At 41.6% G+C, this 144,179-nt stretch overlaps 6 protein-coding genes across 8 annotated transcripts; 2 read left to right on the top strand and 4 right to left on the bottom strand.

Annotated features, from left to right (window-relative positions):
* The first annotated feature begins 23,293 nt into the window (after window positions 1-23,293).
* On the top strand, window positions 23,294-31,464 carry ZNF397 (zinc finger protein 397). Its single transcript, XM_087819038.1, has 4 exons — window positions 23,294-23,372; window positions 24,583-25,076; window positions 25,329-25,467; window positions 27,766-31,464. The coding sequence occupies exons 2-4, from the start codon at window positions 24,663-24,665 to the stop codon at window positions 28,806-28,808; spliced, it is 1,596 nt and encodes a 531-aa protein (XP_087675164.1). The 5' UTR covers window positions 23,294-23,372; window positions 24,583-24,662; the 3' UTR covers window positions 28,809-31,464.
* Window positions 31,465-33,968: 2,504 nt separating this feature from the next.
* On the bottom strand, window positions 33,969-42,316 carry ZSCAN30 (zinc finger and SCAN domain containing 30). Its single transcript, XM_087819308.1, is given in 8 exon segments — window positions 33,969-35,253; window positions 35,255-35,320; window positions 35,322-35,347; window positions 35,349-35,587; window positions 35,590-35,874; window positions 35,877-36,089; window positions 42,002-42,119; window positions 42,194-42,316. Coding segments are annotated over 8 exon segments (1,155 nt in total). The 3' UTR covers window positions 33,969-35,168.
* LOC148092768 (uncharacterized) lies at window positions 42,217-51,410 on the top strand. The gene is made up of 2 exons (XM_016195952.2): window positions 42,217-43,107; window positions 48,468-51,410. Exons 1-2 carry the CDS (start codon window positions 43,008-43,010, stop codon window positions 50,471-50,473), a joined length of 2,106 nt encoding a protein of 701 aa, XP_016051438.2. The 5' UTR covers window positions 42,217-43,007; the 3' UTR covers window positions 50,474-51,410.
* A 5,283-nt stretch (window positions 51,411-56,693) lies between these two features.
* Window positions 56,694-67,229, bottom strand: ZNF24 (zinc finger protein 24). Of its 2 annotated transcripts, none has more exons than XM_016195957.2 (4): window positions 67,160-67,229; window positions 64,772-65,277; window positions 64,453-64,600; window positions 56,694-62,306 (listed from the first exon to the last, which is right to left on the bottom strand). In XM_016195957.2, the coding sequence occupies exons 2-4, from the start codon at window positions 65,189-65,191 to the stop codon at window positions 61,768-61,770; spliced, it is 1,107 nt and encodes a 368-aa protein (XP_016051443.2). In that variant the 5' UTR covers window positions 65,192-65,277; window positions 67,160-67,229; the 3' UTR covers window positions 56,694-61,767. The 2 variants fall into 2 exon arrangements, with proteins under 2 accessions (XP_016051443.2, XP_016051442.2); XM_016195956.2 differs by lacking the exon at window positions 67,160-67,229 and adding an exon at window positions 66,478-66,621.
* An 8,109-nt stretch (window positions 67,230-75,338) lies between these two features.
* Window positions 75,339-82,443, bottom strand: ZNF396 (zinc finger protein 396). Of its 2 annotated transcripts, XM_087819040.1 has the most exons (4): window positions 82,401-82,443; window positions 79,616-80,085; window positions 79,218-79,368; window positions 75,339-76,218 (listed from the first exon to the last, which is right to left on the bottom strand). In XM_087819040.1, exons 2-4 carry the CDS (start codon window positions 80,015-80,017, stop codon window positions 75,671-75,673), a joined length of 1,101 nt encoding a protein of 366 aa, XP_087675166.1. In that variant the 5' UTR covers window positions 80,018-80,085; window positions 82,401-82,443; the 3' UTR covers window positions 75,339-75,670. The 2 variants fall into 2 exon arrangements, with proteins under 2 accessions (XP_087675166.1, XP_087675165.1); XM_087819039.1 differs by lacking the exon at window positions 82,401-82,443 and having other exon boundaries at window positions 79,616-80,264.
* A 44,695-nt stretch (window positions 82,444-127,138) lies between these two features.
* On the bottom strand, window positions 127,139-141,445 carry INO80C (INO80 complex subunit C). The gene is made up of 5 exons (XM_016195959.2): window positions 141,272-141,445; window positions 134,051-134,161; window positions 133,074-133,185; window positions 132,171-132,238; window positions 127,139-127,509 (listed from the first exon to the last, which is right to left on the bottom strand). The coding sequence occupies exons 1-5, from the start codon at window positions 141,425-141,427 to the stop codon at window positions 127,378-127,380; spliced, it is 579 nt and encodes a 192-aa protein (XP_016051445.1). The 5' UTR covers window positions 141,428-141,445; the 3' UTR covers window positions 127,139-127,377.
* Between the last annotated feature and the right edge of the window lie 2,734 nt (window positions 141,446-144,179).

The following is a 144,179-nucleotide window of genomic DNA, read 5'->3' on the forward strand; positions in this document are numbered from 1 at the left end:
CAAAAGATTCAGTCACAATTCATTCTGTGACACAGGCGGCCTGCCGACGTGGTACAATGTGCTGCTTCGTGGGAGTTTCATGACCTACAGACTCTCACGCATTTGGAGAGGGAAAGAGTAGCTGGAAGCACTTTTGCTGGATCTGTGGCAAAAGCATTTACTATTGAATAAAGGAAATATACAAATGCAGATGAAGACTATAGTTCAGAGCCTGCGAACTACCTCTGCAAAGGACCAAATAATAAATATTTTAGGTTTTATAGAATATTAGGTCTCTGTCACGGCTATTAAACTCTGCAGTTGTATCATGAAAACAGCCATGGATGATACATAAAGGAATAGGTGTAGCAATGTTCCAATAAAACTTTATTTACAAAAACATGGGGCAGGCCAGATTTGACCTATGGGCCATAGTTTACCAGCCTCTGCTCTAGACTATATTGAGCTTCCCCTTCTCTGATACTTTTTCAAATATACTCAGGCCCTATTCAGCTTTTTAAAAATTAACCTATTTAAGTCTTAAAACAACTCTCCTACTTCAGATTCCTATTCTATAGATGGGAAAACTAAGGCACAGAGAGGCTGAGTAACTTCCCCAGGGGTGTACAACCAGTAAATGGCAGAACTAGAACTTGAACCCAGGCAATCTAACCTCAGACACCACAGCTTGCCACCCACTCCTGTGAGGTTTTAAAAGTGCTAAGAGCTTTCAAAAACTCATGCACCCTGCCCTGGACAGGTGGCTCAGTTAGCTGGAGCATCGTCCCATATACCAAAAAGTTGTGAGTTCAATTCCAATCAGGGCACATGCATAGGTTGTGGGTTCAATCCCTGCTCAGGGTGTGTATGGGAGGCAACCAATAGATGTTTCTCTCTCTCTCCCCACTCCTCTCTCTCCTAAAAAAAATGAAAATATATCCTTGAGTGCGGATTAAAAACAAAAATTTTTTTAAAAATTCATCCAACCTTCCCAGGACTCCTGAAGCTCTTCAAGTCTGGCTCATACTCAGGGCAGATTATTTTTGCTGCTCTTTGTTGAAGTGGATACCCAGGTTAATTCTAATTCCATGTTGGATTTATGGCAAGGGAAACGCAGGGAGATCCTGAGGGTCCCGAATCCACCCTGCCATTTGGACGTTCTTGAATGCCTTGTCAAGGCTCCTATAGCTTTATCCAGCATTTCCCCCCAGTTTACCATAAGCCTAGAAGTTACTGTGTCCCCTAAGGAATAATTTGGGACAAAACTTTGCTACTAAAATATGCTATTTAAGAAACAAGAGAAGACATTAGAAAATTGCCATATTTCATGTAAAATTAATGACTACAGAAATAAAAATTTAGCTCCAAGTTCTCCTGTAACACAAAATTATGGGCCATCTGGATGAAAAGAGATGATGACTGTCACTGTAAGTAATGGGATACTATCATGGGTTTGGAATTTTTCTCTTGTAGGTCTGGATAAAGTAAACAAATTCTGGCTGTTGGTGTTCGGACAGTACACCAACAGCCAGGAGTTCAAATTTAATTTGCTGCTTGCCTAACATTCTGCATGATTTGATCTGCCCCCACCCCCCTCCCATCATACTATCTGGATTCTTCTTTTGATCTAAACTTACCTCTTTTGATAGGGTTAAAACCACCATCCCATCTAATCAAAGAACGTAAACTGAACATTCCCTTTTGGAACACGGAAACTTCTGTGGTTGCCAAAAGAACTTGAAATGCTTTAAGATTGAGATTATACATTCAGTCACATCAGCAATTATAAATTAATAGCTTTGTGCAAGGATTGAGAATGTGAGGAGAATAAGAAAAGAAGCTATTCTCTGAAAAAGCCTCTGGGAAAGGGAAGTGGGTGTTTTCATGTCCCATTCACAAAAGCCAAGGACGAGTCGGTAAACTTCTCTATGGCCTTTACTGAACAGAAAAGAAAATCCACTGTTTCTCTGGGTTAAAAGGCTTCAGCTTTCATATCCTGGGAGAACAGAGAATGTTTGACTCTGAAGGGGAAGGATATTTTTGTAAGTTTAAAAAAAGAGAGATTTTATCATGTAAATGTGTCTTGTCACTCATAGGAACCACCACTATGGTATTGTGACTGAGGTCCCTCATGAGCTCAGTAGTTTTCATTGAACAGAAAAGACATGAAAGGGCAGAGGGGAAAAAAACATGCGAGGATAGAGACAGACTCATAGATAGAGAGCAAGCAGAGGGCTCAGCTCTGGTGGCGGGGGTGGGGGGATTGAGTGAAAAAAGAAAAAAAAAAGAATTCATGGACATGGACAACAGTGTGGCAATGGTGGGGGTGGGCTGGGGGTGGGGTGGGGGTCGGGGTGGGGAGTGGAGGCGGAAGAGGTCATAGAGGAGATAAATGGTGATGGAAAAAATAAAATAAATGTGAACCAAAAAATAAAAACTTTATAATTTTAAAAAACATGTGAGGCCTACTATGTGCTAGAAAATTTAACATAGTTACATGAAAGAACTAGCTAATTTAAAATGTCAGTTTCTGTCTTCAAGTTTTGAAGATTGTTATTTAAAATATTTTCTCTTATTTGTAACTATGTGTGGTGATGGATGTTAACTAGACATACTGTGGTGATGATTTTGCAATACAGTTTATCCTTGAACCACATAGGTTTGAATTGCACAGGTCCACTTATATGCAGGGTTTTTTTTCAATAAACATACAATCGGTCTTTCATCTCTCTGGGTTTCACATTGGCAGTTTCAACCAATTGCAAGTCAAAAACAGTATTTTTGATCTGTGGTTGAGAAGCCAAGTGTGCAGAGGGCCAACTGCATACATTGTTCTACACCATTTTATATAAGGGACTTGAGCAACCATGACTTTCGTATCTTGCGGGGGGCTAGGAGGGAAGCAGTGTCCTGGAATCAATCCCGAAAATATTGAGGGAAAACTATAGTTAAGTTTTGGGGGAGTCAAAAGTTATACAGAGATTTTCACTGCATGGGAGTTGGCACCCCAACCCCCACATTGTTCAAGGGTCAACCATATATACAAATATAAAGTCATTATGTTGCATACCTGAAACTAATATGTTATATGTCAATTATATCTCAATACAAAAAAATTAAATATTTTTCTACTGTTTCAATTGCCGTTTGGAAAGTTTTTATTATAAAAACACTTTTTTCTTTTACACTAAGCCCTTCCTCTAAAGCAGGCTAAGGAAGACTTCCCTGTGAAAAGGTCTCTGTCCTGCTTGAAGTAAAGGATTGTGCCTCCCATCTTATAACTGTCCTAGAGCAATGGAAGCTTTGCAGCATTTTTAGTTAACAAGCCCTTCCTTTCCACCTCCCACCCGCCCTTCTAAATGAATTTATTTTTCAATATGAGGACTCGTGTGTTCAGAAGAGTAATAAATGAGGCATGACTTTGCCAGCAGCTGGAATATATCCCCTCGAGAAGCCATTTACATCATTAGACACTGGAGCATCTGAACATGGTAGAGTGTGTGACTCACTCTTGCATCTGAGGTAACTCCAAAGCAGCATCAGATGCTTCCTGCAACTGCTCGGTCAGATCACTCCTAAATGCTCACTCCTCCACCACATCTTCCCATCAGAGCCTGGAGAGCTGCTTCAAACACAACAAACTAGCTGCCAAACTTCCTGCCTCGATTTTGCTAAAAACTCACTTTCCTTGATTTAAACTAATTTAGTCTTTTTGTTATGTTTTCTGTGTGTCCTGGGTATTGGCTAGCTCAGCTGTTTTAAGGTTGAAAACAAAGGCTATGGGGCTCTGACTATAATCACTTACTGAGTCCCTATAAACCCAGTGTCATACTGTTTGCTGCATTTAGATAATTTATATTTTCTCTGCACAGATAACTCCTCATATAATCTCCATAACAACCCAATGAAGAATATATTACTATCCTCATTTTACAGAAGAGGAAATTAAGCTTCAGAAGTTAGGAATGGGTAGGAAAGTGATAGTGATTCAAACCCAATTACTGATTTCCAAAACCTACCACTCTTAATTGTCAGGCAATACTGCCTGTAGAGTTCTCTTATCTGGAGTGGTTAGCATAAAACCACACATAATTACATCCTCAGAAATTACCTTCAACTATATCTTTTAACTATATCTTTTTACAAGTCATCTTTGTAAGGCTAAATTTAGATGAGCTGGTTCTTCACATTATTTTGGTTGTGAATGGTACAGAGAATTTGGCAATGCTGTGGACCCTCTGCCAAGAAAAAAAGCACATACTACACATGCAACAGTCTAGATGGCTGCCAACTTTAAAGGTGCCTCCACTAACAGATCAGAATCCTGCTCAGTCACAGGCTAATGTTACCAGGCCATCTCTCTGCAGATGCTACCAGCAAGCCCTCCCATTCTTTGCTTTTATTTTCTATTGAAGTGAAATGTGCCATTTTCATGACTACATTCAGAATGTAGTGCCATGGCATATGGAAATGACCCACAATGGACTTCTCACACAGCTGAATTCCCCTGTCTTCAACAATGATATGGAAGATTGTGTGACCTTTCCACCCCACCAACTTTAGCCATGTGGTGTTGTTTTACTAGTGTTTGGTACATTTTCCCCGCTATTAAAAGAGCCTTGAATTATATTTTGGAACACTTAATAATAAGGCACAATTCATTCTCCTAGCATGGAGCCATTCAGAGAGAAAGAATTTAACAGGGCATAAGAAAATATTTAGGAGAAGCTAGATATAAAAGGCAGTCTAAAATTGCATGGAGGTTAAGGGCCCAAGCTTTTTAGTAAGACAAGTAAGTAAGATGGCTACAGGTTCGAGTCTGGATTCTGCCACTTACTTCCTGTGTGACCTTGAACCATTTACTTAATTTAATCTCTTTGACTTTCTTAATCTGTGAAGTGGGGATAATACTACACATCCTGGTTCAAGTTAATGTTAAGATTAGATGAAAAACACATAGTTTGGCACATAGTAAGCACTGGATAATGGATGGTATTATTATTATATTATTTTAGTAATTATTAATGGACTGGTTATCTGGCATGATTATAAAAAATGATATTCTGGTGTGTATATATATGTACATGTATACACACACACACACATATATATATATTCATATTCTCACTTTTAAAAGTAATATGTAGAATTAAACTATGGGCTTTTTGTCTGTACCCAAAAGGAAACTCAATTGGAGTACTGATTTTTAAAGAATTAGACTATAATAAAAATGCTTAAAGATAAAGTAATATGACTTATCCTAACTTTAGTCATTTGGAAGGATCCTCTAGCCTCAAGATTACACTAATAAATATTAATCATCATTATTATATAATAGGGATGCAAAAATACAGAGTAAGAGAGGTTTCCAGATGATAAAATAGCAATTATTCTTTTACTACTGAATATTCCATGATGTATCCTTTTATTAAGAAGTCATCTGGAAGATTTATTTTTAAAAGATACTGAGAATATAGTAAGTACTTAATGAATGCTTATTGCATTAAAGGCCAAATTGAAAACCATAGATGCCAGACCATTACGTATTCTGATTATGTCCCACACTCCCTAGCAGAACAAAGATTATGTGCCTACTTTATGTCTAAGCAATTGTGTGTTAGAAAGCTTAATTTGCCAATGTACATACACATTTAGTAAGTGTAGAGTAACTAGTAATTAGTACATCAGCATTCCAACCTTGGCCTGGCTTCAATGCCCATATTGCTTTTAACCATACTCTGCTGACTGCCAAATTCTACAATGAAAAATATGTGATTTTCAAACCAGTCAGGAGCTCTGCTTATAAAATGTCTTACTTTCTCCATTATCAATCTACCTGGGGAAGGGAAGGATGTTTACAGAGTAAATATACAGAATGTGCTGTCTCTTGAATAGATTTCAAATTCAAAAAATAGAAGATAAAAAAATGCAATAGAACTCTGATCTGAGACAATTCAATTAAAAAATATAGCACCCTTTCTCCAGGTTATTATGTTGGGTTGTATGAATGAGCTGCCATCCCAAACTAATTAGAACACCCGTTGCAACCATAACTTGGCAATTTGATTATTTACTAATTTAGATGAAGCAGCACAAAGGGTACCTGAAAACTATATGCATAAATCAAGAGAATTTCCCCTACTTTAATGAATCACATCTTTTAGGAAATAAGCCACAGTTAAAAGTTTCTATGCCAATTAAGGAAGCTATAATCAAAAACAATTTGCCTGTGCCTGGAATAAAATTTGATCAATCTAGGATCATTTCCTTTTCATCTTTGAAAAAAAAAAAAAAAGTGGTAACTTATTTATGTAATTATTATCAAGAATTTTTTTAAAATAAAAAGTATTCGAATTCAAGGACAAGGGTAGAAACTCAGCATCAACAGGCAATCGAACATGGACTGATAATTCAGGCATTTCCATAGGTGTTGCTAATAAGAAATAGGTACCAGTTTAGCCCCTGAAATGTCACCTGTATAGCCAGGCAGGCCAATGCAAGATAAAGACTTAGGAGTTTGCTAAGTCTTACAACACCACAGGGAATGAAGGAACAGATTTTATTGATTTTATCACCTTGATACCCTAACTTCTCAAAATAGTACCAGATCTGTTTGTTGAAGTAGTTACCTGCCTTAATTTTTCTATTAAAAACCAAACTTTATCAAGAACCAGGAGTATAAGTATGAAAAGAAGCACAATGTTAAAGGTAAGATTCTGCAAAGTTAAGGGTCAGTTGGAAAAGCCCCAAAAAAGCATCCTCATGAGACTCTGCCAGAAATCATTTACAGAAAAGAAACAGTCAGGAAATCACAGCCAAAGCCAAAGATCTCTCTGGAAGTGGGCTTTCTCTCTTGAGTGGAACTACATCGTGCAACCCAATAATGAAGGTCATGAACCATATTTTTCATCATTTTATGATGCACAGACATGCTCAATGTTAAAATGAATGTATTAATAGAAACCAAATCATAGCACCCACCTCTGAACATAACAGAGGCAATGAAGACTTGTGATATGGATAAGTGAGTAGCGTCAGAGTTCAACAGCACAGGAAAAGGTGATTAGATCTCAAGAGAGAGCTAATGGGTGTTCGGGCATTCGGTTTTTTCCTTCATCTTCCGTTTACAGTTACATAAGTACTAAAAGATGTTTGGAAAATAAGGAAACATCTGTACCCATATCCCTGCCACCTTAAAACTGTTACCATGTGTAATATTCCCACCTAGTCTTGTTTTCTTCATGCATACAAAACCCTTATTTTACATCAACAGAAATATACAGGTGAGGCAAAATGTCTACAGTTGTGAGTATATGAAACAATTTATTCTTGTGTTACTATTTATTATTCTTTGTATTATTTTCCATACAAACAACTGCAAACTTACTTTTGCCCCGTCCTGTACTATATGCACCTTGCTTTTTTTCACCTAGAATGTTTCTTGGAGATGCTTTCATAGTGGTATTTAGAGCTGTTTCCTTCTTTTTAATTTATACCCTATAGAATACCAAATAACTTGTTTGCAACTTTATGTTATTACAAACAACACACAACAAGCATTCTGGCACTCATATCTTTATGCAGATATGCAAGTATAGTGATGGGATAAATTCCTAGAAGCAGATCTTCTTTAGAGGATGTTTTATGTAGTTAAAGTCATAGTGTCTATTGAGTTTTGTAGCCTGGATAGTTAGCATTGAATATTGCACACAGCAAACATGTTCCATGCTCCAAGATAAAAGGTTTTAGTGCTTTATCATTTCTTATTAAGGGGATATACTCACTTTTTCCTATGTTACTTGGTTCAACATCCCAAATTACTTTCTTCAATAAATAACGCAAGGCCCACTCATGCGCTGCATCTTGCCTGGGCCCCCACTTGGGTCCTCCCCTCACTGCACTCTCCACATGAAGGCATCTCTACTCCAGAACATGCTCCAGGTCCCCATGACCTTGGAATTCCTTGCCTAAATGGCATGACACATACTATAACATGAATGGCCCTGGAAAAATTATGCTTAGGTGAAATAAACATTCCATTGTTTGAGAATTATTTTTAAAGTTTCCCCAATTGGTTACCATCTTCAGAAAGCTTAAACTTTTAATGTAGTTCAAAGCTAACTCGAAGCTTCTGGGTTTTCCATCTTAAGCAGCTCTGGCCCTCACTCCACGTTCCACTGCACCACATTATAGAGAGATTGTCCTATAGCTTTATTTGCTACATTTAGATCTGCAGCCATTCCACCCGTGTGTCTGTACGAACAGAGCAAAGGGATGCATACCAAATTGTTAGTCCTGGCTGCCTAGTGCTTTTACAGCATAGAACTGCATCCTTTAAAATATATATGTATTATTTCATAAAGAAAGAAACCACAAAGAGGACTCTTTCCAGCTCCAAAAACAAAACAAATGTAAACATTGCCACCTTCACTGCCAAACAGAGAGGAAAAAAATAGGACAAGTCATTTGGGAGAATTCAAATGTGCTCAGCAAAAGTTGATCACCCCAGATTCTAAATAACCTTCTAAAGTCTTTCTAAACTTTAGAACAATTTTTAAAAATTTTCCCCTTAAATGGCTTATCCAAATGGAAGAGTAAATAAACTCATATTCCGTCAGGATAAAATGAACCTGTGGTTCATCTAAAGCTCAAGCTTAAGCTAATTAGTAAAAGAGGCCAGACCACAACCCAGCCAAAGGGAGAAAGCAGCATGGGGTTAAGCAAGCAGATGGCCACTTGCAATTTAATGGACACTTTTTGATTTGGATGGATGGCCCAACTAGGGGAGGTCTGTTAGCTTAAGCTCGTCCCCCGAGAGCCCTGGATGGCTGGACTCCAGTGATTTGTTCAGGCTGTAGCCCTTCTCCTCCAAGTGGCATCCATAATTCATAAAAAAGCCTAGTGTTTGTATCAGGCAAGCACAGACCAGGGTCCACACTCCTTCGAGACCGCATGCTAACTCACTCTCTGCTTCCAGCTTCAAGCAGCCAGGCTGGAAGAGGGAAGGCACTTTATCTTCCAAAGATCCCGTTTAAAAAGCAAAGAAGATTGGCAGGAACCAAACCTTACTGAAATCATTTTTATGTATACCTTAAGTCAATGTTAGTGAAAATTTGCTGACAGCCATGTGACAGTAGAGTCGGGCCTCAGGACTGGGCCCAAGAGTGGAAATGGTAAACTCAGTAAAGGGAAACAGGAAGGAGCCAAAAGCCTGCTTCTGTGCGTTTCTCAGTTTTGCTTGGAACGAGCACATCTTTTGCCACTCACGCTCAGCCCTAAAGGGCTTCCCTGGTGTGAACGCTCCATCCAAATCAAGGGCTGTCTATTAAATTGCAAGCGGCTACCACCCATGAGAGAAAGATCCCAAACTAACCACAGGTATTTCTGACAAGGTCTAAGTAGAATACATACATCTTTAAGTATTTTCTTTTTTGTATAAACATCTATAAAAACAAGGTGAAGAACCAGATGTGGACAGAGGATTAGGGCTCAAGCCAGCTTTGAGGTTTTCAAGGAGATGCAGATCAAAAACTATTTAAGTAAATAAAAACTGGTGGTTTTTAATGGCAGTCTGGAATTATTGCCATTATCTCTTGGGTTTTGTTTTTGTTTTATGTTACCTTTTTCTAGCTAAAACAAAGTATCCCCTTACAAACCAGAGTTTTCCAATTGCTATTTCTCCCACATTCAGTACCCTTTTCATTAGCAGAAAGTTACCTTGCATTAAATTGAAGATTTACAAATTAAATCATTTCCCCCCCAAATAACTTCACAAACATGTTAAACAGGAAAAGGAAGCCGGAGTTAGGAATTGGAGGCTATAAGAATTTTTTGTTTCTAAAGGATTGGCTGTGACTGCCAACAATTTCGTAGTTTTAGCCGTTTTCAAAAGGAGGAATGTGATAATAGCTCCTGGGTGGAATAATTTTGGCTGGACTTGATTAAATCTGAGCTTAAATCTTACAGAGAACAGCTTGGAGTGCCTTTTTTTTTTTAAGAAACAACTATGCATTTTATCTTACTGTGGCCTTGCCAGGTTCAGGGCCTTTGGGGAGTCTGGCACTAGATTAGACATTAACAAAGCGAGCTATGATACCCTGGGTAGTATGAGTTACATAACTCCAATCAACACTAATGAGTGTGTCTCTCACTAAAAACCTGCAGGTGTAATTTTGGAGAGAAGTCCTCAATGATTCTAAGGCCCTTTCCTTTCACAAAGGGCTATTTCACTAACTCCCAGAGAGCAATCGGTCCAAAGACAATGGGTGACAAACACAGGACACATTCAGTTGGCATTTTTATATGTACCTTTTTTTTGGTAAATAGATCATTTTACACTCCATAGAAACGCATCTAGATTTTGCATCCAATATCTTAAGCTTTGTTCTTGACATTGTAAGTCGGTGAGTTCAGGATATACATATTTTAATTCTCACCTAAGGACATGTTTTTATTGATTTTTAGAGAGAGAGAAAGGGAGAGAGAAAGAAACATTGATGTGAAAGAAAAACATCAGTCGGTTGCCTCCCATACAGGCCCCAATTGGGGATTGAACCCAAAACCTAGGTATGTGCCCTGACTGGGAATTGAACTCACAACCTTTTGGTGTATGGGACAACACTCCAACCAACTGAACCACCCCACCAGGGCAGGACATATGATTTTAATACCACTGATGATAATTCTAGACTACTTGAAAAAAAATCAACTATATGTTGGCGAACTCCTATAGTTTCCATTTTCCAAATGTGAATACAAATAATATTAAATATTTAAAACTGCTCCATGAGTTTCTGGTTCCAGGACAAGATGGCATAACCATACTTCTCCCTATTCCTCCTGCTAAGGACAGTTAAAATCATTGAACATCGTACATGAAACACACAGATGACGACTCTGGATGTTTTTCAAGTGCTGAGGAAAAAAACAAAAAACTATCTCCACTGTAAATATCCTTCAAGAATGAAGGAGAAATCAGACGTGTTACCAGCAGACCTGTCCTATAAAACATTCTTGAATCAGAAAGGATATGATAAAAGAAGGAATCTTGAAAGAAAAAGAGTAAAAATGTAGGTAAATACAGTAAATTGTGTGTTGAAGCAAAAAATAATAATTTGATGTGTTTAATGTACGTAGAGGAAATGTTTAAGCTAATTACATTATAAATCAGGGTGGGGGAATAAAGGGACCGTAAAGGAAGTAAGGTGTCTATACTTTATTCAAACTGGTGAATGTTGCCCGGCAGGGCGTGGCTCAGCAGTTGAGCATCGACCTAGGATCCAGGAGATTGGGGCTCGATTCTCTCCACCCCCCCCCTTTCCTCTCTCTGAGATCAATAAAGATATGTTTTTAAAAAACAAAAACAAAAAACTGGTAAATGTCAAACCAATAGACTGTGATAAGTTATGTATATACACATAATGTAATGCCCAGAGCAACCACTAAAAAAGCTATGGAGACATACATTCAAACCACCATAGGTAAGTTAAAATGAAATTCTAAAAACTGGTTTTGCCCACAGAAAGGCAAAATGGAGAAACAGAACAAACAGGGAAAAAAAGTGGAATATTTAAGCCCTAACATATCAATAATTACATTAAATAAAAATAGCCTAAGTTCACAAATCAAAGATTGGCAGAGTGGATAAAAAAACATGACCGAACTGCATGTTATCTCAAGGACATGGTGCTGGGTGAAAAAAGCCCTTTTCAGGTGGTTACATACTGTATTATTCCACTTATATAACATTTTCAAGATGACAAAATTATAAATATGGAGAACAGACTAGCGGTTGCCAGGGATTAGCAATAATGAGGGGAATGACTATAAAGGTATAGCATGAGGGGGATCTCTGTAATGAAGTAATAGTTCTGTATCTTAACTGCAGTAGCAGTTACACAAATCTACACATTAAAGAATGGCATAGAACTAACTATACATATACATACGTTATACCAATGTCAATTTTCTAGTTTTAATACTGTACTATGGTTACGTAAGATGTAACCCTTTACTCAGTTTCCCCAGTGGTTATGTTACATCTTATGCAACCACTGGGGAAAACTGAGTGAAGGGTACACAGGACCTTTCTGTACTATTTTTGCAGCTTCCTGAGAATCTGTAATTATCTCAAAAACAAAACAAAACAAACAAAAAACCCTGCAAAAATTCAAATCCAGGCTCTACTACTCCCTGTGTGAACTTGGGCTCATTCAACCAATCCATGGCTTGGTTTTGTCATTCAAAAAATTAAATAATAGCCTTGGCTAGTGTCGCCCAGTTGGTTGGGTGACATAACATGCACCAAAAGGTTGCCAGTTCGATTCCTGGTGAAGGTACATGCCCGGGTTTCGGTCTCAATCCCCGGTGGGAGGCTGTGAGGAGCAGCCAGTCGATGTTCCCCTCTCACGTCGTTTCTTCTCTCCCCCTCCCTCTCTAAAATCAGTAAAAACATGTTAAAATATATATATATGTATTTAGGTGTCATAAGCACATATTTTATAAATTAATGACATTTAAAATACCCAAATTTTTTATTTAGGCCAAAGATATTTAATTTTCATTTATACTATCACTTTTTAAAAGCAATGAGAAACTTACAAGACTGAATAAGTATGAGAAGTTGAACCTTGAGAGGTTCACCATAAAACTCTTCTAGTTAACTTTTTCTATTTACACAACTGAAGTAATAGCATCTTTTTATAGCATCTTTTTATACAGTGTCTTTTTCTTCATGTAACTCTGGAAAGTATTCCAGACAATCTGGTTGTTTAGTCCGTTATGTAATTTTTCTTCATAATTCAAATACTTAATGAATCCTTTAGGTGTTGAAAACCCAAATTTTGTGTTCAGAAACTGTTAGGTTTTAGCTGGAATGAGGAATTGCACGGCAGGCTCCAATGGGATCCTACTGCAGTTGCCCTGCTTTATGTGGCCAACAGGTGGCAACATGCTCCAGGGAAACGTCTCAAGAATCCTGGGACAGGTTTTTCCACACGAGGATTCAGAGCTGCCAAAGAACCGCGGGACTGTGGAATACAGGTAAGCCAAAATCTCTTTACTCTATTGCTTCTCGTCACTGTATTTCCAAAGCAGTGTCACCACTGTTGCTAATTACCACCTGCTTGTTAATTCACAGGTATAAAACCACAAACTACCAAAGTTCCTGCCAAGCCAGAGAGGAGAGAGGTAAAGGAACAGAAACTTGAGAAAATAAGAAATTGAAAAACATTTGAGTAATCTGGAGCGTCTCTCATATGTGCATTTGATAACATTTCAGTTCAGTAAACATGAATAATATGTGATATATTTTTATTGTTTATAATACTGAGCCTTTATATATAACTATATTAACACAGATGCTAAAAAAAATACAAACTACAAAAGCTAGTGATTTTAAAGTCAATTAATTTATTTTTTAATTGAATTTATTGAGGTGACATTGGTTCACAAAACCATACAGGTTTCAAGTGTACATTTCAATAAAAACATCATCTGCACACTCCATCGGGTGCCCATCACCCAAGGAAAGTCTCTCTCTGGTCCCATTTCCCCCTCTTCATACGAATAAATGCTTCAGTTAAAAAAAAGAGTTTATCCCATGGCATACACACTTCTGTTTAGAGTGACATTCAACATCTTCACATATTTTATTATACCTGTAGCATGTTACTAGCATGTAATCCTTTCATAGACTAATAGAACTATGGTAAAATGTTGGGCAAGTTAGAGTTAAAAAATGAACAATTACTTTGAGCTTGAGTTTATTTTCTTTGGTTAGATTCAGTCATTAGCAGAATGCATTCACTTGTGTGTTTTCTTAATTTTATTTTATTCTGCTTTATTGTCATCCTTAGCTATACAAACTGTTAATTAATGGTATCTTTGATTTTAAAAATGTATGAGGCTCTGACATGCTCTCTATTTAAAGGGTTATTATTTGTATCCCTAATTTCAATGCAGTTTCCTAGGAGACTGAGAAATCAGTTGCTATTTAAACACAAAACTAAACTGACTATACATGCTTAACAAATAATTGACATGAGACTTGCTTAAAATCATATAAGGGAGTGGCCACTAAGCTTAGAAATGTATCAAATGAGTCAGATTATGAACCTGAATTTCAAATAAAACTTGGAGACTTCTGTAGCATAGCATCCTCTGGTACACAGCCTCACTGTTGTCTCTGGCAGCACAGCACTGGAAGAAGTAGAATCACAGTATCACCCCAGGTTACTACATAATTCACTGAGTTCCTGTGTGTAGGGCCAACTGTTAGATCTTTCCATACCCCCGTTGTCTGCAACCAGTCTAGACAGTGAAGGTGATAATGGTTTGGTTTGCTAAGAAACTGAAGAAATTTACCAGATAAAGAACTAAATTTTGATAACTGTTTTAAGAATAATTTCTAAAAAGAAGTACTTTTAATTTTAAGAAATGTTTAGCATAATCAAAATGTTTTGCTAGGTCCAAGGAATAGTAATATAAGTCAAGAAATAGAAATCACAACAGAGCCCTTCCTCGGGGCTGAGGAAGCTTTCGCTGGAAAGATAACAGCCTTGAAGGATGCTGAGGATTTCAACCAAAGTGATAGTCAGAGGGAAGGGGGTGGGGGTGAAGGGGGTCTTAATATATGAAGACGGGAAAAGATATACTTTGGGTGGTGGGCACACAGAGCAATATACAGAGCTTGTAACATAGAAACCCACACCTGAAACCTCTATGTTCATATTAACCATTGTCACCCCAATAAATCTAATTTTTTTAAAAAGGACAATAGAGCAAAGACAAGGAAGCTGAACAGAATATGATGAGAGAAATGGTATCTCAGTTTTGGTGCCCAAGCACATGAGGGGGAAATGGCCATGGGTCAAGAGGAACAAGATGATGAATAACATGGAAAGGGTGGGCACCTTATATTCCAAGGATGCAGCAAAGCAGCAGAGATTTCTAAATAGGTGGTGACATAATCAGGTTCATGTGAAGACTCTAGCAGCATAGGGCAAAGAGGCAGAGGAGGCAAGGAGATCAATTAAGAAGCTATTACATGAAAGAGAAAAAGGCCTGGATTGAAACAGGCGACGACAAATTTGAGCTATTTCAGATGATGATTCCAAAGGATCAGAGTTTTAAAATGACTAATTCATGGTCCCTTACACTGACCCTAAAATTTCTGCTTAGTCATGATGGTGTGAGGTAAAAAGGCCAGTGAATAAAGTAAAACAATTATTCTAACAATTCCATAATAACAATTCTTTCTTAATAAAAAGATTAAAAATGGAGGCAGGTGGTCAAATTGGCTTTGGCCATGTAAATGTTCAAACGTGGTGGACTATCTAGGTTAGATGTTTGCACAAGTTGGAAATTAAGACTGGGGTTTGGTAGATATAAAGTTGTGATAAAATAAGAACTGTATACTTGTTCTTCATTGCCGGTTCCTGGCACAGACTGAGGCCTTAACCTGTGGAGTCTGTGCTCACTCTGGGTAGTTCCTGTCAGAATTTAATTAAATTGTAAGACAGCCTGTTGGTGTCTGCAGAGAACTAGACAAGTGCTTGCTCTGAAAAACTCACATATTTGATGTCAAAAGTGGTATGAGTAGAGAAACAGTTTTCCTCTAGCAGACAAGTCAGGTATGGAAATAGGAATCCGGGCATAATTTCTGTAGCAGAGTGAAATCCCTCCCTGAGAGAAAGCATATGAAGATGAGCTCAGCAAAAACCTATGTAAGGGAGTAGACAGCAGAGGAGCTAGCTGAGCAAAGTGTAAATGGAGTGGTAGAGGAAATATATAGTGCCCTAGAAACTAAATTTTTTAAAAACGGATAGGCTGTGAACAGTGACAAATGCTGGAGTTCACAAAAGACTAAGATTGAGAAGAGGGCAAGGGACTTGGCAGCTAGGTCACTGTCTTCAACAGTTCACTTTCAGTGGGATAGTAAGAGGAACCTGGACGGCATCAGGATGAGCGCAAAGAAGTGACTATGTATCTTTATCTCCATACTTTGATAATTTCCAAAAATTATAGTTTAGTATAAAAGAAAATTGTAACTTAAAATTTTTTCAATATACTCTCTTTCGAAGGGGATGGTAATGTGCAGCACACTTAAAATGTGCAAAAATGTGGTAACTTTGGCTCTTAAAGAGGCGAGCATCAGCTAAAATGCCACCTCATTCCCCCAACAGCAATGTCCAAAATATAGTTCTGTTTTCAATGTTTGTTTATACTGCACTTAAAGCATAAACACAAAAACTAGAGAGAACAGTAAACCACCACACCCAGTATGAAATAAATCCAGAACCTATAAATCAAAGGATAGAAACTGAACACTCAAGAGATCCAAAGAAAACAAAATTTTATATTTAACATGTATTTTTTTCAAAATTAAATGGCATTCCTACATTAATCTCAGCCCTCGTGTTCTTTAATTCATTTACTAAAAACAAAATAAAATAGAGTTACCACTCCTGCTTTGACCCTAGAAGTAGATAGGACACTGGTTATGTTTAATTGACCTCTAATTCAAACCACTGTCAAATACTTTTTGGTATCCCCTGACAACAGACCAACAAACCCTCTTCAAAGGTAAATATGCCCTCTTACATGTCAACAAAGTGAAGCCATCAACAACATAAAAATATTCCTGTGTTTAATCCTACCTTCCTGGGGGAAGAGGAAACTAAAATTCAGCTGCCATAACTTCTCTTTAAAAGGGAAATTTTTATGAGACTTGTCAAAACTACCAATCAGACATAAATACAGAAACTCCAACACCCAGAGAGACTAAATCTGGTGATAGTTGCTTTTCTGCGGTCAGGTGGCTCAATTTCTCATTTATAGGTAAAACACTTGGACCTTACCACCACCACCAAACCACAACTGTTTTTTTCTATTCTGAATTATTTCACTTAATGTGAACATCAGGCCTCTGGGCAACAGACTTCCCTCTTCAACATGAGGACTATGGCTTATAGTTTCTGATTTATTTCTTAATGAACTCATGTTTTTATGACAAGGAAAAAGAGGTTTTTGTGTTTAAACAGTTCATTAAAGTCACTCAGGGATGCTCCAGTTGGTGTCTTAGAGGAAAAGTCCCAGTACACTATACGGTCTATAAGCACAAAAATGAGAGATTTATGTTGATTTTAGACTCTGCTGGATGCCCAGCACTTGAAACAGTTCCTGCCATGTGGACATCTGGACATAATCGTTTAAAGAATGGATCAGAATCCACATCTGTCAGACTCAGAAGTCTACACACTATTTACCACATCACAGTTTCCCAAATTAATTTGATAAGAATCATTTTGGGGATTTGTCAAAAATATAAATTCCTAGAATTCTTCCTAGGAGTTCTGAAGACCTAGAAATGTGTGTTTTTAACAAAGACCCTAAGTAATTCTCACCATCAGGAAAATCCAGATCTGTGGAAATGTTCCTTCTTCCAGCCTCCACACTCTCAACTCAATCTTTCCTCCCCCAAATACCAGCAATACACATTCATTGAGCACTGTTCTAAATGGGTTAATTCACTTGATACTCATAACAACCTTATGAGGTGGGTACTACAACTATCCTCATTTTTCAGAAAAGGAGACTGAGGCGTGGAAAACTTAAGTATGCACAAGGTCACAGAGCTAATAATTGAAAAGTCAGGGATTTGAACCCAGTCTTGCTCCAGAACCTGAATTTGTAACCAATACATTATTTTGCCCATACCCACTTGTCCCATGTGTCCCCAAAGTGCTGGCCCCAAATGTTCCCTTTGGGTACTCATTTTCACTCCTGGTAATGAAATTCAACCTGTAGTCTCTGTATACATGATCACAAATTTCAAACTGATTATATAAATAAAGGAAGTTCCACCAAAAGGTACTCAATTGAATCTTTTTAATATAAGTCAGGCTGGAGGGGGTCAGTGGGGGGGGGGGGGTAGCCATTTATAAGGGACATGCTATTGCCTGCAGAATAATCCCAGTCATAAGAATGTAATATAAAATAATGAATTTTTAAAAGCAAGACAAATCCAGAAAAGGTAAGCAAATTAGGTTGTACCTCCTGAAAGAATATTTAAAGTAAAAGTATATTTGACATTCAGAAGGCCTGGAGATAATATTGGGTAGTATATAAATTAGTCATTTACCACCATGCTGCCAAACAGAAATCTGAGTGTTCAATAAATTCACTGCTGTGTAAAAATTCAATTGAAACCTAAATCTTCTAGATTGCTACAACTAAAGAATGTAGGCAAATACAAACTCAAGGTAACCAAACTGGATTTTTAAATATGTCCAATTTACCACAAATAATAGTTATAATGAAATGAGGTGTCTTGCAGCACTCAAGTCCTACAGTTTTAAAAAAAGCTTTCTCTCCAGACTCATGTTTCCTACCCACAAAACCATTAGAAAATGTTTCCCTCGGCTTCTTTAGCTGAGCTGTTCTTTTCATTGTTCATACTCCACACATAGAGAAAGGCATTGCCTTTTCTCTAATCTTAGAATGAAACTTCCTTGAATCTTCCCTCAGGCAGAATAGAATCCTAATGGAAGATCTTTCTGAAGTGGCTGACAGGGTTAAGTTCTAGGATGGGATGTGTCATTGTAGTAAACAGTGAAAGAATAGCAAGAGCCTACCTGTAGCTTTAACTCTTTTCTAGGCCTGATAGGTGCAAGAGTGCACCTCATGAGCAACCTCAAGAGCTTTGATATTGAAGCAAAGAGAAACCACCTCTTAGTAAAGAAGGCCTTTGTTTACTGTCTCGGATACTACAAATAAATATTGTCTTTCTCTTACTACATCTATTATCTGTCTCTTAAAAATACAAAGCTAAATTGATGATATCATGGTAACAGTACTGGAATATAGTAGTATAATAACTATTCTTGATTATCTGTAATTGATGATTTGCATCTTGAAGTCACTGGGCCATGCTAACAGCCCAAGGTGGTTTTTTTTTTTTTGGGGGGGGGGGGAGATTGTTTTGTTTTTACAAATATCTCCATCACTAGGCACTTGGAAATCTTATCCACAAACCCTCCAATCACAAGCCTCAACAGTGTGTTTTGCCTAATGCTCAACAGGGGATGTCCCCACCTACCTACTTCCTGGCACTGCAATAATAAAGTTTTAGTCCCAGTTCTCTCCCTGCTTCTACTTGAGCGACCCCATGTAACCCTGTGTGGCATACAGTCCTCCTACCCTCTGGGGAACTTCAAAGGCAGCTGTCTCTGTGTCATCTTACTATACTAATTAAAATAAATCCCAGGTTAAAATAAATACACTAAGCGTATTATTCAAAACTTTCCTTTCCCAACACTGCACTTCTCTGAATCCTTCAAATACTTAATGTCACTAGTTTTAGCACTGCTTAAAGGTAAAGTGAGGTATGGGAAAATTTTCACGAGTTTGAGCAAACATCTATGGGAATCAGGCAGCACCAAACTGAAAATGCTACAGGCACTCCACCAGCAGGAGCTAAGGGACTAAAGAAAGGCTTTATAAAGCAGGGCAAGGAAATTCTTTGCTTGGCTATAGCTTAAGTGGTTGCCTTATTTGAGGAAGCTTAATTGACTATTTGTGATTAGTTGTTCTTAAGTTTCAATTTCTTAACCTGAGGCATTTACTGGTATCGACTCTGGCTTAGGTTTGGTTTGCTTATGTAGGATGCAAGGCATTAGAGCCACCTTTTAAATTACTTGAACAGCACCAGTACTCTCTCTTGTATATGCATACATATGCTGGACCATACTGGAGAGAGAACACTAGAAAAGCAAAACCTCTGTTCTTGTGGAATTTATACTCTAGGAGTTATAGGTGGTAAGGAAAGTGAGGAAACTTATCTTTTGTCTCATTTGAATCCCTCACTTTTCTTACCAGTGTTTCACAAATGCTAATGTTCAATAATATTTGCTGAACGAGGGAATGACATTTTCCTTAAGCATCAGGAGCCATCTTCTCTAACCTGTATTATTGAATAGTGGCTTATAGTTAGTTAAGATACTTTCAGTATGCCTATCTCACTTGATGAAGACCATGAAGTAGAGCACTGTTGAATGGTAACAGTAATTCAAGCAGTTGAACTTGACTGGATGAATAGCTGTACTCACCAATCACCAGTTTATGAACCAGGAAGTGGGCCCTCACCAGACACTGAATCTGCTGGTGCCTTAATCATGGACTTCCCAGACTCCAGAACTGTAAGAAATAAATTTCCATTGTTTATAAGCCACCGAGTCTATGGTAATTTTGTTTTAGCGGCCCAAATGGATTAAAACACCATGTAAGAAGAAATTGTGGGCCAAGGCTCTAAAAAGGTAATCAGTTGCTATCCCACTGGGAATTTAAACCAAGTCCTAGAAATTGGCTCTAAATCTTCAGTCTACATCTCTTGCAACTAAGTAATTGATGTGTATTTTAAGTATAGTATGTACCATCTTATAAAGAATGATAGAAATTTGAATTTTTTCCTAGGATGTCTCTTTCTTACCTATCTAGGTAAAAAAATGAAATTATCTGTTTAGGTAAATGCTACTATTACACAGTAAACATTCATCTATCCTTTTTTTCTGTCTTTCACATTTCTGCTTTTTTAACATAACCCTATGTTGGGAAAATTTCCTGAAGTGTACTAAAATCAACCTCTAAGGGTCTGACAGACTGAAGAAAGAAACTGACAGCTCCAAAATTAAACAAAGTTTATTAGGGGAACTTACAGACAGAAGCAGAGACTCGAGCCGCAGCAAGAGAGTGAAATCTTCACACCCAAAAGCGGATGCAGCTTCATATATACAGAGCCTCCTAGAGCACAGGTGACTCGTAGCCAAGTGTCACGTGCTCATTAAGTAGGTAGTTTATAGCTAAGTAACACGTGCTTGTTAAGCAGGTGGCTTGTAGCCAAGTGGCTGGTGCTTGTAAAGCACTGTATACTCTAAAGCAGTGAACAACTTAATTAGCCTACTGTTCTATGTAAGAACATTCTTTTCAGGTGCTGTGGGCCCACTCCTCCCAGGGTGAACTGATGATTACTGAGAGCAACTTGCTTCTTAAGATGGCATTAGTCAGGTCAAGCACTAGAAACCAATTTTCCTAACACCCTTGTTTTGTTCACCTTCCCCAGGTTGTCAGCGTCCTTCAGGAGATGCTGGCCTCTCCTCAGCTGTGAGATATGAATCTCGATTGGCATAAGTCCATCCTGGAGGTCTCATCCACATGCCAAACCGCCACACCTGCCACTGGTGATAGGCATAGACAGTTGAAGCAATGTAACACAATGAGATATGAGGGGAAATCTGCTGGGCTAAGAGGCTTTCTGTAGTCTTAAAAGAGGGTAAAAGATAAGGGTGCTCCCTTTTTCTGCTTCTGGATATCATCTGTAATCTGAACTGAAACAGCTGTTTTAGGACCATAAGGGAAGGGAGACTGGAGAACAAGCCAAGACGCGAAAAGATGGCAGAGCAAAAATAGGGAAGGAACCTGGTTCCTTGACAATGTCATCAAGCCATGGAAATTAACCAACCCTGGGAATGGCCCTACCTTCATATGTCTAGCTATGTGGGATTAAATTAAAAAAAAAAAAAAAAGCTTAATCAGTAAGAACATTTTGTAAGGTTTCCTACTCCCACAGTTGAAAGTATTCCTTCTCTCTTTCAACAGTTCCACTCCTAAGTAATAGGCTTCTCAATATAACAAAAGGTCGAGCACACTGGATGCAAATAACTGCTAAAATTTTCTCCTGTGTTCAAGTTGCTCTTCCCATTAAAAAGTGAAGTCTCTTTCCCTTCCCACCAATCTACTCTTTCTGCCAATAGAATTCAGCGAAAGTAACACAATGCCAGTTCCAGACCTAGGCCTTAAGAGAACTAGCATCTTCCCCTCCTCCTTCCCTCTCTTGGAAGCCAGCTGCCACCTAAGAAAGCTTAGGCTAAACTCGAGTGAGAGACTGCGTGGAGAGAGGCCTTATGGAGGAGGCTCGACAAAGGCAGCACCAAGAGCACAGCGATGGGAGTGAAGACACACTGCCGCCTCATAAAGCAGACCCTGGCCATGCCCACTAAGCCCGGCCTGCATTGCTGACCACAGAATCGGGGGCAGCAGAACACCTGCTGCTTTTATCTCCAAGTCCCACTTGGTCACTAGGCAGCAACAGGTAACTGAAACACAAGGTAATATTATCTGTTCTCTTGCTGTGTAAAATTGCCAGTCATTTGACAATGATTAAGAATGATCTAGTAAGTCACTAATAGCTCTGCCTGCTAACGAATTTTCCCCCCAAATATGTGTCTTTTCATTGTCTTCACAAAGGAGGATTTGTTTTCATGTGTGTGTCGCCTTGTACGAACATTTTAAAAATAAATACAAGTAAAAGGAGAAATGTTTGCAACAGATGAATTGATATCCTTAGCAAGTAAAAGCTCTCACACATGACAAGAAAAATAGTGACACCTCAATTTTTAAAACAGGGAAAAGTCATTTCTTTGAAGAACCATATAGGGTCAATAAACATGAGAGGGAAATACCTTACTCTCAAGCTAACTAGTTTAAAACAACATGACACATCATTTTTCACCTACTAAATGGTCAAAGGGTGTGGCTCAGCGGCTGAGCATCCACCTAGGATCCAGGAGATCCCGGTTCGATTCCCAGTCAGGGCACAGGCCCGGGTTGCGAGCTGCAGCGGATCAATGACTCTCTCATCACTGATGTTTCTAAAATCTCTCTCTCTCTCTCCTCCCTTCCTCTCTCGGAAATCAATAAAGATGTATTTTTTTAAAAAATTAATTTAAATCCTAAGATTTCATGACAGCTAGGGTCCGGTGAAAAATGGAAAAGCCCCAGGTGAGAGGGGCGGAGTCTGGGAAGGCGGGTCCTGGGACCGCGGGGGCTTCGGGGTGACCCCAAGCTGCTCGGCTCTGGACAGTGCCCGCGGCCGTGACCTGGGACAGTACCGCTGCGGCACAGAGGAGCGGTGTACAGGGCTGTTGCTTCCCGTTCAGCCTGTTTCTCCGCGTGTTTACTTTTGTCAGAGATCCTGGGAGAGCGCGAGAAATACAGCAAAATACCGATACGTTTCTGAGACGTCGCCGGTGGGACGAATCGGGAGTGACGTGTCGCCGAGGCCGACGGGCCGAGGTGGAGGAGGTGGCGGGGGGGTGGCGGCCTCTCCCCGCGACCGCTCCGCGCACCTCCGCGCCGGCCGCCCCGCCCCTCAGGGCCGCGGGCGCCGAGGGCGGGCGGTGGGAAGAGCAGCGCCGCCCATTGGCCGCCCGCGAGCGGCGGGCGGAAGGAGGCTCGGGAGGACTCGCGGGCGGACAGCCGCGGGGGCGCACTTCCGGTCTTTGTGGCTCGCCGCTCGGGGCCGGCGGCGCCTTCCCTGCCCGCTCCTGGGCTCTGCGGTGAGGGACGCGGGCCCCGGGGCGGGGGGAGGGAGGGGGAGGGGAGGGCGCGCAGCCGGGACGGCGGGCCGGCCGGGGAGGAGCCCCGCTCCTCGGGCCCCGGTCTGCTTGCGCCCTGGGGCGCCGGTGAGGCCAGCCCGCGAGTCCCTGCTTTCCAGCGGGTAGGGCACCGACTCCCCCACCGCCCTGATTTTGCAAATGTTGTGGTTTAACCGGGATATAAAAATAGAGAAGCCAGTGCGTCCGAGCTGCTAAATAAACCACAGATTTGTAGCCTCAATAATCTCTAAAGCTAATGGTAGTGGTAGGGTTAGATTTTACTGTCCTGATGCAGGGACATCCCTCCCATCGATATTCCCCCATCCTAAAATCAGATCGTGTTTGATCTATATCAGGAAACTTAAAACGTACTTCACTTTTTAAAAATACTTACTCCAGATATTCTAAGCTTCTGTAGAGCTGAGATTGACCTTTTCACTTCCGTGCCTCTATATCTGACATGGTTTTGAACACACGGTACGCATTTGACAAATGCTTCTTGATTATTCCTGGGTAGACTCATTTGTTCAGGAGCAAAAACCTTTCTATCCTAATACCGGGCTCACGACAGCTTCCATAGTAAGTTCCTCAGTGTTGTTGAAGAAATTCAGTGACTACCAAAATTGATCAAATGGCAAATATCCAATAATAGTCTTATTTAAGTCAAATGTCAAATACTGTTTAATATGCATTTTAAAAAATGGTTTACTACCTTAAATGAATCAACAGTGCCATAGATAGGTCATTAAAAATATATTTAATGTCGGCATTATTAAATTCTAGCTAGATAGTTACCCTTGGAGTCTGAGGCTTATAACGTTATTAAAGAGGGAGTTCTGCAAGTTTTACATACACCTTAAAGACAGATTTTTCTCCTCGATAAGTGAGAGTTGAATGAGAATTTAAAAGGAAATTTCTCAGTGTGTGACTCACGTTAATACTGCATTCCTTTGCTTCTAAAATAATTTCTTACAGAATTAGTGGTCGAAATTCTACAAAATAGGAGACAGTGAAAGACATGAATGATTTTTAGTTTGTCACTTGATTATTATTTACTTACAGTCTCAAACTTGCTCCCTTTCAATATGTTCCTGGGATCACCGATGTTTATTGTAAGTTCTTCGAGTGTTTTTTCACTGCTATCAGTTAACAGTGCTCTTTTTTCCTTCAGAAAGAAGAGATTACTGAAAGAATTTCTGAAGTAGAGTACCCCGTTGAAGTGAGCTTTTTGATCATCTGTTTCAGGCCAGAATGGCTGTAGAATCCAGAGCAGTTTCAACCCTGCTACGTCACACTCCTCAGGAACAAGAACTGATACTAGTGAAAGTAGAAGAAAGCCTGTCCTGGGGTCAGAAATTAAAGCAGAAGGGGAGTACCCGATCCTGCCAAGAATTGTTCCGCCAGCAATTCAGAAAGTTTTGCTACCAGGAGACACCTGGGCCCCGAGAGGCTCTGGGCCGACTCCAGGAGCTTTGCTATCAGTGGCTCATGCCAGAGTTGCACACAAAGGAGCAGATCCTAGAACTGCTGGTACTAGAGCAGTTCCTGAGCATACTGCCTGAGGAGCTGCAAGTCTGGGTTCAGCAACATAGTCCAAAGAGTGGCGAGGAAGCTGTGACTCTGTTGGAGGATTTGGAGAGGGAATTTGATGATCCAGGGCAGCAGGTGGGAACAGGGAGATGCAATATGTTGTGGGAAAAGGAATTTATAAACTAGAACATGTGGCATCACCCTAACAGTAGGATGAAAATTTATCTCTAGTGAACCATACCCCTGAAGTGACTACTAGGGCCATGCCCATCTCTACCCTTAAGTAGTTAGTTTTCCCCAGAGGTGTCTTTGTTAACCTCTGCGATTTTTACTGAACATTTCCCTAGGGATTTCCTCACCATACTAACCATATTTTACTGATTTCAGGTCCGAGCTAGTCCACAAGGACCAACAGTACCATGGAAGGATTTGACATGTCTTGGAGCATCCCAAGAATTAAACATCCAACTCCAGCCTTTAAAGGCACAGCTGAAACCTTGGGAACCTTGCCTTTCCTTGCAAAGTGGTAAGAAATAGAAACTCATCTGGAAACTATCAGTTAGGCCTCTGGCTTTGAGGATACAGTATTAATTGCATTTTACAAACATGCCGCATGTAAGCCTCACCTTTATTATTCTAGGCCAGAGAGGCTCACTTCTGCAGTTTTGTATTCAGCTACCCTCACAAATTGCAGTCAGGCCTCCTTGTGTCAGCTTCCCTGTCATTTATTTACTTATTTCTTCATTATATACGTTACCTGGGTACTAATACACATCTGGTATGGTTATAGGCACTGGGTCTCTATCTTCGAGGAACTTTCAGGTCTAGGTAAGGGTGGTGGACAGCAAAAAGGCCATTGCAGTATAGTATAGTACATTATAGAATAAAAGTAGGCACTGGGTACTATGGGGGCACATAAAGGCATCTATCCCAACCTTAGAGCTTCAAGGAATACTTCTTGAAGGAAGAGACATCTAAGCTAAGACTTGAACTATAAGTAGGAAAAGGCCAGGTAAATAGGTGGGAGGAAGAGTATCCCAAGCTAAAGGGAAAAACTGTCTCAACACTTCTGACACCGATGTATGAGGTTTTTCCTCACATTAAGCAGTTCTGACACTAACTCCCCAGAATTAGTGCACACCTCACAGGTTAAGGTTTCAGTCCCACAAGACTGGCCCCCCACTTCAGATGCCAATTGCATGTAATGCATCCCAGGTTACCCACACTTCTGATTTTTTGTGAATTGGCAGTTCCACAACCCCCTGCTCAGATTTCATAATTTGCTATAATCACTCGCAGAACTCAGGGAAATACTTATTATAAAGGATACAGATGAACTAGTGGTACATAGGATAAAGTCAAGAAGCGTCCTGAGTGCAGGGGCTTCTATAGCTGTGAAGTTCAGGGTGCCATTCTCCTGGCACTTGGATGCATTCACCATCCTGGAACTTCTCTGAACCCCTTTGTTGAAAGTTTTTATGGAGGTTTCATTACATGGGCACAACTGATTAAGTCATTGGCCATTAGTGATTAGCTGACTCAATCTCCAGCCCTTATCCCTGAAGGTCAGAAGATGGGGCTGAAAGTTCCAACCCTCTAATCACTTGGTTGGCTGGTCATTATTAAAAACGGAGCATGTGGATAGGATTTGAGGATGATACTCAGGTTTAGTCTTAAACAGCTTGGTTAGTGGACCTATTCATATGAATGGAAAACATAAGGGAAAAAACACATTGATGATGTGTTTAGTTTGGGACATTGTGGTGCTTGTGAAATATTCACAAGTAATATTCCCAATTAGCATTGGCTGTGAGTCTGGAGTTTAACAGAGAAAACTGGGATAGAATTGGGGATCTGATAAGCCTACAACATAAGTACATTAGTAACTGAAGTCTAAGGTAGACAGTTTGTACAGTGGGGATACATGAGCACTCAGAACAAAATTTGAAGGAACTCTTGTTTGAGTGATTGGCCTTGAATCTAAGAAGGAACAGCCACAGAAACCAGGCTAACATAGCTATTTGTAGAAGGAACGTGCTGTCCAGTGTCAGTGCTACAGAGAGGCCAACTAAGTAAGACCCATAAAGTATCCATTAGATTAAGCAGCTATGAAGTTGGTGACCTTGATGAGAGTGTATGGGGATGGGGCAAGGGCCATGTGTAAGGCAAAAACCAGGTTGCAGAATGGAGATGAGTATACACCGTCTTAAGAAGCTTTACTCTGAATGGAAATAAGGTTTCATGAGGAAGATGTATAGGCAAGGAGCCTGACTTTAAAAAATAAGAGCAACTTGAGCTCATTTAAAATGCTGATGGACAGCCCTGGCCTGTGTAGCTCAGTTGGTTAGGCATCATTCCATGCACCCAAAGATTGCTGGTTCTATTTCTGGTCAGGGTACATTCCCCGGGTTGTGGGCTCAATCCCTGGTAGGAGCTTGCAGAAGGCAGTTGATCCACGCTTTGCTCTCACATCGATGTTTTTCTCTCTTCCCTCTCCCTTCTCTCTCTAAAAATCAATTTTAAAAAATTTTTAAATGCTGATGGACAGGAAGGAGACCATGGAGAAAAAGGTTGAAAATATTAGGAAAGGAATAGTAATAGGTAACTGATCCGTTGAAGTCTCAGAGGAGGCAAGTAAGGATAAACTGCAAAGTGTAGATGTAGGCCCCAGTATTAGAAAGGAGGAAGGACCCTGTTATGACCAGATTAATGTGGACAGTGACACCTTTTGTGGGTAGAAGCATCTGTTTTCTCTCACATAGGAAGTAAGTATTGAGAGTGACTGGAGAAATTAAAAATCTGTTTTTTGCTATTATCATTTCAGATTGTGAGAACAATGAATCAGCGACAAAGAAGGACATTTCAGGAGAAAAAGCAGGACTTCCCCAGGAACTTTCATTCGGAGGAGTTAGTGAACATGAAAACAGTTTAGAGTGGCAGCAAGGAAGTGCTTCGGGGGAGAAATTAGGAAGATCCCCTTCCCAGGGAGGCAGTTATAGTCAAGTAATCACACACAAATCTCTAGGGAAGAGATACCATCATGAGCCTCAAAGAAGCCTGATTCTAAGTACAAACTCTGTAACATATCAGAAAGTTCCTACAGAAGAGAGACCTTATAGATGTGATGTATGTGGGCACAGCTTTAAACAGCATTCTTCTCTAACCCAACATCAGAGAATCCATACTGGAGAAAAGCCCTATAAATGTAACCAGTGTGGGAAGGCCTTTAGTTTGAGATCGTATCTTATTATTCATCAGAGAATTCATAGTGGTGAGAAAGCATATGAATGTAGCGAATGTGGAAAAGCCTTCAATCAGAGCTCGGCCCTCATCAGACACCGGAAAATTCATACCGGTGAGAAAGCTTGTAAGTGTAACGAATGTGGCAAAGCGTTCAGTCAAAGCTCCTATCTCATCATCCATCAAAGAATTCATACTGGTGAGAAACCCTATGAGTGCAATGAGTGTGGGAAAACCTTTAGCCAGAGCTCAAAGCTTATTAGACACCAGCGAATTCATACAGGAGAGAGACCTTATGAATGTAATGAATGTGGGAAAGCTTTCAGGCAGAGCTCAGAGCTGATAACCCATCAGAGAATACACAGTGGAGAGAAGCCCTATGAATGTAATGAGTGTGGAAAAGCCTTCAGTTTGAGCTCAAACCTCATTAGACATCAGAGAATTCATAGTGGAGAAGAACCTTATCACTGTAATGAGTGTGGTAAAACATTCAAAAGGAGCTCAGCCCTTGTTCAGCATCAGAGAATCCACTCTGGGGATGAAGCTTATATATGTAACGAATGTGGGAAGGCTTTCAGGCACAGATCAGTCCTTATGCGCCATCAGAGAGTCCACACTATAAAGTAACTTGTGAATACAATGAATATTGTAAATACTTCAGTCAGATTTATATCTTTGCTAGCAGAAGGGTTTACTTTGAGCAAGACTCCATGAAGGTTGTAAACTAGGTCTCGAGTCAGTCTAACTTTATGCAGCATTTCCCAGCGCATAGGCATATTGTCCGTTGAAAGCTTTTCCTGGGACTAGTCAGAACAGCAGATGGAAGAATCATTGCTTCCAGCTTTTCTTACTATTAGGAATACTCAGGAAATACGAAAAATGGAACTATTACATTAAAAGCTCACTTTCCATGAGAATGCCATGAAGAGGGTACAGCAATCCAGGCTCTGTCACTGCATCTGATTGCTGGTGTGCCAGGTTTGGGGGATGGTGTGGACAGTATGCAGGACATTTAGTCTCGGGGAATGCAAAAATTTTACTGATCAAGTAGGAACAGTGACAGGACAGATGGGGATAAATAGTTTCGTCAGTGATTTATTGAGCCCAGGGCAGGCCAGAAATAAGATAGAAGAATACAAATTAATTTATCGTGCAGTTACTTTTTTTGAGTGCCTGCTTTGTGCCAGGAACTAGGTATGGAAAATAAAGACAATCTCCTCAGTTTAATGGACAGGGCAAACAGGCAATTACACTGGTATGATCAGTGCTATGTCACATTAAGGAGTACCTGACCCAACCTTGGGTCAAGGAAGGCTTCTGAGAAAAATGATCTGAAGGATGAATGGGAACAATAGACAAAGGTCAGGAAGAAAGTCTGACCCATCTGAGAAATTGAAAGTAAAAGGCCACTCTGTGGAGCATTCCTGTTGATTTCCTTTTCAGGTGGAATCAGGTCTGTAAAAGGAGTATGCATGTAGCTAGCATCCCTTAAGCAGTGCCTGTAGTAAAATCTGAACCAGTGGAAAAGCTTGTTAATACAAGTGTCCCAAAAAAATGTATACACACTTTGAATTATTAAGGCAGTGTTTATTCAAATACATTTCATTTCTAAAATATAATAGAATCTACAGATATTGTGTGTATATATTTTCTGGGCGGACACCCTGTAGAAAAAGCCTGGAGTCCTTGGACCGTGGGGTGGTGAGTTTTGTCTTCGTCTGGTGTGACCCAGAAGAAGGGTTAATAAGTAGTTTCCTTGCCCTACCTGTAGGCTAGGCTAGATCTTTCATGCAGCTGGGGGTGTGAGGTCAGAAAGATACAACCTAGAAGTTAAGAATCTGTTAAGAGTTCTAAATATCCCTCTCCCAGACATAAGGACATCTTTGGTTCTTAAGACTGACAAAGCTGCTGTGGATTTCTCCCAACTCCCAAGGCTCTGGGTCAGAAGCTGCTATGGCCACCATATCATTTGTTTTGCAGACTGAACTCCCACAGTTCCTAGTGCACTCTCTTGGGCTCAGGTGCTAAAACAAGTTATTCAGTTGCTGGGTCTGTGACTTATTTTCTAGGCACCTCACACATGTTCAGTTTTGTCTTATATCAGCAGTATTCAGTCTCTTGTTAATTTTGTTAAAAACAATGGTAAAGGGAAATGACAAGAGAAAGTAACAGTCATTGCCCATCCAGAGACTACCCTCTTCTGAGGGACCCAGCAGGAAAAGTATCCCTAGGCTGGTACTTCTCAGGGCAATGTGGAAAGGTGTATAGGCTAGTCAGCAACAGAAAAAAAACACATTATTCAAAATACCTAATAGATTGGCGTTACTAACACACCTTACCAAAAATACAAATCTATGGGAATCTAGGATCTTGTTCATAGGAAAAGAGTTTTCATGAGGATAAATAGAGAAGTAGTGCTCCAGTTGGGGCATATACAGATGAGCATGTACTAACCAGTGGGAATGGCTGGAGGGCTAACTGCCCATGCGTAGAGAGAATGAGAAAAAAGGGATAGAATCATTTGGGAAAATGTAACAAATAGTAAGAGCTATTCAACTCATATTTTCTTCCACAGAGAAAGACCTAAACTGAAAAGGGTAGGACAAACTAAGTGGGAATGATATGACATATATTACAAAAAGGAGATATTCTTTATTATATAGAGTTCTTACACAGATTGATAAGAAACGTAATAGGTGCTTGTTAGGGCTTTGTATATATGTACTAGTTATTTCTCACACAGCCCATGTTTTACAGATGAGGAAATGAAGGCTTAGGATCATGGCTTACTCGATGTCATAGAGCTAAAAAGTGCTGAGTTTAGACTTTGAATCCAGGCAGTAGGAATCCAGAACCCTTCTGTGGAGTGATTCCTCTAGACTGTCTCCCCAGGAAAAAGTAGCAATAGAAAAAAATGTTTCTTAAATAGGCAAATCACAAAAGGATAAATATCAGTGGACACTAAGTGTTCAGCCTTGCTAGAATTAAAAATGTACTATAAAAGCAAGAGTTGAGATGGCAATTTTTTTGTCCCTCATAAAACTAACAAAAATTCAGGGAAATTGGGACTCTAATGTTGCAAGTGAGATGTGGATACTATCTCTGGCAATCAATACCAGAAGCCTTAAGAACTGCCTTTTGACTTTAAAATTCTACCTGTAAATGTATGCTTCAGAAACCATCATGAATGTATACAAAGTCTTAAAAGCTGTTAAAAATTATGTTGATATTAAATGACAAAGCATTAATATCTTAAGTAAAAATAAAAGAATTATGTACAGTATTATTCCATGTAAAATATATTTATGCATTAAAAATACTGGAAGTATATAATCTTAAAATGCTGTAATGGTTATCTCTGGGTGATAAGATTATAGGTGATTTAGTTTTTTCTTGTGCTTTCTGTGTCTTCCAAATTTTCTTGCAATAAATACCTAAACTTCTAAAATTAGAGAAAAAAGGATTTAAAAGGGAGTGGAAGCCCAGGATAGTTCAGAAAGATTAAGAAAAGCACATACTTTCCATAGCATCTCTGTCCCTTCCAAGTCCTGGGAGATTAACTAGTTAACTCTGATCTGTGACTTCCTCATTGATAAATGACAATGGCAGACATACCCATCTCACACTAATGTATACAAAATGTCTTCTGCAAATTATTAGTCTGCAAATATGAACTATTTGCATGAAGGAGATTTTTTAAAAATATGTTTTTATTGATTTTTAGAGAGAGTTTAAGGGAGAAGGAGAAAGAAATATCCATCAGCTGCCTCTTGCACACCCCCTACTGGATGGAGCCCACAACCCCAGTATGTGCCCTGACCGGAATCAGCCAGCAACCTCTGGTACACAGGATGACACCCAACCAAGTCACAGCAGCCAGGGCATAAAGGAGATTTATAGTTGAGAAAAGGAATAGCCTTGAAGTGGAGACCTTTGTTCTTGCTAGTTTTTTTCCATTAATTCTGCAGCTGTAAGCAAGTCACCTGACAATTCTAGACCCTCAGTTTAATGGAACTGAAGTAGGTGATCTCAAAGTTTCAAATTGCTACGTGTTTATGAAACAGAGGGCACCGATATAAGCTAGATGTCAAAGGTAATTATTTTTTCCTTCATAAGCTTTGCTGGAGTAAAAGTAATTCATGCCTTTCCCTTTTGCTTAGGGCCTTGTTTCTCTTGGTATAGAGGCAGTCCAGGGGGGGAACAATGTTGACCTTAAATAGATCTTGCACAACAGATTCACAGATTTTAAAAGGTAATGTGCAGTTTAGACAAAATACTTAATATCAGTTTCCTACCTCTTCTCCCTTCTCATCTTCCATCTCCCTTCAATTAATACTGTCCAGCTGACTGGAAATTTAAGCAAATCTGACCTTGGTCTCTCCAAGCTCCCCTGTGAATTCCTTTGCTTCTCTTGCCCCATAAAGTGAATCCTCAGACCAAGGGGGCTTGTCAGGTATAATAATTTTCCATGCAGAAGGACTGTCCTGGAAAACATTTCTGCAAAATCAGGAGGAAAGGTGAGCCCTGTGGGCAGACCCCATTTATACCCACCCACCTCTTGCTTTTTGATGGGCCAGCACCAGATACTGCTACTCAAACTTTGTCTTTGGCAGCTGTCTTGTCGTCTGACACATGATCACAGATCTAAAGGGTCATGGGATTTTTTTCTGCACAAGTGTTTCTACTGAGAACCGCTGAGAGAGGAGAGGAAGGCATGGCAGTTGCCCACGCTCTTATTCTCAAATGTGGAGAAGTGTCCTGATTCTGGTGGGCACAAATGTGTGTGTGTTTCAAAAGGCTAGTTGTTCTCATTCCCATGGTCTTTCAACCACAGTGCAGGCCCAGGTGTTCCCTCAATTTTGTGACTTCACCTGGTGAACTGCTGCCCCAGGGACTAGCTGCCAGTTTCCAGACACTTTTTGGCCCAGGGAATAAAAGCATAATACCAATTCCCTGACTTCTTCCCACAACTCCTTCTCCCATTCTCCTAGCACATCTCCACTCACGTTATTGTGCTCCCTGCTTCTGAATGAATAATTTCAAAGCAAAACTTAAAACTCAGATTTTACAGCAATACACCTTGCATTACATTCTAATACTAAAAAGAAGTGTAAATGTTAAAATTGGTTACTAAAAATGATTTACCAAACAAGATTTTTACCAAAGAATATTAGAGTTGGGATAAAAAAAACTAATAGAAAGTACTTCAAAATATTAACAATGTTCCTGTGGGTAGTGGGATTGTAGGTGAGTTATACTTTCTCATTTTCTGTATTATCAACACTTACAATTAATTCACAATCAGGAAAAAACTATTAAGTGATATTAAAAACATGAAATCATACGATTGTCATCTGTAAGAAAAAGCAACTCTACCCATTTGAAGTCTTTGGACTTATGATTTATCTCACTCAATGATAATCCCACAACCTTTGGACACAAGACTCCCTACCAAGTTCACCAACCCTCTTACAACAGCTTTGATCACTAAGTCTTCTGAAGTGACAGTACCTGGAAGAGAAATCGGAACATCTTAGAAAAGGAATCAAACTTCCTCTTAGGTATCAATTGCCTTCAACAATTAATTAAACTAGCAGAGTTGAGTTTTGAGGAATCTGAGGGGGTAATTAAATATTCATTGGCCTCAAGTAGCTTAGCACCCAGAAGCTTGGTGATGAGGGGAGGGAACAAGGAATGAATAGTGGGGCATGGGACTGCATACCTCATTCCTGTGTTCCTGTCAGCTTCCCATTTCCTGGGTTCCAGGGTCATAGAACACAGACAGTCCAGTCCCAACTGTCCCTCTACCCTCCAGTGTGTTCTTTCCTTAGTGCACATACATGCCTTTTTCTATACAACACACCAGTCTTCTGTCACACTAATTCTCCTGAGTACTTCAAGATCTCTTAGTTCACTCTGGGTCTGGGATAGGCTACCAACTCAGTGATCATAAATAGGAAGGGAGAAACCAACACATGTCCTGGCTTCTGAACCAGGGTGTATAATACCAATTCCTGCCAGAGAGAAGAGTCCTGATGAAGGGACATCTTCAGATTCTCTCCATGCCATTATACATGCTATAACCTCTGCCTGTAATACTCTCTTCCTTCTTGCCTTGATCTGGCTAACTTCTACCCACATTTTACATCTCAACTCAGATTTCATCACATCCAAGAAGCCTTTAGTGACTCATAGACCAGGTTAGGAACTCCTGCCATGTATTTCAACAGAATCCTGGATTTATCCTACCAAAGATATATCCCATTAGCCCTTAACTCTGGGAGGGCAATGGCCATGTCTTCCCCTATGGCTGACACATAGCAAGTGCTCAATAAATAAGTAGACCTCAATTGACCTCAGCAGGAAGCTCAGGGCTGAGGACAGAACTGGCAAGGGGGGCAGAATGAGCTATAATTCCCCAGATACTACTAAAATCCAGGGCATAACTCAACATTTCAGATAACCAAATAACTCAGCACATGACCCCAACTACCAAATGTACCAATGCTCTTGTTAGGCAGGGATACTTGCCATTGGAGGCATCACCTCTTAGTCCATCTTATACGGAGCTCTTTCAGGATCTCTGCCCCAATCCTGGACTTACTGTGAAGGTGCCCATTCAACACTTAAACATTTTTGTGTGGAGCTACTCTTAAAGTATTGAACTAGGCTGGAAGGACAGGAACTGTGCTCTCGGGAAACTTCTATCTTCTGTAGAATCTCATCCCAAAGTGAATTCCTTGTACAGTGGTACCTCGGTTTTCAAATGTAATCCGTTCTGGAAGACTGTTCAAGTTCTGACAACTAGACCTTAGCGTCTTGTACTCAGCAGAAGCTGTGTGGCATGTTTGGCTTCTGAGGTGTGTTCAAAAACCGAAGCATGTACTTTCAGGTTTACGGAGTTCATAAACCGAAACGTTCATCAATGGAGACATTCAAAAACCGAGGTACCACTATATTTAACAATTGTACAGCTCGTACCCACAGTTAAACTTTGGTGTGAGTTCTCTGATGCTGCATAAGGCCTGACCTATGCCTAAATGTTTTCCTACATTCACTACATGGATTCTCTGGTGCTGAGGGCTGAGCTCCGATTGAAGGATTTTCCATATTCATTACATTCATAAGGTTTCTGTCCAATGAATTCTTTGATGTTCAATAAGGCTTATTTGATGTTCAATAAGGCTTTTGATGTCCAAAAGCCTTACCACATTCAATACATTCATAGCCTTTGTCTCCAGTGTGAATTTTCTTTTGCTGAATAAGGGCTGAGCTTCAGCTGAAAGCTTTCCCACATTCACTACATTCATAAGGTTTCTCTCCAGTGTGAATTCTCTGATGCCTGATGAGCTCTGAGCTGCCCCTAAAAGCTTTTCCACATTCACAACATTCATAGGGTTTTTTCTACTATGAATTATCTGATGTCTAACAAGGTGTAAGCTCAAACTAAAGGCTTTGCCACATTCTTTACATACATAAGTTCTCTCTCCAGTATGAATTCTCTAATGTCTAATCATCTTTGAGCTCTGGCAAAAAGTTTTCCAACAGTCAAAGCACTCATAGAGCTTTCCCCCAGTGTGAAATCTCTGTTGTGTTATAACATCTGAGTTCAGACTGAGACTTCCTTCACTTTCATCACATTCAAGGACATTCTCTTCTGTGGAGATTTTCTTGTTGAATGTTGCCAGACTAAATGTCTTTCCTGGGAAGAGAGCCGATTCATTTTGTTCCTTGCATCATTTCCTTTTGGCTTCTTAAAGTTGTCCAGACCTCCCAAAGCTTCTTCAATTATCTGTCCTGAAGGGGTTTTCCCAGGGAATCTTCCTGGGGATATCACAGCTGCTGATGCTACACATTCAATAATTTCTTGCTTTGCTGTCAATACTTTGCCAGCCAGCAGTATGCCACCTAAAAATGTGAATAGAAAATGCAAATGTCATTTGCTCCCCATGTCAGGAGAAAGAAATCTATTATATCAGGAACAGAAAATAAACCAAATGAAATAGGTATTTACCTATTAGGAGGAAACGCTTTAAGACTAGCTTTCCAATCTAGAATTTAGAGAAGTGGCCTAGAGTAGTGAGAGGTGGCTCCCTCAGTAAGGCAGACATAGAATGAGAGTCATCACTGGAGAGGAGGGATGGCATATAGGGAGACATTAGTTAGAGGAGATGTTGATAAACAGGGGTAGCAGTGAGCCACCAGGAGTTAGGAGTCAATCCTGGGTGAGAGGAGAATATGCATTTTAAGTAATGAGGGAAAAGAAAAGGTGATAAGGAATAATTATGAAAAAGATGTCTAAGAGTCTTCAATCAGTGATAAAAGCAGGAGAGCAAAAGATACAATTAAAAAATGCTTTTGGGGTTGGAATTGGACAGAAGTAGGTGGGCAGAAACTAAAACACAGTAAGGCAATTGCAGGTTCTGGCAGGATCTAAGTTGGTCAAATAATTATAAGCAAATAGAATAAGATATGCAGAGCATGAGAAAAGGCATATTGTGGGCTCCTGGCTCATCGTGGGGTCATATGGGAGCCTTACATGTTCACTTTCTATGTGTAAATGGTCAAAGAAGGTGGATGGAAACAAGAAGCCAATGTGACAGCCTGGAGCCAAACCTTCAGCCCTCACACAACATGCCCCTCGTTTCTAGATTTCCAGTAACTCAGAATAGGGGACTACTACAGGATGACTGAGGAGACTTGAATTATTTTGAAGTGGGAATATCTGAAAAACTGTTAACTCACATTCATCCTCCCCCAAATCCCCTAAACACATATGCCTCATAGATCAGGAAACTGAGGTTCAGCGAGGCTAATCGCCTATGTAAGGCCATACAATTATTAAACAGTAGAGTCAGAATTCAAACAGAGATGCTTAACATCAAGGCCTGCACTTTTCCGTAGGCCATCTGCCTGCCCTACTGGAAGGAAGCAGGGCTGCAGTTGCACTGAAACAAAAAATAATTTAAAAATCATTTTTATTTGGCTTTGGAAAACTCATGTTTTTATATAAAGAGAAATACTTCTTTTTGAGTTCACAACACTTAAAATGCAGCAATAAAGTCTCACAGTGATTACCTGACCAAAGCAGAGAGCTGACTGGCTTCTCTTTTACTCTTTCCTTGCCAGAAATTACAGATGGACAGCGTCACCTCTTAGATTTGGACAGAACACTGAAATTCACACTATCCTTGGATCTTAAACAGAATTTTAAATTAATCAAGGCTGTGCTTGTTCAAAAAGGGAAAAGTTATGAAAAGATATATTAGCATATAACAAAGACAGAAGAAGAATAAGCAGCAAATTGGTTAATGTCAGAGGACAACTTAATGAGAAAGTTTCTGAAAGTAGTAAATAGGTCAAATTATACAAAATGCAAATTATAAAGGGTATAAAGTGGCAATAAAATTGTGTAGGGACAAAATCAGAGCTGTGAAAATTAGAGCTGCAATGTAAATTATAGGAGTTAAAATACCTGTCCAAATTCTGTTAACCATATGAAGTCAAATTATGGCGCCATAGAAAAACCTTGACCTTAGATGTATAAATCGGGGTGAAATCAAGGTTTTTAATTTTTTAACTATATACTTATACAAAAATATTAGAATAAACAGTTAACTGGAATAATTCCTAGGAATGGCAAATAGAGATTAAAAGTAGAATGAGAAATGATCACTCAGCCCAGCCAGGCGTGGCTCAGCGGTTGAGCGTCGACCTAGGATCCAGGCGATCAGGGTTCGATTCCCGGTCAGGGCACATGCCGGGGTTGTGGATTTGATCGGGGGCGTGCAGGGGGCGGCTGAACAATGACTCTCTTGTCATTGACGTTTCTATCTCTCTCTCCCTCTCCTTTCTCTCTGAAATCAATAAAGATATATTAAAAAAAAGAAATGATCACTCAAATATTTAGAAATACTGGTACAGAAGTAATCCAAATAACCTAATTAATATCTTCCAAGAATGAGCGCTAATTCACAATCAAGCCTAAAGTCTGGAGGCTGGAGGGTGTACAGATTATAAGAGATGCTTTGGGGGACAAATAAGCCACAGGTTTCTCTTTAGAAGAGGTCTTCTATATAACGCCCCCTCCCCCAGTCATCTTCCTACCTGCTCAACGACCTGTATGTCTAAAACACTTTTAACTAGGGACATGGCTTTTAACTGCACATTGACAAATATGCTTTTAGCCTTAATACTACGTAGATGATGCTCCACTGCCTGCCCAGATCCCTTTTACCTATATGGTGCCTTCTTCCCCCAGCTGCTATGAGTATTGGTTCCTAACTACCCACAACTGCCCCCTTTCTCTGGAGAGGTGCCCTGGCTAATGAGAGTGACCTGGCCCAGAAAGTTACTTTCATCCTCACCACCACCCCCACCTCCTGCACCTCATGAAGGGACAACGTGCCAGTGCAGTTATGCTCCAAGGGGTCCCCCAACCTCCTATGATTTAGGCCAAGGCCAGTTTTACCCAAGACCATGTCATTGCTTGATCTTTTCCCTTCTTAACCCTGCTTTTCTCTCTCCATTATAGATTTCTCCTGAAGAGCATGCCCTCAATAAATTACTGCACCCAAATCTCCACCTCAGGTTCTTCTTCCAGCAATACATACTGTTAGGCTAGTGAAGAACCTATGGGGAAAATTACATAAAGAGCACAGGCAGTTAGAAATGTGAACTAAGCAAGATTTGATACATCTGAAAGTCAGACTGAAGATGGGGAGGGGGATGACATCGCCAAGGGAGACCCTGTGGGAAATAAACAGAATTGTGAAATACTGATGTTTGGGTGTGAAGAGGAAGAGCAAATAGAGGAGCTGCTCAGAGAAGGAGAGTCCAGATGGTTCAAACATAAAAGCCAAGAAAGCATTTCAGGAGAGGGAACCAGATGCAACAGAGAGCTAGAGGAGGGTGGGTGAGAACTTAGGTGAATTGGATCTAGGAGGAGGGGCAGAAGGGCCAGGGAGAGCTTTACCTGTGGAATGTCCTTGTCAGGGTTTAAGACAGTGTATGTATGGTAAGGCACCGAGAATACATAATAATTACTTTTAAGAAATGTGATAGTGCAAGAAGGAAAAACGGAGGGCACTGGTTGGATGAGCTAACAGGATTAAAGATGTTTGTTTTTTAAGGATATTGGAGACCTAATTTTATTTGTAGAAAAATATAAAGTGTGAGTGGGAAGAGAAACTGATGATAGAAAAAAAGAGAGATAGCTGATGGGGAGAGAATGAGACTGGATAAGCAGGTGGAATTATCTCAGAAAATAAGATGAATCACTGTAATAAAAAATGGTGCATTTTGGCCTGTGTTATTGAATGCAGAATAGCCAAAAAGTATCAGTTAGTAATGCTGACTTTAAAAGTAAATAAGTGCAGGTACAGTTTGTTGAATTTTCACCAACTAAGCACACTCATGTTACTAAAGACTGGTCTGCAGCCCCCACTGCTCAGGCCACTGAACGGGTAGGGACAACCACTGAGTGGTCTTAAGTTGTTCTTTCACAAACTATTAAACAGCATAGAAATACGGTTAATGGAAAATAAACAGTTTCTAAAACATTAATTTATTTTTAGATGTTAAACCAACCTTGTATTACTAGGATAAATTCCATTTGATCATGGTGTATAATCCTTTTTTATGTATTAATGCATTTCATTTGCTAATCTTTTATTGAGGATCGATTTTTTTTTTTTTTTGTCTTTATTGTTGGAGATATATAGTTTTATTTTCCTCTGATGTCTTTGTCTGGCTTTGGTTCAGAGTAGTTACTAGCCCTCTCTATTTTATGGGAGAAATTGTGAAGGATTGGTATTATTCTTAAACTGTTTGATAAAGCTCATCAGTGAAGCCATCTGTGCCTGTGTCTTTCTTTGTTAGAAAAAATTTTATTACTAACTCAATTTCTTTACTTTTCATACATTTATTCAGTGTTTCTTTTTTTCAAGCAGTTTTAATAATTTGTATATGTCAAGTAATATGTCCCTTTTACTTATGTTGTGTAATGTGCTGGCATAAAGTTGTTTATATTTCCTTATTCTCTTATATTTCAATAGGTTTGGTAGTGATGTCCCTTCTTCTCTGCTTTTGGTAATCTCTCTCCGTCTCTCTCTCGCTCTTTTTTTTGGGGGGGGGGGTATTTACAAGGAGCCAATTTTTTTAAAAAACATATCTTTACTGATTTCAGAGAGAGGAAAGGAGCGGGGGAAACATCAGTGATGAGAGTCGTCATTGATTGACTGCCTCCTCCACGCCCCCGACTGGGTATCGAGCCCACAATCCGGGCATGTGCCCTGACCGGGAATCAAACCACAATTTCCTGGATCCTAGGTTGATGCTCAACCACTGAGCCATGCCGGGCCAGGCTCAAAGAGCCAATTTTTTTGGTTTTTCTCTATTGTTTTTCTGCTTTCTATTTCATTAACTACTATTCTAATCATTATTACTTTCTTCTGCTTTTTTGTTGTTGTTATGTTTGCTCTCTTTTTTAAGTTTCTTCACATAGAAGCTCAGGTTATCGATATGAGATTTTCTTTTCGGTATAAGCATTTTATAAGGACAGCAGTCGTTGGATCAGGGCCCACCTTAATTGAGTATGACCTCATCTTAAATTGATTACATCTGCAAAGATCCTATTTCCAAATAAAGTCACATTTGCAGGTACCAGAGGTTAGGACTTAAACATATGTTTTCAGGAACACAATTCAACCTACAATAATGTGATAAATACAAACCAAAAGTTGTTTAAACTGTGACTTGATTTTCAGTTACTTAGAATTGAAGACTTTTCACACTGATGCCAATGACCTCATTGATTGAAGATAAAGGAAATGATCTGATCTGAATGCAACTTTGAAAGTCTTGGGGAAGTCTGGTGTTTCCTGATACAAGCCTGCCCATCTCTGCCTTTTATACCTCAGTGACGCTGTTTTTAAAAAAATATATCTGCACTCACTGTTTGTGAGGGCTGGACCCAAACAAGTTCCTTACAGGGAAATCAGGGTCTCATTCACACATCCTGAATATTTCATATATTTCAAGAGGGTCTTGGGCTGGAACAAGAAGCCTTCTCCCTCTACCTTAACCATCCCTTCAGCCAGCCAACATTTTCTCATACCTGTACCTTTTTTTCCCAAGCATCGTAACCCAAGTCGCATGTCTCACCTGTCTCAATTCTCCTCCTAATTCCCCCTTTATTTCCCAAGATATTCCAAGAATACAGTAATATCCTTCCCTACTCTGATGCTCTGCTGTCCCCCCAACTCCCCACTTCAGCTCCTCCTTTCCACCCTGATCCTGTAGTCATAATGAGGACTGTACTGGCATGCAAACTTTTGAGAAAGAGGCGCTGTGCCCTTTCTTGATGACAGAATAGATGAAAACCAGCTTCCCAGAAACTCAGGAACTGCTGAGCATTACTTATTTTCACGGCAGTGGTATTCGAAGTGTGGTCCCAGAATCAGAAGCAGCAGGATCGCCTGAGAACCTGGCTCCCACCCCAGACCTACCGAGTCGGTGGGGCCCAGCACTTAGTATTTTAACAAGGTCTCCAGGGGATTCAGAGGCATTCCAGCGTTCGGGGGTGGGGGTGGGGGGGGTGGAAACCGGAGAGGACAAGAAGAAAGTTAGAATGGAAGCACCCCAGCAAATCTAACTGAGAGATGGGGGTGGGGGGTGGGGGTAGACAAAAGAGGTAACTAAGGAAGAACTCATTCTGTCGTCAGAAAGCCTACACTGCCCCAGGGAGTTTTCACGAAAGATGTGTTCCGACATCCCCGTCACGAACCGGGAGACGGGGCAGCGGATCCGCTCGGGCTCACCAAGTCCTGGCTGCGGCCGGCCGGGGACAGCTCCGCGGACTTCCAGGCGCGAAGCCTCAGCCGCCCTCCGCGCGCCACCGCCCGCGCCTGCGCAAAGGCGAGGCCCCGCTCCATAGAGCTGAGCGGTCCTCCCGGGTTCCTAGAGCGGACCCGGCGTCCGCGGAATCGCCGCGCGCGGGGCGCGCCTGCGGCCTGGGCAGCGCGTGGAGGTATGGAGGAGGTCGGCTCCCGGCAGGCGGGGGATCGCGGGTGATCCCGCCTCTCAAGCGGCCTCGCAGCGCCGCCCGGGAACCGTGTGCGGTTCCTAGAGGCCATGGAGAACCTAGGCCGCCGGGGTCGCTCCTGGGCGGGGTTCCTAGGCTCGGCGAGCTGGTTCGGTTCGCGGCCCGGCGTGCTGTTGGTGTCCGGTCCGTCCCCGCTGGCCCTTGGGTTCAGTTGAATGAACACGGGACACTGGGGGTGGGTGGAATCAGAAGCGCGAATGCATCCACGAGAAATCAGCCGACCGTGCCTGGAAAGAGCAAGCTGAATGTGTGAGTGTTGGAAGAAGGGAAGGAGGAGAAGACAGATGCTGATGATGGATCGATAGAGTCGTTTAGGTACAGGAAGGGAAGCAAATAACATAGTGTGAACCGCTGGGGCCGAATTCTAAGATTCCCTCCCCTGCCTTGTCTTTCCAGTTATACCCTTATTTTGTTAGCATCAGCCCCCCATGATATTTGAAGATCTCTAGACTTGGAATGGAGAATATATGTCCAAGAGGGGTAATGCCTGACTCCTGGGTGATGAGAGAGGAAGATTAATAAATTTTGAGAGAAAAGCACTGGGAAATTGAGATTTTGTTTTCTCCTTTACTTCTTTTACATCTAGAGGATGTATCTGGTGGTCCAGTGTCAGAAATTATATCTCCAGTCTCCGCAATGATTCCCTTCCAAGCCCAGAGGTGCCCAGTTGCCTCCAGGTCTCAGACCCCTACCTACCTGCACGAGAAAAGCCTACTGAGGAAATGATAACTCTCCAGTTGCTCCCTGAGGTGTCAGGTGTCCAGCTGCCGCCCATGGAGATGCAGTTCAATTATGAGTCTCAAGGCCACCACCTTCTGTCAGGTAAGAAGCAGTGTGTGTTATATTTCTTGGTGGTTTGGGGGAGGGGAGTTGTTACCATTGCTATGTTAGTGTCTCCAATGCTATTGGTATTCTTCATCGCCTTCCCTTCACTCTGTTAGGCAGTACCATCTCTTTAGTGCTGCAAGCACAGTCACATGACTTTATTGTGACTTCTGGCAGTCATACTCATGAAATTCCTTCCTCTCCTTTAGGTGTCCCAAATCTTTCATTTTTTCCCATTATAATCACCTTACGCCAATCTGTCAGTGTTTGGTATTTCCCCATTCAGATCTTTTTAAGCATCTTTCTCATTTACTGTAGGGCTGTAGTTAAAAGTTTTGGAGTCTGCCCTGGCCAGCCAGGTGGCTCAGTTGGTTGGAGCGTTGTCCCATACACCAAAAAGGTGGCGGGTTTGATTCCCAGTCAGGGCACATACCTAGTTTGTGAGTTTGATCCCCAGTCAGGGTGTGTAAGGAAGGCAACTGATTGATGTTTCTCTCTCACATGATGTTTCTTTCTCTTCAATCTCTCCCCCCCTTTCCTCCCTTCCACTCTCTCTAAAGATCGATGGAAAAAATATCCTTGGGTGAGGATTGACAATAACAACAACAAATAATAATAATGTAAGTGGATTATTAGGTATATAGTAAGAGGAGACATTCTTACTATTCCTTTACCCTTGTATTCTGGCCATGAGGAAGACAATATTGTTTGTTTTCCTCTAGTTTAAGGTATATTGCAGCCTGTACAACAGCACCCCAAACTTGGTGTTGTTGCCTAGCTGATACCAAAACCGAACCTTCAGCAAATCACTTCATCATTATTGCAATCCATGTCTGGATGACAGGGCATGTAGTAAGACCCATGAATTACGTAAGTGTGAGCTCACCACTGTACTTCCTTCCCTATAAAATGACTCCATTGGAGGCAATATTGAATAGAATACCAGGTAATAAATATAGCCATGGTATTCTTAATCAGTGCAAATTTGTACCTGGACTATGTATTTAGTCCTTTGAAAAAAATTGCTGCCCTCTCCATGTTAGAAGGGGTCGAGCGTAATGAATCTTCCCCCAAGTGGCTGGCTATGACCGCTTTGTACATGAGTTCATTGGGCAAGCATTGGTCAAAAGGCTGACCAGCATTCATAATGTGAATCATCATGTCCATCTGATTGGGAGGCTTCTCCACAGTGGATGCCCTTTGGTAAGGATTCACATGGGACAGAAATATATTCATTCTTTGTTCATTCTAGGAGGTCTATCCTCATACTTTCCCTCCAGAATCCTTGTTTCTAGTCTTCCAGTCTTATTCTTTCCAGGTACCTAATTAATCAGAGAACCCATGAGTCAATATAGTCAGGTATCTTAGGCTATGTTGCCTTCCATGAAAAGTGGACAGTTAAGTGTATACCTGAAATTCTGCCCACTAGGAAGATTTGCCTTCACTGGTGTGTTTGAGACCACAGCTAGGTATAAGTGAAAGCTGTTCGCTTTCAGCTTATGCCAACACACAGGCAGACTCGTCTGCAAACCAGTTCTGTTCTTTTTTATCTCTGTTAACTGGTAATAGGGAATTCCCATCAGGCTGTGAATATAGGTGGAGGGAGGGAGAGAGTGGAAACAGGAACAGGCACTATGAGAATCTGAGTCACTAACACATAGAATTTACTTGTCTTCCAGACTTGCTTTTACAATGGAATGTAGGTTTGTATGTCCAATTTTACGATTTGGTGGATTAAATAACTAGTACACAACGGTCAGTTTGTAATAGTCATTTGGTACTCTGTGGTCACGCACTAGGTCTCTCTTAGTGCCCAAGAGCAAACTAGGATCTGCTTTGGTATCTGTTGCCTCAAAATCAGGATTCACCAAGCAGTGTACCTTTCTGGGGTGGTAAAAATGGTTGAAGGTATAAGTGAAGTGAGAGAACAAGCCATGTGACTCTGAGAAGAGTGTTCAGGCAGAGGGAACAGCAAATGCAAGAGATCCCTAGATGTATCAGGAGCAGAGTAAGCCTGGGCTATTCAGGTAATAAGGGTGGTGGAATGAAATGAGGGCAGAAAGGGACCAGATCATGGAAGCTTCTAAGCCACAGGAAAAATTTGGAGTTTATTCCCAGTTTAATGGGAAGCCATTGGAACTCTTTACATAGAATAACAACATGTAAAGATCACTGTGACTTGTATGGGGACTAGGAGAAAGTACGTTTGCAAGAAGAAAGCAAATGTTTTAAGAAGAGAGTAATCAACTATGTCAAATAAATCAAGAATAAGATTGATTTCAGTCATTGTAGTTTCCATGTAGTTATAGAGATAAGAGCCTGATGCAGTGTGTTAAAAAAAAGAGACTTAATGTTGGTTAGAATATAGAGCAGCGTTAACTCATATACACTCCTGATGAAAGTGGAATTGGTTTAACCACTTTGAAATATCTAGTTGAAGACCTAACAATTCTGATCCTAAGTTTTTATAACCTAGAGAAACACTTGGATATGTGCACTGAGGTAGATGTACCAGCATATTCATATTGGCATTGTTTGTAATAGGAAAATGTTATTGTCCATTGAAGGAGAAGTGGTAAATAAATTGTGGTTTATGTTACACTATAGTAATGAACATGAATGTACTACGGCTATACACACGAATATAGATGAATCTTCTAAACATAATGTTGAGCAAAAAATGCAAGTTGCAGAATACATGTGGTATAGTTCCATAAATGTATAAAGTTTAAAAACATACCATATTTGTCTGCTAGGGCTTCCATAACAAAATATCACAGACTGGGTAGCTTAAACACCACAAATTTATTTTCTCAAGTTCTATGCATTAATTTTGGTTATCTATGCTTTTTTTCTAGAAGTTATAGTTTTAGCTTTAATGTTTAGGTTTATATAACATTTCTAGTTCATTTTTTTGTGTAACTTAAGGAAAGAGTTGGGGTTAATTTTGGCCATTATGATATCCAGTTCTAACATGTTTTGTTGAAATAGACTACCCTTTCACCATGCATTATGTCACAACTATGTTAAAGATCAGTTGTTTGGATCTTTATTTACTCTCAGTTCTGTTCCATTAATGGGTATGTCTGTCCTTATACAATTACCACACTGCCTTGATTACTGTGGCTTTATAGTAAATCTTGAAATCAAGTAGTGTAACTTCTCCAATTTTGTTCTTTTTCAAAAGTGTTTAGACTCATCTGTGCCTTTCTACATAAAAGTTTAGAATCAATTTGTCAGTTTCTACATAAAAGCCTGCTGAGATTTTGACGGGGTTGCATTGAATCTGTGGATCAGTTTGGGGAGAATTCTACCATCTTAACAATGTTAAATCTTTCTGTTCATAAATGATGGCAAATATTTCTGGTTATTAGATCTTTAATTTCTCTCAGCAATGTTTTACAGTTTTCATTATAAAAATATTGCATATATTTTGTTGAATTTTTAAGTATTTCATTGTTTGATACAATTGATAAAAATGTTTTAAGTTTTCATTCTAATTGTTCATTGCCAATATACAGCAATACAATTGATTTTTGTATATTGCTGTGATAAACTCATTTACAAGTTCTAATAGCTTTTTTGAGACACTTTAGGATTTTCTATATATGTGATTGTGTAGTCTGTAACTAAAGACAGCTTGACTTTTTTCTTTCTTATTTGTGTGTTTCAATTATTTATGTCTTATTGCATTGCCTAGGAATATTGAGTAGAAGTTGTACAATGTTGAATAGAAGTGGTAAGAAGGGGCATTCTTGCTTTGCTCCCTTGTTCCTAGAAGAACAGCATTCATTATTTAACCATTAAGTATGATGTTAGCTGTTGATTTTTCTTTGCTTTTTATTGGAGTGGTTAATTTACATGTAACATAATTGATGTTTGGACGTAAATGTACCATCTCCTTATTTGTTTTTATTTATCCTATGTTTTGTTTCTTTCGTCTCCTTTTTAGCCTAATTTTGCATTATCAGGTTTTTAACTTTTTCTATTAATTTGTTTATACATGCTTTTATTGTTATTTAATGGTTACCTCATAGCAACCTTTTTCAGGTGTGATTCTGTGAGAGAATTTAGCCCAGGTACTCTAAAGCATCCATTGTAAGTAATGTATTAATGTCTCTCCTATTGTGATATACATGTACCATTTTGGGGAGAATTAAGAAAATAGTCACTCAAATAGTTTTCTCTTTTGTTGTGGAACCCTGGTTGAAAAAGGCTGCCTTAGAAATTACAACATACACATTTATTATAGTTTACCTTAATTTACTACTTTTAGGATAATCCAAAGACTCTGTAATATTTTAGGTCTATTTACCTCTCTCCCATTGTACTGTTTTTTGCCATGTATTTTAATTCTACGTATATTGTAAACTCCATAAGACATTCATATTGTATAAATCAGTCAGTTACACTTAGATTTACCCAGATACTTTACTTTTTCCAGTGCCCTTTGTCTCTGGAGGGAAGATGCCTCCACTTGGAGGCTTGGGATTTTGGATGTTAGCCTTTAAAAGTAGTTTGTGTCATGTTTTCTCTCTAAACCACTTGTAGTCTGACCATGGTGTGCATTTTATAGTAAACACCACTTAACAGTGGGCTGACAATCAAGAAATTCAATGGTGCTCTCATGTTCCCTACCATCACAGGCATCTGGGATTATTGAGCACAGGAATGGCCTCCTCAAAAATCAACTCAAAAGAGATTTCTGACCCCACCTTTCTAACCTTTTCCTGATTTACACACCTTAGTAAGGAAGTTTGGTCAATGAATTTGGCTGATCAGAAAAAGGGCTCATGTATAATTGGCTACTTCCTTGGTAATAATCAGAATAAAAGAGATGGAAGATTATCTATAGACCTGTTTTTGATAATTTAGGATTCTGTCTTGACCATACCTGGGCATGATGCTACGTTCTTTACCCTAATGACAGCCTCTGGCCAGCCTGGTTGGTATACCTTCCCAGTGACAGCCTGGGCACTGCTGCCTCCTCCTACTTTCCCTCCACCTCCCCCCACCCCCACTTATTCACATTGCTTACCTTACAAACATTCATTAATTGCTTATGTATCAGCTCTAATTTAGTCAAACTTTCCTAGTCACTATGATTAGGTTTTGGTATTCCCAAATCTCCTGTGATAAACATGTACAGGTCAAATCTGGTAAGCCACTTCTCTGAATGGTTATTGTGATCCATTACTTATTGATTTTTCCTAGTTTCCTTCTCAGAGGATAATTTTGTGTTTTGTAGTAGAACCCCATATTGTGATGACATTTTATAGGTAAATACTGATGTTTCACCTGAAACTTTCTTACAGTATGGAGAACACATTCCATTTGAATTTTGTTTATTGTTCTAGATGGTGAGACCAAGACCAAGATTGGAGATCTGGCTTCAGAGGAGGAAATTATAGCAAAAACTGAACCACTGACTGAAGAGTCTGACAGCCCCAGAGAGGATGTTCTCCAGGATTCTGAATGCAGAGAATTTTATGAATTTGGGGATAAATTAAATGAAAAGGATCAGAACCTCTTTAAAAGAAGACAACATAACTGTGATGAATGTGGACAAAGCTTTGCTTGGAGTACAGGCCTTATTAGGCATCAAAGAATTCATTGGGAGAAACCCTATGAATGTGATAAGTGTGGAAAGGCCTTCAGTGTGAGCTCAGCTCTGGTTCTGCATCAGAGAATTCATACTGGGGAGAAACCCTATCCTTGTAATTGGTGTATAAAAAGTTTCAGTCGGAGCTCAGATCTTATTAAACATCAAAGAATCCACACTGGTGAAAAACCTTATAAATGTGATGAATGTGGGAAAGCCTTCAGTCAGAGCTCAGATCTTATTATACATCAGAGGATCCACACAGGAGAAAAACCCTATCAGTGCAGTCATTGTAGTAAAAGTTTTAGCCAGCGCTCAGACCTGGTTAAACATCAGAGAATCCATACTGGGGAGAAGCCTTATACATGTAACCAATGTAACAAACATTTTAGTCAGAGTTCTGATGTTATAAAACATCAAAGAATTCACACTGGTGAAAAACCATATAAATGTGATGTGTGTGGAAAAGCCTTCAGTCAGAGTTCAGATCTTATTCTACATCAGAGAATCCACACTGGGGAGAAACCATATCCGTGTGATCAGTGTGGCAAAAGTTTCAGTCAGAACTCAGACCTTATTAAACATCGAAGGATCCACACTGGAGAGAAGCCCTATAAATGTAACGAATGTGGGAAGGCTTTTAATCAGAGCTCAGTCCTTATTCTGCACCAGAGAATTCACACTGGAGAGAAACCCTATCCGTGTACTGAGTGTAGCAAAACTTTCAGTAGGCTTTCAGATCTTATTAATCATCAGCGAATTCACACTGGAGAGAAGCCTTACCCATGTAACCAGTGCAGTAAAATGTTTAGTCGAAGATCAGACCTCGTTAAACATCATAGGACTCACACAGGTGAGAAACCCTATGAATGTGATGAATGTGGGAAAACCTTTAGTCAGAGCTCCAACCTTATTCTGCATCAGAGAATCCACACTGGAGAGAAACCCTATCCATGCAGTAATTGTACCAAAAGCTTTAGTCGTCGGTCAGACCTTGTTAAACATCAAAGAATACACACTGGAGAGAAACCATACGTATGTAATCAGTGCAATAAAAGCTTTAGTCAAAGCTCAGACCTCACTAAACACCAGAGAGTACACTCTGGGGAAAAGCCCTATCACTGTGATAGTTGTGAGAAAGCCTTCAGTCAGAGTTCCGACCTAATTCTTCATCAGAGAATTCACACTGGAGAAAAACCCTACCCATGCACACAGTGCAGCAAAAGTTTCAGCCAGAACTCAGACCTTGTCAAACACCAGAGAACCCACACTGGGGAAAAACCATACAGGTGTAATGAGTGTGGGAAGGCTTTCAGTCAGTGCTCAGCTCTCATCCTACATCAGAGGATCCACACTGGGGAGAAACCATATCCATGTGATCAATGTGGCAAAAGCTTTAGTCGGCGCTCTGATCTCATTAACCATCAAAGAATCCACACTGGTGAAAAGCCATATAAATGTGATACATGTGGGAAAGCCTTCAGAACATGCACTGATCTTATTGAACATCAGAGAATCCACACTGAGGAGAAACTGCACAGGTGTCTTCAGTGCAGCAGAACTTTTACCCAACTCTCTGAACTTACTGATCATGAGAAAGTCCATTCTGGCCAAGACAGTCTAAATGTGATGAATATGGGAAAACCTTTAGTGTACACACCACCTTTACTCAGAGACACTATACCAGAAAAAAAGCTTATGAATGCTATTGATGATTATGAAAAAAGTTTTAATAAATGCTCAAGTCTTGCGCTACATTAAAAAAAAAAAAAACGAGAGAAAACATTGATTCAATTTTTATAATGAAGGTTTAACTCAGAGCTCAGACATTACTAAACTTAAGAAAAATTCTGAGGAGGAATCCTGTGTGTTATGGGAAAATGTTCAATGTGAATAAAAATTTTACTGAATGTCAGCAAAAATGGAAAGAAATTCATACCTGCTATAAGGTAGGAAAAGCTCTAATCTTATCAAATACAGTCCAAAGGGGAGAGTTTAATCATAAAAAATGTGTAACAGTATTAAGGACCTTATCAGATATTGTAAAAATCAGTGTGGAGGGGTGTGCAATCAGAACTTAGAAATATATTAGTATTAAAACCTTAAATGTTCAGTGACCCCAAATTACCTACTACATATTAGAGAAGTTGTTTTAGATAATGTAGGGAAAACTTAAAATTCCTTCCATAATTTCATTGGCATTCATTCTGCTATCACACTTTATGGACAGCTGGAGAGTTCTATCTTATGCTAATACTAGTTATCATTGAGTCCCATGGGTGAACATTTTATGCTATTCTGGTATTAAATGTATTAACTACATAACTCCAGTGCCCCATATTTCTCAAAAAAATTTTTTGGCCTAGTTTTGGTTTTCCTAGTAGTGAGGAGATTTTAAGTTCCTGTGATATTCACAGCAGTATGGATTTATTTTGCTCTCAGTAATGAAACCTATAAGTTTTGGTGGTTTGAAATCACTTCTTCAATATTACCATTTAATCACAGCTTCTAAATATGTGGAACAATAAAAGAATTCTATATGTCAAAGTGTGAAGATTTCTCTACTACTGTATTACTTATCTTGTCATCTATAGGCTGAACAAAATGATAGTTAAAGTAATACTCCCATGACTAATTTGTGTAGCATATTCTGTTTAAAAATAAAAAGACCTACCTACTGATTTTAAGTAGTGACATTCATCTGACTTTTTGGTTTTTTATTTCTGACATATATATTGATCATAGACTGCATATATGCAAAGTTTTCTACTGAAAAGTAGGAAGTTTTTATTTTTTCATCCTCACCCAAGGATATGTTTTTATTAATTTTAGAGATAGAGGAATGGGGAGAGAGAGACATCAGTCGCTTGCCTCTCCTACACCCCACCCAGGGATTGAACCTGAAACCTAGGTATGAGCCCTGACTGGGAATCGATCCCACAACTCTTTTTTTTTTTTTTTTTTTTTGAGAGAGAGAGAGGGTGAAGGAGAGAAACACTGATGTGAAAAACAAACATTGGTCGCCTCTCACAGACACCATGACCAGGGATCGAACCTGAAACCCTGAGACATGTTTCTGTACTGGGAATCAAACCTACAACCTTTTAGTGTACGGACCCTTGCTCCAACCAACCAAGCCACCAGCCAGGGTGAAAAATAGAAAGTTTTTTAAAAATAAAAATTCAAATCGTCTTTCTAGTATTAACCATTTGTTAAAAATCAGCTACAATCAGTTACTTTGAATATCCGCCAGAATTATCCAATTAATATTTCAATCCAACAGACACTGTTAAATTACTATGTGCAGGGTATTTTTTAAGGTGTTATAGTCTACACAGTTTGTATACAAAACACTTCTTATACTGTCCCAACAAAGTGTGTACTGTATAGTGATAAAGACTGATGTATACAGAAAACACATCGCTCAATGTAATCATAAAGATAGACCAGATACTTGTAAGAGCTCAGAGGAGGTAGGGTTCAATTCTGATTGGAAAAAAAAGGGAAAGCTGTGTGGAACTCCTGAGATTTGAACTTTGAAGGATGAGGTAAGGGCATAAAGGCAGGGAGGGAACGGCAAAGGCACAGAAGCAAGGAAGTGTAAGAAACGATGTGGAGTGTGGTGCTTAGTCATTCACTCATTCAGTAAATATTCAGCATCAGGCACTGTACTGAGTGCTGCCGAAGGAAAAAAGGCCTGAAGCTTAAATGTTTTGAAAATAATGAATGGAATATGTATTTAAAAGAGTAAGAATAAAGTGGAAATAAAAATGAAGTAAAAGAAAAAAACAGTTGAGGAGTGTGATAGTAAAACCCACAGGCACATAAACTCTCTGAGGTGTAGTGTCATCTACAAAATACTAGGTATGGTGGGGGTAGAGATATTTCTGCATTTTGCTCTCAAGATAATGGAAAGCCATTAGGATCTTTGAACCAGGTATGGCATGATCATCTCCCTGCTTTACGAAGAGTCTAAGATTAAAAGGAGGAAAGAGCAGAAAGGAAAACTATTCGGTAGTCTGGAAATAAAATCATGAGGTCCAGAAGTAGAGGAGCATGAAGGCATTGACATGATGATAGGTTGAGAAGTGAGTAGGGAGAAATGTGTACAATCAATTCTTGTCTGTTCTTTGGGGAATTTCAAAAGTGAGAAAGACACCCTGGCTGATGTAGCTCAGTTGGTTGGGTGTCATCCCTGCACTGAAATGGGCTCCGACCCTGGTAGGGGGTGTGCAGGAGGCAGCCAATCGATGTTTCACTCTCACATTGATGTTTCTCCCTCTCCCTTCCCCTCTCTCTAAAAATCAATGAAAAAAAGTGTTAGGTGAAAAAGGAAAATAGATCATCAAATTTGTATCTGAAGTTTAGCCATCTCTCTTGAGAATGAAATTTTAAGAGCCAACTGCTTACTATACATTTCCATCCTGCGTTCCACAGGTAAACTCAAATTCATGAACTTAACATATATACTCATCTTCCTCCTGAATCCCCTATGCTGGTGAGTTGCTCTACTAAACATCTTGCTATCCATATTGAATAACATAGCTATCCTACATGCTTCACTCTCCCCCCATTTTCTAAATCCAGTTGCTCACCAGGATTTGGAAATGAGTTATAATCAAGTAATGCTACTTACTGTAAAAATAATGAAGTATACTGAGGAAAAAGGGAAGGGAAATGCAGAGTATTGGGCCTGATATTTAATGCCAGTTGATTTTCCCAAGCATTTGCTGATTCTTCAACTGGCAGGGCCCAAGTTTAAGAAATCTAGCCAAATGACACTGGAAGGTTATATGGAACTCTCAGCCAACTCACTGTGATAGGGAGTAAAAATTGGAGTACAGAATATGCCAAGTAGGAGGTACTCTTGTAATTACCCCACAATCTCAGTGTAAACATTGAAAGGCTATTACTCTAGGAGTGAGAATAAAATCCGTGTGGACCAAGTCTAAAAAAAGTCTAAAACAATCTCAGGTCTTCCTTTTAGTAAATTATCTGTTCCTAATCTAGCTGCCAGTGAGAAGACATGGTGAATCCTCTCCAGAGGATGACAGGCTTACCCAGGGACAGTAACTTTTCATGCAAAATATTCAGTGTTAACCAAAAACTACCAGAATCAGTCACAGATATCAATATGGTCTCACACAGACACACACACATGCAAATGGACAGACACAGAAACAATACATGGATTAGTACATATTACCTGTGTTCTCTGAGAAGACCTAGAAGTAATGACACTCCAGAATCATGAACATACCCAGATCATGGTTTTTAAATAGCATTCTACAAATAAAAGGAACAAGGGTTCCTTTGAGAAATGGCTGATTCTAGGGATAGGGCAAGGAAAATACAAGATGATCCTGGAGCATCTTATAATACAAGAAAGTAAGCAAGAGCTCAAAAAACAATACAATGGGGACATGTCAAAGGAACAAAGGATTCAAGCTGAGTGAGCTTCCAAAACCAAATATACTGATGTAATATGGAAGAAGAGACAAATCATCTTTATGGAAGAATTGTAAGTAATACATATTATCCACCCTCCATGATGTGAAGTTTAATCCCAACCTCCCACCCCTAAAGGAAGCTGGACCTGTTGACTCACTTCCAAGGAATAGCATATGGAACAGGAAAAAATAGTAACTACAGTGGAGAAACCTGGCAAAAGCTGATCTAAGCACTGTTGATATTTTGGGCGAGATATCTATCTATTCAGATGTGTATATATCTGTAATACACATGCCATTTTTTTCTGAATTGTTTAAAAGTTGCAGACATAATGCCCCTTTGACATTTAAAGAGAGAAGAGGATTTTGAGCAGGGAAGTGGCATATCCTGACATATGATCTGGCTGCTGTGTTGAGAACTGAGTGAAGTAGGGAGAGCAGGGAGGCTATTGGCTTGAACAACTTTCTAAGATGAGGACGATTCTAAGAATATGTTCGGGGAGAAATTAAAAGTTTGTTTTTTGGGACATGCTAGGTTTGAGATGTCTAAGCAGTCATTGTGGCGAGCTTAGTTTATAAGCCACCTCCTATATTCAGGGCCCAGGTTTCTGGTTTGAAACCGCTACGCCCCTAAAATTGCCGGCACCATCCTGAGGCTGCAGGCCCATGAGGCTGCAGGTAGAGGGAGCAACTGACTCCCACTTGATCTCTGGCCTGCTATCCTCCAGTGCTGTCTTGGAGCCCGACTTCCTAGTGGCTGTTGCTGGAGAGGCTAAATGGTGCCACCAGAAGTTTGGAGTGGATAATCTATGGAGGAAACTGACCAGAGGGTGAGGGGAGACTAAAGTCTCCCTTTTCCTACCCCATGGTGAGGTGCAGATGAGGCAGTTCATACCACTGCTCTCAGAAGATGCTCAGTGAGACTAAGCACACAGCTGTGCTGCTTTAGAAGCTGTATGCAGACAGCTCAGTAACAACTCCATTTGTTCTCTCCTTCCCTGCTTCACTTCCCCCTTTACCCTCAGTCAACCTTTCCTGGGATTACATCACAATAAAATTTTAGCAGTAAGCTCTTATCTTAGGCTGTTTTCTTAAGAACCCAGACCAAAGCAGGCATCAAAATGGAGCTATCTGGTAGGCAAAGGGATAATACAAACCTCTGGTTCAGAGAAGAGGCCTCGGCTGATACAGATTTTGGAGTTGGAGGTAGTACTTAAAGACGTAGGACCAGATGAGATAACCTAGGAAGTGAAATAGGTAGAGACTTGAACACTGAGCCCTCAGGTATCTCAATTATAAAAGTCCAGAAAAATGAGTAAATATCAGCATTGAGACTGAGAAGCACCCATGAGGGAGGGGGGAAAAAAAAGTGTTCTTGAAGCCAAATGAATGTGTTATGCAAAATATTGCTGATGGCTCAAGCAGTATGTCTAATAAATGAGTATTGGAATCAGCAGGATAGAGATTAGCAAACTTGACTGGAACTTTTTACATGAATTTGTATGGTGATGTCACACCTCATTCCTGATATAATTTTTTATCATTTTTTCCTGATCAGTCTAGAAGTTTATTAATCTTTTTAAAATTAGCTTATTTCTAAACTTTTTCTATTACTATATTAGCTTCATAAAGAAAATATGTAAAAAATATTTTTGAGACTTTAAAGAAACAAGACAGCTGGATACTTTGTTCTGTTCTCAGCAACTAGTAATGTCACTTCTTCCCTGTCTCATTCAAAATTAAGTCCTAGTCTCACCAATGGCCAACCAGGTCTTCCATGATCTGGCCCTGCCCACAACCCTCACCGTGCTTCTCTCTGGCTTCATCCACTACTTCTCCCCACATTCATTCTGCTCTGGACACACTGGCCTCGTTGCTGTTTCTTGAACAAATGAGGCATTGTTCCCACATCCAGCTCTTTGTACTTGTGCGCACATGCCTGGAACATCTTTCCTCCAGTCTCAGCTTGCTTTCTCCTACTCATTCGTCTTTCATCAAATCTCACTGCAACTTTCCCTGAACAACCTATCTAAATTGCAGTGCCTTTCCTCCTGGATTCTTGTCTTCCTTCTACCTGATTTATTTCCTCAATATTCACGATGACATGTTTGTTTTTACAGTCACATGTAGTTTCCAGACACAGGAGCAACAGATGTAAACCCCAGAAGTCTTAGGCTGGAACAATTTCAAATCCACAGGCCTGAAATAAAATGAGGGCTCCCGAGAACCATGGAAGGGGGATGGAGGTCATGGGGAGGGACTCCAAGGGTCACATACAGGAGATACTTGAGAGGAATGCCCCAAGAGCAACGGTTGGAGGTGGGTGCAGCATAGACTCAGCAGCATAATTCCCAGTCTCAGACTCCCAGTAATGAAGGATAGGAAGAGAAATGCCTGAAGACATTATGTGAAAAGTTTTTCAGCGATGGACATTCCCAACATCACTATTCAGTTTTTGTATGTAAAGTGTATGTGTGTGGTGTGTGGTATAGAGTGGAGTAACAAATGGCAGAGGTTGACAGGAGGCCAAATCATGGAAGGCCATGCTAATTTTATTAACCTATATAGTGCATAAAGTATAAGTCTAGCACTTAAAATTACAAAGGTTTCTACAAATCAGTAAGAAAATACAAATAACTATTAATCAGGACAGAAACCCAATTCAATTATCTTAAACAAGGGACTTTATTGGCTCACAAAACATTAAAAGTCCGGAGGTAGGGCAGGCTTTAGGCACAGCTGGATCTAGGGCCTCCAGAAAAATGACATCAGAACTCAGTTCTCTTTCCTTTCTGCTAGCCTCTGCGTTTCTCCTCAAACTCTCTCCACATGGTACAAATTCAGGCTTACATAGTCCTTAGTTCGTGGGATCTCCACAAAGCCTTTTCAATAGTTTCTGCAGAAGTTCTGTTGAGGGCTCTTTTTAGCCAGGCTTGAGTTACATGCCTATTCTTTAATCATTGCAGCTAAGGAGCTGCAGAACTCAGGAAGGCCAGACCTGGTCATGTATTCACCTAAGCCATAGGGAATGGGTTCCCCATAATAAATAAGGGTTCTGTTACCAGAGGTGGGAAAAGAGATGAACAAACAAGAACAACATATGTCCACATATAACCCAAATGGAAAGCAGGTAAAGGATATGAACAAACAATCCATGGTAAAACTATAAATGGCCAATAAACATATGAAAATAACCTCAACCTCACTATTAATCAGGGAAATGCAATTAAGGATTTTTTTTTCTTCTCATCAGATAAAATGATCACATGTAGGTAAGGCTATGTGGGAAAATGAGCATTTTCCATACAGTTGGTAAAATACAAAGTTATGAAGGCCTTTAGGAAGGCTAAGGTGGGTCTATCAGAGAACACACCCTTTGATCCAACAATCCACCTTATACAACTCCATCCTAAAGAAATATTCACACACATGTACAAAGATATATGAAAAAAGATTTACTTTGGCAATGTAACAGCAAGAGAGAAAAAATGAGGGAAATTTTCAACAATGGTATTTTTATAATACTGAATCCTATTCAACCATGAAAGAAATTTAAAGACCTCAGGATAGGTTTTTAAGACAAAAAGGGGTGGGGGGAGCTACAGAACAGTACATATATAATCCTGTTTATGTAAAAATAGCTTTATATGTTTATGCATATTCATATGGAAATGTATGGAAAGGGGACTAGATGGATGTATACTAAACTGTGGAAAGTGGAATGTGATTGGAAGTGCTGGAGAAAAGGTTCTCTTTGTTCTTATACCTGTGTGTATCATTTACATTTTGTACAATGAGCTAGTAGTCATTTATACTTTCATAATTAAAGAAAAATGGGCAAACACAATTCACAACAGGAAATGCAAATAGCCAATAAACATATGAAGAAATGTTCCTAATAATCAAAGAAAGGAAATAAATTTTGCCTATCAGATTGGCAAAAATATTTAAGGATTCAGGATCGGTGGGAGTGTAGGCCAGCCAACAGGCACTCTTACTATTGATGGAGTTGTAAATTGCTGTAAATTGGTAATCTTTTAGGCGGCATCTCTTAAAATGCTGAATGTGCACATTCCCTGACCCCAAAAAGTCACTTGTATTGATAAATTTCCTACAGAAATACCCACACAGGCAGCAAAATATATGTACAAGGATCTTAACTATACCTTTATGTATAATTTTTTAAAAAAGGAAAGAACCAAATTATCCATGGGTTGATTACAGTATATTCATGCAATAGAATAGTATATGTAGCCATGAAAATGTCTGTATCAAACTGGGAAAGAGGAGAGGAAAATTTCAGAGCAGTACATGAAAAATGGGGATATGTACCTACGTCACATGGGTGCTGTATTAAGTTAATCCATGGTAAAGCACTTCAAATAGTGTCTTTACAGGAACCACAAATGTGGGCTATTAACACGTTTGTTTAAATTTGTGTATGCCTAGGTTTGGAAGAATAACCAACCGAGTATTTCTTACTTCTGAGTAAGACTATGAAAAGGAATGTCCTTCTCACTTTATATTCTGTGCTATAGAAAACATTAATGAGCAAGTTTAATAGCTTTCACATTTGTTAACTATAAAAGATAAAAACACCTGAACCATAAAAGATAAAAACCTAATGTCAAGGTTTAACAGCCACAGCTCATGGCATTGTGGAAAAATTTATGTCTGTAGAGTTCACAGAACTAAGTTTCAGTTTTAGCCCTACTTGGTCACATGCAAGTGACACGATCTCTGAATCCTGCTTTTCTAGTCTACAAATCTAAGTGAAATCAGGATAGTGTCTAATCTGATGCCTGGCATGCAGATTATCTCAATACATATAACCCTCCCTTCAACTTACATAGATGTGGTAGACATACTGGCTAAATGACCAAGTGCCAACTGGGTGTGAACGTAGGAGCTTAACCTCCAAGAAAACCAGAAGAAAACTTGATCAGTAATGAGCAAATGCTCAGTGGCTACTGGGTAGGTATCAGCAGTCTGTGTGCCATTAACACTGACTGCTTGTTTGCTAACCAAACAGATGCCAATGCTGGACAACTGCTAGATCACTTCATCAGAAGCTGTGCAGCCTCCAGAACTGCTGTGTGGGTATAAATAAATGTACAGATGAAATCATAAATCACTGAATAGTTATTTTAAATCAGTTTCTCTACTGGGGATACAACCTAATCAGAAACAGCGAACACACAGACCACTTCCTTTCCCTGTGTACCATCATCCAGTCTTTTTGGATCCAGCCATTTTTCCCACAGAGCCTTGCCTTAGCCTCAGAATCCTTTCTAAACAACCCATAGGTATCAGAGCTGGCAAGACAAACACATATTTGCCAACTCTAATACTTTTTCTAAACTCTCATTATACCAAACATCTTTGGCATTTAAGACAAATCTACCACGTGGAAGCTTCTTTGTATAGAGAAAAGATACAGAATCTTTAAAAAGCATGAAATTTCAGCCACTGAGAGCTTGATCCCCTCTTATCTACTCGGATATAAGAATTCTGTCATCCCAGCAGAATTCCAAATATGCTACCTCAAAGCCTACTTGGAAAGAAGCCAGTAATGGATCAATCAATCAACTCAAGATCATTTTATCTTAGAGCAGAGGAATCTATACCTTTATTGGACATTGACTTGTTTCCTCTCAGCCAGCGAAAAAGACCCAAACAAAAGTCCCTACATTTTCTTGTATAACTTAAAATACATTATTATCATTACTACATATTTATACTTCAATAAATCTTAATCTATAAAGCACATTTCTTATAATTATCAGAAAATCTATAAACAAACTCCATTCTGCCTTACTTCTCCACCAGCTGGCCTTGCATTTATTACTATGCATTTTAACAGGCTCATGCAAATTTCACCTTCCATTTTTCAAATTTGATCCAAGCACCAGTTGTAACCAAAAATCTCTGGAACTATGAAATATTTATTCACATGGGTCATTTTCTACATCATGATGCCCACTATAAAAAAGCCTTTTCTCATATTCTATATTTTAACTTCCAGAGTTTTCCACTAAACAGTAGAATCACAGTACCTGGGATTCTCAGCCAAGGAGTATATAATCCTACTACTACAATGTATTACTTTTATACATTTTTAAAAATGTGTTAAGACTTAAAATTAAAAAAAATAGTTCAATCAATTCTGATAGTTAATAAACTAGTTGTTAATAACCTAGTCGTTTATTTTTTAAATAGAACAATTAATTCAACTTAACATGTAAGTATAACCTCAATGCTACTAGAGATTGATTAGTTTTTTAAAAACCCATGAACCTCCAAACTGTGATAGAATTTTGGAATCACCTCTGAAGAATGCTGGAGAGATGGTTGTTAGCTATTTGAGCTGAGTCATCCTTTCCCCCAAATGTAACACCCTGGTAAGAGAACTATGGCTCTGGGAACTTCAGAGCTGACCTCTCCCCAGGACTGCTCAGAAGTGGGCGAGAGGCTAACTCACAAGAAACAGCTTTGTACCAATCCCCCAATAATTTACAGTGGAAGAATTACCTACCTACTTATGGTAGGGTTACAGTACCTAGCACAGTGCCTTGTCGGTAGAAACTGTTTAATAATAAATGAATACACGGCTGCTTTGTTAGCCTGGTGTCCAACTCTTTTACCAAAAAAATAAAATAGCAAACCTGATACTTGTTACCCACCTGGTCAGGAATTTGTCTGTCCTTAACAAAAACAAAAGCAAAATAATAATGAATTGGATCTTCAAGTCTTTTTTGTTTTCTAAAAGCCAAGATAGACCATTACCCTTTTACATTTGCCCTTCAACATTGTCATTCACTGCAAATTCTCCCCGTGTTATTTCTACTTTCATAGTTCACGATTATTTAGACTGCCCACTTTCTAATGATACATGGAAAAATATTATTTTCATTAGTGGGATGCCTCCCAATTACAGATAGGATGCACAGTTTTTTATTTTCCTATAGGCAGATAATTACATCTAGATAAATTCTTGACAGCCTTCAATTCTTGGATCAAAGTATTTTTATAGATTTCCCAATCTTAGTGTCCCATTCATTTTTTGATGTTTTATCACCATCACTTCTAATTTTACTTTGAAGCTTTTAGTCATCCTTTGTCTTCTATTTTCTGAAATGCATATCCAAGTTGGGTAAAAAGAAACGGAAGAGTGAATTTTGAAAAGATGGTTTCGGTTTTCAGACTTCATAATTCCTGTTGCCTTTTAATGTAGAAAGGAATGTATCCTTGCAAAGAACATTTCAATGATCAACACAGAACTAATGTATCTGTCTAAAAAAGAAAATTTTCAGAAAGAGACAAAGAATCAAGTAGATCATTATTTAGAAAAAATAATATAAACATCACATGGAAGATTTAGGCATTTACATGTGAATTAAGTTTAAAATTTCAGATTCTAGGCAGGTATGACACCATTTCTTTCAAGATAAAATAATAATGGTGGGTGACAATTTTCTACATTTCTCAGTGGATTTTTCTAACACCCATAGGGGAACCAAACTATTATGTCTCATTCCATGTTTTTAATTTTGTCTTCATTTCTGAAGAAAAAGACCTGAGTGCTGACTTTTTTTTTTTAATTTCTTAAACTTTCACAACATTCAGAAGTTTTTCTGCATTGTGTCTTCGCTGATGTCTAAAAAGATTTGAACTTTGACTATAGGATTTCCCACACTGAACGCATTCATAAGGTTTCTCCCCAGTATGGATTCTCTGATGATTAATAAGCCCAGAATTCTGGCTAAAGGCTTTCCCGCATTCAAGACATTTATAAGGTTTTTCTCCAGTATGGACTCTCTGGTGTTGCACAAGGATAGAACTTCTGCTGAATGCCTTCCCACATTCAACACATCCGTAGGGTTTCTCTCCACTGTGGATTCTTTGATGAAGAATAAGGGCTGAGCCCTGACTGAAGTGTTTTCCACATTCATCACATATATGTTGTTTCTTTCTAGAAGGATTTCTCTTTCTTTCAAACCTGCCTTTAGGGAAACAGGCTTCTCCATATTTAAAAATCTGAGGAACGCCTATATTGAGTGTGCCAGGAACTTCATGAGATTCTACTGCTGAAGGAATCTCCTGCTTTGGAGCTAATGCTCCATTTTCAGTCCTAACATCATCATCTGAAATAAACAGAAAATGTAAATATCACTCATTTCCTATTTTGGAAGAAAGGAACCTGAAGAAAAAAAATTAATGAACTTAGAGTAAATAAATAGCTTGCAAACATCTCTAAACAGTACTCTGAAAACTGGTGTTAAGGTTGCCTACTCTCGAGAAAAAAATGAAATGACTAATTATGAGACTGAGGTAAATAACATAATGAGGGATTAAACAATTAAATCTGAATAAAAGTAGTAACATAGGCTAGTGGGTTATACATAGTAATGAGAAAAAAAAGAACAGAAAGATGGTAGGTCTTAAGATGTTAGGGAGAAAGATGCAGCGAGGTCTGGATGGAACTTTGTAAGAACAAATATAAAATAAGTTTGACCATTAGGAAATCATCATAATATTCTTTTGCTCTGAAAAGGGGAGAAATGACATCAAAATACAATGGTGTAAAAAATAAGCAACCAGTCAGAAAGTGACCATTTTCTGAAATGAACAAGACAAGGCAAGTTACAGTCAAGATTAGAACACAGGAGTCCATCCTGACAAGAAGGGGCTGAAGATAAGCTCAGAACATCCTTTGTTAATTCAGGTCATGGCACAAATTCAATAGGCCCTTAATAAATCCAAGTTTTCCTGTAAAAGAAAATTGCCCTATTTGGTATTTCTCATGGTACCTAGATGAGTTATTTCTTGGTCTCAGATCTGTCTAGTGAAAGAAAAGCCTGAATTATCAGCATGAGGTACCATCACATCTGCAGGCAGCTATATGAGCAAGTTTCGTTTAAGACTTTCCTGATATACAACCCAATAAGTAAATGTTTTTCATTATAAAGAAATAAAATCAAAAAGTAAGAGAGAAAAAAAGCTTTCCTGAAACTTCAAGCCTTGAAAAGGCAAGACAGTTACTATAGGGTGAGCAGCAGCACTCAGAAAGGTGGTAGTGAACAGGTCTATAATAAATGATGAAGAAAGGAATACATCAGGAAAGAAGGCTGATAAAGACAGAATAAAGGGGTGGAGGGGAATAGTAAAGTCTGGAGTTTTGAAAAACCAAGGAGTGTGAAGGTTAAGTGGAGACAAATGGCACAGTAAGAAGTCTCAAGTGTGGTAGAGACTAGACTGCTGAAATGAGGACTTAAAGACAGGTGAAAAGTATAAAGTTCAGGCAGAGAGAAGTTTTCTGCCCAAGAAAATGCCACCTCCAAACCAAGGATAGTGATTTGCAAACTTTAATGCACAGAACAATGTTTCATGAAACATGAAAAATTGCAGATTCTCAGCAGATTTCAGCCCCATACCAGTTCTGACTAATACTGTCCCCTTCAAATGGGAAGAAAACATGCTTAGACCACATTCTGTGACACTCCAGTGTGATCTTCAACTACCTCAAGGAATGATTCCCAAAGCTGTCTCAAACAAAATTTTATTTCAATGCATACAAAAGGAAAAAATATCGAGTAGTTTTAGGAATAAACTAGGTTGTATCAAAGTATACAAATAAGTATGTGGCATTAATTATAAACATACTGGGAAAGACTAGTCTAATTTTTCTGTATTTAAAGCTTATTATAGCTAGGAAGCCTGTTTTTGCACGAATCCTTAGCAAAGGTGAAGAACTTTACCCAAATATCATTTCTACAAATGAATCTTAGAAAAAAAATGATTCTAGGTAGGATGTCGAAGAAAAAAGATACAGCTGAAAATTTAGAAAGACTTCAGTAATAAACAATAAATAAAAAGAATAGATTTGAAGAGGCTTCAGATAAGTTTACTATACCAATAAGATTAGGCAGGAGATTGAAAGGGCATGGAACAGATGACAAACATGCAATATTGCACGCAAAATACAGAGACCTATATTTTGGTCTTAGAGGTAGGTGCTGGCTGAGAGTAAAGCAAATGCCAGCCAGCCTGAAATGAGCAGGTCTTCAAGAAAGAGGTGGAAGGAAAGAAAAGGCTGATGTTAATGTCTAGGAATAAAAGACCTGAGGTCAACAACCCAATTGTTATGAGAAAAGAATCAAGCTCCTACAGTGTGTCCAGTCTAAGACACCACACACACACACACACACGCGCGCGAGAATAAGCAAAGGGTTCTAGACGAAAGGCCCACACTCTCTTTCACCTCTACCCACATGGAATTCTGGTCCTTACCACTGTGCCTTAGGGAATGGAGCTCCCAGGATGCCCACTTGAGCTGGTTTTCCACAGCATCAAGCTCAGAACTTGGTAATCCCTGAGCATCTTCTTGAGATACAATCTCTTCTACCAGCACTTCCCGTTTTCGTCGACGGAGAGAAACCTAGAAATAAGATTTGGTTCAGTTGATAAGGAATTTAATGAAAATCAGAACCAACCATACATAAGAGAAACCATACAAAGCATATACTGCAGTTAAGTGGAGTTAATTCAGCAGCTTTGCCTACTGGTGGGCCAGTGCTTTTGACCCAGGAAAGTGACAGCAGAGGCTCACCGGCTGTCCAGGGTCATCTAGTTCGCTCTCTAAATCCTCCAGCACCGTCACTGCCTCCTCTCCATTCTCTGGATGATGCTCGCGAACCCAAGTCTGCAGCTCCTTGGGTAGGATGGCAACGAACTGCTCCAGCACTACCAGCTCCAAGATCTGTTCTTTTGTGTGTGTCTCTGGCCTGAGCCATAGACGGCAAAGTTCTCGAAGCTGGCTCACAGCTTCACGGGGCCCAGGTGAATCCTGGTACCCGAACTGCCTGAATCGCTGTCGGAAAACCTCTGGGTCAGGGAGATGGTTCCAGGGGATACTTGATCCCTCTTCACCATCAGGATCCTCCTCCAGCTTCACTCTCAGAATTTTTTCCTCTTCATCTGGAGTTGGGATGATAAGTATCGAATCTTCTTCCACTGACTGTGCAGACATCCTGATTTATATTACTTCAAGAAATGACAATCAAGGCAGGCAGGATATAGCCTCAGAGAAATACCCCGTTTTCTTCACGGGCAATCCTGAGACACAAGAAATAAAAAAGTAAAAATATGTAAGTGAACAAATATCCTAAGAATTTGGACATATGTTGATAAAAGGAAAAATATTTCTTCTTTTACTGAATTAAAATTTCCAATCAATAACTAACACCAGAAGTTGGCAAACTACAGTTCACAACTAAATCTGGCCTGCTGTCTGTTTCTGTACAACGCTTGTATTAAGAATAGTTTTCACATTTTCTACAAATGAAAAAACTCAAAAGATTAATTCATTATGTGAAAACAATATGAAATTAAAACATCTGTGTCCCAAAATAATTTTATTTGTTCACAGTTCATGTTACAATGGCAGGGATGGATTATTGCCACAGAGACTGTGTGGCCTGAAAACCCTAATATTTATTATCTGGCCTGTCAGAGAAAAAGTTTGACCATAAAATCAACAAACCCTATTTCAATAACCAAAAGAATCCAAGTAAGAACCAGCCCACCTCAGTGTTTTCTAAATGCATCTGATCCTGAAACACATTATTTGCAATTCAAGACTGGTTCGTGTTCTCACACACACACTTAGGTTTATAAACTCAATGTTTTCTTATGTGTTTAAGAAAAAAATTTTAAAACAAAATTTGTAAGTTAAAAAATATTTTTAAAATGTTTAAGAACTCCCTACACTTAAAATACGTGTAAAAAATTATTCACTCACTCAGGAACAGATAATACTGAAAAAAATTAGCCTCCAGTGCCATACAATGCAAATATTATTCAGTCACCCACCACACCATAACTACATTTAAATTTATGACAGGCATTAATCACAGCAAATTCTATGAAAGGCACTCTCATAACCATCTTAACTTCTTGCAGTCACCCAGAATCTTGTTCTTACACTGGATGACTCACAATTTTCCCAGCTTCTACCTTCAGGGAAACCTTGTGCTATTTCTGATCATTTTCTTAGTATTTGCACAGTCATGCCCATGCCATTGTTTACCACACATATTAGGAATGGGCCATGCAGCTACTTAATGTATCTGTTCAGGGCTCCGAATCTGAAATCCAGTAATTTCAAGAGCTTATTGTAACCCGATCAAGATGAAGACTGGGATCAGAAAAGACCTTAGCACACAGGTAAAACATAGAAGTTTAATTAAGTACTCCGGAGTGTGGTGGCCTTATAAATTTGATTTAGCCAACAGATTCGTTCGTCCCCATGCCTACCTTATCAGTGGTTGAAGCATTCTATATATAAAAGAAATTTTTCTTCTACGTTCTCATCGGCACCCTGCCCGTGGACGTGGAGGCGGCGCGGAGAGGGCTGGCTCGCGGTCCCGACAGTATCAGGGTGGAGAGCCCCGACCCAGGGATCTCCCTCCCTCCCTCCCGCAGAGCGCCGCTGCGGCCCCCGCCCCGCCCCGCCCCGCCTTCCTCGGGCTCCGCGGCACCCGCGGCTGCGGATTTCTAAACACCAGAGGCCACTTTGGCACGTCAACGTCGGGCCCACGGCACTTTCCCCGCGGCCGGCGGAACTACAAGTCCCGGCAGTTCTCGCGCAAGGCCCGCCCTCTCCCACCTCCTCCCGAACCGAGTCCCAGAACCCTCCGCGAGACGCCAGGGCCTCGAAATAGAACAAAACCGGCTGATGGGGGAGGGGAAAGACGGGGTCGCGGAGGACAAGGGGGGGGAAGAAGGACCTTCGCAGGGGGCAGGAAGCCCTACCCGGCCTTTCGTCTACCCCTCCGCGCCCCGCAACTGCTGGTCGCGGAGACTACGGCCTGTCCCCCGCGCCTCCCGGGGACCCAAGGAAGGTCCCCGCCAGGTTTCTCCGCTGGCTCCTGCGAAGTGGTCCGCGGCCCCTAGCCCGGCGACCCCCGCAGGCCCTTTCCCCCGCTCTGGCGCAAACCTCCGGCTCGGGAACCGCAGCAGCTTCGCTGTCCGCCGAAGACGCAGAAACGCCGCTCACAAGCCGTTTCCCAGAAGCCCCCAGCGCGGACTGCTTCCTGTCTGCGGGCCCCGGGAGGCGGGGAGAGGCGAAGCCCCGCGTTGCCATGGAGATGTGCCCCGGGCGGGGGAGGGGCGGCCCGACGACAATGACCGCTTTGAGGCCGGGGTTGGCCTCGTGCCTCCCTCCTCGGGTAGCCCAACGCTCTGTGTTCCGCTTAAAAGACAAGTTAAAGAAAGGGAGAATTCTGCCATTAACACAGCCTTAACGGTTTCACAAACCCTTTCACATGCATTTTCTCATGTGATCTTCCCAGTAATCCTCTGAAAGAAGTAATAAAAGCTAGTATTTATAAATGCTTACTACGCTGTGCCAGGCACCGTCACCATGCTTTACATATATTGTCATTCACTTTCACAACAACCCTGTGCTGTGGGAACTTCTATTATCCCTATTTCAGAGCTAACCAATGCGCAGTGAGTTACCCGCCAAGAACTCCGAAGTAGTAAGGGGGAAGCAGGATTTGAAACCAAGGCATGACTCCAACCCCTGGCTCCCACTGGCTATGCTACAGAGCTTTATTTTGACCAACTGATGTATTAGGGAAACCATACAAGACAGGTTAGAGTGTGGGGAATTATCTCACATTGAATTTGTAGAATTTGTGGTCATTTTCTGACTTTAGGCTGGCCATTTTATACCACAAAAGAGCTGCTGAAGTGATCATTTAATAACGTAAATCATACTACTTTATTTCCTATTTAAAGGCCTTCAATGGATCCTCACTGCCTTAAGTATGACATAAAAAACTTTTTACTTCGGCCTGCAAGGCTCACTGCGGTCTGCTCCCTACCTTTCCTGTCTGACCTCAGCTTAAGCTCACCTTGGGCCCAGGATCCTCAGCCTCACTCACTGGCCACCTTTCCTCCTGTAAGCCCTCCCACCCTACGTAGCACTATTACAAGTCATTTTATTTATTCATTTCCATGGTTTTGGTTTGGTTTTTGTATGACCCAGAAGGGCGGAAACTTGCCTGACTTGTTCACTACAATATCCCCACCTAGTCATAGGATGCTGCCTGCTGGGTTTATAGAGAACTTAATAAATATTTGTTGAATAAATGAATGAACTGTGTTGGCCACATTGCTGCCTTTGCTAGGTCACAGGTCAGGCATCAGAAACCACACAAAAGAGCTCTGTTGTTTAAGGTCTAGGTAAGAAATGCAGGTCCAGCCTTTGAGAAGCATTGCAAAATCTGCAGGCTTTGGCTCCCTCCCTCATCCAGGAAAGTGCCCTCTGCAAAGTTCCCTCAGCCTCTAACCGATTTGTGAATGAGAGCAAGTTAGCAGGCAGCTGATGGTATAGCACTACTCTGTACTCTGATCCAAACTTCATCTCCCCAGAACTTCTGCTAACTCTGATCCTCCTCTTTCTTCCTTCACTTAGGAGGCTTCAGAAATCCAGCCTTTTCAATCTCCTATTTCGCTGCTGCCACCAATCTGTTTGGCTGCTCTTACCACCTTTCCCTCTTTTGTGACCCCTAAAGGTGAGCTCAGGCATTTTTGTTTTGTTTTATTTTACTTTAAGAGTTTTCACCCATAATTAATGTTGAAAAACAGAAAAGGTCATCAAAAAGAAATACTTAAGGAAGTTAAAAATGTTGCAAAATTTTACAAAACTCTCTGCTGGGATTCTGTTCTATAATTCCTAATTCTTTCTAAGAGAGTAAATGGAAACCACAATGAAGATTTTTTCTCTAATTTACCCTTTTGAGGGCAGGGACTGACACCTCTCTGAAACATCCTCCTCTGAGCCCCACTATGTGGGCTCTTTCCTGAATTGTGGTCCTTGTTGCCATCTTAAAGATCTAGTCAAGACAGAGCATCTTGTTCCTCTGAACGACCTCAGTGTAGGGAATAGCTTCCTGCCAGTGCTGGACAACCTTGGGCATATCTACACGGGCCACATAAGCAAGGCGTGAACAGCCGCTGATCTGAATCTTGGCAGAACACCTTGTGATCCTCCCAGAACATGAGAGCAGGAGGGGCTTGTAAGGAGCTGCTACAAAGCCATTTGCCACTCAGTTCCCAGTCTTCCACGGAGGTTGTCATGAGACAGTTTCTCATTGCTTCCTGGGTTGTGATTAAGGCTTTCTGCTTCACCCCCCTACAGTACAACTGCAGACTATAAAAAGGCTTAGATGCAGCGTGGCATTGGCCCCTTAGCACAAGACAGTCCATGACTCATGTTGCAGTCGTCTAGCTCCTTTTGTTTGGTGTCATCCTTTTGGTTTGTCAAACAAAAACTTGTGGTACTTTGGGCCAATCTTGCTTTCACTTTCTGTGTAAATAATAATCTGTCTAAATCTAAAAAAGACTCTTTGTTTCTTTACCAGCCAAATTTTTCAACTTTGCCTTAAAAGTATGTCATGCCTTGATTAATGACAAAAAAGAAAAACACACACACAAACAAAAAACAGATATTACATAGGTTCCAGAGAACTAAAGATGACAAAAATGAAGTCATGATTTCTTCATTTAGCATTACCATCTCCTTAAGGAAATAGATAAGAAAGCAAGTATTTACAAGGCAGTGGAGAAGTGCTGCAGTAGAGTGGAATGGAACACCACCGGGGAAACTAAATGAGGCAGGGTGCTGCTGGGGAAGGGAGGCACCCTGAGATGGGGGAAGAGAAGGAAAGTTTTCACTTTGGAAGTGCAGCACAGATTTGGTGTTACCAGATTTCACCCAAGAATAATCTTTTCTAGGCTTTTCTCTAACAATTATTTTGGAGCTCTCAGTCCTACCCCTCAGCTCAAGAGTTTGTCCCTCAGGGCACTTTAAGTACACTAGTTAAAGATTCTATTTTAGCTGATGAGCGCACTGCACCAGAGGAGTCTTTTGTTTGCAAGTGACAGAAAATCTAACTGTGCAGGCATTGTTAGCTTCCTATATAAAGCACTCCCCTTACTTTTTTGGATTTGGGGAGCGGGGGTGGTGGAGAGCAACACTATGCTTAGTCACAGGCATTAAGTTGTGATTGAGCAAAGCCATCTATGGCTATTCTGTTTCCCTTTGCCACGTACTCACTTTGCCTCCCTGGCAACTAGAAATGGCCATATTCTTCAGTTCTAGTCAATGAGATGTAAGGGGAAGTAGTTTGTCTTTCAAGAAATGTGCCTAATTCACATACGTTGTCAAAATTTATTGGCATAAAGTTATTCATAATATTTCCTTAATATCCTTTTAATGTCTACAGGACCAGTAGTGATGACCCCTTTCATTCCTGAAATTGGTAATTTCTGTTTGTTTTTAATCAATTTTGCTTAACATTTATAAATTTTATTAATTTCTGAGAATCAACTTTTGGCTTTATTTGCTCTTTGTTTTCCATTGCATGGAGTTCTCCTTTAAAAAATTAATATACAGTAAAATTGGCGCTTTTTTGTGTCATATACTCTGTGAATTTTAGCACTACTACCAAAACCATGATATAGAATAGTTCCATCATTCCATAGAATTCCCTCAGGATGTACTCACAACTTTCCTACATCCCTAACCTGTGGCAACCACTGATTTATTATCCATCAAAATACTTTTGACTTTTCTGTAATGTAATATAAATGGAATCATAAAGTATGCAAACTTTACATACCTTTTGTTCAGCATAATGCCTTTAACCTTTCATTCAGCATAATGACTTTAAGATTCATCTATGTTGCCGAGTATCTCAATAGTTCATTTAATTTTATTGCCGAGTAGTATTTTACTGTAGGTATCACAGTTTGTTTATCCATTTAACCATTAAAGGACTTTTGGATAGTTTCTGGATTTGGACAATTATGAATAGAGCTCCTTCAATATTCATGATTAGGGTTTTGTGTGAACATAAGTTTTTATTTCTCTTGAGAAAATATCTAGAAGTGGGATTGCTGGGTCATACTTTGTTATGAACTGTATGTTTGTGCCTGCCCCCCCCCCCCCCATTTATATGTTGAAGTCATTGATAACCCTGAATGTGATGGTATTGAAGAAGGGCCCTTTGTGAGGTAATTAGGTTTAGATGAGGTCATGAGGGTGGGGCCCTTATGAGGGAACTAGTGCCCTTATAAGAAAAGATACAGGGAGAAGCAGCTTGTTTTTCTCTCTCTCCACTATGTGAGGACACAGTGAGAAGGTGACCATCTGCAAATCAGGAAAAGAGCCCTCACCTGGGAACTGAATCAGCTGATCTTGGACTTCCTAACCTCCAGAACGGTAAAAAAAAATTCCTGTTATTTAAGCCATTCAGTATATTGTATTATAGCAGCTGGAGCAGAGTAATTTATGTGGTAAGTACAGGCTTATTTTTATAGGAAACTACCAAACTTTTTCAGAGTGGCTATACCATTTTACATCCCTATCAGCAATGTCTGAGTGTTCCAGATGCTCCACATATTCACCAGCACTTGGTGTTATCTTTTGAATTTTGTCAAATATTTCTCTGCATCAATTAATATGAACATGTGGGTTTTTCCTTTTAAAATTACTAACCTGGTGGATTACTTTGATTTTGAATACCTAATAGTCCTGGGGTAAACCCCACTTGGTGCAGGTGTTTTATTCTGTTTATACATTGCTGGGTTCAACTTGATATTTTGTTGAGGATTTTTGTGCCTATGTTCATGAAAAATTTTGGATTGTAGTTTTCTTGTACTGTCTGCCCTTTTCTGTTTTTCAATATTTTATTCTCTGTGCTATTTAAATAGCATAATCTCTGTTGAGCTGTAGTTATTTGCTCTGTCATCTGGCTCCTTCCATTGAACTCACACAGTAAATATTTTATTTTGGTTGCATTTTTCAACTCTAAAATTTTAATTTGGCTCTTACTTACATTTTGTTTCTTTCCTGATGTTTTCTATTTTCCTATTCATTCACTCTTACTTCCTAAGCATGATTATTTATAATACCTTATTTAAAGTCTTTTTCTGATAATCCTAAGATCTTTAATTATCTAGGCACTGGCATAATTTGATTTGATTTTTCCTTGCAAATTGAAATATTCTGGGTTCTTCCCATGCCCAGTAATTTTGCATTGTATCCTGCACATTTTGAATTATGTTGTCAGATTCTGGGTATCATCTAAACCCTAAGGAGAAGGTTAATTTGTTTGTTTTAGCAGGCAATTGCCCTAGTTAGGGTCAGGCCACAAGTTCTGACCTGCATTGTGTGGGCTGTGGTTCCAATGTCAGTTCCATTTTCAAACACTTCCAGTGCAATTTGGATCTGTCCTTTGTGTATGCCACCCAGTGGTCAGTCTGGATTCTGGGTGGTAGTCTCCTCTGTAGCTCAGTTCTCAATGCCTGTTGTTTACTGTTTAGAGTCAGATCCATTCGTATGCAGTTTAGAGGTGAGCAGAGGGGTTCGTAGGCTATTTTTGGTAATCACACTTGGTCTCCGTCCTCTGCAATAAACCTCAAATTTTCTGGTTCCCTGAGGCCTCCATTACTAGTCATCAGCTAGGAAGCTGGGATTTTGGTTTCCCTGCTCTGCCATTTACTGCTCTCAACTATGTCTGCATCCTGGTCCAAGCAGGGGGAGGACACAGAGAGAATAATGGCAGTGGGGATTGGCACCATGCTCCTGAGACCTAAGCTCCTCTGATGAGATAAAAAAGGGTTCCCCTCCGAGTATAAGGAACTTTCTCTGTGGCCTCTGCCGTTGCTGTGCTACTGCCATAGTATTGCCTGGAGGCTGGACCAGAGAGGAAAGGCCCCTCTTTCATTCTGAAACGGGGGAGAAAAGAAAGTATGGGTGAAGTGTAGATAAGTTGGCTAATTCGGTTGTAGGAGGTTCTGAGTTGTAACCTTTTCTGTAATGCAGGAGGCAAAATCAGTCATCTGCCTGTGATGAGGAAGGTGGGCCAAGGAGGAGTATGGCAAACACTGTTGGCTGACCTATCTTTGTTCCCAATCCCCACCTGACCTGCTGCTTTCCCTCTAGAGGTTAGAAACACTTGCTTTACCAGACATGCAATAAGGAAACCTAAGCCAATTTTTGCTGGAGTTTCGAGGAAAGCTTCTACTTTTCCTAGTAAAGGAGATGGCCATATCCATGCACCTTTTTCACTTTCTTCCTGTCATGACCCCAGATGATGTTCCTGGAGCTGGGACAGTTTTCTCCTATATCTGAGAAAGCATGAGGTAAAGGCCGAAAGAAGGGCAGCTTCACCAGCCAGACCAGTCACTGTCCCACTGCTGATTGAGAACCAGCATCAACTCATCCTCCAGATTTCTGGTTGCAAAGTCTTATTTGCTTAAGCCACAAAAGGTGGATTTTGCATCTAGAAGCACTCCTGCTACAGGAAGACTTAAGGACAGTGATGCACATTTTCAAAAAGAGTGGGAGTAAAGTAAAGAAGGAATATTGGATTATAAATGTAATACTGAAGGCCCAGATAAAGTAAAATTCATTAAAAAAAAATACCAAATTCACTTCGGAGTATTTACTGTGAAAATTAATCTAAGAGCATGCTAATGTTTATCAAGATTAGCTCAAGTCATAATAATTCTCCACTTAAACTAGCAGCTTCTACTCATTAGACCACCTCTGTAAGTGCAAGATAACTCCAAGTACACAGCAACACCCTTTAAAGATTCATCATGTACTTTATCGATAATATGATTCACATCACTTTCTGTTGAAGTTCAGATTATCAACAATGAAGAGAATGCAATTTTGTACAGCTTATGGTAGCAAGTGAAGACACTTCCCTCAGAATACTTGATTTAGATCCTGCATTTTATTCACACAGCACCTAAGAAACTACCTTCCCATAACTAAGCAGTAATTCACAGGACACACATCTCTGAAGCATTTGCTGCTTTAATAGATGGCTTATTCCCCTCTTGACTTAGAGACGAGCACCAAATAAAGACTCCCTACACTTTTAATAATGGAAAATATACAAAACCCAATATATATTCATATTCCTTAGAACTATTAAGTATAATCACTATCAAAAAATTCTATAATTAAAATGTACATTTAATTCTCCCCCTACTAATATTTAGTAATATAGTAACTAAGCAGAGCACAGTAATCTCACATTTGTTTCTGGAGTTACTCTAAGCACCAGATATAGTTGTTTTCGGATAATTAAATGTTTATACTTCATGAGCCCCCCCCCCCCCCCACACACAAACAAGTTCAGTATGAGCCTCCTCTTCTTTTCTCATTCCAAGCACTCTCACTTCTTGTTTGCCTGCATGTTGGGTGACTGTGGCACCATGGGAAACACAATAATACATACATTCTTGTAATACAGTCTTGCCAAGAATCCCTAGAAAAGGGAAGGCTATGTTGTACACTGTCAGAGTAATTTTAATAACATAAAAATCAGTCATATTTATACAGGGAATCTGATTGAACATGGGTAAAACTTGGGTGAACTCTAAATTGACTTTAGTGGTTTCATTAGCACAAAAGAATCAAAACCCAGGGTCTCACTCTGTGAACACTTGTCTGTAAACTCACCTTATTAAGAATGCATAAGGCCCTGAAAAAGCTGTCTTGTGATGCCTGAAACATGTTCACAGCTAATTTATGCCAGAAAGGGGGCCAGGAATAACCCTGAAGGGCAGTCATCAGTTGTTAAGGGTTTCATTTTCCAGGTAAGCTGTGGTACACGTCTCCGTCACACACCACACCCACCAACATTTGTTACATCAGTTTTGTTTGGACAGTCTTTTCTTCATCTCCCTTCTTCCTTTTTATTAAGATGGTCATCAACTTTACATAAGCCCTCATAGATAACCCATTTTATTACCGGAACATTCCTTATGTTTAAGCCACTCCCTGAAGAGTCATCTTAATGTTTTCACTGAGTTATTTCCAAATTACATTGTAAAGTAGATGATTGTTTTTCCGACAGAGGAATTTCTTAGTCTCATCAGTAATGTGTAGGTTCCTGTGAGTTTTCATGTGAAATTAAGTCCCTTTACTCACCTGCCTCCTAACCATGACCCTGGACATCTCAGCATAGGTCTTGAGGTACATTTTCTTCTGGGCCTCCTGGGTCCTATTCTCATATATTAAGTGGTGTAGAACAATGCATACAGTTGGCCTTCTGCATCTGCAGACTCCCAACCACAGGTCGAAAATACTGTTTTCAATCTGTGTTTGGCTGAAGCCCAGGAATACAGAGGGCCAACATATTTTTTTAAAAATCCACATAAAGTGGGCCGGTGCAGTTGAAACCAGTATTGTCCAAGGGTCAACTGTCCTTTTTCATTTGTGCAAAGAGTAGAAATAGAACATATCTGAGAATGTCCTTTCAAGAGCTACCCTAGGGATGGAAATCTGAATTAAGCTTTAGAATCTCAAATATTTGAATCAACACTGTATTGATAAGCAGAAAAACAAACAATGCTGATATAAGATAGTCTATATTCTCTCCTGTGGCTTTTATGACCTCTGAAAGGAAACTGGTGCTCACTTAAACCACTGATCTACACTAGGAAGTTGTTTGTGCCTTGTGTCTTCTTCCTTTGTTGAAAAAGTTCTGAGTAAATGCTTTGATTCCCTCATAATACTGATGGAACTTTTTCCTCTAGTGTGACTTTTTCTGTGTCTGAAAAGATTCGAGCTCTGACTAAAGGCTTTCCCACATTCATGACACTTGTAGGGTTTTTCCCCAGTGTGGATTCTTCGATGCTGAATCAGGACTGCACTTCGGCTAAAAGCCTTTGCACACACATCACACGCATAAGGTTTCTCTCCACTGTGGATTCTCTGGTGTAGGATAAGGGCTGAGCTCTGACTAAAGGTTTTGCCACATTCATCACACTTGTGCTGTTTTTTTCGAGAAGGATTTCCATGTCTTCTTTCAAACATGCCATCTTGTTCACTGGTTTCTCTAGATGTGAAACTCTGGGCAGCATTCATACAAATGGTGTTAGAAACATTGTGATCCAGTTCTATGCCCAAAGAAGTACTTTGCCTTGAAGCTGGCTTCACATTTACAGGTCTAGTGCCTTTATCTGAAATAATACACAGAAAAGCAAATGTTACCAGTTCCCTGTTTAGAAAGAAAGAAAGAAGAAAAATAGAATGACCCAAATGAAACAATATGCGGATCATTTATTAGCTGGCACGTTTGTAAAATAGCATCACAATGTGGAGGGCAGAGGGGGTAAAGCAGAAAGCACCGAGATCATACAGTAAGCGGGAGGAATTCATAGTCTGAGGGGGCGGCCATGGGAAATATGAAAGGCTCTACGTAAAAGGTAGAATTGTGAGTAGGGGTAAAAAGGCATGTCAGAGGCTGAGGAAGTCTGGACAGAAAGAGGAAGGGCCTCCAAGAGGAGGAATTAGTGGAGAAGCAGAGGGGCAACTGAAGGAGAAGAGTCAAATGCGGCAGCAGGCTGTAATAGCAAGAGTGCCAACCACCAAAACCAAGTCTAATATTGATAAACGAATCACTAATGAAGCAAAGGGAGGAGATGAAGAAAGCCAAAGGGTCAAAAAGGAACATGGAAGCCCTGGCTGGGTAGCTCAGTTGGTCAGATCCTTGTCCCAATACGCCAAGGTTGCGGGTTCAGTTCCAGGTCAGAGCACATAGAAGAATCAACTGCCTGGCCGGTGTGGCTCAGGGTTGAGCATTGACCCACGCACCAGGAGGTCTCTAGTTTGATTCCTGGTCAGGGGACATGCCCTGGTTTCAGGCTCGATCCCTGGCAGGGGGTGTGCAGGAGGCAGCTGATCAATGTTGATGTTTCTCTCTCATTGATGTTTCTATCTCTCCCTCTCCCTTCCTCTTCCTCAAAAATCAACAAAAACATATTTTTTTAAAAGAAGAGCCAACCAATGAATGCATCAATAAGTGAGGCAACAAATCGATGTTTTTTTTCTCTCTCAATTAAAAAAAAGAAAAGAAGAAAAAGGAATATGGAAAATGAAGTCAGAAAATACAAGTTAGGCAAAAAAAAAAAAAAAAAAAAGGTGTAGTAGGAGAATAGAGACTAGGATAACAGCTCAAGTGATCAAGGGTAGCATGGAGTACCTCACTATAAAAAACCTCTACTCTTACATGTATATTGTAGTACTAGTTGAATGGCATTATTACTAGTCTAAATAGAAATCATCTTATTAATAGTAAGGAGCTCAAATTCCAAAGTGACCTCAATGTCTAGTCACTACTCTCAAAATCCTGGCAACAGGTAGCACTTGACAGCATGGAGACCAAGATCATCTGCAGAAGCTTTGGTATGACATGATTTTGTACCACAGAAATCATGCAGCAGCCTTAAGAAATGGTTCTGTCAGCCTATCATGATTCTGGTTGTCTGTCTTGTATTGAAAGATCCTGGGGCCCTGAATGGGTAGTTCAGTTGGTTACAGAGTCGTCCCGATACACCAAGGTTGTGCATTTGATCCCCAATCAGGGCACATATAAGAATCAACCGATGAATGCATAAATAAGTGGAACAATAACTGATGTTTCTCTTTCTCTCTCCCTCTCTCTAAAATAATAATTTGTTTAAAAAGTTAAGAAAATACATTAGTTTTTTAATACATCTGCTTTAGTTCCACATTTCTATGAATCTTTAACATACGTAGGAAACACCTCTGTGAGGACAGTCATTGGCATAACGTGGTTCTAGCCAAGAACAGGAGCCCAGGACGTGGCTTTGCAGTTGATCACTTCTTTAGTTATCACCACACAAAGCCACTGAGGCCAGGATGGTTTCTTGCCCCATCCTGATGGAGTGCCAAAAGACTTCCACTTTTCTCCTAGTTAAGCCACAGCAATTGCTAGACTGGAGGTGCTAAATGCTCAGTATAAGCTTCTTGAGAATATATATTTGTCAAATAAGAGTGATAAATGTTTTTTAAATGTCTCTATAAATTTTTATATATTTTCCTGTAGTTTCTTATCCAAATTCCCTTGAAAAAACGAACCTTGCTTAGTTTATCAGTTACCCCTGGAATATAGAAGCAGTGGGGGGAATAGGAGGTCCCCCTCAACTGGGGTTTCCCTCTTCACCTTTGGCTCCCATTTTATCAAGGATGATCACCTAGGAGGGCCTCTGCTCAAATGTCACCTCATCAGACAGGCCTTCTCCACCATTGTATTTAATAAGACACTGTCCCCACTCCATGTATCTCCCTTAGTGTGCTTTGTTTCTTGCTGTTTCTTCCCCACAGCACTCACGTTTTTTAGTCTCTGCAATGGAAAAACAGATTGTTATGCTAGTCATTTTAGAGCATTTCTGTAAAAAGTGATGCAGAGAGCAACAGAGGCCAATTCTGATGGGGAAGGAATAGAGAAACATATTCAAAGCACTGTGAGAGAGCAAAGTCACCCTCGCAGCAATATGGTGATTTTGATACTGGATCCCACCAGTAACTGAGCAAGAAGTTACACAGAAAATTATGTAGACCTATGGTCGTTAGGCTGTGACCCTGGGGTCCCCAAGAAGGTCCTCAGGAGCTCCTGACAATAAAAGAGGACAGAACAAGGCCAAGTTAAAGCCCTTGTGGGCTGAGACTGCTTGTTGCTGCCTCAGTCAGAGTAGCTGTGTTTTTATCTGTTTTATGTAATGAAACTCGATGTAAAATTTCATTTGAGAGAAGGGTCATGCTGCTTAAAAATCATTTGAAAATCCTGATGGAGATGATGTCAAGAATTTTTTAAATCTGCAGATTTTATAAGAATCTATGAGAAAGAAACAGGAACAAAACACTGAGAATGTTCATTAGCATGACATATACAGGGTGCCCCCAAAAATGTATACACACTTTGAATAACTATTAATTCCAATGGGTTAAATCTAAAAAGAAAGAAAGATAAATTGAGCTATCAGCTGTTAAGTGTGTATACATTTTTGAGGGACACCTTGTAGTGGTAGAAGTTCCCATAGTGAAGAGGAGGGAGGAGGGGAGATTTGAGACCTCTTGCAGAAAGCAGCCGAGATGTGTGCGGTGGGCTGAGAGGTCACCTTTGCACCCACACTATGAACTAAAGCCTGTCCCTCACCGTTTTGTCCTGAGGAGTGAAGCTCCTGTGATGTGCACTGCAGCTGCTTCTTCGAAGGCTTGAGCTGGCCACTTGGTGACTTCTGAGTGATTTCACAAACTGCCACTTCCTCTGCATTTTGTCCAAAAACCTGGGAATAGGTTATCTGAGGCTGAAGGAGGAAATTAGATTGGGACTTCAGGATAAAGTAAGAGAGAAAATATGTAGAAAATATCCTGGGACACAGGAAAAGAGAGGAAAAAGGCAGAGCCACATTCTATTTTCTGGCACAGCTGGGAGTACATTCACCCTGCTACACAACCAGTTCAATGGGAGTACAATTTGAGAGCTCTACCCCCAAAGATTCACCAGAGCTCCTGGCTCAGCCTGGTCACCCATCCCCGCAGACACCTTCTTACCTGCTCTGCTGGCCCATCAAGCTCTTTCTCCAGCTCCTCCAGCATAATCACAGCCTCCTCTCCGTTCTCTGGTCTGTGCTCTTGCAGCCAGGCCTGCAGCTCCTCTGGCAGGATGGCCAGGAACTGCTCCAGCACCAGCAGCTCCAGAATCTGCTTCTTGGTGTACACCTCCGGCCTTAGCCACTCACAGCAAAGCTCCCTGAGCCTGTTCAGAGCCTCCCGGGGCCCAGGGGACTCCTGGTAGCCAAACTGCCTGAACCGTTGGCGGAAAGTCTCTGGACTGCAGCAGCTTCTCCAGTGGAGGCTGGATTCTAGACTACAGGCCTCTTTCCTTTCCATCTTCACTACCAGAATGCTATCAGGCTCCTCTGAAGTTTGTGGAAGGAATGTTGATGCAGACATTTGGACTAATAGCTCAGGACTGCTAGGCTTTAATTTTTAAGGAAGTGAAGCTCTCCTTATGGGTAATCCTTAAATATGATTAAGGAAACAAGTGGAAACAAGACAAAGACAAATGCTTCTTAGAATACAACTAAGACTAGAAACAAGACAATCCAGAAAGTACTGCTCTTAATCTTAACATAAATTATGCTCTCAAAGAATATTTCCTTCTTTAAGAGAATCAAAGAGCTAAGATTCATTAATTCATATGCATGAGTAATTCCTAGTTTATTCTGAAAATCATGCCCACGAGGCTAACTAAATATCACAATGACACCAGCCAGGATTGCATTGGAGCTTCTGGAACACAAAAATAGGGAAGTCTGAGAAAAGCTATGACTCTGGGGCAGGCTCGAAGAGCCAATTAACTTTTTAAAATGTTTTTATTGATTTTTAGAGAGAGAAGAAGAGAGAGAAATATTGATCACCTGCCTCCTGCACACCCCCTACTGGGGATTGAGCCTGAAATCCTGGCATGTGCCCTTACCAGCAATCAAACCAGATACCTCTTAGTGCATGGGACAGCGTTCAATCAACTGAGCCACACTGGCCAGGGCCCAATTAATTTTTTCTAGCCTGCTGCAAAGAGCTCTAAGAAATAGTCTTGTGAGAGAAGTACTTTTGTATTTTTTTAAAAATGTTTTACTAATTTTAAAACAATGTTATTTTGACATTAAAGGAACCATTAAAAAAAAGTAACCGCAAATCCCTCCATCTTAATGTAGTCCCATTTTTTTCATACTCACTTCTACTTCCCATCTGTAACATCTATATTATTTAGTTAACTATATCTCTGTTGTAGAATATTAGGTTGTTTCTAATTTTTACTATTATAAATAATGCTGGGAGGCACATTTTCATGAATCTACTAGTTTTCTCCTGTCAAATTATTTTCCTCAATCATGTCCCAAGGCCTTGCCTTATTAAAGCCAAAAGAGAGTGGCAAATTCTGTCTTGCTATGTATTATCAAATAAATTGCAGAATAGACTATCAATTCACAATGCCACCAGCATAATTAATGTATGAGAGCAGCAACTTCTCCAAGTATCATTAGCCTGTTCACAGGAGGGGGGAGTGGAAAGACACTTTTCTTAGTATAACATTTTATTGAGTACCATTTTACATAGTACCATTTCAATGTCATCAGTTAAATGATGACTAGAATCCAATTACTAATTAAAAAATCTTATACTTGCTCCTATTTTTCCTTTATGTAGCCTGCCATTTTCCCCCCACTTCACCAAGCACTGTTCTAGGCACTAAAGATACATTGGTGACCTGAGCAAAGACTATGGCTTCTTAAGGCTTGTACTCTAGCAGAAGATACACTAACGTTACCAAATAAATGATACAACTTGTACAGTGCTGTGACCACTGCATATGATAACAGCCGACACTGAAAACAGCCAAGCACTGTTCTGAACACCTTAATAAATATAAACTCATTTAAATCTTCACAAAAGCCCTGTACGGATATTTTCACCCCCATGGTGTACATGAGAAACCTGCTCAGGTAACACGACCATGGGCAAGGGAACAGGACTGGCATCTGGACCCAGGCCACCCGCACTTATCCACTGCGCTGCGCCGTCAGAGGCCAAAGGCAGGAGCCCCAGCCCAGAGAAGGGGCTGCAGGCCCCGAGGATCCTGGGCCTGAGCAGTCTGGGGTGGAGACCGGAGCCGCCGCGAGAAGAGTTGAGGCTAAGAGTTTGGAGCCTTCCGGGAGTTACACTGAAGGCCCCCAAGCTAAAGCTGCCTCCGGAAGTCGCAGGAGAGACCGTCGCCGGTGAACCTGTGCCTTCTCCACAGCTGCGCTCAGCGTTACCCAAGGGACGGGGGAGCTACACCCCAACACGGCAGGGGCGCCCGTAAAGAACCCGGTCTCTGGAAAGGAGGGTTCGCCCAGAGCCAGGAGCCAGGGTCTTTGACGAGAGGACCGACTCTCACTTCGCAATCCCTCCGGTGGGCCGGCTCCAGGAGACCCCGGGCGGTACCCCCTTTCCTTGCCCCAGCCCGCGGCGCCCCTCCCGGCGAGAGGGCCCGGGGCGCGCGGGGAGCCGGGGAGCGCGCGCGGGGTGGGGGACGCGAGTGGATTCAGCTGGGGGGCAGGCGCCGCGGGGGAGGACAGGGGAGGGGGGCGCGGACGCGAAGGGAGAGGCTAAGAGATGCGAGGACCAGGTGGGGGCCGCGAGGAGCGCAGGGGGCGTGATGGGGGTGGGGATGGAGAGGGGTATAAAGAGGGAGCGCGCGGAGGGAGGGCTGCCACCCAGGGGCGCCGCACCCCCCCGGGGGACGGACGCTTCTCCCCGCGGCCTAGCGAGGGGGAGGGGCCGCGGCTCTCACCTGGGGGCCGGGAAGGACGACCCGCAGCTTCGGGAGAAGCCCGGGAAGCGCGGGGCTGGAAGCTGCTTCCGGTCCTCGGGCGGTTGGGGGCGGGGCCGGGGTGGGGTTGCCTTGGAGACGACGCGCGCAGCGCCGCGCTCCCAGAGGCGCCGCGGGAGCTGCGGGAAGGAGGCAGCTCGACGGTGGCCCCTCAGCTGCCGCGTCCCGGTTCACGTAAACCAGCGTTGCTGTTTCTCAGAGTGCTTTCACTTTACGTCACGAACCTGACTCTTTCAGTCAGTCACCCAGAGAGGTTATTCCCGTTTCACGGGAAATCACGCCGGGGGCTCCGTGACTTGCCCGCGGCGGCGGAGAGGGCGGACTCGGGGTTCGCCGCGCCACACCCCTGCGGTACCTCCCGCTCCCGAGCTGCCGCGTGGGGGAGCAGGCTTGCCCACCGGCGCCCAGCTTCCCCTAAGGGCCCCTCATTTCTTTGGAGACTCCGAACCCAGAAAGGAATACAAAAACAACCCTCCCCAGTGCATAACCAGCCTCTCTAAAAACAAAAGGCCGCGTGAGTCCTGAGAACCGAAAATCTGTCAATAGACAAAATTTAAATAATTTCTTATTCATAGTGTGTATGAAATAAAATTCGAGGGAATTCAATATAGGCCTATTTGAGAAATATTATGAAATAATATTTTTGGAAGAAAAAGTGTGTGGAAATTCCCAACTGCACAACTTGGATTTTGACAGACACAGGTTGGGGCAGGGGGTTAATCAATGGGTATCTGCAAAGTTCCTGTTCATCAAGGGGCTGACTTAGATCTTTGTCCCTTGTCTTCCTTTGGCGGATAGCACGCTAAGCATAGTCGGGGCAGCTTAGCTTCAAAAGTTTGAGTTTAAGCCCTGGTCGGTGGCTCAGTGGTTAGAGCACTGGCCTTAGGACCGAAGGGTGAGGGTCAAGGGCACGCACCTCAGTTGCAGGTTCAATCCCTGGCCCAGTTGGGGTGCGTCGCAAGAGGCAACCAGTCCACACACATCGATGTTTCCCTCTCGCTCTCTCCCTCTCTCTCTCTCTTTCCCTTCTCCCTCCCCTAAAAAAAGTTTGAGTTTATGATTTCACAACCAATTTCTTAATAAAGGACATTAGTGACTCCCAGGAATAGACTTTGGCTACACCCATATTTTCCATAAGAATTAGAGTTCTGAGTTCTAACAAGGAAGCAATTAAAATTAAAGGCTGATGATAAATGTGTCTGGGAGTGGAGAGGAAGCCTTTTGATACAATTATAAATTTCAGTCCTCCATGGCATTTAAAACTGAACTAACAATTTTGAACATGAATCTGATTAATCATAAATAAAGAAAATAAACAAAACAGATATTTTGCCACAATTTAAAAAATCCAATTGAGTCTATAAAATTACGTTTATAGAAAAAATTATTCAGGAATCAAACAATTATTGAGAAAAATTAAGGAAGACCTAAATAAATGGGAGTGACACCCTATTTTTATGGATTAGAAGACCTGATATTGTAAAAATGACAGTTCTTTATCAAATTTAAAGATGAATTAGGTAGTAGGGCTTGCTCTATTGGCTATCAAGATGTATTAAAAGTCTGCAGTAACTAAAACAGTGTGGTATTTATATAAGGATAAATAAACACATCAGTGGAAGAGATTAGAGGGCCCAGAGTAGATTCACATATACTTGATGAGTGACACACACAGCACTGCAGAATAGTCTACGAGAGATGGTCTTTTCAATAAGTGATGTTAGATCAATTAAATATCTATATAGAAAAAGGTAAAATTTTATCCAGACCTCACACCACACAAAAATTATTTCCAAGTCAATGTGCAAAGCAAAACAATAAAGATTTGGGAATATAATGTAGGAAAACATCTTCAAGATACTGGGATAGGGAGAGGTTTTTAAAAATAGGACACTAAAAACATTAACCACAAAGGGGGAAAATGCTAATTTGACTTACTAAAATTCAGAACTTCTATTCATCACAGACTGAAAATGCAAGATAGTATCAAACTTTAGGATGACAGCTGTGCAGCCAATGAGGGAGTATATCATCAGTCCCGTTTTGACTGGTAGCACTGAAAGTAGCTCCAATAATTTTTAAAAGTAGTGTCGAAGATTCCAGATTTGTTTAACAATATTGAGAGGACATTAGAGATTCAGCAGAGTTTTGGCATTAATTTTGATAAGTACCTAGAAAACTAAGCAAATAAAAAACGAAGCAATGTAATGAATTTCCAGGAGCAAAAACACACAAGGATGTTACCAGAAAGAAAATATGATTATATAATACTTTCTGGTTCATCTGTGAGCAGTATTTACAAAATCATAAACCATAATATGGTAAAGATAATTAATATTGTAGTATATCTATAGTTAAGTACAACTACATTATATAAATAGAATGATATTAAATTAAAGTTAAATATAGGATAATATATAGTTAATGTAACTATACTTTGACAGATTACTCTTGTATTATAGCTATATTCAGAGGAGGCGGCAAGGAAAGACCTGAATGTTCTTTGCCCTCTTCTCCACAAGAGGGCGCAAGGAGAGTAAGATTTTCAACTGGATTGTTTCAGTGCTGGCCTTTGGTCATTCACAGACTACTAACTACTACCGACTATTGCCATTTTGGCAGAATTGACACACTGCTATTGTTAACCTCTAAACGCCTGTCTCTGAGGTCCGGGACACTGCACAAGATGAGTAAGAGGTGGTTCAGAGCACTCACAATCTGGTGGCGTCTCACAGGGGCCAAGAATCATACATTTGAAGGACATTCTAAGGGCCCAAGGAATCCGCAGATGATGAGCTGGGGGTGTTCCAGCCGGGAGGTTGGAATGGGGGGTGGTGCCGTGTGGGGATTTGGGGGACGCAGGGTGGCAGCACATCCAGCAGCAATGTCAATGATGCATTTGCATGAGGCAATGGGGATGGTTCAGACATGCACCGGGGGGGATGAACCGTGGGAGCACAGCCCAGGGGGCAGTGGGAATGCAGGAAATAGTGCCCCAGAAGACTTGGGGGTGGTGATGAAAGAGGCGAAGGTTTCTTAGCCAAGATTCTGGCTGCAAATACTGAGCAGACTCGGAGGTCTCTCTCTAAGCTCCTGAACATGCCTTTCAAATTCACTTAGCACTTTGTTCTCTCCACTCACCCTTGCATCTTGCTCTGTTCCCTCAGGGCCCGTGATCTTCACCCGCCTCATCCCCATGGCCTTCACCAGCTGTACATCACCCTCTCAGATGCCATTTGCTTGTCCAGGGCCCTTTCCTCTAAGAGACTTGTGTTTTTTCTTCAGCCCTTTTCTCATAATCTGAGGGTTTGTTCTCAAATATCAAGCCCACTCTGCCTTCTTGTCCAGGACCTTTAAACTTCTCCAACTTCCCTCCTTGGTCTCAGTTTGGTAGTTTGGTTTTTTTTCTTTCTCTCCCTTTTTTTGTTAATCCTCACGTTCGGAGAGAGTGGAGGGGGAGGGAGGGAGAGAGAGAGAGACATCAATTAGTTGCCTCCCAAACGTGCCCTGACTGCGGCTGGGGATCAAACCTGCATCCTGGGTATGTGCCCTTGACCAGGAATCAAACCCACGACCCCTTGGTGCACAGGCCAGTGCTCTAACCACTAACCCATACTGGCCAGGGCACTTGTTTTAGCTCTCAAGCATGCCTGGTCTCTACGTCTCTTTTCTCCTCCCAGATCCACTGTGTCCCTATATGGGGACTGCCATCCTTCTTCCCCCAGGGCCTCACATCTGTTGCCGGGTCAGCTTGCCTCTGTCAGAGCCTAGAGATGCACTGGCTCTCACAAATATGTCAGATGCTGTTTTCACAGCTCCTGTTTTTCCATTTGTGGCCTGATCCTCACGCTGTATCCTTGGCATTTCAATCTAATACCACAAATATTTTCAAAGCAATGGCTCTGCTCTTAGACTCTGAACTCGAAAGTGGAAAAGGTATGCACCACTGTTTCAGATCTTAAATCTGGTTTTCCTGGAGTATTTCCGAATGAGCTTATCTACTGTGCAGAGTAATGTAATGGAAATCATACCAGGCCAGGGGTCATAATGCACAGGCCCTCCTCCTGGTGCTGCCCTTCCTGGTCAGGGCACCTAGGGCAGGTGAGTTTATCTCTTGAGTCTCAGTTTTCTCACCTATAAAATGAAGGTAATGACAGTAATTACCTTGTAGGATTTTCCTGAGAAATAAATGAGGTCAAGTTTCCTAATTGTCTAGGAAATCCTTTATATTAAAAGGAAACACTAAAAAATGAAGCTATTATTATTATTATTTCTACCACTATCATTTCTTCATCTGTGAAACTCAAGTGGGATTGCCAAGAGAGCACTGAACGATATCCAAGAGGCTCCTTCAAGCTCTTTCCTCTGAGTTTGTCAAATATGATTTGCCAGGCATGCTGGTCATGTTTTATAACTCAACCCTTATAGCTCCCCTAATCTGTTTTTCTCATCTGGCAACCCCTACCTGACCCCAGCCCTTGCAACACCTTGGTAAACAGCTCCTCTCTGCTTGAAGCAGTGAGTGGTTTCCATTCTGGGTGCAGTGGCTTCACCATCTGGGGGGTCAGCCCCAGACAAGTGAGGCACACAGGCCAAACCAGAGGAGTCACTGCCCCCTCTGCTCATACCCGGGTTTCTAGGAATGACTATGGGTCAAAGGACATTGTATTGGTTGCTATGACAAACCACCCGGTGTATAAAAGTGTATTTATTTGTATTCAGGAGCAAAATCTCATACAGCCTGCAATAAGGCTGCCTTTCTGGGCCTGAGGGGAGCATCAAAACTTCACTGATGTGTTAAACTGATGAGGTTGCCTGGTCCCCTTTAGGACATCTCTGTTTCCTGGCTTTCTGCTGCCTTCCTGCTGTAGAATGACAGCAGCCATGACTAACTCTTATTCACTGCGTATCCAACAAGCTTGGCAGGATTTGAAAATGGGACTATAGTTGCCCCAGTTTCAGGCTGAATGGCAGGTGCTGCATTCCCAAGTGATGGTCAAGACTACCTTACAGAGGAGGTTTCCAAAACTGGTTCTGTGACCCCAGCTGAACTCTTACCTTTGGCCTAGAAAAGAGGTTTAAAAGGCTGGAAAAAAGGGCTGGGGATGAGAAGGGAGTTTGGAGAGAGCTGCTGGTACACTGGTCCCAGCTGTGCTGCGGAGGGAGGCAGCCGGGGGTGGGTGCAGCGCCGCATAGCAGGAGCCTGTGCGCTCACAGTTTGCATGGGCAGAGGAAAAGTGTGTTTCCCAAGGAACAGGTCTGGCCCACTCAAGTGAGAAAGCTGGCATGGGGTCATTTTATATCCCAACCTAGAAGGCAGCCTGGCGAGCAGAACCCCACAGCAGAGTAAGTTCTGAGGCTCTATTGTACACATAGGGGCTGAGGCAGGTGTCTTGAGTCACCCCTGGAAGGAGATCCTAAAGATTAGGGGGATTCAGAAAAACCCACCAACGTACCTCAGGGAGGCAAGCGCTCGCTTCACGGAGAGGGCTGATGCCAGATCACGGTGGAATTCCGGGCTGTGAGAACTTTCCTGCCCCCTTCCACCTCCACCCTGGGCGGGGTCAGGAACCAGGGCAAAAGGTGGAGGAAAAGTCATGAAAGAAGTTGGAGGGAAAAGAGGAATGTTTCAGGACCTTCACCCCTGCAGAAGAGGGGAAACCAGCCCAAACATGAAGTTCAAAGATAATGATGATGATGATGATGATTATGTTGAACACCACACTCTAGTTACTGGACTTACAGTGACCAGAGGACCTTTTGTAACTCCTAAGTTACCAGAAAATGTTTAGGAGCTGCCTAGGTGTTTCTCCATGGAGCAGGGAAGAACTAGCCCCGCCCTAGGGGAAATACATGATGCTCTCTGACACCGTCTCCATGAAGCCCATTGGTCCACATAAAGGTCAGGCTGGCAGTTCATACCAGAATCAGGAGTTCGGTGGGGTGGCCATGACGAGAGGCAGTGGCTGTGCCAGATCCTGAGCCCAGGAAGGGAGGTTCCCGCCCCACCACTGGGAGCAGGGGGCTTTCACTTCCCCCAGAAGCAGGGGGTCTGCAGAGCTTGAGGCCGAAGGGCAGTGAAGGAGAAAGGGGAGGGTGTGAAACAGACTTTTCAGAGGGAGGGGCCGTAAACTTGCCCGAGGGGTGTGGTGAGCAGGCTGGCAGGGCTGGTGCTCACTTGAGATTTGTGGAAGAATCTTACCGGCTATGACATCACTGTCCCTTTGGCTCCTGCTCCTCAGGGCTGATGGCTGGGTGTTCTGGTTAACAAGTACTGGAGGTTCGCCCCAGGGTAGAGAAAGGGTGCAAGGGCTCAGAAGGCAATGGTGACGTGCTGAACCGCAGAGGGTCTAAGCTGCATGAGGAAGGAAATGAGATGCTGGCCCCGCCCTATGGGTCCAAGTGTAGAGCTGGGATTCTGCAGAGAGCGGGAACCATAGGAGATGGAGGTGGCAAGCAAGCTTTTGAAGGCGATGCATTTATTTGTGAAAGTGGGCCACCGAGGTGTTGGGAGGGAGAAGATGGTTGTTGAGATGATGAAAGACTGAGAAGCCAGAGTGTGGTGGCGCATCTTGGTGCAGCGGTGACAGGAGAGGGGTGGAGAGGATCGTTCAGTTACATGCTGAAGTCCCTGTGGAAGGAGGTTAGCAGAAGTCAGCTACAAGCAGGGTCATGAGTGGTGAAGTCCTTGGGGCATGAACTTTAAGGGAGCTCGACGTCAAGGGAAGAGAAAGGGATTAGAAATGGATTTGGATGGTTAGCATGACTGAAATGCTGCGTGTAATATCCATTTATTAAGCTCTAGATCTTTCAAAACACACACACACACAGCCTGAGCTGACGGAGGCCTGGACCATTATACTGCCCCAATCTAGGACAGGCTGACCCCTACCTTCCCATCACTGATGCCCTCCACGGGCTCCTGGGCCGGACGTGCTGCAGAGTGAGGGAGACGGGATGGCTAAGGGGCTTTCCCTCTCTCCTTTCTCCTGCATTTGGAGCAGGGAATTATTTTCCTGGTGCAGGCGCTGGCAAGGATCCACATCAGTGCTCTCAAGTGGCTCTTCATGGCTGACCAGGGTGGCTGAGGTTGAGGTGAGCTGCCAAAACCCTACCAGTGCCACCCTTCTGCAGGAATCCCCACCCTCCTACAGGAATTTACAGACTCACAGCAGGTGGAGTGCTTTGCTGGATGCCTTGAGGGACTAGCTCTCTCTCCAAAGTAAGAGCCACAGCAGACAGAAGAGTGAACAACCAGATGTTCACGAGCAAGGGGCAAGCATGAGGTGGTGGAAGACTTCCTGGGGAAGGCAGCTGCAAGCTCTGCAGGGAAGGAGGGTCGAGTCATAGCAGGAAGGGAGATTTCCAGGCTGAGAATGTCACTTGGACACAATCATGGTTAATAGGTCCTGGGGTTTGAACCAGCAGCCATAGGAGGGCAATGTCCTTTGTCCCTCCTCTGAACATATACATACATGAGTATAAAGCAAACCGGAGCAAACACATCTGAATGGTTCTTTCCCACAAGGGGGAAGTTTCAACATATAAATTACACTCCTCATAGCATTTCAAGACAGCACAGCCTTACTCAGCGTTCTAGGGTGATGTATTGCTCTGTGCTTGCATGCAATATCAGGTGTTATAATAATTAGTCTGTAGGAACATCTTGCCTTGTATACTTTACATTTCTTCTGGATCCACAAACGAAACTGACTCAGTGTTTAGGCACCACGTCTGGAAGCTGCAGGCATGTCCTTAGTGTCCCCACTCTCTTCCAGCTGCCTTAATTCTCTCCAGCAACCCACTTAGGGTCTAATCGAAGGCCTGGCACACTATCCTGACCTGCACAGTCTTCTTTCTTCATCCCCAGCTCTCCCTCACAAGCGGGACCATCAGACCCACAGGAGCCCATGGGTTCTCCTGGAAGAAGAGAAGGAGCTTGGACAAAGCCCCAGGACTATCAACAAAATTGGGAGAGAACAAAAGGAGAGGGCAGAAAGGCAGTGGAGGGGTGGCAGAGAGGTAGGGAGGAGAAGGAGGTGGGTCTGCGGAATCAGATGCTGTCCCTGCCAGCCGGAGACCTGAGGGGCAATTGCAGGAGCTGGTGAAAGATGCTTAGGAAGGCTGGGCGTGGGGTATAGAAACCAGATTGCAATCAGGCCAGGTGTGAAGAAATGGAAGGAGCAAGTGTTGACATTTCTTTCAAGAAGTCTGGCTGAGAAAGGGCAGGGAAAGATGAGGCAATAACTGCAGGGAAAGCATTTTTGTAATGGCCGAGGTTTGGGCATGACAAAAAGCCCGCTCTTTGTTTAAATGCTCCGTGTGGTTGTAGCCTGTAAAGCCAACGTGGTCACTAGTGTCCACAGGTGGGGACACTCGCAGAGCTCTGCCACAGATAAGACCCCGATGGCACCTGATTGCATATGTATCACAGTGCCAGTGGTTTTCAGATGAAGTTCCACCCAAGACAGTCTGGGATGGGAATGGACAGCATCTGGGTTGTTTAGAAGCATTACAGGCTGATGGCAAAAAATAAAATAAAAAATTCAAGAATGAGGAAAGAGGAGACCGTAACTCAAAAAATTTTCAGTAAATTGGGAATTATTTAAAAAATTTTAGCAACATCGAAAAGTTAAACTATGTTGGATTTAAAACATCACCCCCCCCCCCCCCACACACACACACACACCACCAGCAGCTCTAAAAAGCTTGCATAGAGCCAGGGAGTCAGTGGGTGTGATGATCCCAGTTTGAGTAGAGAGGCCAGTTACAGTCAGTGTACCTGATGCTTAGGGACACCTTCAGTAGTTCATACACATGTGCTGTTCATACTGGCTCCCAGGGCACAGAGATCTGCAGTCTGGCACTCGCTAGTTACAGGCAAAGGAGGTTAACTGGGTAGAAATGAGCATATTATGCAATAGAAGCTCCCAGGGAAGGATTCATGGATGGTGAATATCTTGGTTAAAATATGATCAAATGACACCAGGCTTCCAAAAAACAAAAACAAAAAAACCCTAAAAATTGAATTAATTAATTAATTAAAATGGAATCGAATGATTTAACTTCTAAACTAAAGCACATAAATTGCTCCTAGCCAAGGTGGAGTAACAGAGACTGTGTTTACACTCCTACCCAAAATAACCAAGAAAAGAAGAAAAATGGACCAAATATATGAAACAACAGTTTTCAAGAGAAGAGACTAGGCATCAGGCAACAAAGGACAGAGATTCTGAGATAAGGGAAACAAATGATTGGCCCAGCTTATAGCTTTGAGAGTTTCCGGGTGACAGTACAGGGAAGGGGACCCAAACAAAACATGCTGCCTACAACGAACCCATTTAACTATAAAGATGAAATAGAGACTTTAGAAAGCAAATTGGTAGTTGCCAGGGGCTGAGGGAGGGGAAATGGGAAGCTACTCCTTAATGGGTACAAGCTTTTCTTCTGCAGCGATAAAAACATTTTGAAACTAAATAGATGTAGTAATTGCATAACATTGTGAATGTACTAAATACCACTGAATCATACACTTTAAAATGCTTATTTTGATGTTATGTGAATTTCACCTAAAAAAAAAAATACCAACCCAGCATACAGAGGAACAAAACAATATAAATAAGAACCAGAAGAAACCAGAGACCAACAGGAGATCTAGAGAATGAAGTTATAAAACTCAGACTTTAAAATAATTATGCTTGCTGTGTTCGTTGAGAGATGAAAGATGAGACTATTTTGACAGAGAAATATAAACTATAAAAACAGGGAAACTCTTGTCAATACAATAATCGAGTGACTCGGTGGATGGGTTTAACAGCAGAATGGCTAAAAAGAGAATTAATAGATTTTTGATGAATTACAAGACAATATCCAGAATATCATATTGAGAGATGAAAAGATGAAAACAAAACAAAGCCAGGTAAGGGAAGTGAAGGTAAGAGAGAAAAAAGTTACAGAAAGAAGTCCCATAAGGAAAGGAGAGAATGTGTGGGACAGAAGCAGTATTTGAAGAGTTAATACTTGAGAATTTTCAAAAATTGAAGATATTAAGCAATAGATTTATAGCCAACTTCAAAGCAGAAACAATGGAATCTGGAAGACAATGAAATGATATTTTCAAAATGCTCAAAGAAAATAACTATCAGATAATGGATGGTAGAGACAAGTGCTCTAGCCCTTCCTAAGTGGGACGTTCACTCAGGATAAGAGAAACATAATAGGATCACAGCAGATGGGTAAGGACTGAGCAGCCACTAAAGAGGCATTAGCAAGAGATGTTTCCCAGGCGGGTGGTCAGGAAATCTCAAGGTCTACTGGTGGAACAGTGAGTCAGTCTGTTTGGATGAAGCTGAGCAACGATTACTAAGGATGGGATGCAAACTGAGGCTGGAGCAAGATGGGGAGTGATCTCATCCTACAGGTGATGGGAAATACTGCAGGTGTTTTTGTAGCATCCATGACTTGCTTCTCGGTAGGATACTGCTACTAAAAGTCTTCTCGTCTTCCTGATATAGGTATAAATCATGCTGTCTGTTACTACTTTACTATGAGTGAAATGAAATTTAGATAACTGCCAGCCTCAGCGGGCACTGTACTTTCAATCCCTTGAGAGGAAATATTATTGAATTACCATTTTAAAAGAATCCAATTGCAAGCAATCCTATTTTCTCTTTGATTTATTTCTCTGAAGCCAGACTGAGACAGTAAATTAGGAATGGAAGGGAAAATAAAGAAGTTCCTTTTCAATTTTTTTCCTCCATGGATGACCTTTTAAATTATTTTCTCCCTTTCTAAGGAGCAACTTCTTAAAGTGTTGTCATTGCATCCATGTGCATTTATGCAAATCTTCCTGTATTTCATGTTTTGTTTTGTTTTTAAATATGTCTATTGATTTCAGAGAGGAAGGGAGAGGGAGAGAGAGAGAGGAACATCAATGATGAGAGAGTCATTGATCAGTTAGTTGCCTCCTGCACCGCCCCCTACTGGGGATCGAGCCCACAACCTGGGGATGTGCCCTGATGGGGAATCAAATGGTGACCTCCAGGTTCATAGATCAATGTTCAACCACTGAGCCACGGTCGGCGGGGCTGTAGTTCATGTTTAACAGCTTTATAGAAATAAAAATTGCCACACAAGATCCTGCACACATTTAAAGTGTACAAATTAGTAAGCTTTGACATATGGATGAAACTGTGAGACCATCACCAATATCAAATAGTGAACAACTTTGTAATACCCTCAAATTTCCTTGTGTCCCTTTGTAATCATTTTCTCCTATTCCTCCTTACACCCTTTTCCTCAAGCAGTAAGTGATTGCTTTCTATCACTATAGAGAGATTTATTTGCACTGTCTAAAAATTTTTAATAAATGGAATCACACAATAGGTACTTTGGGGGGGGGCAGGTCTGAATTCTTTCACTTAGCATACTAATTTCGAGATTCGTCCACCTTGTAGCATGGATCAACAGTTTATTCCTTTTTATTGCTGAGTAGTATTCCACCATATGGATATACCAAATTTGTTTATCCATTTACTGTTGGTGAACAATTAAGTTGTTTCCATTTTAGGGTTATTACAATTAAAGCTGCCATAAACATTTGTGTAAAAGTCTTTGCATGCGTATATGTTTTCTTTACCATTGGACAAATATGCAGTAGTGAAACGGTTGATTCATATGGTAGGTTTATGTTTAACTTTTTAAGAAACTGCTGAACTGTTTTTCAAAGTGTTTATACCATTTTACATTCCCACGAGAGTTCCAGTTTCTCCACAGTCTCGCCAATAGTTGACATGGGCAGTTTTTGTAATTTTAGCCATTCTAATAGGTGTGTAGAGGTATCTCATGATTTTAATTTGCATTTCCCTAATTAATTGGCCAAAGGTGTTGGGCATCTTTTCATGTGCTTATTTGCCAGTTTTCAAATATTCAATTTTCAAATATTTGGGGTTTTCCAAAGATCTTTCTATTATTGAGCTCTAATATAATCCTGTTTCTGATAGGCAGCATACAGTTAGGTCTCGCTTTGTTTACAACCTGGCAATCTGAACATTTACATGTAACGTGATTATTGGTTGGTTATATTTAAGTCTCATCTTGATATTTGTTTTCTATTTGTCCCATTTGTTGTTTGTTCCTTTCACCTCTCTCTTTTCCTGCCTTCTTTAGGGTTGAGTGTTTTTTATGATTCCATCTTATCTCATTTGTTGCCTTAATAGCTGTAACTCTTTGCTACATTATTTTAGTGCTTGCTTTAGGGTTTACAGTATACATCTTTAATGTATTAAGTGATATTAAACTACTTCATATATATTATAAGGATCTTACAACAGTATAGTTCCATCTTTCCCCTCCAGGTCTTTGTGCTATTGTCATATGTTTTACTTCTAAACGTCACAGTATATGATTGTTGCTTTTATTTTAAGGAGTCGATTATCTTGTAAGGTATTTAAAGAATTAAAGAGTTCTTTATATTTACCCATGCAATTACTCTTTTTGATGTTCTTCATTCCTTTGAGTAAACCTGTTTTTCCATCTGTTATTGTTGTCTTTCTTCCTGAAGGACTTCCTTAAACATTTCTTTAGTATGGGTAACTACTGATGGATTCTTTCAGCTTTTGTTTGTCTGGAAAAGGCATTATTTTGCTTTCTCTTTTGAAAGGTGTTTTTATTGAGTAAAGAATTTTAGGTTGACAGGCTTTTCTCCAATACTTTAAAGATGTTACTGTACTGTCTTCTAGCTTGAATTTTTCCAGTGAGAAATGTGCTATCACTTTTTGTCTTATGTAATGTCATTTTTTTTTCCAGCTACCTCTAAGATTGTGTCCTCACCATTGGTTTTGAGAAATTTGATCATGACGCGCCTTGGTGTAATTTATTTCTTTCGTGCTTGGATTTTATTGAGTTTCTTAGATCTGGGGGTCTATAAATTTTATCAAATTCAGAAAAATTTTGGCCATTATCTTTACAGTTTTTTTCTGCCCATTCTCTCTGTCCCCTCTTCTTCAGGGACTCCAGTTGTATGTATATTTGACCACTTGAAGTAATCCTACAGTTTGCCAATGCTCTGTTCATTTATTTCAGTCTTTTTCCTCTCTGTATTTTATTTTGGATAGTTTCTATTGTTGTGTCTTCAAGTTCATGATTTTTTTCTTATTTAATATCTATTAGTTGCTTTAGGGTTTATATTATCTTTAATTTATTACAATCTACCTTTAAGTGTTATTATATTACTTCACATATAGTACAAGAATCTTGAAATACTTTACTCCCCCCCCCCAGCAGTTATGACATCCATTTTATACATTTTTAAATAAACCCCATCATACAATGTTACTACTTTTGTTAAATCATCATTTATTTTTTAAAAAGATTTAAATACTAATATGTATATACTAAAATATTTTTGCTTTGTGCCAGTCTCCACCTATAGATAGTGATGCCGTCAGCTAGAAATGCCTTCGGGCACTCACCCGGGCCGCAGTGAACTCCCTACAGACATCTTCTCTTTTGTAACCAGTGTTGTAACTGGACTGGCCCTGTGGTTCTTGTGACTGCAAGATACCCTCACCAATAATCATCACGAAACTTTGAAAGACAAGTTTATTATTCACAGGTCCTGGAGGGTACCATGGCACAGCTGAGGCCACACAGCGATGTCACAAGTAGAGAGAGGGAGAACATTGGCCTTGGGTTTTGCTTTTACTGGAGCCAAAGGTAGGGGGCCTAGGGTTTCAAAGCGTTCATTCTTTATTGGTGAATTTATTTTTATTTTTAAATTAAAAAATATATATACCTTTATTAATTTCAGAGAGAGGAAGGAAGAGGGAGAGAGAGAGATAGGAACATCAATGATAAGAGAGTCCTCATTGATCGGCTGCCTCCTGCATGCACCCCACTGAGGATCAAGCCCTCAACCAGGCCTGTGCCCTGACTGGGATTCGAACTTCGATCTCCTGGATCCTAGGTCAATGCTCAACCACTTAGCCACACCCAGCCGGGCTTATTGGTGAATTTAAAACATAAAAGTGGAAATTAAAGTGCAGGAAATGAAAAACAAGCAGCCAAACCATCAGTTGTCTAAATCAACTATATCTTTAAAACAAAGAAAACCTGGGCTGCTGTGGGTTGGCTCTTTACCTAGACCTGTGGCTGGCAATGTGTTTATTCGAGATTGCTATCTATGAAGTGGATGTTGTAGCCATCAAAAGTTTAATTCAGGCACTTGCTTTACAAGGAAAAAAACACCTGTCAGGCCCTTACACTAACTCATAAATTTACTCATGCTTTTTATTCCTTTGCATAGATCCAGATTTACCTCTGACATCATTTCCTTCTTCCTGAAGGATGTCCTTTAACATTTTTTGTAGTGCAAGTCTGATGATGCATCTTTATTTTCCTCTCATTTTTTGAAAGATATTTTCATTGGGTCAAAAGTTTCTTCTTTCAGTACTTTAAAGATGCTCCATGTCTTCTTGCTTGTATTGTTTCTAGCGAGAAGTCTGCTGTTCTTACCTTTGTCTCTTTGTACATAACATCCCTCCACTCTCTGTCCAGCTGCCTTTAAGATCTTCTCATGCCCTGGCAGGTGTGACAGTTGGTTGGGCATCATCCCATGCACCAAAAGGTTGCAGGTTCGATTCCTGGTCAGGGCACATGCCCGGGTTGCAGGCTCAATCGCCCGTAGGGGTGTGCAGGAGGCGGCCCATCGATGTTCACAATGATGTTTCTCTTTCTCTCTTCCTCTCCCTCCCTCTCTAAAAATCAGTAAAAAATGTATATTTTTTAAATAGATTTTCTCGTCACTGGTTTTTTGACGTTTCTTTCATGTTTCTTATGCTTGGGAGTCATTGAGTTCCTTAGATCTTGAATGTATAGTTTGCCAAAAAAATTAGAAAAAATTTGAGCCATGATTTAGTCAAATATTTTTTTGACATTCCATTCTCTCCTCTCCTGTGAAGAGCCCATTCATATGTTAGGCTGCTTAAAGTTGTTTCCCAGTTCACTGAGGCTCTTTCTTCCTGCCAAGTCTAATCTGCCATTAATACAATCCAGTGCGTTTTTCATTTCGGACATAGTAGTTTTTCATGCCTAGAAGTCTGATTTAGGTCTTTTAAAAAATATTTAACTTTTGAACATATAGACTACAGTTATAATATCTTAATATCTTCACTTCTTCTAACAGCTGTGTGAGTCCTGGGTCAGTTTCAGTTAATTGATTATTCCCCTTACTAGAATTGTCTTTTCCTGATTCATTCATTGCCTGGTGACCTTTGTTTTGATGCCAGACATTGTGAATTTTACCTTGTGGGTGCTGGATATTTTTTTGCTCTGTGAATATTCTTGGGGTTTATTCTGGGATGCAGTTAAGTTTCTTAGAAAAAGATTGATCCTTTCATGTCTTTTATGATTCTAGTGGGTCCAGAATAGTGCTTTGTCGAGGCCTAATTATTCCGTTACTGAGGCAAGGTTTTCCTGAGTGTTCTACTCAATGCCCTGTGAAGGATGAGTTTTACCAATCTGGCTGGTGGACTAGGCACTGTTCCCAGCTTGGCACTGTTCTCCAATCCTTTCAGATAGTTTTTCCCCCCTAGCCTTAGGGGGTTTCTTCTCACTCCTGTGCTGGTTACTTCTCTCCTGAATACTAAAGGGTGATCCTCCGCAGATCTCTCAGATTCTCTCTCTGTCCTGGACACTTAGGCCACCTTGATGTCCCTTCAACTCTCAGCTCTGACTCCTCTACAGAGGGAAGGTGCTAAACTCTGCTAGGGTTCTCTCTCTGAACTGCAGTCTAGAAACTTTCAAGGCAGGAAACTGGGCAAAGGGCTCACTTCTTTTGTTTCTTATCTCTCAGGATAATCACCCTGTTTTAAGGTCAGCTGACTAGCAACCTTAATTTTACCTTCAACCTTAATTCTGCTTTGCCATGTAACATAACATAGTGACACGTCCCAGGGATTAGGATCTGGATATCTTTGGGGAGTCATTATTTGGCAGGACATAAGCTAGCTCCCTCAATTACTTACCCATGGGCCTTAAGTACAATGTTGGGGGCAGGAGCCAGGAGAAGCAAAATAAGAACAGGATCTGGAAAACCATGAGACACAGGACTCAAGTTCTTCATAAGAAGCTTCAGGGAAAAGGCTTCCAGTATCCCTATCACGAGGAAATAAAATACAAAAGACTCAAAAACTGAGAAACTCCTTGCATAGTTTGCCAGCCTGGGCTGTATTTAGTGTTTGTTTGGAGAAGAAGGGTGGATATAAGACCCTTCTTTTTTCTCTCTAAACAGGAATTTGTTCGTGATAGGAAAAGTCATTGTGGAACTTGTTGAATTATATCATAGTGAATTTGAATAGGACATTTGAGTGCAGGGCAAATTAGAGTAAGTAAAACACTGGAGCACGCTCATATCTGTTTTTATCTGAATTTTAGTTTAAAACAGAACTGTGACTACAACATGGATTGTGCTCCTTATATTTATTTGCTCAGCTTCAAAAGAAACGTGAGTCCTGCCTGTTCCTGTGCAGACTGTATTCAATGAGCCACCAACCATCCAGAACTGGGATAGGGACCTCAGCCACCCACCAGACACCTCTCTTAGGGAATTGGGAGCAGGACCCTCATGGAGGCTGCATGGGCACCCTGCCCTCATCACTTACTTTGTCTTGCCAGGGTTCCCTCCAATTCTGCCAAGAATGTCTGAGACAGATTGATGAAGAGAGAGTGAGTGGGAAACAGCTTAAATGAGGTTTAACAACAGGGGTTTTACAGTGTTGGTGTGCTCTTTGACATTATAAGGAGCCTGTCTTTGAATTTCAAGCACTTTTCAGGACTATTCCTGAATCTGGGACTCTAGAGAGGTTAGAGAAACCTTCTGGGCAGACAGTGGGGTAACAAAAGGAAGCCGTGTGAGCCTATACTCTGTTGTCCTTCATCACAAACAGCTTCCTTCTCTCTCTGGTGTTTTATAGGGGCAAGGGTGGCAAAATCTAAAAGATCTGTCTCCTTGCTTCAAAAGGAAAAATAGAAGGAGGAAGAGAGAGAGAAGGGATCAGTTCATCTTTGTTTGGGGAAAACTTTAGGTCGGTAACAACAACAAATATCAATTGTGGTGGGTGGCCTCAGCCTTCCTGAAGGAAATCCAGGCCACATTAAAATCCAGGGAATTTGCAATGGCGGCATTTGTGGTGGCTTGTAGATTTCCATTGGCGATTTCTTTAAAGCCAAAGAATTATAATTAAAATAGAAATGGATCCAATTATATCTGCCTCCTGTCTGAAAGGATGTAGCTGGTAATGAGAATCACATGTCTTAACGGTAGTTCCTTCCATTTCCAAGCAAGTTGTCCCATGAGAGAAATTCCTTCTTTTCAGCAAAGCTCAGTAAACCACATTTCTCTCTCCTCCTTGGCTACTGTGGTTTTGCACTGATTTTTAATAGTCCCAGCAATGGAGCTCAGTCATAGTAAATGTTCTCATTTCTCTCTCCTTACCTCTCTTTATAAGACAGGTCAGGGTAACACAACATATTTTTTTGTTTCAAAGAGATGGATATCAAAAGAGTAGGAGTGCTCAGTCTTAACTGGCCAAAATGCACCTTATCAGGCTAGGTAGCTCACGTAGAAGCAAGAACAGGTGCAGAGTCAGCCCCCAGTGCCCAGTTGTTATAAACATTCACAGACAACTCTTTGTGTAGACATATGTTTTTGTGCCCTTATTAGTCACTTAAATATCTTCTTGGTGAAATAGCTATTAAAATCTTTTGCCCATTTTTAATTGAGCTATTTGACTTATTATTGAATTGTAAGAATTCTTTATATATTCTAGATACAAATCCTTTTTTAGATACAGATTTACAAATATTTTCTCATAGATTGTGGTGCATCTTTTTATTTTCTTAATGGCATCTTTTGAAGAAGAAAAGTTTTTAATTTTGATGCAGTCCAATTTATTAATTACTTCTTTTGGTATCATACTGTGCTTTATGTCTCATATCTAAGAACTCTTGATCTAATCCAAAGTCACAAAGATTTTCTACAATGTTTTCTTCTAGACGTTTTATAGACGTTCTTACTTTTAAGCCTATGATTTATTTTGGGTTAATGCTGTGTGTGTTGTGAAGTAAGGGTCTGAGTTCATTTTTTCACGGATGGATATCCAACTATCCCAGCAACATTTGTTGAAGACCATTCTTTTTCAGCTGAACTGATACCTTTGTTAAAAATCAATTGACCATAAATTTAAGGGTTTATTTGTGAACTCTCAATTCTGCTCCATAATCTGTATGTCTATCTTTATACCAATGCTACATTGTCTTCATTACTGTGGCTTTATAGTAAGTTGTGAAAGTGTGAGTTCTTCAAATTTGTTCTTTTAAAAAACATTGTTTTGGCTATTCTAAGTCTCTTGCATTTTCATATACATTTTAGGATTGTCTTGTCAATTATCACAATTACCACAAGAAATTTAAGGAGCACTGCCATCTTAAAAATATTGTTAATTTTAATCCATGAAGATAGAATATATCTACATTTATTTAGGTCTTTAATTTCTCTCATAATGTTTTGTACTTTTCAGTGTACAAGGCTTGCACTTATTAAGTTAAATTTACTTCTAAGTATTTTATCCTCTTGGACATTATTGGGATTTTCTTAATTGAGTTTTTGGACTGTTCATTGCAATTACATAGGAAAAATTGATATTTTGTATATTGATCTTTTATTCTGAGATTTTTCTGCATTCTGGATCACACTTTCTGTGAATTAAAAGTTTTACCTTTTATTTTCCAATATGCATATTACACACGTGGTTGATCCTTTTTGTTATATTGTACTGGCTATAGTCCAGTATTATGCTCAATGAAAGTGGTGAGACCACATATCCTTTTGCTTTCAACCTTCTTGTGTCTTTGAATTGAAAGTATGTGTCTTGTAGACAACATAGTTGGATTTGCTTTTTTATCCAGTCTGATAAACTCTGACTTTTGACTGGAATATTTATTCCATTTACATTTAATGTAATTTTTAATATAGTTGGGTTTATATGTGTCATTTTGCCATTTGTTTTTTATTTGCCTCATCTCTTTTTGTTCTTCCTTTATTCCCTTCTTTTATGTTAAATAATTTTGTATAGCATTTTAATTCCTTGATTAATTTTTAAGCTATGTTTTTTGAGTTATCTGCTCTAGAAATCACAGTATACATTTTAACATATTACAACCTACCTTGGGTTAATACTAATTTAATCCAGTAACATATAGCAACTTTGTTTCAACATTGCTTCATTTCTCCCTACACACCTTCACTTTTGTCCTGTGTCATATATATTACTACATAAATATGTTATAAACCCCCAAATACACTTGTTTTATATAAACTTATGCCATTTAAAGAAATGATAGAAGAAAAGATAAAAACATATATAGTCATTAAGTCTTTTATAATTACCCACATTTTTACCATTTCTTTTTTTTCCCACAGTTAATTTTTATTTTTACGTATTTTTAATGTATTTTAAAAATTATTTTAATTTTTAAAATTAAGTTATTTATAATTTACTTTTATTTTTAATTTACTATACTTAAATTTCACCATTAAATACTGATGACTGTGAGTCTAGAGTTTTGAAGTGCAGGGATGGACCAATGGCTTTAAGGATGTGCTATACTAGACATTACAAAATTACACAACAGGATCTAGAGGATGGTAAAATTAATTTAGTGACACAATTAACCTAGGGATAAGACAAATAAAACTTTCAGTTGCAATTGCAGGAAAAACACATTCAGGACTGAACTGAGGTCCTTGATTGCTGTCAGAATCTCCTCTTCACTTCAGACTTAAAGTCTTCATCAGTATACAAAAACCACTTAATTGTATAAAGCCCCTATTAATCAGGAGAAACAGTAGCAACAGGATAGACTGGACAGTGGGGGCTGGCCAGTGTGGAGCAAGCAGGGCTGGCTAGAGTGTGGGAATCTGCCCGGTGGCTGTAGCTCAAGTTCAGGATCTAAGGGGAGAACAGTGGGTTGCAAAAGTCTAGGGACAGAATGGTTAGTACACTTCTCAAAAAAACCCTCATTTTCCTAACTAGTTCCTAGGATGCTTTTCTCAAACAGGGACATTTTAAACCTTTTTGGTCTTCATTTCTACTTGTGGATTCAAGTTACCAATTGGAATAGTTTTCTTTCATCCTGAAGGACTTCCTTTAGCCTTTTTGTAGGGCATGTCTATTAGCATCACATTATCTCAGTCTTTGTTTATCTGAGAATATCTTTGTTTCACTTTCATATTTTGAAGGATAGTTTTGCTGGGTAGAGAATTCTCGGCCAACAATTGTTTCTATCAGTCCTTTGAACATGTCATTCCACTGCTTTATGGCCTCCATTGTTCCTGAGGAGATTTAACCATTATTTGTATTATTGTTCCCCATATATGATTAGTCTTCCTCTTGCTGCTTTCAAGATTTCCTCTTTGTTTTTGCCATCAAGAGTTTCATGTGACTGAGTGAAGTTCTCTGTGTTTTTTTTACTTGGGATTCATGGATTTACAGATTAGTGCTTTCATCAGATTTGAGAGGTTTTCAGACATTATTTCTTTAAAGACTTTTCCTGCCCTTTTTCTCTCTCCTCTTATTCTTGGACTCCCATTATATAGTTGGTATGTTTAATGTTGTACCAAAGGTCTGAAAATTTGTTAATTTTCTTTGATTTTTTTTCTCTCTTTGTTCTTCAACTTAGATAACATTCTATTTATCCACCTTCAAATTCACTGGTTCCTTCTGATATCTCAAATCTATTGTTGATCCCATATAATAAAGTTTTCATTGTATTATATCTTTCAAATCTAGAATTTTCATTTGGTTCTTTTTTTAAAAAATTCTAGTTTTTATAGATATTCTTGCTTGTTGAGTAATTTTCATAATATTTTCCTCAAATTCCTTAACCATGGTTTCCTTTCATTTTTGAGCATACTTAAAATAGCAGCTTTGAAGTCTGTCAGTTAAAAGCAACATCTGGATTACTCAAAGACAGTTTCCATTGACTTTTTTCTCCCAACTATGGGTTACACTTTCTTGGGTTTGTTTGTTTGTTTGTTTTGCATGACTTATAAATTTTTGTTGAAATTTGGATATTTTAGATATTTAGTTCTGTCCTGATAGAATAACCAGGCTGACCAGGGAGGGATGGGGAGGGTGGAGTCAGTCCCAGGCAAAAACACCACATATCCACACTGTTTTTCCCTGAATCTCCACAGTTTTTTTGTGATTATATGTTTCTCAATTTGTTGTTTGCCTGTGGTCAAATTCCGGAGCCCTAAAATGATAGATTTTTACAATTATGTCCAGTTTTACAGTTCAGGGAGAGGACTTGTTCACCTCTTCACTCATTCATAGCTGGAAGTTCCACCTGCACACAATATATTTCTAAAGAAATTCATTTTATTGTTTTTAAGCATGATATCTTATCATTTGGCTAAGAATGAGTACTAATAAATAAAGTTAAATTTAGAAAAAATGAATTGCTTCTTGGCCTTTTGGCTATGATCAAAAGTAGAAAATCTGTAGTTCACAATAATGTGACTTTGACATTTTATGATCAGAAACAGAAACGCTTTTTAAAAATTGTTTTGAAATAATTCCTAAGAGTTCAAGTCTTTGATTTGAAAAATCTGTTTATTTGAATAGTAGGAGTCTCTCATATTTTTATAGCAGATAATTATTTCAAGCTTTAATTTAGCAATAAGCCTATGAATGAACTAGAGTCTAAATGAAAGACTTCCAAGTTTATTGCTCATCTTGGTTGTTATTGAGGCATAATATAATTATTTCCATGGTGTCCTATGAGGAATTGAGAGACTTTGGGGGTCATGATTTATATATTTGCCATCCTCTTTTAAATGGATTCAGCGGTAATATTATGGCACCAGAAGAACATGGAAATCTCCCATGGACCAGGACTGCAGCCATTTCATGTCAGCCAGACCAACTCTTCAGAGTCTCTTCTAACTCACTTCTCTTTTTCAGTCTATTCCTTTTGCCCCTGGCTCTGGTGAAGATATGAGAAGAAGGGCTATAGGATCTTGAGGACATTTAGCCCTAGTCTCAGAGGCCACAGGGTCACCTGGGGAGACTGAGATATCCAGGACCTTAGGAGCCATTATTGAGGAGGATGAGGGGACATCTGGAGAGGAAGGCATTCCTACCAGAACCACCACAAACTTCTCTCTGAAGTTTGAAGCCTTTGATCTTCCCCTTCTACTTAAAGCTCGCCTCCCTTGTTTTCCCTGCAAGCTCTTATTTTCATCACTGACCACACCACTGTTTCTTAGGTCTTACTGTCTCCTAAAGAGGAGCTCCAAGGTTCATCTTTGTCTCCTCAAGGCTGAGAGCATCAGATAATCTGTTTGCACTATTATCTTGATGATTCCCAATTCTTGACCCTTTCCCTCCACTTCAAACCAGATGCCTCCTGTTTGTCCATTTCATCCTGCCCTGACCAGACTTGGGAAACTGTGTTTCCCACATAATTTGTCTGCTCAGGATTGGATGGCTCCATATAGCCTCCCCAGGCCAGTCCAGGTCTTGCCGGCTCCCTTGGTCTTTCATGATCTGGCCTGTCCTTACCTATCTTACTTCCCAACTGGAAAGCATGATGGCCATGGAGTGAGGGGTGGCGAGAAGACCAGTCATTCAGGCCTGCACGACCATAAATGACAGCAATCATTAATAAAACCTCTTAGCCTTAGGAACATAAAAATGCTTTTTATATGAAATCAATAACAAATAGAAGCACTCAAAATAAATCATATTTTAAAAGGTATTAGTGGGAGTGATTCAGAGTTGGCAAATCCAGGATGTGGGCAAGAGATTAGAAAGGCTTCTCTTGTGTGAGATCTACTATTTGATTCCACAGCTGCCTGGTCCTCTCCAACCAATATTTCTTTCCTGTTATGGGTTGAATTGTGTCCTCCCAAAAAGATATGTTGAAGCCCCAAGTACCTCAGATTGTGACCTTATTTGGAAAGAGGATCACTGCAGATGTAATTAGTTAGGATGAGGTCATTAGGGTGGGTCCTAATCCAAAATGACTGGTGTCCTTATTAGAAGAGGGATACAATGTGAAGACAGACATAGGGAGAGCACCGTACAAAGACACAGGGACACACAGAAGCAGAGGGAAGATGGCCATGTGGACATGAAGGCAGAGATTGGAGTGGTGCTACCATAAGCCAAGGAACACCTGGGGCTATCAGGATCTGGGAGAAGCAAGGAAGGATCCACCTCTAGAGGTTGGAGAGAACGTGTCATTGATGACACCTTGATTCCAGACTTCTGGACTCCAGAACTGTGAGAGAATCCATTTCTGTTGTTTTAGGCCACCCAGTTTGTGGTACTTTGCTACAGTAGCCCTAGGAAACTAATAGACATGGCACGCATGTTTTGTCAAAGCTGGTTCACCCCATCATTGTGATTTCCATGTCTGTCCCCAGCATGTGACCCCAGCGGGCTGCTCTGTCCTCTTCTGGTCTACACAGTCATACCACGCGTGGGTCAGCAGCTTTGGGGAGCAGGCACATTTTATAGAGTTGGATTAAAAAAGACAGTCTTTTTCTATTTCCCACAATTTCTCATTCTTACCAGCAGCTGGTGTGTTACAGAGGAAAGTATGTGAAATCACAGCTATTTCTTGGGCACTACTGAAGAACTAGCCAAGCCTGACTCTATGACTCTGAGTAAGAGAAACGGCAGGAGTGTGAGGCTGGTGCCCTGGACACAAAGTGCTATTGGAAGAGGCCACATGGGAAATGGGATGAATGGTGTGATGGGGGCATGTGCCTGTGTCTCTGGACCCTGTCCCATCTCCTCCACAGTTCAGGGCCTTTGCACAGGCTATTCCCTCTGCTCAACCCACCTCCTCCCACTGTATGTCTCAACCTAAATGTCACCTAAGGGAGCACTATAGTTCACATCTCCATACATGCCTTCCCCAGCCCACTCTTTGTTTGCTTCATAACCTTCATTATGATTTGTCACTATTTTATTTATTTGTCTGCTCACTTGTTTTTTGCCATAGTGAGCTCACAGTAAAAACTATGCCAGCTTTATCTCTCATGTACTGCTGATACTAGGCACTGGTCCCCAATACCTAACCAAGTGCTCAAAACCTCCTGCAGAATGTATTGCTACCTGAAATCCTCAATGACATACATGTAAACACCTTGGACACCATCAAGGTCATTTTTATTTTTACTGTACTAAACCACTAGGCTTCCAGGCCTGCCTCCCACATGCCCCAAGGCTTAATGAGTAAGTTGTAACCTGAGGTTACTATCATTGAGCAGCTCCTCATCTTCACCCTTATGACCCTCATCCTTAACTGTTATATGCTGGCCATGGGTCGCCAGTGTAGACTCAGGGCTTCAGGGACCAGTGCTTCTTTGAGAAGGTCCTGCACACTTTACCAAAGATCTAAGTGCACACACACCTAGGAGAGTCACAGACTCTATTAAAACAAAAGTCAGCCCATGTCACTCTTGCTCAGAATGATCCCGATTGCTCGCCTGACCACCAAAAGTCAAAGCCAAGGTCCTTATGATGCCTCCCACAGCCTTTGGGATCTGGCCCCAGCTACCCCTCTGATTTATCTCCTATGCCCTCCTCCTCACTCACACTGTCCCTTGGTGCCCCTTGAGCATGCCATATGCTCTTCTGCAGGAGGATCTCTGCAAGGGACACAATCTACCCAAATAAATGCATGTCTGTCTCCTCTACCTCTTTTGAGTCTGAGTTCAAATGTTACCCTCAGTAGGCCCACCTGGGCTACCCTATTTTTTCATTAAACTTTTTATAGTGACACAAATGTAGATTCACATGTAGTTGCAAGAAATAGTACAGAAAGATCTTTTTGGCCTTTAGCCTGCTTCCCCCAGTAGTAACATCTTGCAAATCTATAGTACAAGAGCACAACCAGTACATTGGCATTGATACAGTCAAGATACAGAGGATTTCCATCCCCACAAGGTTCCCTCACACTGCCCTTTTATAGCCACACCCACTTCCCTCTGGCCCCACTCCCTCTATAACCCTGGCAACCGCTCCTCTGTGGTCCATTTCTGTAATTTTGTCATTTCAATAATATTAAGTAAATGGAATCATATAATATGTAACCTTTTGGAGACTGACTTTTTTTCACTCAGAATAATTCTCTGGAGATTCCTCCAGGTTGTTGGGTATATGAATTGTTCATTCCTTTTCATTGCTGAGTAGCATTCCATAGTGAGGAAGTGCCAATTGGTTTGATAATTGACCAAATGAAGGATGGGTTGTTTCCAATTTGTGGCCATTACAAATAGAGATGCTATGGAAACTCATGTATAGGTTTTTGTGTGAACATAATTTTCATTTCTCTAGGAAAAATACCCCAGAGTACATTTGCTAGGTCACATATTAATTGCATGTATAATTTTTAAAGAAACTCTGGCCATTCTATTTTGAACTACACGGTCAAAGCCATTCACCTCCTTTTACCCTGTTCTACTTTGATCTTTTCCACAGCATTTCAGCTTCTAATATACTGTATAGTGGTCTTACTTATTTATTGGGTGTATTGTGTTTGATGTGTCCTCTCCATCTGAGCCAGAGCAGGCGTAAGGAGCACCAAGCAAGGCTCCAGACCTGAAGTCAGACTCTGATTAACATCCTCCATCAGGGGAAAGCTTGCTGGGATCATGAGATCACACAAAGGCCGACGTGTCCATGAACAGTGTAATGTGGCTGTGTCGATGAGACAGAGCCTGTGCATGAATTCCCCAGATGAAGCAGTCTGCTGGGTTTACAAGCAAACCACATTGAGCTCAAAAACCAAATTAGTGCTAACCCTAAATAAAACTTACAGTGCAGGAAAGTTTTAACTCAGAAACTTGATTGATTTATGACCTAACCAAGCAGAGTTGCAGTCCACAGAAACTCTCCCCAAGCCCTCCCCAGCAGTGCTTCCAGGCACCCACCAGTCCCAGGGGCGGGAGTCTTTTTGCAAATGAGCTGAAAGGATTCTAGTTAGAAACATTCAGAGAGCCCCAGAGGCAGGAGAATTGAGACAGGACTGTATTTCATGATGAAAAGTGAAAACCAAATAAGCAAAGCTGCCTGTCATGGCATCTGGCCAGCTCAGCTGTGTAAGTGAACAGCAAAAACATTCCTTAGCTCTGTGGAAGGCCCTGGAAGAAGTCCAAAACCTTGTGTACTTAGCCTGGCAGGGCGGGGGTGGGGGGTCGTTGTTATTATCATTACCATAAATTCATTTATTTCTTAATACATTGGTTTCTTTCATTTTGAATGTTTGTTTGACATTTGTTCTGATTAGGTGAATGCTGGAAGCAATGATGAAATAATATTGTAAAATAATGTTCTGGCCTGACTCAACGTGGAAATGTTTATAGCGTTCCCGTTAACACCAGATGATGTCAGCCTGACTATTGTGCTATTTTTTCAAAAACACACGGGGCTGAAAAACCTTCACAAACAATCCAAAAATGAGTCAAGGTTCTAAAAGACTTTTTCACCATAAACACCCTCCTCTGTGATTTGATCCTAAGAGCAAAACCCATGAGAATGTCGGGAGCGCAGTGGCTCTGAATGTTGAGAACACACGTCCCGTCATCTGAAGCATCCTCCAGAGAGATTACTCAGTGTCACTGGGTACAAGTGCCACCTATGTGCCTTCCCAGCCTGCTCTCTGGGATCAGATGCCTCTGCTGTTTCCTGCAACTCCTGTTCCCTACTTTTCTTCCTGACCTTTTCTCTCCTCCACTTTACCCTTTTTACCCTCTTCACCCCCCACCTGAAGCTCAACCAGCTAAACCACCTCGGCCTCAGTGTCCATACGGAAATAAGGCTTTCAATCTTGGTGCCATGAGCCACCACCCTCAGCCAGGAACCGCAACCCCCAGCCCAGAGGTTCTCAGCCTGGGCAACTAGAAGCTAGGAGAGGGAGGATCTGTGCCAAGAGGTGGCCCTCAGTGTTCCTCTCCAAGCAGTCACCAACCGCATCCCTGCCCAGACTTTGTTCTGGCTTCCCTGGGCTCCCTTGGTGCCCCAGGGGACCACAGGAGCCACAGGACGCAATCACCATGGCCTCTTCACAGTGTCCTGGGTAGAGGATGGGGGCCTGAGGAAGGAAGTTTCATTGCAGATTTCAATGCAGTCTCTAGGAAGATTATCAATTTTGGGGGCGAAAGCAGAACTCATTTTTAGAGGGTCTTCAAAAACCAAACTATCAATGCTCAGTGAGCAGTGCAGGCCATGGAAGGGAAGACAGGCAGGTGCCTGCCCAGGCCTGCAGCCCTGGGTCGAGGAACCAGAGTAGGGGCCATTGTTCTCAGAACTGGAAGCCTCAGAGCCTGAATCCATGGGCCAGGCCACATTGGCCAATCTCATGGTGGCTCCTCATTGCCATAACAGAAGACCATAGACTAGGTGACTTAACCAACAGAAATTTATTTTCTCACAGCCTGGAGGCTGGAAGTCCAAGGTAAAGGTTCAGTTGCCCTGGTAGGTGTGGCTTAGTTGGTTGGAGCATTGTCCCATACACCAAAAGGTGGTGGGTTTGATTCCAGGTCAGGGCATATACCTGGGTTGTAGGTTTGATCCCCAGTTGGGGTACAAGCAGGAGGCAACCAATCAATCTTTCTCTCTCACATTAATGTTTCTGTTTCTCTCTCTCTCTCTCTTTCCTCTCTCTCAAAATCAATTAAAAAAAATTTTTTTAAAAAGGGTTCAAAAGGGCCAGTTTCTGGTGAGGAGTCTCTTCCTGGCTTGCAGACAGCTGCCTTCTCATTACATCCCCACATGGCCTTTCCTCAATGCCTGCACACACACACACACACACACACACACACACACAGACATACAGAGTCAGAGAAAGAACACGTATGCTTTTTGGCATCTTTCCGTATAAGGACATTAATCCTATGGGACCAGGGCCCCACCCTTATGACTTCATGTAACCTTGATTACCTCCATATAGGCCCCATCTCTAAATACAGTCACATGGAGGTTAGGGCTTCAACATATGAACTTGGGAGGGGAAGACACAGTTCAGTCCATAGCAGCTCCCCAGGAACTGGTGTTTCATTTCCCTAATTAGGAAAAAAGTCCAGGGATTCCCCAGTATCAATCTGGTTCTTCTCATGAAGTATGTCATAAAGGGGTCAGAGCCCCTGAGCGCCCCTGCTGGCAGAAGCTCAGCTGAGAATGGAGAATGTTATAATATACAAGTTCTTTCCAGACTGAGCTGATGTGCCAGTGCAGGAGCTGTGTGTTGGTCCTCTGTCTCAAGATCTGGATGGGAAGGAAGGGTAGGCCATGGTGCATTGTAGACAGCCACTGGCCTGCATGTGAGATGGCCAGGCATCCTCTCCCCACTTCCTTCACCTGGGCAGTGGAGATAATACAGTGAACACTGTGTAGGGGGGTGGGGGGGTTGTGTGGCACTTGCGGGAGCTCATGTATGTGGAGCCCTGAGAAGAGGAGGGAGAAGTTCTCAGGAGACAGAGGCAGGAGATTAGTGTCCTCACTTTTTCATGATGCAACAGGAAGCAGTCACTGAATTGTTCCTCAAGATTAGGATGAGGTAGAATGCCAAAGGCCCTCACTGCCATGGTAACAGCAAGATAAATCTAGATGAACTAAGAATCATACTTTTCTATTTAGTGAATGAGTTGTAGATGCAAGAAAGCCCCAATTAACTGAATTTCAGGTAGGGGTGAGCACCTCATGGTTGAACCAGCAGTCCCACCTAAGGCAAGCACCTAGTCTGGTGCAGGCAGGTAGAAGAGCAGGCCTACTATAGAGGAAGACAAGACTGGTGGGAAGCAGCCAAGCTTTAAATGACAGGTTATGATTAAACAAAAGAAAACAAACATAAACCCATAAACCCAAGAAGTTGAGCAACTCACAAATAGAATTAATATAAAGAAAAGTCACACACAGGCACTTTGTAGACAAAATGCTGACAACAAAACTAAAGAAAAAAATCTTAAAAGGAGTCAGAGGAAAAATATGTTGTACACATATAAAATTAAAGCTGGCATATCATCAGAAACAATGAAGGACAGAAGGCAATGCAACAATATCTTTTAAGTGCTGGGGGGGAAAAAACCCCAAAAAACCAAACACCTGAAATTTAGAATCTACAAACTACAAAAATATCTTATAAAGGTTAAAGTAAAATAAAGACATTTTTGGATAAACAAAAGCTGAGGGTCATCTCTAACAAATTCACACTACAAGAATGCTAAAAATAAATAAATAAAATAAAAAAGGCTTGAAAGGCTGATAGAAAATGACATCAGATTAAGTTAACAAGAGGGGAAATACATATTTCAAAGATCAGGAATAAAGGAGGATTATTAATACCAATCCTGAAGACATAAAGGATTAATAAAGGTTAATAAAGAGTTTTTGAACAAAAAAGTTTTTGAACAATTTTATGCTAAAAAATATTCAAAGTTAAAATGGAAAAATTCTTTGAAAAACAACATCTTACCAAAACTGACACAGGAAGAAATAGAAAATCTGAAGATCCTCATGTTGATTTTTAAAATTGAATGTGTAATTAAAAACCTTTTGCAAAGAAAACTTCAGTTACAGATAGCTTCACTGGTAAATTATATAGAACTTGCAAGGAAAAATTATATCAATTGTACACAAACTGTTTCAAAGAATAGAGGAGGAAACCATTTCCCAATTTTTTAAGTTTTTGGCCAGTCCAATCATAATACCAAAACCAGACAAAGACATTATGGGAAGAGAAAACCACAGACCAATATCTCTTATGAACATAGACACAAACATCCTTAACAAAATATTAGCAAATTGAACCCAGCGACTTTTTTAAAGGAGAATATGACATGACCAAAACCTGGGAATATTTCCCAGGAGTATAAGGTTGTTTTATTTTTTAAAGTATCAATCAAGCCTGGCTGGTGTGGCTCAGCGGTTGAGTATCAACCTATGATCCAGGAGATCACAGTTCGATTCCCGGTCAGGGCACAAGCCTGGGCTGTGGGCTCGATTCCCAGTAGGGGGCGTGCAGGAGGCAGCCAATCAATGACTTTCTCATCACTGATGTTTCTATCTCTCTTGCTCCCTCTCCCTTCCTCCCTGTAATCAATAAAGATATATATATATTTAAAATCTAGCATCTAGAATATCTGAAGTATTTTATAACTCAACAACAAAAAGAAAGTACCCAATTTAAAAATGGGCAAAGAACTTAAACAGACATTTCTCCAACAAAGTTATACAAGTGGCCACCAACAAGCACATGAAAAGATGCTCAACATCATTAGTCATCAGAGAAATGCAAATCAAAACCACAATGAGATATCACTTCATATCCACTAGAATGGATATAATATTTTTTTAAAAAACAGAAAATAAACAAGTGTTGGAGAGGATATGGAAAAGTTGGAACACTCACACATTGTTTGTAGGAATATAAATTGTGCACCCACTGTGGAAAACAGTTTGATGATTCCTGGAAAAGTTAAACCTATATAAAACTGCCAAATAATTCAGCAATTCTACTCATATACCCAAAAGAACTGAAAACAAGCATTCAAACAAAAACTTGTACATGAGTGTTCACAGCAGCACTATTCACAATAAAAGGTGAAACAACCCAAATGTCCATCAAATGATGAATGGATACACAAAATATGGTTTACTCATACAATGGAATATTATTCAGCCATAAAAATGATGGCAATACTGATACCTCTTACAACGTGGATGAACATTATGCTAAGTGAAAGAAGCCAGATAAAAAAGTCCACATATTACATGATTCCATCTGTATAAACTAAGCAGAATAGCCCTGGCTGGGTGGCTCAGTTGGTTGGACTGTCATCTCGTACACCAAAAGGTTGTGGTTTTGATTCCTGGTCAGGGCACATACCTATGTTGTGGGTTCGATCCCTGGTTGGACGCATATGGGAGGCAACCAACCGATGTTTTTTTCTCTCTCTCTCCCTTCCTCTCTCTGAGTTTGTCCTCAGGTGACAATTTGAAAAAAAGAAAAGAAATGAAATGAAACTACTACTCCCATGAAAAGACATGAAGGAACCATAAATGCATATTACTAAGTAAAAGAAGCCTATCTTAAAAGGCTACATAAAGTATATGATTCCAACTATATGACATTCCAGAAAAGCCAAGTGGAGACAGAAAAAAGACCAGTTGTTGCCAGGAGTTGGGAGGAGGGAAGGGATAAGTAGGCAGAGCACAGGGGATTTTCAGGGCATTGAAAATACCCTGTGTGATACCATAATGATGAATATTGGTCATTATACATTTATCCAAACCCTGACATAATACTCAAAATTATTCAAGATGGACAATAAACCTAAATAGAAAAGGGAAACTATAATGCTTCTCAAAGAGAGCGTAGTATATTTTCATGATCTTAAGATAGGCAAAGATTTTCTTAGAACACAAAAAACACTAACTGTGCAAGAAAAATACTAATAAAAAGGGGCATCAAAATTAAAAGCCAGCTCATCAAAATGTACCATTTAGAGAATGAAAAGAATGAACAACCCTGATGACTCCCACAGCCTGCTTCATAGCAGCGCGCCCCAGCAACCTATCCTGGCTTCCCACTCTCCTGCTGCAAAGGCTTAGGCTGTTTAAAACACCTGGTTGACTCCTATCCATCTTTTCTCTCACTTAGAACGATAGATTGACAGGTTGTGAAGGAAGTGTTAGGCCCTGACCAATTCAAGAGCTTTCCTGTCTATCAACAAAGCCTACACCTCTAATAACATTTATGCAAATACCAATGGGCCATGGTTTTCTCAACCTTTTAAATATTCCATTGGTAGCCATGTGCCAGGTATAAAGGGCTTTAAGAATCACATTTTGCATATGGCGATGAAATGGACAGTTCTGAAACTGCCTGCATAATACCTCAGCTTGCTCAAGAAGCATCTTCTCTAATATTTTATAATCTGACTAACAAGACAGTTCTTGTCTGTGTCATCTCACAAAGCACATCTACATGACATTTCACATAAGCTCCACACCACGCGGTGTTATTACCTTCATTTTCAGACGAGCACATTAAAATTTCTGAGGATTTTTGTAACCTACCCTTTACCTGTCTGATGAATGAAGGTCTGGAGCTCCAACCCAGATCCTCAGACTCCAAATCCAGCATTTCCCACTTCGCTGTCAGGCTGGCTGTGAGATGATCGCTCTGGGAAACCTAAGGTTTGGTTTCATGGGAGTGAGCAGCACTTGGGCCTCCAAGTATGAGCAGACCAACCACATTTTGCTCACACTGAGGATCCTTTGATCACTAGTTACCAGTGGAGGGGAAGTGAGCAAGCTGCCCCAAAAGACCAGCCTCATCAGGCCATTGCTCTGGTGTGACGAATGTCATCTGGGCCATGCTCAGAAAGGAGCTTTCAGATGTTGAAGTCACCCAAGTGCTCTGCAGCTTTTTGATTGGCTGATTGCTTCATGAGGCCCCTACCCCTTGTTTCATTTTGAGATGCCAAAGCCACTGCTTAATCAGGAGACATAATGTGAGGAGCGCTTGGCGATGTGCCAGTCTCCTGCCCTGGCCCTTATTTCTGTCCTGATTCATGCAGGGGTGAGCTAAGGTGTGTGCTGGACAGGGAAGAACGTGAAACCAGGACGAAGGTGTCAAAGGGTGGATGACGGAGTCAGGACTGAGCCGTGAAAAAGCACAGGAGACGAGAGAGCCAGAGAGATGGCAGGGAAAACAGATGTTAGGATTTCAGCGGTGGGGCAGGTCTGCGCCACGGGGTTCGTTCATGGTGCTATTTCAGTTTTTCAAAGGTATTTGCCGGCCCGCTTGTTTTCCACTCAACAGGCATCATCATATATGTGCCACAAACAGACAAATCAATGCACTAACATTATACTTGAGATGTTTCTACTGAGAAAAGGAAAGTTTCTCCCCAAATTTCCCCTTGATAACATCTCTCTCCCCTTTCCCATTCCCCCTAAAACAACAGCACAAGGAACACATAATGGATGAAATCAGAGTAAAATATATTTATAACCTCACAAATTACTCCAGGAAAGAATTGGCCAGACTTTGCATACACACAATAAGATATGCTATCTACTCATTTTGGGCTTGTTGCACCTAGCTATTATGGGAAATGACTGCTTCGTTATCACGATTTCTACAAGGTAGAAAGAGGTGGAGTCAGTGAGCATTCTGAGTCATTTCCAAAAATGCTTTAAGGGAAATGCTGTAAATAATATTACTTCTTAAGGGAGAAACAATTTTAACAACCATTTCTTCTTTTCAAGTCACACCAAGTAACATATTACTGTGAATTAGAAATAAGTCAAATCAGAATGTTTAAAGTACATGTTAATAAAAGTTCTTGTGGATTGTGCAATAAATATTTAAAGTAGCAGTAAAAAAGGCTAAGGCAGATGCGTTTGCATGTAGTAACTAGTTGATACTTAATCATGCCTCAAATTTGAAAGGCAGCATTTAGGATCTGTAAGATTTTCTTCAATCATGTGGTCCAGCAGCTGCTGTTCCACTGGGGGTTGGAGGATGGCTTACAAAACAAACCAAAACAAGTCTTTATGTTTTATTTATGTATTTATTTTTAAATTTATCTCTATTGGTGAAAGTATTACAGATGTCCCCTTTTTCCCCCCATTGGCTCCCTCCACCCCACTTCCATCCCCTCCCCAGGCCTTCCCCTGAACTACTGTCCATCCATGGGCTATGCATATATGCGTATAAGTTCATTGGTTAATCTCCCCCTGCCCTGCCCTCCCCACTAGAAATACAAAAGCCTTTATATTTTAAATAAACTTTTTATCTTAGAACAGTTTTAGGTTGTAGGGACAGGGGCCTGAGCTCCAGACTACATTACAGAATTATAAAAGCGAAGACTAGGCAGGGACCTGTGCCTCCTGGGAAACCCAGTGGTTCACACTGCTGATTGATGAGATTGCTTCCGAGGGTGAAGACAGTGCCTTCTGCCCAGTTCCACCTGTGCCTGGTGAGTGGGTGCCCAGGAACGGTCTTGACTGTGGTGCAAGGAAGCCCAGGGAGCCTAAGGGGGTGTTGTTGGTTCAGGCAGGAGTAATTTATGAATGGGGATATGTGCCTAGTGGCAGAGGCTATGTTTAAATTGTGAGCCAGTTTAAGGGAGCCTCCTAAATAAATAAGGCACAGGTATTACACAGATATGGCACAAACCAGGCTGGTAGGAGAAATGTGCCTGAGGTTTGAATCCACGAGTTAGAAGCTGCAGGGCATGGGGACAGCCCAGGCTAGTCTTGAAAGGGTTCGGCGCAGCTCATGGACTGCAGGGCTCTGGAAGGTAGGAAGGAGCCAGCTGGTCTGTAGTGAAGCTGTCGGCACGGCACCCTGGACCTCAGCTGTTTCCTCCCCAATCTCCTCTGTGTCTTAGTGATGGAGGGTTAGCAATTCCACTCTTCTCTCCTGGCTCACACTCAAGGACTCTGCCTGGCATGCCTGCCAGAATTCTCTTGGGCCATGGCTTTCCATATGTGCTCCTACATGGAAAGTCCCCAGGCTGATCCAGGATGTCCTCAGCGGTGCCCCATCCTGTCCTTATCACAGCTGCAGGCAGCCTGAGCCACATTCCTCCTGCTTGAATCATGGCTCCAGGACACGGGCTGCCTTTCCTCCAGCGTGGCTGAGAGACCAGCCATTGTCCACTCCATCTTGTTGCTTGTCCCTTTACTTTTCAAAAATACTACAGATTTATTTTTATTGCCTACATGGAATGGCTATTTATTATCAAAGGAAAATTTTCCATACCAAGTTAGCCCCTTCCCTTTTCTGCATTCTGCTCAAGATCTAGCCTGTCCCCTCCCTGCTGGGGCCTACTCCTAATTAAATATTATTTGTATACTTCTTTTTACCTAGTTTTCCTTGACGATTACACCATTTTGACAAAAGTCAACTGTCCTTTTAGTGTTGGTCTCTGCACCTCCTGTCCACCAGTTGGTACACTGCTCCCCTTCTTTTTCTTGCTCATGGATTATCTCCTTGACTACCTTACTAACCCTCCTACGGCAGGAGGCTTCTGTTTCCCACATGAACGGATGAGTGAATGAAAAAGGAACAGGATAATGCCAAATGTATAAGAGCAGCGATTTTGAACTTGCTGAACTGACCAGAAATTTTGAGACCAACCAGGTGGATCTTATTTACCTTAAATAATTGGCAGACCCCCGGAATCACGTCATATGGAATTTCAAGTTTAAAATACCTTTAATTTGAGGCTAAATTTCATACTAATTATTAGAGTCAGATAAGCAACAAGTAACGATTTTATAACATTTATAGGAGAAAAACTTAAAATTGAAAACGTTTTCTTCATGGCCATTAACTTTTTTATCCAGAAATGACAGTGACACTGACTCCTATCCCCACAGCATAACTCAGGTAAGAGGGTATTTATTCTAAGCATAACCCTCTCACTTTTAAGTATTATTCTGTAAACACTGAATATCCATCATGTATCACGCAAGACGATCAGAAATTTCTAGTCATTTCTCCCTATACACAGGAACAGTCCCTAGTTAACTTACTTCTACTATCTCCATGGTTTAGTCAACAAATGGTTACCAAGCTGTCCCACTGCTCAGCATCAGGCTCCCTGCCCTTAGGGAGCTCAGCCTGGTGACCATGCAAGGCAGCAAACATGGGCCCTACAGACTGCTAGGACCCCTACAGACTGGTAGCACCCCATGGGAGCGCTTGGGGGAGCTCCGGGGTGGAGAAGGGACAGAGAAGCTTTCTGGAGGAGGAAACTGCTAAATGCTGAGGGATAAGGGAACTCTCCAAGTGACAGGGAACAGGGAATGAGCTTACTGCATGGTGGGAAACGAAATGTTGTGTTAGACACAAGTTATTCTGAAGGAGATATTAGGCCAGAAATTTAAATGGGAATTAAGAAGCCATCTTCTATATCCAGTATGGATGGTGAAGCCAAGACACAAAGTCTCAATCCCTTCATCAGGATCTGCTCTTCAAGAAGTGATGAGACTTGGTGAATGGGGATTCCAGAGAAGCCCAGGCACATCTTCCCAGACACCTTGCTCCTTCCCAGCAGCCTCATGACCAGCTCAGGCCATGACTCCTGGGCAGATTGTCCAACTTCCCTGAGCCTCAGTTTCCTTCATGGTTAAAATGGAAGCAAAGATGCTCCCTACTGGGAGTTGTTTCTTTGGGTTCTTCTCTCAATGCAGATACTGCGAGGCAAAGCACCTAAGTACATTCATGCTGGTCTCAGCATCGTGTATATGGTAACAAGGGAGTATTTGTTCATGGTGAGGAGGAGTGTGGACAGAATGAGATTGGGCCCCTCCTTACAGAAGGGACCTGCACAGTGAGAGGTCCAGGGTATCTGGGGTGGGGGTGAAGGGCAACGGTGCCCGCCTTAGAGCTCTTCTGGCTTTGCCAGTCCCCATTTACTATAATTTAAAAGACAAAACCAAACCTACAGTTTCTGGAATGATGGTAGGTAACAGGTTTGTCAGAAATGGAAGGTATCTCACCATTCATTGCTCCCATCCTCCCTCCCCCGCTTTGATCAAGACAATTTCTGTTCCTTTCCATTAGATTCAATGACTCATAAGGGAACAAAACAATAGTTTAAATAAATACCACATCTGGCAAAGCCATCGAGCATTTTTAGTCTAGCAATTGGTTTTCACTCAAATATTTATGAAGCGTGTAAGATGTGCAAGCCTCACTGCTAGGTGCGGAAATGTCAGGAAAGGTAGTTTAAAATGAATGTGTTCGCGCAATCGTCTCTTTTAGAGAAAGTGTACTCGTCAGGGTTCTCCAGAGACACAGAATAAACAGTGCGTGACCTGCGCAGGGAGTGGGGGTCCTGAGAGGGAGCGATGGGAGATGAAGAAATACACAGAGACATAAGACAGTTAAAGCTGGAGCCGGGTGGGACACTGCCCTTGGATGGAGAGACAGTGACCCCAAGCAAGCTCAGTGTCTTTATTATATACATTAAGGTAACAATTCTTCAAGGAAACTGTGAGTAGCTGAAAGGAACAAAAGCAATCCCTTACGGCCAGCTTTCTCAGGACATACTGCTTTGCTGCTCCCAGAACATCTTGGGGGTTTCCTATTGTTATACGCTGTACCCATTGTACACGGAAGCTGGCACCTGACCGTTGTTCAGCTGATCACATATCCCAGCCTTTGGCAGGACATGTTGCACACAAGCATAGCTTTGCTCAGGCCAGCGTGTCAGCCTGCACAATGGGCAGGGGAACCTGGATCCAGGCGCGGCTTTGCCTCTGCCCCGGACAAGGTCCCTCAGGGTCTCCAGGGCACAGCCTTGCTCCTGCCCGAGTCCCGGCCAGCCTCCAGGTTCAGCCGCTCTCCACAAAATAGGATGCATATCTACACAAATGCATATCCATATCCATATCCATACATATATAGAGAGAAAGAAAGAGAGAAATACAGAGAGAGATTTATCTTAAGCAATTGGCTCACATGATTGTGGGGCTCGAAAGTCTGAAACCTGAAGGGCCAGCTAACAGGCTGGAGATTCAGAAAGAGCTGATGTTGCAACCTGAGTCCAAAGGCAGCCTGGAAGCAGAATTCCCTCCTCTTTGCGGACCTCAGTCTTTTTCTCTTAAGGCCTTCAACTGATTGGATGATGCCCACTCATATTATGGTACTCTGCCTTATTCAAAGTTTACTGGTTTAAAAATCTAATCTAAAAAAAAAAAAAAAACCCTCTCAGCAACATCTAGACTGGTATTCGGCTAAAAATCTGGGTACTGTGGCCAAGCCGAGTTTCACGTGGAGTTAACCACTGCAGAACACTCCATGGAAATATACCCCTTGCACGGTAATCCCAGTGTTCTCACGTTACCTCCAGGCAGGTTCCCAGTGCTCCTTCTCGCCCTCTTCAGGTAGCTCCAAGCCAACCTTCTTCTGCCAAAAGAAGCAAGGATTGAAAGGAACCCTGTGTGTGGAAGAAGGGGGCCTGGCTCACTGCCCACCCTGCCTCCTAGTAGCTGTGTGGTTTCGCCCCTTGAACTTCAGGTTCCTCAGGTGTAAGATGGACATGCTGCTATACCTACCTCATGGGACTGTAGTGAGCATTACATGGAAAGAATGTGTGGAGGAGTGGAGAGCAGTGTTTTACATGCCAGGGGGTACAACCACTGTGCCATCAGCAAGAGGTAGCATGCCTGACACAGTGGGGCAAACAGGGTCCCACATCCTGAAGGATAGGCCAGGGCAGTGGCCTTATGGACTGAGGCAGCCCTGGAAGGAGGCTCCAGCTGCAAGGGCAAGCCTGAGTTCCAGAGGAAAGTAAAGACTCCCAATCCAGAGCTCCTAAATTGTTTTGTGCTCTTTAAAAATTTCTATGTGTTCTTTCCAAAAATTCCAGATTTCAGAGTAAAAAGTATAAGTTCCCTTCTTCATCACTCCTACCCCAAATCCACTCCCTTCTCCAAGGAAGACAACTATTAACTCCTTTGCATGAACCATTTCACTTCCTTTCTTACTGATTTTTTTGTTACTACAATAATAGGGTCCCCCTACAGTTTTGTGATATTTTTTTATTCACTCAGCAACATACCATATTTTTTTTAATGGGTAAATCTGGCTTTTTTTGTATAGCAGGGTTTTTTCCTACTCACTTAAATTAGAGAAAAAAGGTAAACAGGAAAACAAATAAAAGGCTTCTTACAAATAAAAGATGAACCTCACTGGAGGCCTCAGCCTCCCTTCCTCTGCGAAGGGCCTGTGCCCAGGCAGTGCCCTTGCTCTCCCAGACCCAATGCACACTTGGATGTCCCCACCTACACATTCCACTCCTAGAAGGTTCTGTCTTGCCTTTCTCCTTTGCACCTGTAGCCATGTTTGCTTCTGAGCCCTCTGCCACTCCATAAGCAAAAAAATGGCAGCACTGAATTTCAGAGAAAAAGGTAACAAGTGGGCACAAATACCTAAGACACTGTTTTTTCACTAAACCTTCCAGACAGGCAAGCAAGAAGTTTGGGGGAATTGCACTAATGTGTACTTTCGAGACACCTCATTTTCAATGTCTGATATTGTCTCTGAAGGGACTTTTTCTTTGAAAAGACCAGAAACTCTCATCTTTATCTCTAGTTAGCAGTTTCCTCCCCAGTTATTATGAGGGGAGATATCAGTCACCAAGGCCTCAGATCCCTGAAAAAAGCCCTTGCATTACTCCACATTGCCAAACCCCAGGCCATGACCTTTTGCATTCATGCTGGGAAGATAAGAGGATCGGAGTAACCAAAGCTGGTGAAGGTGACTCATCTTCCTGACCCTGAGTAGAGGAGAGTGGCTGTTAGGTGCACTTGTCAGCAGTCAGCTTCCTGTTGGCCAGGAAAACACGGCCTCTTCCCAGGAAAGGCTTTGTCTGCAGCTGGGACAGAAGCACCAGTGGACAGAGGCCACTGAATCATGGATGAAAACCAGGCTGAACCCAGAGATTCTGTATTTGCAGTGGAAAGAAAGGTTCCCCATTTTCACACCCAGCCCTGTCACCAAAACAAATGGACAACTTGTCCCTTCTTTGTTTTTAAGGGATTTGTGGCCCATTGTTACAAGAAAACAAACAATGGTAGCAGACATGATGAACACCAAGGAAAGCAAAAAGCAATAACGATTTTGAAGAGGTCCAGTGGGTGGTTTTCATTGGCCCCTTCTCTCCCTCTCATTCTGACGTCCATTCATTCATCAGAGCCCTCTACTCTCCACCCCATGACTCCTTGGCCTTAGTCACAGATCGGTTATTTATTTAGCTAGTTATTTACTCCTTGCCCTGTTCCATAAACACATTGAGCCAGCTTATAAAAATACACAGAATAAAAAGTGGAACAAATGACCAAGATGGGCAATGAAGATAACAAAGGGAAGTTGATAGAGCCAGCCATAGAGGGACACACAGAAATGTCAATCATATGATGTTTAGTTACTACAAATGGGCTGCAGATTTGGATCTAAGAGTCCTAGGAGCCACAGAAAACAGAAGAACTAATCAGGCAGAAGGTGTATACCTACCAGTAAGTCAGGAAAAGATCCACCTTGCTAACGCAGAGGCCAGAGGGAGGTGAGTGATCACAGTTCTCACTTGCTGGGCATGTGGGCCAGGGACTGAGTTAAATGTTCTTCCAACATTTTCTCATTTGATCCTGGTGATCATGTGGGGTTGATACTATTATGATATTTACTTTACAGATAAGGAATCTAAGAATTTGAGAGCAAGTTAGTAATTTTCCCAAAACCAAAAAGTTAGTCAATTGTAGAAAGGGAGATTCAAACCCAGGCTATCAGGCTCCATGTCTCGGTGCCAAACCAGGAAACTTATCCTACTGGGGAGTGCGGGGGCCCTATAAGGATATTTCTGCAACTCATGCAATTGTAATTTTTGTAGGGCTGTCTCTCCTCACCTCTTTCAATGCAATTCCTTAATATAGGCACAAAAGCATAAACAGTTGAAATTCAATGAAAGCAATTCCTTGAATTAAAAGTTTGTCCATGTGCTAAGTTCTGTGATGATCTAATTTCCTTCTCTGTGTATATGTATAAATATTGCAGTCTACCATAAATCAACAGGTATTTTCTCAAATCATAGTGATTCTAATGTATCCCAAACCCACTCTGATTTATTTACACCCTGAGAGAAATTAAAAGATGATGTCTTGGTCTCTCCACTCCCATGCCAACCTCTACACAGGAAATATAGCCAAAAGAACACACAATCAAGACCTGTGTTAAGAACATTTAGAGGACAACTTTACTGGCCTTGTGGTTCTTTTCTTCCAACCTAGTCTTTGTAAAATGCTTTAGGAATTGGGTATTCCCTCTATTGAAGACCTCATACCATTCAGGCAGCATTTATTAAACTTTCAGCATCTACAAGCCACTTCAACCTAATGCAGGCCACCAATTTTAGGTAAAAATTCATCACAATTTTTAAAAATAAAAACATCATATGCTTTTAAAAAGCTTTTTTTTTTTATGGAGAAATTCAAACATGTGAAAGTAGGCTAGTATCATGTACTCATCACTCAGCTTGAAAAACGATTGACTCATGGCCAATCTGTTTCAACACTACTCCCATCCACTTCCTTTCTCTCATCCTGAAGCAAATCCCAGATATCATATCATTCCATCCATAAGTATTTCAGTATGTGCCTCTAAAAGATAGGAATCTTTTAACATTACAAGACTATTATCACAACTAAAAATATTCATAAGAGTTCCTAAGTGTCATCAAATATCAAATTTCCAATTGTCTCCAAAATGTTTTTCGGTTTTTTTTGTTTGAATCAATCCAAGTAGGGCCCACAGATAGAACATTATTTTAAATAACAACAACCATTTCATCCATTTGTAAGAGGACATCGTTTTCAAACTCCTCCCAAGGTACCCATCCTATTTGTTCTGTCCTATTTGCTCAGGTTTCTTTACTCCATACACCATTAGTTTCTTTACCCTTTATTTTTACTAAGTTAAACACTTCAAACTCACTATTCTAGGTCACTGGAAATGGCATCAAGTGTCTGATGTCTCTTTACAGTGGCTAGGGATTCAGAAATAAGGGATTTCTCATTGAAAACACTTTGGGCCCAATTATAAAATATATTCAAAATCCAGGTGGATGCATGATTTAACTTGGGAGGTGGGGGCAAATGGGTCTCCCTCATCCACCTGGACTGCTCCCAGCTCTGGAAAGCACTTGTCCAACACTGCAGGTAGTTCTAAACTATGCCCAAAAATACATTGCTCACTTGCCTCTAGTGAAGACAAGTATCAGATATTGGAAGAGTCCAGCTCCACTCAGAGCAGATTGGACCTCAGCTTGGTCTTAAGAAAACAATCTGATTGTTTTCTCTTTTAAGAGGCTGAGTTTATCCTTTGTATCCTACAGGCCAATAGGAGAATCAACAAGGTCTCTGAGACAAATCACCAGTAGACATGCCATGATGGGCGAAGTTAAGTTCTCATTCAAAGTTGTGGAAAGGCCCCCTGATGGCAGAGGGGAGAGTGGAAGGGTGGGGATTGGAAAGAGCAGTTAAGAGGACACTAAAATGTCCAGGCAGGAAGTTATGTGCTACTGAAGTCAGGTAGGAAGAGGGCAGATAGAAGAGGAATGTGGGAAAAGATGAAATTTGGAGACTGAATGTGGAGGGTAAAGATGGAAGAGGGAGGAGTCTTTATAGTGACATTCATGTTTCCAACTCCAGCCCTGGGAGGCTATGTGAAAAGGAATTTTAAACACACACACACACACACACAAAACCTCTTTCCAAATTGCCCATGGCCCTGGGATGGAAATGGCTCATTTGTGAAGAAAACGTACCCCATGTGAAATACTCTTTGTAGTTACAGCAAGAATTCTCAACACTGGCTGCATGAGAGTCATCTGAGGAGTTTAAAAAAATACTATGCCCAGGCCCCAGCTCAGGGAGTTGAATTAGAATCCCTGGGTATTTTTATATCTCCCTTCGCCTTCCCCCCAGCACAGGTGATGCTAATGTGCAGCCAGGCAGGGCTGAGAACCGCTGGGCCAGGCATGGAAAGCAAGGGCTATTGGCACAGAACCATCCACTTGCTACAAAACCTGTAGGAGGGCTCATTGTTGGAACTATTCACAGCTTGAATTTTAGTTTGGCTCAGCTTGGCCCCCCTGTTGCTTGGGGTGAAAGAAATGACCTGACCTTTGCAGCTCAGCTCTCTGGCAAAAGGAGGCTGGCAAGGACAGCCTGGCAAAGGAACAGGAAAGGAGGCAGCCAGGTGTCCGGCACACGTGGTTCCCCTCTGCCTGCGGAAGGCAGTGGTTCTCACACTTCTGCGCCTCACATTCAAGCTGGGTTATTTGTTAAATGCAGATGCCTGGGCTCCACTCCCTGCATCAGTCAGGTCCAGGGTGTGTGGCTCAGGAATCTGCATTTTAATGGTGCCCAGGTGACTCTGCCAGAGTTCATGGCACAAACCCCAAAGCTCTGAGAGGTCTGCAGGCCCCCACAGTGGGCATGTGCAAGGCAGAGACTGTCCTTCATCCTGGCCCCTGGCCCAGGAGACTGAGTAGGCAGGTCTGAGGTAGCAGCCAGCGGTCAGTGTTAAAGTGTTAGTGGGGCTCTAACTGGGGGGTGGGGTGTCTTCATGGGAAAAAAAGTGCACCTGCCTCAAGTTTTCATTGTATAACAGAAGGTGGAAGCCAAGCAGGAAGGGCCCTGGGTTCACTTACTGCGTTTCACCAAAAGGGAAACTAGGGGGATTTTCCTAGCCTGACTGGGGGCCGCCGGAAACTCAGGAGCCAGAGGAACCCAAGCAGCAGCCTCTGACCTTTCAGAGAACTTCAGTTTCTGCAGTGGGTCTCCCTGTGAGGTCCCTGTACCAGCAACATCAGCATCACTTGTTAGAAATGCAAATCCCTGGGCCCCAAGCCATACCTACTGGATTGGACTCTCTGGGGGTGGGGCCCTCAATCCGTGTTACAAGGCCCCAGGTGATTCTGATGTTGTTCAGGTTTTAGGACCCTGCACCAGAGGCTCGAAAGCTTCAGTGCTCATGGGCTTAGGGAAGGTTCCCCACCTCTCATTGCCTTTTCATGGGGGAAGGGAGCAGTCACATGGCACCCCTCCCACTCTCTCCACTAGTTACTGAGAAGGTGCTGAATGACACACAGGCTGCTTGGGCCAGAGAAAAGGAAGCCAGGTTCCGGGCAGCTGCCACCTGCCCAGCTGGCTGGTCTCCCCGCTCTCAGCTTTTTCTTTTCTCTAAGCCTGGACAGAGGTCCAGGAGGGGCTTTCCCTTAGAAAGAAAAGGCACCTGAGTGCCTGCCTAACCCCCCAAAGTTGAGGCAACTCTGGTCCAGATGCCCCAGGGTCTGGTTCCACTGTCCTTCCTGGAGAAATATGAGAGTAGGACTCAGAAAGGCTCAGGGCACATCTCCACACTCCTCCTGGCCCAGGAGTGCTTCCTTTTCTCTTAGGATGGGGAAGCAAACGCTGACACTCTGGAGCAGGCTTCAGTCACTGGGGCTGCATCCTGTACCAGGACAAAAGCCCCCCCCCCCTTTTTTTTATTGTTCAAAATATTACAGATGTCCTTTTTTCTCCCCATTGACCCCTTCCACCCTGCTCCCAAGCCCCTCCCCAGGCCCTCACCACATCATTGTCTGTGTCCTTGGGTTATGTATATAAATTCTTTCAAAAGCCCTTCATAGAAGGGGCATCAGTGCTCCTACCCACACCTCCAGAAATGAGTTTCAGCAGCTTGGACTGCTGCAACACGCCACAGACTGGGTGGCTTAAATAACAGACGTGCGTTTCTCTTGTTGTGTTGGCTGGGGAGAGAGGCTGATTCAGGGGCTGAGGCGCAGGGCGAGGACTGGCCCAGAACGACAGGCGAGTTACTAGGTCCTCTCTTCTCCAGTCCCAACTTTGGACCTCCTCCAAACATTCTGATCAAACAGAAACACTAATGTGCTCTCAAGGGAGCCACTGGGATCAGGAATAACCCAGCCCTGCTGTCAGGATTCACACAGAGTCTTTCAATGTGTTATAAGGCAGTTCACAACTTTGAAGCAAAAATTCAGGGAAATACTTGGGTTAAATTAAAAGCACAGTTTCATATTTTCTTCTCAAATGACTTTACTTTAGGCAACAAATGAAATATAACTTAACTCAACAGGAAATATCACACTTGGAGGAAAAACATAGAAAAAAAACCCTGAAAGCCAAACATTCTTTCCAAGGCACAGCACTGACATTTCCAGATTGACAGCAGAATGAGTATGTTTCCATGAAACGAAACTGTGAGCCCAACGTCTAGCTTTGAAGTAGTTTTCCACTTCATCGCCACTTGTCAAGGCTCAGGGGACGATGCTTGTGGCCTTTCTCAGGGCCAGGTAGCCGGTGACAACATCGGATGGCAGCCTCCGAATGTAGGAAAACTCCTCGATGGTGCTGAACCGCAGCTTGCTCTGCGGGTCGGTGTAGTTGGCCTGGGTGGGAAGCAGGCACAGAGAAGGGCAGAGAGTTGGCGGTAGCAGTGGTGAGGATTTTAAGTTCAAGTTTAATATTTTTTTTCTTTTACTGAAAGTGAAATATATTTTCATCATGTCTTACTCTGTCACCAAGAGCACTAAATTGCTCCCTTTGGCGAAGACGTGTTAATCTTCCCAGACTTGAGAAATACTTCAGGGCATGAATGGGAGGGAAGGAGGAATAACCACATAGGACTCTCAGACTCTTCTGGTTGGTGCCTCAAGGGCTACAGGCAACAGGTCCCAGACTGAATCCACGATGATCATCCCTGCCTTCAGACTCCCACCTGCTTCAAATAAATGTTGCAGATCTGTTCCCCAAGGCAGGGAGTAGCACCTCGGAGTGGCCTGGCACACCCGCCCAGCCCCTCTACCCTCCACTTACTCCCAGTGCACTCCTCTTCCACTCTCCCTCGTCCTCCCAACGCCACTTCCACGCCTCCCTGGGCTCCACTGCAGTGCTGGACTGGCCACCCACCCTCACTCTTCCACAGCCAGGGTCATCTTTGCAACTTGCAATTCTGGTCATGTCTTTCATCATGAAACCTCTCAATGGCTCTTCTCTGTTCTTGGGACAAAGAAAGGCCCAAGTCCTCAGCATGGCTCCTCAGTCCCTGTCAGCTCTTCCTCAGCCACATGTCCTCACTTGCTGGTTCCAACTTCCCAGGCTCCAAGTTCCTCCCGCCTGTCATGCCCCATTTGCCCTTTCCTTCAAAGGGGCCCCCACCCTGGCCCACTATGCTCAGTAATCACCTGTTCATCCTATAGAACTCAGCCCCCAAAATCACGTCTGCGCGTAGGGGAAGCCTTATCTGCCCTTCCACAGGAGATCAGGACAGGACCCCACCCTCACTCTCACCTCACTGTGTGTATCTCCTGTGGAGTGCTTATCTCTATTGCTTTGAAGTTTATTATCTGCATGACTCTTTGACTAAGGTTTAGGTTCTGAGGCTCCCTGAGAGGCAGAAACCCTGTGGTGTGCTTATCACGGAATCCCAGCTCCTCCTAGTGCAATGCAGAGCACACAGGAGGCTTTTAGTCAGTGTTTGTAGAGCAAACGATGAATGAATGAACCAACAAATGGACAATTAGGACCATCACAGAAAAGAGCACATGTTTCCCACTGACATACCAAAATTCTCTTTCAGTCTGCTTTTCTCATGTGCAGAGTGGAGACTCTAATTCACTCACTATATATATATACCTCAAGGTACACAGCTTCTACAGATTTTGAAACAGAAGACCTGAGGGTGAGTCATTTGGAGCTCCTTTAAAAAAAGTATGAGGTGCCATTAAAGTCTAGACAGGTAATATCCGATTACTCAAGTGTGGATTGTTTGCTCCAATGTTGATCATCTCTATGGCCCTAGACGCAGCAATGCGGTGATTTAACCAGGGAAGGGAGTGAAGAAGCAACAGGCCGCAGGGGACTGAGTCACAGGTTTCTCATGCGCTAAAAAGTCTCCCATTCTCCCACTGGGGACCTCCTTAGGCATTTAACGGCTTCCCATCAGGAAAATGAGATTATTTCTAAAAAAACTAAGATTAATTAAAGTTCTATAAAAAATAAAACTTTGATCCTGTGGCTTGATCTAGATATTACCTTTCTGTAATGCATGAAAGTAATGTAATATATGACAGTAATATAAAGGAAGGCTTAAATAGAAAAACAGCACAAGTCCCATCTGAGGCTCCTGGCCATGAGGCAGTTAGATGAGCTGACAGGCAGGGGAGGCTACCCTGCAGTTCCAAGCAGGGGCGCAGGCGTGTGCATCTGGCTTTGATCATCCAGCCTCATATATGAACCAGCCCGGCCTGGCTCCATTCCTGTGGCTGCCTCACTCCTACCACCAAACTGTGCTGAGCCGGCCCGCCCAAGTTCAGACCTCACTGCCAAGAAGGCTGCTGAATCAATAATGCGAAATAATGCACCAACAAAAAGGTCACCAACAAGAACTTGCACAGACAGAACCTGACCTAGTATTCTGAACAGAGAGGAGAATGCCAAGTGACACTGCACAGTTGAACAAGTAAAGAACTGCACTCCTACAGTCGGAACCTCCTCTGGATTCCATCCCTGGAGCCTGAATGAAACAAAGGCTGCCTCCCTAGAGGGCAGGCAGCAAACAGCTTTCTGGCCTCCCTCACTGAGCTGTGGGGTGACAGGCAGTGTTCACTTCTCCCCCATCTTTCCCAGAGCCACAGTGCTTTCCATAGCTTTGTTACAAGGGCTAAACACAGATGTGACCTGCATGCCTCCCTGCCATGCCCACCCACGGGGAAACAGTTGCTTGATTGGCCGGGAAAAGGTGGGTCACTGTAAACATTATGCAATTTTAATTTATGCACGTAACAGATGAACATATTTTCCTCTAAAAAAGAAAAGAAAAAGAAAACATCTACCACCATCTACCATCCAACATCCTTTGCCTTCCCTTGAGGAAACCACTGCTAGGCACCCTTCCAGGCCTTGTGTACATATATCCTTACACACATATGTAAACACACCAGAGCAATTACCCTCTGTTTTTTCGTAAGTATGTGCTTTTACTTAGATGGTATTATGCTGCCCGCACTGCTCTGCACCCTCCAGTAAACAATGTATCTTGGAAGTTAGTCCATGTTGTTACATATACATCAAGCTCAGAGAATAGTATGGAAACAACCCCCGCCCCCCACTGATTGACCTTTATGCTGTTTTCAATATTTTGCTAATACATTTTCTCATAAGCATTTCTGCATGAAATGCTTCATCATTTCTTAGAAAGCTGTCTAGAAGGCAATGCTGGACATAGGCTTTTGCTGTTTTGTCTCAGTAGGTAGTGCCAAACTGTCCTCCAAAGAATCCATACCAATGTAGATTCCCACCTTGAAACAGCAATATATGAGGATATCCGTTTCTCTATGTTGGTGACAATGTGTATAATCAAACCTCTTCCTAATGAGTCTCTTTCCTAATTATCAGTGAGCCTGAATGTCTACTTATTGGTTATGCATATCTCCTCCTTGTAACTGTCTATTCGTATTCTTCTATAGGTTTGTCTTTCAATGATTTGGTAGAGTTCTTTGCATAGTCAGAATTTCTTGAATCTTATATGCAGTGCGGGCAAGAGCTTTTAGGTTTTATATAACATGACAAGTCCTTTGCCAATGGCATAGAGGGCCTGGAACAATGCTTCTCACAATGATTTTCATGCCTCCTAATGTGTGAAAAACAGTGCACTAGCAGATGAGCTGCCAGATAATGGTCAGGATAAAGCTACGTTCTAAGGGACCACCCTCCAAGTCTAGCCATAAGCCATGGCTTCTACAAGCTCAGCACAAAATGGTACAGGGAGAAATTTCCACTTGGGGCCATAACAGAATAACTGGTGCCAACCTAGCTCTTCTGTCATAAACAACTACTCAAAAGGGTAAAGTATATGAGGCAACTATTTCCAGGCAAGAGAGAGCAGAAGGCTACAACATTTCTCTCAAAGTGAAGTCCCATCAGGGGACCTTTAGGAGGAGCTACATGACATGAATGGAAGCAAAAAGAACCCACCACACACCCACACCCACACGCAGCACATGTACACACAAGCAGGTGTGCTCCATTTTACAGCACTTCTACTCTATCGTTTTTTAGAATCATTGTATTTAAGGATCTATGTTAAAAAGTTTGTAGTACACTGAGGAGTGTATGCTCTCTGGAGGAAAAGCTAAAACATATGACTAATTCAGAGTACAACTAACATTATCTTCAAAATCACAATAAAACCAAGATCTTTACCAATATTAAGTGTATCATTTAGCCAATTTGTTAAAGAAGTTGTAGACATACATTTTCATAAAAACGTAGAACATTCAAATAATGTGGATGAGTTTTAAAAGTGAAGTGACCTATTATTTCTACAGTTGTGAAGAAAAGCCCGTCTTCCAAACTGAGTAGCAATGAAAGGGATGAAGAAGGTGAGCTGAAACTCCACCCTTCCCCTACATTCTGAAAAGAAGGAGGTGAGGCTCCCTCAGATGCCTGAGGTTCATCCAGCCACATTGCTGGTTTTCAAACTGTGTTCCCCAGAAGCACTTTAGGGGTAACTGTGGAGGGCGGTGGGGAGGACAGAGGACCAGGTCCACACAGGACCACAGGGGGTAGGTGGGCTCCAGGGGATTCTGTAAAATATTTCATTTGGAAAGGGGGTTCTGGTGTTTAAAAGTAGGTTTGAAAACCACTGCCTTTAACACAGTGCCTCTTTAGAGAAGCTTGAATATTTTTTAAAGAACAAGATCATCTCTAAAATGCAGAAGTTTTTTAAAACTTCAGCAGTTAAAAAAATAATTTTTTTCATGTAGTTAACATGATACGTATGAGTTATCATTCATATAAGCACAGGAATGGGAAGTGAAACTTGGGTCTCCTCCTTTCTGGAACAATCCAGGCTGCCCTCATAATGCCCCAGGTCTCAGTCACTCTGACATAATTATGTGAACACTTCAGCACAAACCCGTTACCTATTCAAAGTATATGGGCTCCAGGCAAGACCAGTGGTAGTCAATATTTAACACTAAGTAGACAATACTGTGAAATCTTTCTTTCAATTCTCTGTTATAAGACATAGAGGTGTAATTATACTCACAAGAAGACCTGAAACATCAGAATACTTCTTAGCTGGTTTGAAGGATGGAGGAGCATCAATACTGAAGTCTGGAAGAAAACAAAGAGAAAAATATAACTAAACTGGCTTTGAAACATTCAGATCCCTTCTAGACCAAGGGCAGACTCTGGATCTAGCTTTGCCCTGTCCCCAGGGACCTCTACTCCAGCAAAACCACAGGAAAGCTCATCTGCCCACAAGCCATTTTCACTGTCTCGGGCTACAGGGGCTGATGGGGATGAGATGCCAAACAACCCACTGCTTGGATCTCAGCATCCGGATACTGGAATGTCCACACCCAGACAACTGACTAGTTCACTTGTCATATGTCTGAGTCACCTCCATGAAAGATGGGCAGTGGGACAGGAGCTGGAGGAAACTTTTACCTGTACTTTCCAATGAAGTTAAACAGAACATATAGCAGCAGTGCTTTACACAGACTTGGAAACACTGCAGCATAAAGCATTTACTCTGAAAAACAGCGGCTTGGAGAGTAAAACAGAGCTGGCCTTTAAGCTGGTTGTTAGAAAACCTCCTAAATCTGAGGCAACCTTGTTCTTGGAAACAAATTTTAAGAGCAGACTTCTGAATAAGAAGTTTGTCAAAGAGAAGCACCAATATTATTAAGTCAGGACATATTTCTCCAGATTGACATGTTAACAGTGACATTAAAAACCACACATCCATGACAACACATATAAGCAGATTCAACACAGATACAGTTATGAGGAAATGTACACATAATCTCCCTATATCAATGCCACTATAAAATTCCTAAGCTAAAAATTGTTTCCTCCATTAATGCAAATATAATAATGTAGGTCTGTTGTAAGAAAGTTCCCAGTCTAAACATTATAGACTCATAGAAGGCGCTAAACAGCTTACAGTTAGGATCGTTCAGTTGCCACGGTAATGCCCTTTCAGAAGCGAGAATTTGTTTCAGGTTCTTCCAGGTTCTATTCTTCTTGCCAGCTACTGCACCACCATGGCCAGAATGCTTGAATTAGAAGAATGGTTAAGGAGAAACAAAAATCAACGGAAAGTACCATTTCAGAATGTGACATTTATGCTTATTCATAACTGTAATATACCCCTCATTCTGTCAGCAATCATTTGTACACCTAAGCCCTTTTTAAAAAAGTATTACACTTTACACTTTAATCTTACTCATAAAAAGCAATGCTTTGGGATTGTCAAAATCCATGAGTCAGTTGGTGATGAAGTAGAAATAAAAGGTTATGTTTTTTTACATGCACACAGAAAATCACATCCTTTATTGGGTCTAACTTTATAGAATTCACTCATGGATTTCCCATTATTTTAAAATAAATTTACTACAAAGTTAGATTGAAACTCGTGATCACATTTCTAAACTCCCTTCTGAAGGCAAGTCTCTGCCTTGCAAACTACTGGTGATGCTGGAAAACCTAAGTATGCCGCAATCACAGCATGGCAAGCCTACTGGAAATTTTTTTTCTTTTTGCTCTATGAGGATGACAAAATAAAATGGAAAAGAATAGCAAAATCTGTTACAGGCACTCGCAATTCTGCATTTTCAAAACTAATGAAAAATAAACTTGTAATGGTATGAATCAAACTGAATCAGTGTGATTATGTCCCTCAAGAACGACAGGAAAAGTAGCCTGTTTCTACTGTACAGTACAATAGCTTGGATTTAGTTAAAGGAAGGGCTCTTCTTCTCCTGCCCCCAACCCCCCCCACAAAGCCCATGACAGGAAAGGTGGCAACTCGGATTGATAGGGAAGGGGACACCAGTGCCACCTGAGCTGAAGGCCCAGCACGGTCAGAAGCCGAGGTATGGTTGTTTGGTTTTTAATTTATCAAATATCTTAGATGCTTACCACAAAGTTGGGATCCTTAAATGGTAAAGGTTTGGAAGTTTTTTCCATGGGTCCTGTGCTAAAATCAGAGGGCATCATTTTATTCTCACTCATGGCTTCCATGTTGATACCCTTAAAACACAATAAGAATAGTAGGTCAGTATCTTTTATCTGAGTTCCCTAACTCAGCTCTCAAGGAGACATAAGATGACATCACAGGACATGCGAGGGAAGACAGTGTGCCCAGAGCCCCAGCAGGTGGCCTGCACCAGAGGAAGGCAGGCTAGACTGGCCACAGCATGTGCTGTGCAGAAGCCACAGGAGAGACCAGAAGCCAGGACCCCAGCTGCCATGCTTTCTGGTCCCCCTTTGTGCCAAGCACAGGGATGGGTATCGTACTTAAGCTGGCTCATTTAAGTCTGACAACCACTACAAGGTAGTGCTGTTATCCTCAGTATACAGGAAAAACTGAGGTACTCCATTACACCACATGGCCCCTACTCCTGCTGATCATGTCAAACTATGTCTTGATACATTAAGACAAAAATGTCCAGCCCCTTTAAGGACCTCATCAGCCAGATCCCAGGCTAGAGCTGGTATGCTTAAGGAGCACAAGAGGACATGGGCACTCTTGAGAAAGGAGAATAGAAGGAGAAGAGGCTATCTGTCAGCTGGCTGCAGCCACAGAGCACTGCAAACAGGCTAATATGCTTTAAAACAAATAACCTTTTAAGCTAAGAATCACAAAGAAAAAAACAAGACAAAGTAAAAAATCACTTCTGATTTGCAATGCACTTTCCAATCTTCCCAGACTTCAATAAACTGTTTTTTGATATATAATTTACATAGAGCAAAATGCACAGATCTTAAGTGTAGGTTTCATGTGTGTTTTTTAAAGTTTCTGTATCTTTATTGTTGAAAATATTGCAGATGTCCCCTTTTTATCCCCACTGAGTTAATCCCCTCCACCCCCCATCCATCCCACCAGGCTTTCCCCATACCAATGCCTGTGTCCATGGGTTATGCTTATAAACATATAAGTTCTCTGATTAATCTCTCCTCACCCACGTACCCCTCCCCATCTTCCCTCTGAGATCCTTCAGTCTGTTCCATGCTTCTATGTCTCTGGATCCATTTTGTTCATCAGTTTATTTTGTTTATTATATTCCATATATAAGTGAGATCATGTGGCATTTGTTTTTCTGACTAAATTGTTTCACTTAGGGTAATACTTTCTAGTTCCCTCCATGCTGTGTCAAAGGATAAAATTGCCTTCCTTTTTACAGCTGCATAGTGTTCCATGCTGTAAATGTGCCACAGCTTTTGTATCCACTTATCTGCTGATGGGCACTTGGGCTGTTTCCAGATCTTAGCTATTATAAATTGCGCTGCTACGAACATAGGGGTTTCATGAGTTTTGCCAAATGTTTACACTTGTGTAATCCATAGAGCTAGAGAACATTTCCATCATTCCAGAAAGTTCTCTCATGCCTCTTCCTAGTCAATACCTTCCACTCTCAGGGGCAACCACTGTTTTGATTTCTACCACATTACTTTTGCCTGTTCTAGAACTTCATGAGTGGAATCTGACACATGCTCTGCTGTGTTTGGCTTCCTCTGCTGAGCATGATGTTTCTGAGATTTATCCATGCTATTGCATAGACCACTAGTTTGTTTCACTGAATGCGTAGTGTGCTCAGCAGAGTAGTATTCTACTGTATGGATGTACCACCATTTGTTTATCCATTTTCCTATTGATAAAATTAGGTCATTTTCAGTCTTCAGCTATTATAAATAAAGCTGCTATAAAATATCTGTACAAGCCTTTGTGGACATGTGTTTTTACTTCTCTTTGGTAAATACTTAGAAGTGGAATGGTTGAGTTACATAGTAAGTATATGTTTAACTTTATAAGAAACTGCCAAATCATTTCCCCAAATGGTTGCACTCTTACATTCTAGCAGCAGTGTAAGAGAGTTCTGGTTGTATCAATGCATATTCCAGCCCTAGCCGGTCTTGCTCAGTGGTTAGAGGGTCAACCCTCAGACTGAAGGGTCCTGGGTTCAATTCCAGCCAAGGGCACACACCTCAGTTGCAGGCTCGATCCCCAGCCAGTGTGCGGGAGGCAACCAACCGATGAGTGTCTCTCCCCCCCGACTCTCTCTGAAAAGCAATGGAAAAAATATCCTCAGGTGAGGATTAAATAAATATATATTCCATCCCCCACCCCTGACTCCCTACAATGGCATCCATGTGGGAGGAAGGGGAGTAGGGGATACAGGGACCCCTCACTCTGCTGCAACAGTTCTCTGAATGGTCTCTTCTCAAACACCTGCCCAGACTCCCCCAGGGTCTCTCCACACTGGCCTGAGCTGCAGCCAAGGAGTCAGGGGCCTGTGCTCCTCCTCTGCTCTTAGCACCTCTTCTGTCTGCACTGCCCCTCACCTCATCCTCCCCACATTCACAGTCCTTCCTGACATTTCCCCCCTCCATGGCCCAGCTCAAATGTCAACTCATGAAGACGCAAGAGGCCTTCAATTTCTCATCCTTTTCTGTAGCCACAAATGATGCCTCTGTTTCTCCTCTCCCTTCCCTCCTCTCTCCCCCTTCCTCTCTCCCCCCACAGTTCCTTGCCCTTATCTGGGCCCTTCCTCAGCTGTTTTTAGAGGTAACCTAACAGCAAATGAGCCAGGGACTCCACGGAGCCTGAGGAGGAAGCTGCAGCTGGCATGCAGGTCAAAAAGAGTAACAGTCATCTGTTCTTTTGCGAGGTGGTGGTCCAGGGGAGAAGGAGGAAGCCTGGCCCACTGGTGGAAAGGCACATACAGTAAGCAGGCCACCGGCCAGTGCTAGAAGAAGGCCAAGGGCCATTCTCCTGAGGATGTACCACAGGACTACTCAGGGGAAAGGCCGGTGGATGTGGGCTGTCAGGAAACTGGGCCTACAGGTGGCCTAAATTAAGCGAGAGAGAAAAACAACTCTAAGAACTATGCAGTGAGCATGCCATCAAAACAAAAAAACCATGACAGCTAGGGACCACTTAGGAAAACAGGCAGAATGTAAAAGAGGTTTCCTGGGGCCAGATACACTTTAAGTTTCAATTTTACTGAGTTTTTCATAAAGAAAATGACTACTTATATAATGTTGTTTCCATCGGGGAGACAATAAGCAACCGGAACTGCTACAGCAGCAGAGGAGATCCTAAAGGGAAGTGAAGAACCAGGCCCCAAGGCCTCCAGTGGTAATTACAAAACTGTCCTTAGAACACGCCCAACTCACAGTGCTGCCATCCTCAAGCAGTGGCATTAGCTTTATCTCCTCCAGAACTGCTTCATTTTTTTCCCTTCCTGTTCCTGCCTCTTCCCTGACTCCTAGTGGGCCAAAGGCACAGCGAAATCCTGGGAAGGAACACAGGGCATTTTTTTTTCATAGGCTGGTCCCAGACCCAGGGAGACCCAGGAGAACACCAATAGGCAGAAATGTAGCACTGCCACTCAGGCAGGTAGCGCTGCCCCAGAGGCCACTAAGAAAAGCAGGGACCTCGGCAAGTCCATGTGGGCTGGAAGGTTGGGGAGCTCTGCCGGGGGGAAGATGCACCTGCGGAGAGGTGCACCTGCTGAGAGGAAGGGGAAGGTGGTGGGAAAAGAGGGCTCGCAGCTGGCATCGCCACTCCGAGTGGCACGCTTGAGAAGAGTCAAAAAGGGAATGAAGACGATACCCTCGTGCACTGACTTCCCAAACCAACCCTTCCTGCTCGTCCATCCTGTTTTGTCCCTTGTCAGCAGGCCGGACCGCCACTGAGGAGTCAAGCTGAAGAAGGGGCAGAGAAAGGAAGCCGTCCTGAGGTGAACAAGGCTGCATCATCCCAGGGCTGCAGCCAGCCTCTGAAACAGTGAGGGCCCTCTTCCCACTCTGGCCAGGCTCCACAAGAACACCCCACTCTGGCCCAGAACTGGGTTTTCTACTTTTCTTTCCTCTTTAACTCTGCCCTCCATGTTACTGCGCAGTCATTCTACCCTTCCCCTGGGCTTCAGCCAAGCTGAGTCTCCTGGGTCTATTAGTAACTGGATGAGAGGGAGACACCTTCAGTCACAGGGAGAATCAAGTCTGTCAGGCAGGGATGCAATAAAATAAAGTTTAATATGATGTACAGTTTCCATATTACTAAACCACTATAACACTAAGAGACTTGATGAGATGAGCTGTCCCACCCCAAGACATGAACACCCTAAGAGGAAAGAAGGAACACCTAGCACTAAAAGAGCTGATGTAAGTCCTAGGGAAGAGAAACCTGGCCTGCTATCAAAGAAGAGCTCATGCCTGCCCTGAACTGAGACAAGTCAGTGAGGCCTCAGCTGTGCCCAACTGTAGAGCCCAAATAAATGGCTTCATCTTTCCAGACGGCATGACTGCATGACTGACTCAGACTTAAGGAAAACTTGGGCACTCTGTGGTTACAAAAAAGAGAAACAAATGTCCTTTGTCTTATCACTGAAAAAAATCAAATGTCCACTTACATCTATCTAATAATACTCTAGATTCAAATAGATGGCCCTAGTCTAAAACTACGGGGTTAGCGTAGGGTTACTTAAAACAGAAAACTGTGAGATGCAACCTAAATATTCAATAATGTCAAGTAAATAAGAGCATTTAATTCCTTGAGAAGTCTAGCAAGATAGAGACAGGTTCATGAAATAATGCTACATGAAAAGCAGGATACACAATGTTATATACCAAATACAATGATGAAAAACTACATTTATACATAGAAAACACAAATTATTATAGTTGCCGAGAAAGACAATTGGGTGGCTTATGTCCACTTTAAAAATAGAAAAGAAAAAGGAACTTCTAAAACTTAACATCATGATTTTTCTTAAAAGTTGGGGTAGAATGATTTTTTTTAATGAATCAAGCAAATCGGTCCAGAGTTCTTTGGCTGCCCCCAATTACAGAAGTGTCTAACATCTGCAGTCTACATGAACTTTCTATAGCACAGCTGCCTCTCATTTAGATGTTTTGTTAACTGCTTAACCATCACAAATCAGTCTGTTATGTTAACACTCAGAATGTAGGTCAATTAGGTCTCTCAGTAGATTTTATCAACTTGAGTAGGCATTTGGAAAGTCTAAAATGTTGATCTCACAAAATTTCCCCCCCCCAAAGCATTTCTCTGCACATGGACTTGGGTATGTCAGAGACCTAATTATATCTTCTAAGGTAGAGAGTGATAAGAGTGATACCAAGAGAGGCAGCATGAAATAAGAATGTGGACTCTGGAAAGTGCCTGGGTTTGAATCCTGACTCTATCACTTGGTAGCTGTGTGACCCGGGGAAAGTTATTTAACCTCTCTATGCTCCAGTCTTTTTATCTGTAGAATAACAATTCACAGGGGGTTGTTTTGAGGATTAAATGAGATGGTACTTAGAAAGTGCTTGGAACATTACCTGGTGTATATAGTAAATGCTCAACAAATATTGTTATTTATCATGATTTCTTTTACTTTAGCACAGTGTGCACCATGGACATACTGGGAGAAAATACCTGCAATACATATATTTTGCAAAGGACTCCAATGGAGAGTACATAAAGAACTCCTGAATATTAATAATTAAAAAACACACACAACCCAATTAGATAAAAATCAGGCACATCACAAAACATACTGGAATGGTTGATAAGCATATGAAAAGGTGACTGATATCATTAGTAATCAGTAATCAGAAAAACAAAAAAAGAGGAGATAGTACTACACAGCCATCAGAATGGCTAAAATGAAAGGTGGACGATGCCAAGTGTTGCTGAGAATGTAAAGCAACTGGAATGGTCATATTTTGCCAGTGAGAATGCACAATAGTGCAACTATTTTGGGAAATACTGTTTAACAGTTCCTGAGTTAAACATATGTCTACATTATGATCCAGCGATTCCACTTCTACTTATTTACCCAAGAGAAATGAAAGCTTATATCTCTACACAGAAGTGTACAGGAATGTTCAGAGGAGCTTAAAAACAGTAAACAATTAAAATGTCCATCAGCTGAGGTACGTTTACACAACGTACCAGATATACTGATACAGGTGATAACATGAATGAATGACTCACTCTCAAAAACACTGTTTCACACAGAAACCTAAACAGACACAAAAGAATATGTTCTGTATGATTCCATGTATATTCTATTCAGAAACGCAAAGTCAGGCTATGGTGAGAGATGCCAGGAGAGTGGTTACCTCTGGCAGGGAGGGAAGACAGTGATGCCTTGAAAGGGTCACCAGGGCATTTTCTCGGGCTCTTAATATTTTCTATCTTCACCTGGGTGGTGGACACATATGTAAAAAAGTCTTTAAGATTTGTGCACTTTACTGTATGAAAAGCACACCTTAATAAAGTACTTTTAAAAGGGGGAGCACTATAAATTACCAATGGGAGCAGCGACAGGCGGTGCACACCTCGAGAACATCCCCCTGGGTGAGCGGTGCCACACCACGTGCTGGAGAGCACGCAGTGACGCTCCACCTCTGCTCTCTTACTGTTTTAAATAAACCGCGGGAGCCCAGACAAACATCTAACCAAGCCACTCCTCTGCTGAAAGTTCTTCGCTGGAATTTTGGATTTTAGATTGTCCGGAGGCCGTGAAGTCTGCACCAGGCACCGTGCGCAGGGCTTTCCGACCATGACCTCACGGAATCCTTTTAACAACCCCGTACGGTAAAGCCAAACCCACCTTGGGACGGGAAACGGGGGGTCAAGAAAGCACTTTCCTGAGGATGAGGGAAACCACTCCGTTGCAATACATCTTGGTACTGCTCCATGCAGGGCTTTGGGGCGCTCTGCACCTCCCGGACACCGGGTAAATGTAAGTCTAATGGACACAGGTGAGGCTCGATAACGTCTGCTCCACTGAAACTCACAGAAAGCAAAGTCCTGAGCCTTGCTCCAAACGCCGCCTCGAAGGGAGACTTAATTCAGTAATAACCTGCCTACCTCGCCAGCTTTTCTCAAGGACAATGCAACGCGGATGGTTCTTTACCCGCTTCCCACCTAAGGAAAAAAACGTCTCGGCTACACCAGGGACAAACCTACCAAAGCACTGACGCCACGAACCCCGGCGCATGCGCCCAGACCCGCGCGGTCCCGCGAACGCGCTCACGCCCCGCGCCACAGGAGCCCGCGCATGCGCTCTCGTCCCACCCCGCCCCTCCAGCGCGCACGCGCAGGCTAACGGAGCTATCACGTACCTGTGCAAAGCTGGAGGCGGACACTTTCTTCTTCTTACCGGCGCTATACCCGCCGCTGCTGCTGCCATTGTGGGAAGGACTGGCTGGCCTCTTCTTGCTGTTGCGGGCTACCCCCGGGACGGCAGTGGTGGCCACAATTGGAATTTGAGCCGCCATTCCTACCCTGAGTCTCCCTCCTGCCCCCCACCCCCACCCCCTGCTTTCCCGGTGAAGGCCCTGGGACTTCCGGATCGCGGTTACTTCCGTCCTAATGCCTGAAAACCCGGCCTGGACTCGCGGAGCACTCGCTGGCTTCTCTCGGCCGAATCGAAAAGGCGGAGCTCGGAGCAGCCCGTTCCGTCGGGGCCGGAGGTGTCTGCGGGGCGGCGTCCTGCCCTGGCGCTCCCAACTGGGCACGTGCCTGGAAATCCCTAGCGAACGAGGAACAGAACGTCGCGCCGTCTTTTCTTTTTTAATAACAGGGTTTTAAAAATAACCATGTTGTCTTTTCTAACGTTAAGTTCAGAAGATGGATCCCTTTTGATGTCTGTAAGAGTAAAGGTAGTGTCATTCCGGGTGGATTAGAGAGCTACTAGCTTTCCCCTTGGTCGCTGCCGTCTCGCAGGGAACAAGTTCGTATGTCAGTAGAGCCCAAATGGACTTGAAAGGTAGAGTGGTCCTTAACCTTCTAGGGGTCACAGGCCTCTCTGAGCATGTAAGCTAGGCTGCCTTTCCCCTCCCACCCTACCTGATGTATACAGGTATAGACAAAATATTACATATAATTTCACAGAGTTCACAGACCTGCTAAAACCTGCTTATGAACTTCGGTGAAGCACGCCCTTCCTGTTATTTGCCACATACTACTCTATACTTCTTCAGGACCTTTACGACTTAAACTGTGTGGTTTATCATTGGTTGGTGAATGTCTTTTGGCTTCTGCTAGAATGTAAGCTCTATGAGGGCAAGACCAGTAATGTTTTCTTCGTTTATCTTTCCCAGGTCACAGTACCTTGCAAGTCATTGGTACATTATACATATTTCTAATAAAATAATAAATGAACGAGCCCCCTGCAGTAATTAGTTGAAGTACTGCGTTCTAATACAGGAAGGTGGCATATGTGAACCTGGGTATTTGAAAGAGGTTGCTGAATGACTTAGAGGTGAGAGAGAGAGAATAGTTAGGGAAACTAGCAATAATGTTGTAACTGGGGAGATGGGGAGACCTAGGTTTTTGTCTTCTTGAGGGAAAGGTCTCAATCAAGAGACAAAGTGTAGAAAGAAAGAAAATGTATTGATCGCAGCAAAAATATACTTAGGACAATGACGAAGGGCATCGAAGAAGCAACAGGAGAGCCTAGTCTGGGCTGCTTTGGCTCACTGGGAAGTCAGAGAAAAGGGGGGGAAGGGGGTTCTGGAGACAGGTTCAGGGGGTTAGTCTGGGACAAGCTGCTGCTGCCCATTGCTCCCCTGGTTGCAAGTCTCATGGGATCCCTTAGAGATTAGGGGATACATGCCTGAGGGGGAGGGGAATGGCACCGGGTATTCCTTGGAGGGAGAGCCCATTGGAGCCTTCACTTTCAGGGGTTTTAAAGTCTGGGCATTTAGGGGAGGCCTTGGGGGAGGGCTAATAGAATATTCTTTAGCTTTATGCTGATGTACCAAAATGAGATTTATTCTCTTAATTTGTCTGTCGTTGGGTATTGTTGGAAAATGGCACTAATTGGATTTCTGTTATCTGTCTCCTTGAGTGGGGTGATTTAAGCTGTCTGCCCTCCGTCCGGGGAGGTGAAGATAGGATTTACTAAGTGGCTCTAAACTGCTGTTTAACTATCTGTCTCAATTTCCCTATTCTGCTTGTCCTGGAATTTGCCTAGTTTGCGCTATGCTGTAACAGTGTTACTGACATCTTTTCTCCTCTGTAGAAAGGAAAAACCTGCCAATGTCAAAATGCTCTCGCCCGTGCCCAGTCTCCACCTTTACCCTCACCTAAATCCTGGTGTCCTTATTCCTAGTTGCAATGGCTGCACCAACCAGCTAGTCACCTAAGCCAGACTCTAGGTCTTGAGCCTGGCTGCCTGGGCCCACCCTCTCTAGTACTCTCCCCTTCTCCCATTCCACTCAGCCACCCTCTCAGCTTACTCCCCTCCTTCACCACTCCTGCCCTGGTGAGTCCACCTCCTCTCATCTGGATCCCTGCAACAGCCCCCAGATAAAGTTTGGACCTCCATCTTCTCCTAATCCTCCCTGACCCCAGGCCAGTTTTCACACTGTCTACCAAAATGGGCTACCTGAATCACAAATCTAATCATATCACTTTTTTATATTCTTCAGGGCCCTTTTACCTTGGCACTTAAGGTCGTTGATAACTGGTCTCTGCTCCCTTCTCTTGCTTCATTCCCAACATTTAATTTCCTCTGCTCCGGCCAGGGACTATTTCTGAGAGTATACATTGTTCTCTTAACTCATCACACTTTTGTTTCCATTATTTCCCCTCCTAGGGTTGCTTAGCTCCTTTGCCTCAGTTTAGATACTGCTTCCAATGAAAAGCTTTCTGCCATCTGATGTACCCTCCTTCCCTGTTCCCACCCTGTGTATGCTCTGAGGGCACTGAGTGGGCAGGGTGCTCTGCTGGGCACCTTCCTATAATCCCTTAGTAAATGTTTATTGAGTTCAAACATCAGCTCCCTGCTTTCAAGGAATCAAATACCACCTGGATTCCCATTGCTAAATTCAGTCCTGATCTCGTCTTCCTGAAATCCTTCCCTCAGGACCTGGAATACCATCATCCTTTTGTTTTCCTTGTCCCTAACCATTTGTCCTCTCTGCGACAGCCTTCTTCCTCTACCATACTACAGGTTATTTAAAATACAGGTTAGGTAGTCCCATTCCCCCAGCAGATGCATATTCTTACAGTTTCCCAGGCTCT

Source organism: Miniopterus natalensis, chromosome 7, assembly GCF_054644295.1.
Source record: "Miniopterus natalensis isolate mMinNat1 chromosome 7, mMinNat1.hap1, whole genome shotgun sequence".
Lineage (NCBI taxonomy): Eukaryota > Metazoa > Chordata > Mammalia > Chiroptera > Miniopteridae > Miniopterus > Miniopterus natalensis.

What these genes read in the sequence shown, in the direction of transcription:
- INO80C (XM_016195959.2), bottom strand. Translation starts at nt 141,427, where the DNA reads ATGGCGGCTCAAATTCCAATTGTGGCCACCACTGCCGTCCCGGGGGTA. An exon ending in TTAAGGATCCCAACTTTGTG is followed by an intron (nt 133,186 to 134,050) that starts GTAAGCATCTAA and finishes TTCTAATTCAAG; the next exon opens with CATTCTGGCCATGGTGGTGC. An exon ending in GCAACTGAACGATCCTAACT is followed by an intron (nt 132,239 to 133,073) that starts GTAAGCTGTTTA and finishes GTTTTCTTCCAG; the next exon opens with ACTTCAGTATTGATGCTCCT.
- ZNF24 (XM_016195957.2), bottom strand. Translation starts at nt 65,191, where the DNA reads ATGTCTGCACAGTCAGTGGAAGAAGATTCGATACTTATCATCCCAACT. An exon ending in TAGATGACCCTGGACAGCCG is followed by an intron (nt 64,601 to 64,771) that starts GTGAGCCTCTGC and finishes TCTTATTTCTAG; the next exon opens with GTTTCTCTCCGTCGACGAAA. An exon ending in CCATTCCCTAAGGCACAGTG is followed by an intron (nt 62,307 to 64,452) that starts GTAAGGACCAGA and finishes TGTTTATTTCAG; the next exon opens with ATGATGATGTTAGGACTGAA.
- ZNF397 (XM_087819038.1), top strand. Translation starts at nt 24,663, where the DNA reads ATGGCTGTAGAATCCAGAGCAGTTTCAACCCTGCTACGTCACACTCCT. An exon ending in TTGATGATCCAGGGCAGCAG is followed by an intron (nt 25,077 to 25,328) that starts GTGGGAACAGGG and finishes TACTGATTTCAG; the next exon opens with GTCCGAGCTAGTCCACAAGG. An exon ending in TTGCCTTTCCTTGCAAAGTG is followed by an intron (nt 25,468 to 27,765) that starts GTAAGAAATAGA and finishes TTATCATTTCAG; the next exon opens with ATTGTGAGAACAATGAATCA.
- ZNF396 (XM_087819040.1), bottom strand. Translation starts at nt 80,017, where the DNA reads ATGTCTGCATCAACATTCCTTCCACAAACTTCAGAGGAGCCTGATAGC. An exon ending in TTGATGGGCCAGCAGAGCAG is followed by an intron (nt 79,369 to 79,615) that starts GTAAGAAGGTGT and finishes TTCCTCCTTCAG; the next exon opens with CCTCAGATAACCTATTCCCA. An exon ending in TCACTCCTCAGGACAAAACG is followed by an intron (nt 76,219 to 79,217) that starts GTGAGGGACAGG and finishes GTATTATTTCAG; the next exon opens with ATAAAGGCACTAGACCTGTA.
- LOC148092768 (XM_016195952.2), top strand. Translation starts at nt 43,008, where the DNA reads ATGATAACTCTCCAGTTGCTCCCTGAGGTGTCAGGTGTCCAGCTGCCG. An exon ending in AGGCCACCACCTTCTGTCAG is followed by an intron (nt 43,108 to 48,467) that starts GTAAGAAGCAGT and finishes TTATTGTTCTAG; the next exon opens with ATGGTGAGACCAAGACCAAG.